This window comes from Opisthocomus hoazin, chromosome 4 (assembly GCF_030867145.1).
Source record: "Opisthocomus hoazin isolate bOpiHoa1 chromosome 4, bOpiHoa1.hap1, whole genome shotgun sequence".
NCBI classification, from domain to species: Eukaryota; Metazoa; Chordata; class Aves; order Opisthocomiformes; family Opisthocomidae; genus Opisthocomus; species Opisthocomus hoazin.
Genome location: NC_134417.1, coordinates 77,258,110 through 77,402,288, shown reverse-complemented (window position 1 = coordinate 77,402,288; position 144,179 = coordinate 77,258,110). Strand labels below are relative to the sequence as shown.

The window sequence follows — 144,179 nt, the reverse complement described above, 5'->3', positions numbered from 1 at the left end:
TTATTGATTTTAAAGGATAATTTCTTGTTTCCAGTTTTCTTAGTGGAATTTTGCAGTTACTGCCCACAACCCGAAGTCCAGATTTTGATGCTTTTGTTCTTGCTTTTGCACTGTGACATGACCTACCCGATGCCTGTAACTACAAGTCTTTTGGGGTGACAGCATGCACATGGACAGCTATTCTGGACTATGAGAACACGGGTGTTTACGCCTCAAGATGCTACATGGTGGCCAGTGTGTACACTCCAGCCTCCAGGCTCTCTTGGTGACTGCCAACAAAAGGCAGCAAGATCTGGCTGTGAATCCTGAGGTGAAATTCAGCCCCCAGAGCCAGACACCTAAAAGCAGGGGTCTCTACAGATGGAAGTGTCTGAGATCCTCCTACTGTCAGTTGCAATCTGGTCAATACCTCAAAAGAGTTGGAGAGCCTTTGGTGATCACATGGAGGCATCTGGTTGAAATGCGTCTCGACTCAACTGGTGGGTTGGTTAGATTGCTAAGGACCTTAACCGGGCTTAGACACCTAGATTGACGGTGGGCACAAGTGTCCTGATCCATGAGCTGAATCTCACCTCTTGTTTCTTAGTGATGTTCTCAGAACTAGGAATCATGGATCTGATTTTCTACTGCAAACTTCCCCCTCGCACACAACGAAAAGGCCCAAACCCTTCTGAAAGCCTAAACAAGAGTAAAACTCTGTCTTTTTCAGTTCCTTTATCGGATGTGTTAACCAGGATCAGCTGCGGAGCCACTCTGGCATGCTGGTTTGTCGTCACAGTTCCCACAAAGATACAAATGGGAACTGAGGACTGGAAAGCTAAAGCTGGTTCAAGGTAAGTTTCAGGGAAGTCCCAAACTTTCAATGGTGTTTTAAAGTTGATATTTTCAGTTTTCGAAGGCTTGAGGATCATTACTCTCTCCTCATATCATTTCACCACTTCAGATAGAAAGTAACAGTACAGCACGAGGGAACTTAGGCTGCTGCAGGCTTTAAAGTATCATCAACCTTTAAAGAGAGGACACAGCAGCATTTGTAGAGCAGGAGCTGCAAGAGGACTGAACAGTGTATTTCTTCTTGTTCTCGCTGATTCGACTTTCTTTCCCCTTACCTGGCAGTGCAATTACTGTCCTGTGTACCAGCAGTGGAAGGAAGATGGCAGCATCAAAATACCAAAATTCACATACATAGAAATTACTCATCAGGGATTTTCCACTGACTCCTCGGAGTTTTTAAATGGCTCTGGTTTAACACAGTTTTGGTGTTTCTCAAATCTGAAGGTGGACGCAGGAAAATTGCAGAATGATCTGCAATGTTTGTTAGAAAATTTACAAGGCTACAAAGACAGCAGCCAACAAGACAAGGGGAATATTTTCTTCCACTGCAGTTGTTGAATTCACATGTGTAAAGTCCATCTCAGCAGCCTGAGAGTTCTTCGAGAATAATCAGTGCCAGTTGTGTGACTCTTGGCTACAAAGAGTCTTACCACACATCTGTGTGGACCAGCTCCAGATCTGATCTGGAAAGCTGAGTGATCATCCCTTCAGCATCTTTCACATCACAGATGCCTGTCCTACTTCTGACAGCTGTAGGATAAACATAAGGGTTTCACAGATGAGAGAGCATGTGAGTATTCCCTTGGATAATAGTTTTGTGCCAGTTAGATGTTAATATTCCCATAATTTTTTTTTAACTAATAAATACCTCCATGAAGGAAATCTTACAAGAAAAAGGTCCATTAGTTGTTTGGCTCCTCAGCAGTTGTGGGAAAAAGGGATCCCAGGACACCCACTTCAAGCTGTCTCCATGGCAGTTAACTGAGTGTTTGGTTACCTGAACAAGCCTTTTTTCTGACTAATTAAATGTCATTTAACATGAAATTTTTAACTGTCTCAGCGGCTCATTCATTGACTGCATCACTGCTACTCTCATGTCTTTCAGTTGTAACGACGAACAAGAGACAAATTGTTTTATCACTGGCAGAAAGAATGATGACTGTAGTGAGCCTAAAACCTGATGGCAGTTTGTGTATAGATACGACTGCCTGCTGCCTGAAAGAGAAACACAGAAGTAAGACAGCGGCAGACTTTCTTGTACACACAACTTGCTGGAGAATTCCCAAACACAAAAGTTAGTGACACTGGTGGAACTCACAAATGAGAGGAAAATGTTCCTGCATGGCACCACCACAGACCTTGCCCTGGGAAACTTTTTTCTAAGACATTATTAGCAGCAGGGACTACAAGAATGACCCAAGACCCACAGTGGTGACACGAGACTTGGGACACATACAGGATGGTGAAAAAAATTCTAGTTATGTTATGACACCTTGTGTAAGTCTTTGAGTGACTATTAGGCTACTAGGAAGGTTAGCACTCCTTTTTAGGAAAGTTGGTGTCTGAAGATGATGGGACATCAAAAGCTTATGCCAGAAGGACCTATCTGAAAAATCCCTGCCTCACTGAAAAACACTTGCACTTCAAGAGGAAACCCATGCCCCTGATTAAAAGATAGGCAAGGAACAACTGAATCTGTAGATATCTGCAAATACCTGTGCAGTGCGTAGGTTGCCTTCGGTATGTACGGCAAAAACGCTGAATACTCAGCTCACTGTCTGAAACATACATGACAGTAAACTTTGTAATTTACTGTATCAGAGACTTAATTCCACTGATATTTCATTTGGCAGATATACTGGTTCTAATGGCTTGTTCTGGAAGTCTATAAACAGCACCTGCTGGAACCTCCCGGCACGAATTTTGCTTGTTCTCAGCCCTGTCCATTTCATCCTCACATGGAAATGCTCAAGACTTCAGATGGTGCAACCCACAGTATACTTTTGACTCTATGTTTAACATTTAAGTACAGCACCAGTCAGCCAGGGTCTTCAAGCCATACATCAGCAAGGAACCTGCTCTGCTCATCAGCTTCTTGCTGTCGATGCGAAAAAAAGGAGAGTTACTTTTGTAAACAGGTAATTAGAAGACTATACCCGCATGGCAACTGGAGCACTAAGAAGATTGGTAAGAATGTGCTTCAGTTACTGAAGAAGAGCCAGATGACACCTGTGATACTGTGCATGTACCAGCCACAGTCATGATCACAGAAGGTGTCCTGGTTTTAGTTAAAACAGAACCGATTCTCTTTTAATGAATCTTCCTTACAGCTAAGTTCTTGTAAGTAACTGCATTTTTCTGAAGCTGGCTGCATACTTTACAGACACTGTCCGCTCCAAAGCTGCTAACACCTGAAGTTTATGGTTACACTGAACTAACAGTGGGAAAGAAATGTAGAAACAGGCCCCTGTTTATAATTATCACTATAGCCGCCAAGGCCACTGGCAGGTCTCTTAAGTCTCGCAAGTGAGGAGTTGGAAGGGGTTGTACTTGCAGGAAGGAGCGGACAGGACAGGTGACACGATATTGACCAGCGAGGTATTCCACGCCATGCTCGTCATACTCAGCTTAAAGCTGGAGGATCACAAGGGTATCGCTCTCTTCATCCATGGCCAGCTTCTGAAGAGGACCCTGCTCGTTGTTCTACCTGCGATCCTGATCCAGATTCCGATGTGTGCATCCCTGAGCCCGGTTCCCACCCACTGCCGAGGCCAGTCTGGGACTTCCTGGTGCTGCCCGGCATCTGCTGGCGGGGTGCCAGTGCCCCAGCACGCAACTCCAGGAAACTCAGTCGTGGTTTTGTATATTTTACATCATTTCTCATGTTATTAATATTATTAGTATTATTAGTGTTATTAGTAAAACTTTTTATATTCAATTTGTAAGTCTCTCTCCCTTTTCCTCCTTTTCCCTTCCTCTGGTGGGACGGCGGGGGTTAATAGAGAGCATCTGTCACTCATATTATTGACGTCCTGCTTTAAACCGTGACAGAAAGAAATTGAGAAATGGGTACATGGTGATGGTGGAAACCTGATGTTCCCAAATGTGGCGATTCCAACTGGACTTGGAAGCAGCACTGAATCGTACATTTTTTAATACTGCTACACTGTAAGAGATAAAATATATGGCATCTACATTTCTTTTTCTGTACACGCTCTCTTCTTTATTCTTGTGCCAATTTTTGCTCCTGATTTTCCAGACATGCTTGGTTTTACTTTATTCAGCTAACCAGTGGCCTATATTATTATCCAAGGTCTGTAAAGTGACATCTTCAGTTATATTCCTGGGATTCACTTTCTTGGAAAGAAGAATGTTAAATTTTCTTGGTTTCAAGGTTTAGAAGGGAAAACAAAGCACAGCATGCATTCTGTATAAGAAAAAAGACCCCTCTGCAAATCAGAGTCATGTCTGCCATGCGCTTTTGTGAAATAGCTTTGCCATCTTAGTAAAAGAGAAGAAAGGTGTTTCGCTAACAAGAAGTACCAGCCAATACCTTCTTGCACTAAACGAGCCCTGCACCATGCAGAGGAGAAATGAGAAAGGTATCCATCTTTTTGACCAATTCAGCACCGACTATGTAACATTATCTCTACTCAGTGCCACCCAATAGGAGTAAAATTGTAGAGTGGAAAGTGTTTGTGCTGAGGGCCATGCCTACGCACTGAGCCTTTCAAGGGGGTCTTCTCTGCACTAGCTGGATGTGGTCCCACGGACCGAATGCCTCTGCACTGCTGAGTGCGTGGCTGAAGTACATCCCTGTTTATCTGAAAGGGATCCAATTCACATCCCCCAAAACTGCTCTGTGATCCCAGACAGAATGTGGCACACGGAGACATTTGCTTCGAAAGCCCTGTCCTGATCCGCACTAAGTTGCTAACAGAGACACAGCCAGCACGCGCCTGAGCTCAGGGCTCTCTTGCCTTCTGTTTGCTTGGCTTCACAAAGGCATTTGGGGACCAGAGGGAGACAGTGATTCCCCACTTTTACAACCCATCTGGCAACATTTCCACAACTCCTGATAGTCACAATACCAATGGCATAATTTTCCAGCTTTAACAATGATGGCCTCCAGGTCCATGAAGTCTGGATCTTTTCATCCCTTGAACCCGACAAGCCGACCGCAACACCACAGAATGCAAATTAAGGTTATTCCATGTTTACATCCATGTAAGGACATTTGTCATGATGTCTCTTCTCACAGAAACCAAGGGGATATCGGCACAGACCCTGCATGGAGCCAGCTGCCTGCCCCACCAGCACCTCGAGGCCCACCAGTCCCCCCCATGCAGTCGAGCCATGCCAGCTGAGACCAGACAGAGTAAGCACTTAGACGGTGACTAATTAAATAGGGGTTATGGAGTATCCAAGGAGGCTGCCAAAATGCCTCATGACTAATCAAAACCTTAAAAAAATTCAGGGAATCTGAGTGCTGCAAAATCTCACTCTGTTTTTCATCTCCCAGTAAGGTAAACAAACGAGCCCGCTCCACAGCAGAAGTTAATGGGCTTGGGAGACCTGGGAGCTGACAAACCTTGTAGCCATTCCCAGAGCATATCCCTGTCTCTTTCCTAGTGACTGGTTTTTAGCTAGTGCACCCTGTTCCCAAGGCCTCCTGAATCATCTCCCTTGGCCTGGCCCCCAGTCACCTCTACTCCCGGCCATCACCCACAACCTTCATGCAGCAGTGGCCCAGGGTGTCCCCTCCAAGAGCTCCCCTGGGAGGTGCAAGGAAAAGCCCACTGCACAGGGGTGATAGATGCACAAACACAAAACGTCAATGGGACGACTCCTGGAAACACGTGGCTCAGGCAGGGGGGAGGATCTGTCTGGTTACAGAAGTGAGAGTAGTTGGGTTAGGTCATGCTCAAAATTCATGAAGATCTACAATAGGTGAAATCCAAATCTTTTTGCTTGGAGGTTCCTCCATGCTCCTTTCCTTCTCTCAGGTGAAGAAGCCTGAAATATTCTTTCCTTCTGTTGCTTGAAATGCTCCCCGATGCCTCCAAGTGTCCTGGGAACATGGCAGCTGACTGCTCTGCCATTTATTCCAAGACACTAAGACCAGAGATCCAGCAGCCATCATGCCTCAAAATTAGGGGAAGGGCAGGCAGGAACTGCACTTAAATTAGGAACCCAGAAGTTGTAGTTTTGGAGAGGAAAACAGAGCTGATAATGCCAGTTTTACTTGAGGTGGGATTGTCTGAAATCCAGAGAGAACGTGATGCTCGTGATGTCGGGGTCCTTTGCCTGGGATCTTCTTGCACTCCTGACCATTCCTCATGGAGCTTCAGGAAGCCTGCACTGTGTTGAGCAGTTTGCTAATGACTATCGACTGCTTTATTATGTATACATCTGACTTGCAATCTGCTGAATGTGCACGTTTGCTTTCTCCCTGCCCAGCACCGTCAGTCATGGGATGCCAGAAGCAGCTGGGAAAGCAACATGGACGCCAGCCTTCATGCAGGGCCAAGGGTCTTGTGGGGTCTGTTTCTGCCCACAGCTGGCTGAAATGCCCCATGCTGGAGCGCTGGGAGACACTGAAGAAACTCCGGTACATATGGGCTATGCTTTCTGCTTTCACAGATTGGATAAGTAAGCACCAAGATGGAATAAAACATTTTTCTTTTAATAAAAGTTTACATGTCAATGATTTGAAATTTAAAGCAAACATTCAGGGGAGGAAATTTTCTGCACGGCAATGCACAGGTTGGAAAAACTTTGGACTCGTGAGTAAATGGCATGTGCTTATCTGCGAGACCACAAACATCGACACGTGCCTGCAAGCTATGGCTCTGTCTGGGTCCAGAGCTGTGAGGGGCAGAGCTGTGTTGTCCCGGCATCATGAGCATTTCTGTCTTTTTTTTTTTTTTGCCTTTTGTGTGCTTAGTTTCCCATGGCACCGTCTCAGTCACAGCTTCTGTGACCACTCTGCTTGGGGTGCATCTTCTCGCCATAGAAACAGAAAAATGAAATGAAATGAAATGAAAATATACTCTTTGTCAAAGTTTTGTTAATCTGCAGAGGGATCCAGGCAGGAGATTTGTACATTGGTCCTCACTGACATCGCAAATAATATAAACTCTTTATTTCCGGCACAGCTGGCTGGAAGTCTGTCCCCTTCGACACAATGGGGGGAAATGTAATTTTCTGTTTGTTGTAGTGTTGGAGGTTCTCATTTTTACAGCTGCTCTTTGATTCCCTCTGCTTTTTATAAAAAGGCTCTTGTTTCTCCTCATATGCAGGTTACCTTCCAAAAAATAAACCTTTGGAGGATCCGCCGTGCAGTCCCCAGCTCTCACGTCCATGCTCACAGTGGGCATCATGTCTGGAAAGATCAGGTGAGCCATCAGCCGCGGGGTGCACCTCATGCCCCAGCCCTCCTCCCCCTGCTTCCCAGCACAGCCAACCCCCAGGGACTCCTCCGAAAGACGACTGAAAACAATAACATCAGTAATAGCTGATCTGGATGCACCTCAAATATTTGCCCCATGATACAAATGCTTGCGGTTATCCCACGAGCCATCCTCCAGACAAATCATAGAGTCATAGGTTGGAGAAGACCTCTAAGATCATCAAGTCCAACCATCAGCCCTACACCACCATGCCTACTAAACCATATCCCGAAGTGCCACATCTGTTTTTTGAACACCTCCAGGGACGGTGACTCAACCACCTCCCTGGGCAGCCTGTTCTGTTTCCAGGAATGAGCTCTTGGGAACGTCCCAGAGCAGCCTTCCCAAACACGGTAGCTACCTCGAGCCAGGTGGGTAGCACAGGTACAACCCTGCCCTCGCACCCTGCCCTCACTGCCTGCACCATTCTGCAGGGACGCAGGTAGGATGCAGGCAGCGAGGGTAGGGGCATGGCGCGCTGGGGTGATGCCCGAAGCAGATGCCGGCTCTGCACAAGCTGCTGCTCGGCACTGTGCCAGGGTGCTGGGGTGCCGGGGCCAGGCAGCTCTGCAGTGTCTGGTGGCAGCCCAAGGGACTGGCACCTTGCAGCTCCTGGCAGTCTCCCAGGTCCGCTCCCGTGTTCTCCTTGGGATACAATGTCATCTTGTTATCAAACCTCCCTCTATGGGAAACTTCCCACACAGTAGAGATTGATCCAGCTCTCATAATTCTCACGCCTAGGCTCCAGTCTGCAGACTGTTAACCGCAGCCCAAATTAACGAAGTCCTTAGTGCCTTACCATAATAGCCCTGGTTAATAAAATTGGGGGAAGTAGGTAATCACAATAAGGCTGCTATGTATACACAAAGGCTAGATTAATAAACCATTGTCAAGCCCAGGCTAAGTCAACAAAGTGGAACTGATTGGAAGCCAGGACAGGAGGCAGGTAATCATTAATCTGTACGAGTGGTGCTGAGTTTAAAGACCAGATGTTACCTGAAACCCGTGCAGATGTGTGGGGTGTTGGGGAGGGTACCGCAGCCGCTGTTACCTTACACCCCTGCATGTGGAGCAGGAAGAGCTGCATTCTTGGTGATTAACCCAGCTTAAACTTTGAAATCCGAGTCCCAAATATTTGCAGGAAAACTGCAGCTAAGACACTGAGACAAAGGAGTGGGGTTTGAAAGGGCCTTCGGTTCCAAGGTGTGTGACAAGCTTCCTACAGGGCTTGGGGCAAGTCCCTTCCCCCCCTGGGACCTCACTTTCCCATGTTCAGAACATGATACTTCTCCAAACATATTTCCTTTGCATGTCTTGTTTCCAGGGAGAATTAGCACTGAAGTTTTAGAAGGGAAAATCAAGAAGGCAAAACCAAGAAATACCAAATCCTAAAACCAAAATTCTGGGGTTTTACTTATTTCAAAGAAGAAGTGCACAGCTGATCACAAAAGTAGCAAACATTTCCAAGTTCAAAAGAAGACTTTTCCTAAATACCTGGATAGTGCTTTGTTACCCATCTCATACTCACAAATGCCAGTGTTTCTCCACAGCCTTCATACTTGTCCTTAATTTGCTGATCAGTCACTTGAAATATTGCACGAGAAGGCACCCTGTTTCCCGCAATCACAGCTGCACAGCTGTAAATTCCTACACTGAGAGAGAAAGTCTTATATTCTGAGGACTTTAACAGAGCCATTTCCCCAGCATTGGCTGGCCATTAAAATGATGCCCCGTCCTTTCCTCACCCCAGAGCACCGTCGGAGCTCACCCGACAGTGCAGCGTGCCCACCCTGCAGCAGACGTGGGGACAGTCCCAGCGTGTGGGGTCCCACAGACCAAACCCACCAGCATCCCTTGCTGCACGTCGCAGCCAGAGCAGGCTACTTATTTTATCCTCGTGAAAGTGCTTTAACTTAAGAATAAAATATTGTTTTACCCTCTGCCCTGCTGCTCAGTGTAACTCCAGTGTTAGCTTCCATAAATACAACAAACCTCCTAAGCAAACAGGTTTTAAGCTCTGTTTCCAAACCAGGCTGGATAAGGAGCAAGCAAGTTTAATTAGGTGCAACGGCCAATTCATTGCCCCCTTCTCTGCCTCCGCTCCCTCCTGCCCCCTCGCCACCCACCACCGCCCCCCCCCCCCCCCCCCCCCCCCGGGAGCATGCAGATGGGCAGCCCTGAGGGTATCCATCAAAGGTGGACGTACTGCTCCCAGGAAGCTCACCAGAGCCTGCTGTGGCTGGGTGGTATGGGGGACATCTCCTGGATGGACAGCTAGCTGCTTTCCAAGGAAGGTTGAGAGACAAAGCTTTGTCCTTCCACTTTACAGCTCACCCTGAACTGAGTAAATGGGATATTTGTCTCCTTACTTGCATAGAGAGGGGGGATATTTTAGTGACTTGGAGCCAGCACAAAGTCTTTGCAATGTTTAAAGCTGTGGAGTTGGAGTGGATCGCTTTCCTGGAGGAGAGTGAACATAGTCCTGCTGTGGCTGCAAGCAGCTCAGGTGTTCCCAGCTGTGTCACCTGTGTGACAAACAGGGCTGAAGAAGTTGATTTTGCAAGGTCACAATGGCTGGTCAGACTCTTTCTGAGGTGCGCGCGAGTTTCCCTGTCATCTCTCCAAAGAGCACCGCCCTGGCGGCAAGCAGAGCTGGCAGGAGGGCAGGGAGGGAAGGGAGGTGATGGAAACTTCCCAGGGGAGGGTTATTAAAGCGACTGAACTGGCTCCAGTACATCCAAGCACAAGTAAATGTAGCAATGTCAGGCCCCAGTGCCCTGTTTTGTCTCATGACAGCACCTTCGCAAGCATCTCAAACATTTATTTTCCTTTGTGCAGCCTCACATGCCACCACCCAGCACCAACAAACACAAGCTCCTCACTTTTTAAGCACAGCCTTATGAGGAAATATTGTTACAATGAGCTCCAGCTCAAGCCTGATATGAACATAAAAATGAACACAGGAACAGCAGCAACCGAGAGTGCGTGCAGAATAGAAGTTGCAAGGAGAAGTGGGGCCAGGAACAATTGCAATGGCTCCCAGGAGCCCCCTGGGGAGAAGAGGTACTGAGATGCTGAGGAATTCAGGAGAGCTCTTAGGAATAACTTGCTGTGGAGTCAGTAAAAGCTGTTTTGTGACTCTCTGAGCTGAAATGGCCATCAAAAATGAGCAGGTAACTTTTTTTTTCTGAGGTGCAGTGAACTGTGTGGCTGCTGTGGAATCACCTGCAGCAAAAGGAGCTGCTGTGCCACAACAGCGTCTGTGCTGCGGGGCAGGAGCCTGGCAGACCACACATGAAATGTGGGGCCAGTAACTCTGCGCCCTTGGAAGTGCATCTGCTCTGCTTCACATCTGAACAGGCCTGAGTCCAGAGAACAAGTGCTTCGCATGCTCCAGAGTTCACATCTTTTGAAAGACGTCTCCACTAGTCATCCCAAACCACTGAAGGGTTTGCACATCTCAGTCGTCTCAGCAGACCCTAATGTCAAGGACAGCAAGGCTGGCTGAGAGAAGCAGCTGATGAGCACATCATTTAGACCCAACGCCATGGATTTCATTGAGTTTAAGGGCAGAAGATCACCAAACTGCCTTCAGATTAGGCATCTTGCCAGTAAAGTTTTGCCTAGTTACTTCTCACTTGAGCTCATAGGCATGAATTAAACAGAAGCACATGAATCCTCAGGTAACAGAGCTACTGTCACCAGCAAAGGGCAGGATTCCCCCTGCTAACGGCCACCCCTAATTCCTCTGCCATAATCTCCCAGTAGGGGAATCAGGCAATGTCATCCTGACGTGCGGAAAAAGAGCTTCACTGGAGCCTCAGACTAGACCCCAGGTATGTGGACAGGGAAAATGGGGAATTTTCTGCCCATTTCACATCCCGTTTCCTCAAGTATTGCAAGGTTTTCCCACCCCTGTGTCATGCTGTGGATCCCACCCAACATCCCTCTAGAAGCGCAGACAAAGTAATGGTATTGCACCAATGCTACTGAGGCTGTGTTGGAGAAGGAGAATTCCTTTCCTGTTTCTCTTTGATGGACCTCCAGGAGACCCTGGTAGGTCCATGATTTCCTTAAGCCCCTATTTGGCTCCAGCCTGATGCTGAGCTTCTCCTAAGGCACTGGGAGCTGCTGCTGGGGCGACAACATCAGCCCTCGTCTGAGCCACCGCTCGCCCAGCCCATGCGTCCCACCCTGGAGTTGTCATCAGCATTTATCTCCATTTCCATTTGCAAAGAGTGACTGATTTGAAGAAAGGGAAAGATGAACCACCCGCACTGTCAGTGGGACCGTCCATCAGCTGGGGGTGTCACAGTCTCATACCTGCACAGAAGCAGGGGGGTTGTCCTGGGCCTGGCCACCAACCGGCGCTCTCTTGCAGACCTCTCTGTGCCCCAGGCCTCTCATGGTTGCAGACCTGGCAGCTGGCACAAGCTGGTCCCCACACACGTCTTTCCCTAAATATTATGTTTTTCAGGGTGTTGGTTTTAGCTGTTGTATTTGGCAGGTTTCCTTCACCGCCTTTAGCAGCAAAGACTTACTGATAGGAGGGAAAATTTGAGGACATTAGCAGCTTATTCCAGCTCCCCTGCTTTGTCTCCTACACGCATACATGCCACCCCCTTACTATCATTCCCAGAAATGAGGCCAGATGGTAAGGACTGGTGCTCGGGGTAGTATATGTCTGTAAATTCCTCTTTGCAGAACATTTCCAGGATCAGGCTTTCTCTCTCTATTTTGTTTTTTTTGGTGATGTTCACAGCTTCTTGGCAGGATGAGATGTGGTGTAGATCAAGAGGTTCAGTTTTCCCTGTTGGGAGACACATACAGACTTTTTGTCCTCCTTAACTCTGCAGGCTGGCATTTCAAAACTCCCTCTTAAATGCCAAAAAAGTAGCTACCGTCTCATCAGAGTTCATATCCTGTGTGCTGCCTGTCTGCAAGGACCTCAATGGATATAATAGTTGCTCCCTGCCAGTTTCTGAAAAACTTGATCTTATTTCTACAGCTACTTTGGGATGTTTCAGCCACAAAAATACACGGTCAGAAGAAAGAGAAAATGGGAGCTGGAGGGAGGTGGGAAGAGGAGAGAAGATTCATCTCTTCTTCCCAATACAGTTCTGAATATGGGTTGTTACCCCAACATTAGGGTTTGGGCTGAAGGTTTAAGGCAATGACACGTAAAACCCCTCCCCTGTTCTGAGGAAAACATGCATAAGCATATATAAATAAATAAATATTCAGCTGAGACTTCAGATGCTTACCAAGGCCACCCAGTGAGTTGGCTTTTATTCTAGACCATCTTTCTATTCTATATTTGTGCATGTCTTCCACCGTGGGGTGCTTGGCTCCAAGTGGGACCACGACCTCCAACTGCTATGCTGATGGAGGAGCGAGGCCTCCTGTGCTTCACACACTGAATTTCGCTGCACTCGCCTCACCAAGTCTCCTCCAGAAACAGCCAGGAAGCTGCTCAGGGTGGAGGAAAGCTCTTTGGCAGGGCTGATTTCCAAACACAGTGGATGGGCTTCATCTTACTCAACACTAACTGCTGGAAGGTAACTGCTGAGCAACTAGTCCTTCCTTTTTGCATTATCACTACAGCAAGTGAAGAAAAATGGAGGGAGAAGAATCATTTACGCTGGAACTTCATGACCTGGGGCCTCCTGGGTGGTGAGAAGAATCCTACCCTGAGGAGCTTTGTGGGTTTCAGTCCAGCTTGCTGAAAGCAGGAGTGCAGAGCCAGCCCTCGTCTCTCTGTTTGCTCTACAGACCTTGGCTTGCCTCCCAGTGTAGCGAAGCTCAGTGTCACCCCCTGGGTTTTACTCTGCACATGGGGGGCTTTACACAAGGGCTAGTTATTCCCAATTCTTGGTGTGTTTGAGACCAGCTGGTGCGGCTTTACAGGAGCTGGGGGCTGAGTCCCCTCCCTGGATGACCGCCTGTTGTGCACTGGGCATGCTCTGGAGTTCAGCTGCGGAGACATCCATCTCCCCTGTTTATGCTGCGGCTGCCTCCCAGACACCATTTGAGGATCCAGGCGAGACAAAAGCACTTCTTGTACTGCATGCAATATATACAAGTTACAGGATAACTTCTGTCTCCAGGAACTCGCAGGCTAAATTAAGACAAGATTGTAGTGAGAGATGTCACGAGAACTGGCAACAGGGAGAAAGGAGGATGGGAAATAGAAACCTTGCTACAATCTCATCCTTCTTTTAGTACACTACATTTTTCTTTAAAGCAAACTTTCCTGTTTTCTGGAATGATCTCCCAATGCATCTCTCTTCTCCCCTGCTTATCTCTGTCAATAGCTGGTGCTTGTATTGCTTCTCTAGATACATAATGCATCAGCTTCACATATGGTATTAATGAGCAGTAGGTATCTGCACAGAGTGGTCACAAAGAGCATCTGACTGATTGCACTGCAGAAAGATGCCTGGAACTGGGGTTGCTTTCCCAGATGAACATAGACAGGACATATCCGAGACCATTTTTTTCTCCATTCTTTCCCATCACATACATATTTTCAGGACTCAAAGTTTGGACAAGGAGAACATCGCGATGTCAGCCAAAGGAAGATGTAAATCTCCTTAAGTAATTTTTAATGAAAAACAATATTGAGTTACTCTGAGTGCCGTAGTTTCTGGGTGGCTGGTTTTAACTTTAGCAACCCATACTTAAAGGGGAAATTTTACAGTCTTAATATATTCCAGATGCTTTCCTAGTCCCAGATGAAAGCTCTGTCGTCGTTTACTGTTAATATTTTTGTCAGCAGTAGAATTTTATTGTAATACCCCATCTTATTTGTATTCACTATTAGTCATGAGAGAAACTTCCTCTACAAGTAATCCCTGGGTCACTCCTTGAGTGTCCTGTCTCACTCTATTTAATTAAAAACCATTAACTGCTTGTTGTGTCCAAGACTTGTCTATATAACACATGTATACAACAACTTTTTACCTGATGAAAACCATTGGCTTCTAGCAGTTAGACTAAAAAAAATAAAGCTATACTCTACAGTAACAATAGTTGGCTTTATAACAGCTCTCTGGTGGAATGAAAACAAGAGATTTGCTTTGAAAATAAACCTCCATGAACTTGGATCGACAACAAGGGATGTGAAGGTTTTCTGCGAAAACAAGAAATGTATTTCATGCTGTTAAACTTTGATCAGATGTTAGTTTCTCACAAGGAAAATAGTATTTAAATGCAGCAATTTTGATCCTTTGTAGTGACCGATGGTCTGGTTATAGAGGGAAGGGGATTTTGGGGAACACAGTAGAGGAGATTAGCAAAGCACAGGTCCTCTGGATGGATCTCTGAGGACCTTGCTTATTCAATGAAGAGCAGCTAAAAAAAGTCACTACATGATGGGCTCCATACGACATTCAGTCAGTAGTTGAAATCTGTGATGTTATTTTTTTCTCACCACTGTCGCTGAAGATTAACCTGGATTTCGAAAAATCACGTCTGGTTGCTCCTGCTCCTGGCTCGCTACTGGCTGCCTCTGCAGGTGGGCAGTGGTGGAGCTGGTGAACCAGACGCATAGGACAGGCAGAACCTGGGCATGGCTGCAGGATGGTGCACAGTGCGACCCAGCTGTGCAAGTCACACACACATGCCCTGCATGTGATTTGGCTGGGAAAACTGCCACTGAGATGTCCAAGACTGCAGAAGCCCTATTCCGTGTTAATTCTGACAAACCCTGGTGAGGCTGAACCTCAGCAAGACGAAGCAAGGGCTTTCTAAAAGGACTTACCTAGGCACCCTGCTGTGGTGTCCAGCAGCTGAGGGTCTCCTAAGAAGGAGATGGCTACTAGAGTCTCGCACCCCAATTTACTAACCAGTTTTTATTCCCTAATTAGCACATTTAAGTCTTGACTAGAATCTGGTTTTGCTCAGTGATGGACAAATCTTTTTCCAGAAGGGTTCCTAGTCCAAAAACCTAAAACCAGAAGCATACCTGGAGAACCTATGAAGTACTGGGGAGTATGGGCTCTGTGTTGAACTCCATACCCAGAAATCCCACTGTAAACAGGACTTGTAACTTGCTAATTTCAAGCTGCCTCTGGAATATACTATGTGAACTGCAGCCGAGACATACACCTGTAAGAAAAGTGGGATGTGAACCTCTTATTTAAAGCCACAGAAAAATTTATCCCCGAAAGGTGCAAGACGGTGGCGGGGGGGAAGGAAATGCTGTCTACTCAAGCAAGACTAGAGGGATCTAATTGGACTGGAACTCCTATATTTGCTCTTCCCTCTGTGTCTCATCTTCTAGCTTTGGTGCTGGGACACCCATGCTACTGTGAAGCCCCAGGGATATAGCTGGAAACATAACAAGATTTATTCCAGAGTTCTTATTTATACCATTTGGATGAATATGAGCAACTGCAGATTCCTAAAGGGATGTGAAGGCATCTAATAAACACCCAAGGCCTCCGGTGTCTGGGTGCCTCACCTTCTTGTGCAGTCTGTTGGCACCTCTGGATGTAATCAAAGCTTTTTTTTAACCTTTTCAAAAGTTTCCTTTGAAGTTTACAAACGTCCTTAGAGCAAGACCTAAAGTGCAAGCTAAAAAGATATTAGGGAGATAATTATTATCCAGAGGCAGCATTCAATACAGCAATAATGAGATATAGGTTTGTCATATTTCTCCTGCCCTGCAGCTGCAGCTGTGCCTGTACCTTCACGAAGTGGCCAGCAGAAAAGCGCTCTCCATCAGCTGAGCTCGTCACGGTGTGAAGCTGTTCACAAGAACATAACGGAGTTGCAAAGAAGAAAGGCAGAGGGGGATATTCTGCAGCTATAGTGTGTGTAGTGCGCCTTCATATCATAGAGGCTTAAAGAGGGCACAGCTCATCTGAATGTCATCGAGACACTAGTGTAGTGTTTCTGAATCTTCTTTTGTACAGCAGTACCGTGCGCTGCTGGTAACATCGGTGAACCACGTGTAATTATGGATAGTACAACTGCATCTGCTGATGTCAGGCAATCGGGTGAATTTCAGAAATACTTTAATTGGAAAGGAATAGACCCCAGTAAGCAAACTGTGGTTTATATACACCCTTCTTTCACTTTGGCACCATTTCCATCATCCAGGTGGTGTCATCACGTGAGCACAAGCAAGGCCTGCACTGAGATATGAATGACAACTGACAACAGAGAATAGGCACAGCAGCAACTTCTGGAAGCAGCCTCTGCTCTTTCCCAATGTTTGTGGTTAAGACGGAAAACCTCATCTCTGGCTACACAGTGTTTACTACTGACTTCAAATCCACCGGATTACTGAGCCATCCTCTGACACAGAACAGATGACACCACCACTGGATATTATATATTGCACTGTCTTTGAACCGTTTATGGCTTTAGTTGCTCTGATATTTTTGAAGAGAGGAACCTTCTAGCTAGTTGAAACCTGTTATGACAATCTTCCTTTTCTTTGTTACCTTCTACAAGCCCCGTGTCTGTAAGCCTCAGGCTGATAACCACTGGTACTTGGCATTGCAGCTGCCACACTTTGTGATTTGCACTGTATTAGCAGTGAGCCAGTATAAATATGAGACTTTACTGGAGGAAGGCCATCTAACTGGCTGAACTACACGTGATCTGCTGGTTAGCATCATCTCATGGTGCATTCATGGACCGCTGCTCAACAATACCATATACCAGCTTGCTCTTGCTCTTCTGCTTTCTCTTCATTCTGTTTTTTTTTTTTTTTTCTTTAGTTGCTTATGGAATCTCTTTTCCTCAGCTGGGATCTTCATTTCCTCTTACCCTCTTATGCTTCCCTTTTCTTGAACTTTGTTCTTTCTACCATGCCTCTCGACCCTGCAGCCACCACCCTCTGGACCACCCTTGGGCCCCTTGCTTCCTAACCATGTTCCCCAGACATAGGCTGGGGTGACTGTGTTCTTGTGTTCCATCGACTTGGGAGGGGTGAGGAGAGAGGTTGCCAGTGAAGACTTAGGCAAAAAAGTCGTTGACCACCTCAGCCTTCTCCTCATCTGTTGATACGAGGCTGCCATTCTTGTTCATCGCGGGAGGGGGGGGTATGCTCTCCTTAACCTTCCTTTTCTGGCTGACATACCTGTAGAAGCCCTTCTTGTTATTCTTTGCATCCCTTGCCAAATTCAGCTCCAGCCGTGCCTTGGCCCTCCTGACCCTGTCCCTACACAACTGAGGAGCATCCCTATATTCTTCCCAGGATACCTGTCCCTGCTCCCACTGCCGATGCAGTTCCCTCTTGCTCTTTAGTTTGACCAGCAGGTCTTGACTCAGCCATGTCAGTCTCTTGCCTTCCTTGCCTGACTTCTTACACCCGGGGACTGAGAGCTCTTGCACTCTATGGAAAGAGTCCTTAAAGATCTGCCAGCTCAGTAATAGCTTTGCAAGGGTCTCTCCTGTAATACTTACAATAAGCCCAATGACAGTTGTTGCTACTCTTAATTGTCCATACAAAATGGTTTCTTCGCTCATTTTCAGCACCACAAGGTTCTTTTGTCTATCTATCTGCAAGGGTGTGTCTCTCGACAGGTCAAGGATGTTACTGCAGCAGTCACTGTCATAACAACATTGTACATGAGAGGTAACTTGAGCAACCCAAAGTGCTTAGACCCAGACTCAGGTCATGCCAGCTCTGTTTCCGCTGCACTGCCTGTGTGACTGGCAACATAGCTCCAAGTACCTGGTCCATACTGCCAGCTGTTAGCTTTTGGCTTAGGTGTCTTGGGACACCAAAATGTCCCCATGTTTCACATGATGACAAGACAGCTCCCTGCACAGAGGATTCATTGAACCTTTGCAAGAAAACCTGTCATCAAGTGCATGAGGTAAGGATTTGCTGTCTACATACCCAGCCAGAAACTTTCTCCCATGCATGCCATTTTCCTACCTGGCTTCTTTCTCTAAAAACAAAGGTCTGCAATACTATAATGTTTTAACTGGCAGAGCTTCAAGCCTCAGGGATTCTCATTTCAGGTGTGAAAACTGTGATGATAAATGGAGACCCGTTTCGTTTTTACTTTCTCCCTGCCAAACTCTAACACAGAAAATCCAACTTTATCAGCAGTTGAGCAGCCTGGTGTTGCTCTGTGAAGTCCAGTCAACTTCCCCTTCCCTTTTCATGACCCATGAATGAAATAAATACGTGTTCTGTGGCATAGATATCAGATGTCCACCTGCACAGATAATCATGAGCTTATCTGCCAACAGGTGATCTAAATGGAGTGGGTAACTGCTGAGCACTCACTGGGGGCTTTTCTCCCAAAGCAGGCACTGATGTGGGTCTCTGTCCTTTGTGCAGCCCCCAGGTCTCACGGGGCAAGGAGGAAGAGCCTCTCTGGGACCCCCACCCTGATCCAGCCTGGCTGAACTGGCCCACGAGCTGGAAAGACACTGGCTGGAGGAGAGGAAGGGAGTCTGACAGGCAGACTGCAACCACGTGAGCCTCATTTCCTTTGGAAAGCAGGCTCAGCAAAAAGTGTACAGGGTTTATTCCTACAGGGTTTTCTTTCTGCAGCTGCTAGAAGCCTAAAGAAAAATTCAGCCCCCTTGGACTCTTCTTACTTTACAGTTTGGGCACTTACGTGCATATTCAAGTCTTATTCTGCACAGGCGTAAGTGATGGGTTGAACCGGGACCTTCAGACCCAGGCACGGTCGGATACAGCTCTGCCAGGAGGCCAGCTGTGAAGGTCCTTACCTCTGTTGGAGCAATGGGCTTCCTCTCTGTGGGTGCAGCAGCCCATCAGGACCTCGTGGTGGGGTCTGTGCCCAGGGCCCACCCCACCATCCTGCTCATGGAAACTGCGAGAAAGGCTGCTGCTTCTTCAGAAAGCCAAAGGCTGTTGCCATAGTGCTGGGGTAATGCATACTGCTTGCAAAAGCCCCTGCCAGCAGAGCCAGGCAGAAGGGACTGTGCTGTACTTTTACTTCAAAATTTTTTTATTTGTATGTGTGCAAGAAAGAGACAGAAGTTTGCTGTTATTTTTAACCCCGCTCAACTTTCAGTTGTAAAGGGTGGGTATAACCCATGCAGCACAAAACCACAGGCCATAAAACGTGTACATAGCGGAGGCTGTGGGACTGAGTTGGAGCTGCGGAGAGGCAATGACGCTGCTGAAGGGGTGAGCTGGGACTCTTGGTGAGCTCAGAGCCAATGCTGCTGAAGGCAGCTGCATGGATTTCACATCCAGGCTGCTTGAGCAAGGCTGGGGTGGGCACACCATCCATCCAGCCCCACCAACCAACAACCTTCAGAAGCAATGACTCTAGGTGGACTCTGCAGAGCTTCTCCCTTTTCTTGCTTGCCCCAAAAGATACATTTCATTTCTGTCCCCGTCACGAACAAGAAGTGGACTTTCAACACGAGTTCTCTGGTGAAATGAAGCCAATCACCCCACATTCGTGGCATATAGTGCACCCTCCCAAAGTGGAATGCAGCTTCGGAGGGGCAGCACCTTATCATAAAACTAGCTGTTGTGGTCTGTGCTTGAGTGCAAGCAGATTAATGATGAATCAGCTTTTTATGAATGCCTCTTTTCATCCTTTCCTTATCCCTCACCTGTGTTGTGCTTTTAAGACAGATGGTGTAACTTCCTTTGCAACTTCAGTTCCCGTTGCTCACTTTTTGTCTTGCCGCTGGGGAGCACTCCCAGGTAGGGCAGCTCATAAATAAATCTCTCCTTACAATTGCTCAGTGACGTGTGCAGCCTATATACAATCCAGCAATGTTGAATAAAGAGCTAATTCGAGCTGGTGACCCTCAAGCATGAACTGAATACACTGAATAAAGACAGCTGGGTTGTAGGTTTTGCTACTTTTGTAAAATATGTTTTAAATTAAAATAAATGCATTAAATGTGAACTTAGATAGGATCCAAAACAAACCCTGTGCAGAGCAGAAGTATGAATTCCCAGATACACAAGACTAGCAGTCAGCTGCTTAAATGAGATAAGTAAACCGATAAGCAATTGTCATTTCAGGATTAAAATGTGCAATGTAATGAAATTAGATGCATTATGGAAGATCTTCTTTCAGTCTTACTCTGTTCCAAATTCATTGTTCTGAAATGGTATTTCAAAGTTTATTTTTGTGAAAGTAAAGAGGAGTATAATTTGCAATATGTTTCCACAAACGGCATATGCAGTTCCTCAGGACTTGCATCATTAGGGTTGTTTTAAAAAAGCCTGTGTACTATAGAGTAAGGATTTTTTTACAGTATGGACTTTTATTAAAAGACAAACATGTCTTCCCCACTGAAGGTCATGGGAACTGTTTCCCATAGAGCTCTGCCCAGGAGTTTCTAGTTAAATGTCAGCCATTTTATTAAAATGTCTGTTTTCTGTCAAGGAAACTTAGCACATCTTTAACTGTCAGAAAAGGCTATACAAACATGTGCTGTAGCAGAACACAGAATCCATATACACTTGCTAATAACATGCTCTGACTTCACCGATAAAGACAAGTTTATCAAGACCTGGAGTTACCACTGTCGTCATTCAGGAGCCTTGCACTCGGCCACAGCTGACAACGAAGAAGTACTGCAGCAGCAATATTATCTCTACTCTCACCTTAGGGTTAGGCTGTGGTACATGCCGTTGCATTTGTCATTATTGTCTTATTTTGAATAGTGTCTGTTATAGCAAGGAAGATATGGGGTATATTTTGTTATTTGCAAAAAATGGTCAAGAGCCTGGAGTCAGACCTTGCGGGGTTCCTTCCCACACCAGTGCAAAGTCACTTCTTCATGCTGGCAAGCCACTCAGCTACTCTCTCCTTCCTACGCTGAAACTTATACACTCCATCACCACATCTGAGCACGCCTCTGTCCTGAGGTCCCCGCTGGGATCAGCTTCTCATGTTCTTGCTTTCTTTTACCCTCTTTTCCAGTGTCTGCAATGATTTGAATTTTCTAACAACACACACATGTTATTATACATTTAAGAGGAGGTAACATCAAAGAAACAGAGTTTATACTGAGGGCAGAAGGTGATGAGGTATTTCCTGGGGAAGTTCACACTACAGTCTTAGAGCTGCTAAATATTGTTGTTCCGAGGAGTTAAATCTTTGGTAACCTTAGGAGTTTATGTAAGTTTATGTTATGTGTGGTGTTCTTTAACCAATGTTTAGTATGCAATGTGAGTTATTTGTCTGGGATTTGGCAACCCAGCGACAGGAGAAAGACTAAATTTATGGTACACAAAGGTTTCTAAAGTTTCCACTTGAAAAGGCAGTGTTCTGCGGTACAGCACAGGCGTCCTTTGATATGCGCTGCCCGAGGCACTCTGCTGAACCCACCTTCAGCTTTTGCTGTCAGGCCAAAGATCGTTTCCCTTCAAGTTTGTACAGCAATTCCATAAAGCCTAAATGCCAGTTAAGATGCTAACACAGTATAAATATTTACTGCTGTTACTGAGTTTGAGAGACAACTAAGTTCGCAGCTATGGATAGCTGGAACTGGAAAAAGATGTCCCGTGACTGCTAAGAAGTCCAAGAAGTGGCAGAAGAGAAGGCAGGAAAGGTGGGAGAGATCCTGGACTTCAGTGGAGGTCTGGAGAGAAGGTCCAGCCAAGAAGTTTGTAAAGGCTGACACAGGACCCAACCAGGAGGCACAGGACAGATGAACAGGCAGAGAAAGCGTGGTCAGGCTCAAAGCATGGACAAAATCTTGGAGACGAGAGAAAGAGAAGCAGGAGTAAGTAGAAGCAAAACTGATGCTATACTGAAGCAAAGAGCACTCAAGCATTGTGTTGGCCATAGATGGCCAGGTTCCAGGTACTGCCTTTAATGTAGAATGAAGACATTTGCGAGGAGGGGCACACAGAGCTATATAGCCTGAGGCAGAGTGAGAGCATTTTAGCACCACAGCAGGGGGAGCAGTTTTGTAATCCTGCAAGAAATTTCATATAAAAGAGCTACATACTCCCATTCTTATTATTGCAAATAATTAGAGAGCTGTCCAATATGTGTCTGCTCCTACATGGCACTCTTCAAGGGGCACATAAGGAAATCATGAAATAGACAAGCACTAGAAGAAGCCAGATGGAGCTGCCTGGTTAGAGAGCAAAGCAAAGGAACCCAAAGAATAACATGGGGAAAATGCAAAAGGAAGCAGAAAGCCAGAAGCAGTTGGAGGACACATCCAAACCAGGATGCAGAGAGCTTGGAGAGCAGGCCAGGCGGGGCACTGAAAGCTGCCATGGAGCAAAATGAGTGGGACTCACCCCCAGTATGTCTGGGATATTTCCATGAAGCTTATTTCTTCTAGAGGGGACTAAGTAACTGCTGCTCGGGATCACACTCACAGTCCAGCACCTCCTGTGGAAGAACAGCCAGAAGCCATGGCCACAGAGGAATGAAGCCTGAAGCTGACATTAGGGAAAAGGTCTTGCAAGGAAAGGTTCCCCCAGGAGTGAGGTGACAGGTTCTGCTCCATGGCCTCAAAGTTTAGATCCTTCCCATAGCTCTTTCACTTTTATTTGGTTTGACACTAGAATGTAAGTGGTTATTATTGGTTTTCAAACCAACACTTAATCCTTGTATTTGAAAATCTCTTTAGAATAATGCTGCCTTCCCACTAGTTACTGCACCAAATGAAATCTACTCCAAAGTACAGAAACTCTCAAGTATATGTATTGTTATTTCTTCAGTGTCAGGAATTCTCACTTATCCCCTGGTTTCCCGTCTCAAAGTTGCATTGTTCTAGTTGTAGAAGAAGTTATTTCAGGATTAGTTGTAAGAAACATCTGAGATGACTGCTGATTGAGACAAAACACAGCCCTGTTTCCACAGAAGTTCCTGCTGACCTTACATGTCATGCTTTCTTTTTATTATTTAACATATGTTCTTTTTGTTATTTAACCTATTTGCTTTTTCTAGTAAGAGACCTACTCACATTTTATACTGACATTGTATTTTCGTGGAGATATTTTCCTAATGCTCTGCATGGAGGTTTTGATTCTTGTCATTATCTATGAAGATTTTCATCTGAAGTTATTATTTTTGTTTCATTTGGCATCTACCTTTGGGAAAAAGCCAAGGAAGGAAGTGACAAATCCATCAGCTTAAGACGGGAAACCCTGTGATTTCAGAGCTGCTCATATCTTATTAGAAGTTTCTTTTCCCTTCGGCTATTTCATGCTAACATCCTTTCATGGGATAGTTTCTCTGCTCACATAATTAAAATATACCATCAAAACATTTATTCATCAAAAACTGACTGGAATAAGTCTAATCTTGCCTGTTGATATATGCTACCATGTTTACACAGCACCCAAGATCGCAGATCTTAATGGGACTTGGGGGCATGACTGTATATTAAACACAATATAGCAATAACAGCTTTACAAAAAGAATAGATCATTTGTCTAATTGCTACCTTGCTTATAAACTATTTTGCCTGGAAGATACTAAGTCAATCATGAGTACCACCTTGTATGTGTATGTTCCTAACGTACTTCTGTAGCATCTTTCCTGCTTTGCCCGAGGCACGGTGGAAACAAGCAGCAGTCACTCACTGTGGCTCCTTCCCCCTGAAAAACACTGTGTATTTCAGCATCAGAGAACGGGAGGTTTTCGGTTTGCTTCTCTCAGTAGCAACTCTTAGAGTCTCAAGATGCTTATTACAGTCAAGAAGCAAATGGGAATAACTGCATTGATTAAGTTGTGCCTAACACAAGCCCTGGATAGCGATTCAGAATAATAATAAAAACACTGCAAAACAATATAAATACCAGCGCAATTAAAAAGCCTCCCTCTAAAGCAAACAAGTCGGAGCACACAGAAGGACTGTTACATCTAATAGCTGTCCCGAGTTGCACAATATCTAACACCTCCTGTCGAAGCTCTCGCCATCCCTCAGAACAGCCTCCAGCAAGCAGAAGGCATTTTAGTCCCCATTCGCTGGTCCCAAGAGGGCTTGGTGCCTCCATGTCCGTCCTCGACCTCCTCCTGGTGCATTGCAACACTAACAGGGGAACCACAAGGATGTGGACCACCAGCGGCAAAGTTTGGAGCAAGGCTGCCTGAAAGAAGCGGGAGATTAGGATGAGGGCCGCGTCAAACCAGAGCCAACCAGTCAAACCGTGGTACTTGCACAGTAAACAACCGTCATGACAACTTCTTCCACCTTTCAGCACTTGCCCCTTTTAAACAATTCTGTAGTATCTCGTACCCTTGCTCCTAACAACGTATCACCATGGGTGCTGACATTTAACCTGTTTTTGTCAACAGATCCATTTACATCTCATTTCACTGGCACCCCATGCAAGAGGCAGTAAGTGAAGAGCATTTTAGCAGAAGTGATGAAAGATGTCATTGCTGGTGCCCTTTAGCACTGCCTGCACGGCCATGAAGTATAGCTACCATTGGTAGCAGGGATTTGAGTTTAATGTCTGCTTTCACCCAGCAAGGTCAAAAATTTATGGACCTGACCTTTTCTCTCTCATTTGATGCTGGAGTGGGCTCAGGTCATGTTCGCAAGGAATAACATAAAATCAAATAGAGTTGATGCAGGTTCAGTGTGAAGTGATGCAGAGAAACGATTCCACCTCTCCCTGATAAAAATGACTTCAACAGCTTTAATAGCAAGGGCCACAAAGTTCCACCAACTTCACAGAAAAGGTTGTGAGGGTGTTAAATGTTTCAAAGGGGCACACAAGAGAATGCAATTATCCCAAGAAGACCTAGATTTATTCTTACCATTATATAGTTTCTTGGATGTGTTTCTCAAGGTTTCAAACAGATGTTTCATGAAGAGCAAGTCTTGCTATGCCATAAAGGTCTATGTTGGTTAAATCAGCATAACTTTTAAGTGCTGTGCCCTTAGCAGGCTGTAAACTGCTTTGACTTAGTCTGGGTTGGTCACTTTGTTCTTGCAAGCTAGAGAGACACACAAGCCCTCGTGCTGCGTTCCCCTGATTTGACGAAGTTGGCTCAGTTGGACTGCTGCCAATGCTGACAAGCCTGGGAGTTCTAATGGACTCTTATACTTTTCCCTGATTCCTATTTTTAAGGTCAACCAGAGCTGAACTATTTGGCTGAGTCACTTTTCAGCACTGGCGTCCTCTGATGTGCACAGCTGCCGGCCAGTCTCCAGAGCTCTCCTCTCGCCCCATCACCAGCAGCTCGGCATGCAAGGAGCAGGAGTGCTGCTCTCCGTGCACACCAGTGACAGAGGACAACTGCCCAGCGACTGGGCGGAAGGGGTATTTTATGGACTGTTGTCTCATCTCTTACTAAGTGTGACAGACGAGCGTCACAAAGTTCAGCCAAGATCAGTCCTGCTAGTGTTTAGGACTGGAGATTAGCTCAACCCGTTGCAGACATGGCATCTCAGTGAGAAAACATTTTCCAAATAACAAGTTGCTCTGCAGTCTTGTTATCTGGAATGATTTTTCTTTTTTTTTCTTTTTTTTTCTTTTTTTTCCTGCAGAGTCTGTCAATGCCGTGTCCAACTGCTGAAACGCATGCACAGTAACTATGCAGAGATTCAAACATATATCGTCTGTGGTGCTGTAGTACAGCTGGCATAATGCATCTAATTTTGGTACGGTTTGGCTTACTTTTAATTTATTTTCTTACTGTTTTCAACAGGAGTGAGACATCACTTTGACAAGGAAAGATTTAGAGCAATTCTGGACACTCATAAAACATGCTGATAGGAGAGATCTGGAGATACCCTGCAAATTTTTTGTGCTGGTGTTTTTTTGCTTTGTATCTGTAGATGCTACGATTCTATGGTGATTCTGTGCTCCCCCTGGGTGCAGTACCACAAGTCTAAGCAAACGTAGCCTTCCTTGCAGATAACCCTTCCCAAACTTTCTGCTAGGATGCACAACTTCATCAGTACCCCAAGTTTTGGATCTGAGTTTGGGATTTTTGCCAGAAAATGTGATGTCTATTTGCATTCTAGCTATCCTTTTTAGTGTGCATACAAGCAGTCCTCTGCTGTCAGGGACTTCAGCAAGAATTGTTGCTTAGCAGTGTCTTTGGAAAGATCAAGTCATACATAAACCATGAAATATATTGTTATTGTTATATGGATATTTTTAACACATTTGAGCATTGAGCAATTAATATGGATGCATTTTGATTCCTATTAGCTAAATCCCATGTTATTTAGCATGCTTCCTCTCTGGCTTTTGTAGTCTAGCAGGAGATATAATTTGTATCAGGGCAAGGGAGCAAGAAATAAGCTCTATGTTGCATATTTTTTCTTGCCGCTTCTCACAGCTACAGTGACCTTTCTCCCTGCTGTGAAACATCATGTCCAAATTTCCTCCCCAATACCACAGGATGCTGCAAGTGCTAACTAAAAGAAATACAAGGGGGGGGGGAAAGAAAAAAGAGAGAAAAAGAGTATTTAAATGGCAATTAGCAAGGATAACAAAACAAATAGGAATAGTTGTTACAACATGGGTTCTAACCCCAGCAAGATCACTACGAGAGAATATTATATCCAGTAATGTTCCTTGTCAAATTTAATGGATTATAAGTACCTCAGCTGCTCCTTATATAGATACTTTATATTCGCTCTCTGTAAAAACATGAGACAGATACTAAACACCTACCTCTGGCCATCTGCTCGTCATCGTTGCATCTCGTGACTCGCCCTGCATACCGCTGTGGTCCCTTACATTTGTGTTCAGCCCTGCCTTTCTGGTCAAGAACATGGAAGCACAGAAACTCTCCTGTCTATGGGGTATCCTCAGATATGCCGGTGCTTCCCCAGGACCAGTGCAGCAGCATGTTGGTTTTGTTTCTACAGGTGGCCAACACCTTTCCAGGCAGTTGGATTCCTCCGGGGAATACTGTATGTTCAATGCCACTCAGTTTTCACTGTGTTGGCTCTATACGGAAGGAGTCGACTCCGAGAGATGACAAGAAACCAGAATCTTTTAAGTTTTGCCATTCCTAGAGTGCTGTTCGATTGAGCCCTATGCTTCTGTTCCTCCGGGTCCTCCCAGCCCACCGAGCCCCCTGGGCACCGTGCGAGGCTTAGCCCAGCACGGGAGATAAACACCAGGAGTGGAACAGCCACACGAGCCACAACGCCTGTAAGTTACTGTGATAGATTATACTTGCTCAAATGCCTGGTTTGCAGAAAAAATAAAGACAAATTTTCATTAGATTTTTCTTTTTTTCCATGTACAAAATTCATTTTCACACTATTAGTTACCTCTCTACCTGCTTGCTGGATCTCAGCATTTCAAACCTCACCACCGCAGTGGGCATTACCACTGGTGCAAGAACATGACACCATGCTCAAAACCACAAACTTTAAAGCAAGGGTTACCCCACTGAATACTTTATGCTTTTTGTTTTGCTTTTTGCTTAGCAATTAGAAAGTGCCCTTTGTTTGTGTTTCAAAAGAATTACTGTAGTACTCTACCAAAAAAGGCAAGAAAAGACCTTTCATGCCAGTCAAGAGTTCTCTTTTTGTTTTTCTGGCAATGACAGGGTCACAAAACAGGGGTATTTCAGTTGTGAGCAATCTGGAGTTTGGTTAAACAGGAATGAAAAAAAATCTGCAAGTGACAACTTGCTTTTGTAACAAAGATTACCTCAAACCCAGGAAACGTTACGCAGTAAACCTCTCCTTATCTGCATTGCAGAATAGTTGCTAAAATACTGCTTCTCAGTACTTGAAAATTCCCCGTGCACATGTTCCTCTTGTGCCCTCCTCAGCAGGGCTTCAGCAACAGACCTGCCCCGCGGACTTCTCCGACCTGGGCTGCCATGCATGTGTGGCAGTGGCTTCTCCCCGTTTCGGTGTTGGTCTGGAAGGAAAAGGTGGAGCAGCTGGGTGAAGCCAGCTCCGTCTCACTGCTCAGCCATGGCCAGCCTAGCCCCCGGAGCAGACTGTTTTCTCATCGTCGCATGACTAATATAACCACAGGCACTTCAAGTGCATGGGAATTTTTCCAGCCAGTATTCAGAGGGCAGCAGCAACCTTTCCGCTGAGGAGGGTCTTATGACATATTTTTTACTTTTTTCCTTTCAGTAAAGAGTTTGCTGGCACCATCAGTGCAGCAAGATGGACCCCAAACCTGGCACCACTGGAAAATGACTCTTCTTGAAGCCTTCATATACCTTGAATTTCATTCCAGCACAGGCCACGCTGGTGACCGTGACAGTCCCTGCATTTTCTCAGGCATGTTCTTTAGTCAAGCTCTGCCAAAAATGGCTGAACTGGTCATTTCATGGTTACCGCACATGAGCTCACAAGCCAGACAGTGAAGCCTTGCTAGGCTGTGTGATACGTTCCACAGCACAATATCGGCAGCGTGCCGTGGTGGCTCATGAGGTTGGTAAGAGCCATTTTAACTCTTGCATGTGCTGACACTGCCTTTTCTGATTCTTCTCCAGTTAGCCTGGAGCCTGCAAGCCCCTGAGCAGGGTTAACCAGCTCCCAGTGGGGGTTCTCATTAGGAGCAGCCGAGGCATTGCTGTTGCCTCTGTGCCTCTTTTTACATCTGTTTCTATGTTTCAGAGAAGCCTTGCCAAAAACACCCCAATTTATTTAGCTCTCATGTCTGATTCGATTTGAAGCTCCTCAGCCCCTCACCCTTGGGTCTGGCCAGATCACTGGAGCAGAAGTCACAAGATTTCTGAAAAAGAATACAACAATGAAAAAGCTGATTAGACAAAACCGTTGAAAATCTCAAAGAATTAATTTACAGATCAGATGTGAGAGCTTCCCAGCATGGCATCTTTCCAGCTGCAGTGTCCCTATCACTCCAGTCAATGATGGGACCGATTAGGCACTGAATTCCCGCCAGCGGATACACTAGAGCATTTTTCTTTATGAGAAATGTTGCAATTCGGCAGGCTTTGACCATTCCTTTGAACTTTTCATGTGCACATTGCCTGATTTTGGCAAGCTTGCACCTCGGTGAATAGCTGTGTGCTGTTCAAAATCTACATGACCACAGCAATGATACCTTTTATTTATAAATGTCACCCGCACATACTTCGGCTACACGAGGTCTGGTAAACAGAGAATGCAATTACACTTCAGCATGAGAAGAGACACAGAGCTGGACTAGCCCAGAGGGGTCTGAAGATGTTTTGCATGTCTCAATTTCAGTGCTGTCTGACTGAAAGCTTGACAAAAATCCTATCTCAACCACAAAAACCGAACAGCCAATTAATTACTAACATTGTCTCCAATGACTTCTAAATAAAGGAGAATGTGGCTGTCTTCAAGGCCAACACTTTAGACACAAAACTCACTTTCATGTCAGAGATCCTCCACTCTGCTCTGCGGTGAACCCTCTGCGGGGCCAGCCCGGCTGCTGGCACCCTGCCTTGCCAGCCCAGTGGGAACTCCGTCCTGCAAAAATCTCTGGATGATGCACGGCTGGTGTCTGCAAGCCGGGAGCATCACTAGCTAGTCCGTAACATAAGTATGTCAGTGAGCCGTACAGAGACACAGAAGAGTCTTCACAGAAAAGAGAGCTGAAAGAAACTTCTAGCTCTGAATTCTCAATTGCAGTGACAGTGTGTGGCTAAAATCCCAACTATCGGTGGCTAAAAGGCACAGGCCAAAATCAGATCTTTGTACTTTTCAAATATAGGGGAATTCACATTTAAGCCTTCAGGCCTAACCCCTGCAGACTGACATTTCTAACTAGCTCCACAATGTCCAGTCCACAATAAGGAAAAAAAAGTCTTCGGTGAGCAAGGAGAAAATTTCTTGTGACTGGCTCTCCAATTTTTGCAGAACAACTTCTGAAAATTACAGTCCTTTGCCTTGGTTCAGTTTATAACTGGATCCCTGGGATAAAAATACAGATTTGGGATGACACTCTGCTTCTTGCAATAGAAGAGATTGTTTTGTTTGACTTCTTTCCTACAGAGGTCAAAGAAGGGCAGTTATTTTTTCACAAATCTAAATGGGTATCGAGTGATGGTTAAAATAGGAAAATACTCCAGGAGCTCTGGCCTCTCTGCATAGGTGCAAATCTGTAGTTCAGCTGAATTCATTCCAAAGCTATATTAACGTGAGCGCAGGTCAGCAGATGGCAGGCAGGACACGAGGGCAGAGCGGGGCAGGAGAAGAGACTTGTTAAACCCCGAACTCGCAACCAGATTTCTGCCAGCGGCTGTTCAAAGCCTCCGGAGCCCGCAGGCAAGCCATGGGCAGGCAGGGCTCCGCGCCGGCACAGGCGGACACTGAATCGGGGCCTTGTGCATTGATTTATTTTAGAAAGTCCAGGACGCAGCTACTGGACAGCCTAAATATAGCTCTATCAAAATGGGAAACCAGTCTGGATTCAGCCGTGTACAACCAACAAACCCTCTCGCACCCCGGGCGCCGGGACGCGCTGTACAGCGTGCGAAAGTCAGCTCTTAGTGGGGTCGGAGGGCGAGGGAAGGGGGCAGAGCAGGGGGACAGACCCTGCGCAGGAGCCCGCTGTCCCCTGGAAACCCAGCAGCAGGTAGGTGCCAGGGGACCCCCGCCCGCAGAGCAAGCCAGCTTCCGCCAGAGCAGGAAAAAACAGTGCCCCAAAGGTAAAACAAAAAGAAACCTGTAGAGAAAGAAAATGGTAATTACAGGTTTCTAGAGCTCTGGTTCTCCAAAAACTTACTCTGAAGCAAGATGTGACGGAAATCTGGTTTTCACTTGTGCGAGCAGTCTTGGCCAAAGGTCTTCTCTTCCCTCCCCCTTCACTGCTTCGCTAGAAATCCCCCTCATTACTCACACACAAACAAAGCTGTTGCCATAGAAGTCTTCTTGACTTGGTTAAAAAGTGATTCAAGAGGATCACCCGGCGGCTGAACCGGCTTGTGCCGAGAGCGCGGCGGCAGCGCGCGGGCCCTCCCGGGGCTGGGGTTGCGGGGAGAGCCCCGACTCGCCCGCCGCAGCTTGCCAGTCTCCATCTCTGGCTTTGCTCCAAAGGTGAAGCCGAGCAGGAAAGCACTGTGCTGCGGGGCACGGAGAGCCGTGTTCTGCAGGATTAGGAAGATTATGTTCATGAAATGTGATTTTTCCACTTTAACAGTTAAACCTCTAGACTTGTTTTCTTAACATGATTTTCATTTGCTGCAGTTATTTATGTTTCAGTGCTCTCCTCCTCCCAAGGCTAGGATCCCCTCCTCTTGCACTAACCCATAAACCCTGTGTCTCCATGGCAGCCCCAGGCCGAGGGAAGGGAAGGTGGGTCCTGACCCACACCCAGCGTGCGGGGGACATCATCCCCACGGCCTCTTCGCCTCCCACCGGTGCCAGGCTCCTGGGCACACGGGTGGCTTCGGGGACACCGTGCGAGGTGCAGGGTGGGAGGCAAAAGGAAGGGGACAAGTGGGACCTCCCTCCCGTGGGCAGTAATGTGGTCTCACCTCCTTTACCTGTCAGAAATGGTCTGGGGAAGAGTGCTAGCATTGCAAGGGGCCTTGCAACCTGGGGACTGCAGCATAAAATAATTCATCCATTTCCAAGAGTAAGGCTAAAATAAAATATACACTGCTCAGATCACTGTAAACATTAACAGCCTTCCTTGTGGCCTTTCTGATGAGCCTCCTCTAGCTACTGCTATGTGCTGGAGCAGGAGTTTGGCATCACCATTGCAGACACACACTGTCCTTGGAACATTCTCCAAGTCAAGAGTCCCCCTTGCCTCGGAGAACTTGTGCTTCTCACATGCTTGCTAGAGACAGAAGCTGCCAAGCTCCAGAGGTGCCCCAGATGTGATCCTGTCCCGCTGCCCATTCGCCGCTGCATGGCTCTACCCCAGACCTGTGCCACCACATCAGCTATGCCACTGCAGGCACCGAGCAGCTGCCAGATGCCCTGCAGTCCAGTCCCTCTGTGCTGGGCACATGCTCCCTCCCGAGCTCCCAAAAGTCGTTTGCCAACAGAGCGGCGAGGGGTGGGATGCAGCATCCTCCCTTTAATGGGAAGTGAAGGACAGAGAGAGCTCGGTGGGGTCTGCCCACAGGAAGGGGGGAAGGATGGCACAGAGGAAGGAGCCAGGTCTGCTGGGACGGATGGGGATGCCTGGAGCAGGCGGGAGGACTACCACATCCTCACCAGTTCGCTGATGGAATGGCACCTTGCTGCTGAGTTCCAGCTGCAGGGTCTGTGGTCTGAGCCTGCGCTAGGCTGGGCAGGCTGCAGTACCCAAGGCACTGGGTTACCCTCTGAGGAATAGGGTGAAACCAATCTCTTGATTAGCTGTTGGTTAATTAACGGTAGCCTGCTGTTCCCCGGGTGAGACAGAGGTCCTACAGGAGATGTAGCATCTGCCTGTGCAACCAGAGGCTCTGTCACTGTGCGGGACGTGACACAAGGATGCACAGGAGTGTAGTATGGTCATGGATACTGCCCTCTCCTAGCTCAGGGGCTTCATCTGGTAGCTTCCATATTCAGTAGACATACTTTTGTGTTATTTTGTATTTTAAAACACACCCTGAAGTTCAACATAAACCACTGTCACAAGCCTGAAGTTGAAAATTATACAGGGCTCATGGTGTATCGTCTGTGCATGTGGAATTAATTATCGGGGGAGCATTAACAAAATAATCTCTCTCTGCTGAGGCTTACTAGGGCTCCCAAGACATTGTCTGAGAAGTGTCTGACATCTTTAGAGTGTTACGGCTAAGGATTTTCCACATTTTTTTAGAGCTAAACATGTGGGATGCATACAATAAATTTTTCCACTCTAATTAGCATTTTCGTTGGCTAAACTGTGCCTGTCCCTGATACATCTGAGAGACACACTGATTCCACACGCCACGAGGGCTGCTGAGGAAAACAGATATGCAAAGACAGTGTAATTATGCATGATTTTAAGCAGCTTCCACTTAACCAGTTAATGGTGTAATACTAGTCTAAAGGCTTCAACCAGCCTTTGATGTAAGAGAGAGACAGAGAGAGGAAGAGGGAGAAAGAGAAAATAAAAAGGCCTGAACAGACTTTGCAGACTGGAGCAGCATAAAAACCATTGATCAAACACTGATCAGCTGCGTGCCATGATTTGAACAGCACAAACGAAGAGCTGAAACCTCTGCTTGAAAGTTGTTTGCTTCCCAGATGCAAACCCCAAAGATCACCTATCTGCTTGGTATTTAATTTGCAATATTGATGTGCTGCGCTGCTCACACACAGAGTAAATCAAGGAGCAAGGAGCAGAAGATAACTGCCAGCCCATATGGACAGTGACCGGCTTCATTTAATGCCCAGGGAAGTGTGTCCATTTTGCAAACAGAAGTGGCATTTTCCTCGCTCGGCGGCACTAAGTGTCTTATTACAGCAGCACTGTCAGGGCAAGAGACTTATTGACAGCTTGGGTTAAAAGTGCCAAGTGCCCCATGACTCTAACTCAGCCAGCCTGATGCAGACGGGGCCACTCATACCTCTGTAAAGGACACAAATATAATGCAGTGATGCCAGAAGTTCCTGGGAGGTGTTTACCTGGGAAACGATGTGTCTGAAAGGGAAAATAAAAGAATTTTGACAAGCTGCCCCTGCCAAATGTGAGAAAGTGCTTTGCTCTCCCCTGGAAGCTGGCAAGGTGAGCCAGCTGGGCTGTCAAACCCAGCCTCTGCCTCTGTTAAAACAGGCTAGCAGCTCAAGAGATGAAAAGCAAGAGATACCTGTTCCATCACCCACAGCAGAGCTCCTGCACTAGCAGCTTTCAAACAGCTAATCAAAAACACAAGCGCAGACTTGTACAACACATGAAACATGCCATTGCCTTTGCACGTCACCGTCATCCATCCTCGCATGCTCCAAAGCCTGCGATCTGGTTTTAAGGTGAGGCCCCGGAAAAGCCATCGTCCGTGAAGCTGAGCAGAGCCCCGCGCCACGACGTCGCCCTGTAGTGCAGCATGGCCTCTCCCAGGAGCGGGCCAGGAGCTTTGCACTGGGCTGGTGAGGCCTCAGCACTGAGGGACTCAGGCTGCGCTTGGTCTGAACTTTCCTTGACCTGCTCTCAGCTTTGTTTTACTGTGTTTTCCTTCATTTAGCTGTGGCAGCAAGTTCTCTAAGTGACCGCGTGTGCAAAGCTAATTTGTTTTACTTTTGGATATCTTTCCATGGTACGAGCATACTTTTATAGAGATAACAGCTATTCTGTGCAGAATGAGATATTTATGACTAATATAATAGTGTAGAGGAGGAGAGGTCTGCTGCAACATCCCTCGAGGAGTGGAAGCACAGGGTGAGGCGCGGAGGAGCACAGCCGTGGGACGGTGGGAGTTGGGGCACAGGCTGGCACTGGTGATCCCACAGCTATAAAAGTCTCTCCCACAGCCAGCTCAGTAAAAGTGGAGCTGGACAAAACTGGTTGCAGGGTAAAAAGGAGAACAAGGAAGTTGTACCTAACATACGTAAAAGGCACCACATATAGTAGAGTCCATTGAAACATGGAGCTGCAGACTCAGTGGACAAAGAGAAAGGTGTAAAAAAACCACGTTAGCAAACTTACGAAAATGACTCCAAGTGGATCCTCGATCGAGGAGGAGACATCATCAACATTATGCTCCTCCCCGCAAAGCACTCCAGATGCAACACCCCCAGCCCCATCAGACTGAGCCCATCCACCTCAGGGCATGGAGGAGCAGCCCGACACCAGGAAAAGGGGTAGAAAATCAGTGTGCCTGAAATTATTTTAACTGCATTGTTGTTGATCTTTCTTTTTCTGTAACAATTAGATCTAGACTAGCAGTGATTCTTGAATAGTTTTTGAGGTTTCAGTTAGTATAAAATGGGCTTCCTCTTTATCTGTAAACAAGATTTTTAACATAACAGTTGCTGGAATTAATGAAATATGGTGACATTAAAATGATGGAGAGGCCATAGATAGGAAAGAGTCTACTGGTCTTCTGCAGGTTTGCTCTGGGCTGTCACAAATCCCGTGACTGAGCCGTGGTACGGTGTGGTTCTGGAGGTCAGACAAGGCAGGCTGGGAGCTGCATAGCACAGCATGTTCCTGGGCAAGGGATAGTTATTTCGGCAGCGAGCGGCCGTGGTGGCAAGCTTTCACCCACCACAAGGAAATCGCTGACTTTCCCAGGAAAGGGAACGTGCATGGATCCCACTGAGGAAACGAGCATCCTGGGACAGATGAACTGCAACATACATTATTCATGTTAAAATACTAAAGATCAGGCCAGAAATGCTATAGCCAAATTGATTTGGAGGGGCCAAGTTGGGTTCATGAGAAGCAGGCTAGCAGAGGATGGTATGCGTATAATTTGTAACCTAACCCAGGCTGAAGTGATACGGAGACACCAGCTGTCATACCCTTCGTGGATGCATAGAAAACATTTAACATGATTTAATGGGGCTATTTGGATCAAGTGATGGTAAAGTTTGTTTTCCACAAGACATTTGCTGATAGTGTTTTCTTTAAAGACCTTCTGCCAAACTGTCAACAAAACTGAGCAGGAGGCAATTTCTTGTCCTTTTTCCCTCGGAAAAGAAAAGCACTGCAGTTCAGTGGGGCTAATCATACTAGGAGGTATCAAGTCTTTAACAGTCTTTAATCAAGTCCTTTTTTTTTTTTTAGTTCACAAATGGGAAAAGGGGTATTTGCAGCTGCTAGGTTAAAGCACCTGGGAAACACCAACCAGAACACAATAGAGGCTTGGGAGGCCTGGGGGGCCAGTGTCCAATCATTGCCATGCAAACTGCATCACGTAGAGCACTGAGTACCAGTTCTGTAATCACAGCTGTTACGAACTCCAGGAGCTGCAATGTGCTTTGAAAACCTAGTTTTTGGATGGACACTTCTGGATGGCGGATCCAAGTGAGCCCGAGCAGCTCAGAGGAATGAAACTTTCAAGCTTTGGATCAATAGAAGCACAAGACTCTGGCAACTCTTCAGATGGGCCAACATTCTCAAAGGCCATTGTCAATTTTGCAATACCAGATTTTTAGTCTAATGGTCAGACCTGTGCCACCTGCTTTACAGATACACAGAAAAGCTAGTCTTTGCTCCAAAGATCTTACTTGCTAAACATATGGATCCCATACAGGCAAGGCTTCTGCTAGAATTAATAGTCTACTAATCATGTTAGCTTTTACTTTTCAGCATATGCTGATGCCGCATTTCTGCAGCCAAGTTATCTATAACATGATGGATAGTTTTGCCTGCTTCTAATTTTCAAGTAATAGTGGGAAAATTTTAGATTTAATCAGAAGAACCTGACATTATTCTACAGTTTTGTTCTTGGCATTGCTTTCACGATTCAAAAACACTCCCAGTGCTCTGCTTTCAAACTCTTAGTAGAGATGGGGGTGGGTATACCCAAAATTTCCTCTTTCCATCATTATGAGTGGGGCTCACTCATGAGGTGATCTGGTTTCCCATTGCTTGCTGCAGAGCCCGGACCTCCCACATCACCAGTGCAGCACCAGGGCTGCTCGCACAGCCTCCAGCACCGCAGCCACCCCGTGCCTTGCCCAGGGGCCACGGGGCAGGAGAGGGGCTGCTCCTGGGAATATCCCTCCTTGAGCCCTCCTGCAAAGCAGTGTAACCTCAGGACCCACTGCGCTGTCAAATCGCCCTCCGGAGCAGCTGGTGGTGGGGAGGGCCGGCTCAGCGGGCGGAGGAGTCGGGATGGCGTAGCACCCTGCGGCACTGCCACGGTCCTTGCCCAAGTTGGACTGTGCACTGTCAAAGGAAAGTGCTGGGGAATGTTTTGCTGTGGTACGTTCCTTTTCCCATCCTGGCAAGATAAGGCATAGACCAGGGCGAGTTCATTACGTTCAGTGTTTGTTGATCTAAGCGAGACAGGATGAACTAAGACTGATTTTATTTGGCTGGAAAGGGCTGAACAGAAGCTAATTTTAAACACCTCTCATGTGAAGTAGGGTCATTGGTACTGAAAGAATTATAATGACTTAATGTGAACATTAATAAAGTGTTCATGAATAATATATTTTAAATTATTACCTAGATATTGGCTGGCTGGAGGTCCAACCTTAGCCCATATTTCTCTGGCGCTATTTAACCTCATCACTTATATAGGGAATTGGAGGCACCAGAAATCCTGGCTGTGGGGGAATATGGATAGACTTAATAGTATAATCCTTGTCCCATTCACGCATTGTTTCCCTTTTGCTCCTATGAAAGAGGGTATCAGATAAAATGAAGTCTATGAATGAAGCCCATAAAATGAAGTCTACGCTGAGTCTATGGCCTCTCCACACAATGAGATGGGGCTTCCACCAACCCAGGCCATGCAGTGTCTATAGGAGCTTGTCAGAAGTGCGGGAGCTGTTTTCCGGCGAGGCTGCAAGTGTCTCCAGCAGGTCCCTGATAGTTCCACGCGCTGTTGACATGGCCAGTTACTGCGTTGTGTCTGATGGAGCAGATGGCAAATTCAGCCCACCTCCTTTTGATTGCGAGAGTCAAATTAGGATTCATTTGGAAAACATTCCACTAGCCAGAATTTTCCAAGAAATGGGTGGAGGAGGCTTGTGAAGTGACATTTACACTGCCCTTCTCTTTCCCTGTTGGCTGCTGAAGTAGCTGTATCCATTTCCAATACTCAGCACACCCTGTATGCACCTCCTGCATGGCTGCTTCTTGCATGCATGAAACCGCACCTCTAGCAAGTGTATTAACAACGCAGGGTAGGGCTACGCGAACAGATTACTCTGAATGAAGTGGAGGTGCGGATTTACAGTGTCAGTGTAGCTACTAGTGACAACTTCTCAGAGGCAGCCTCTTGCCTTGGAGCAAATTTCCCTTTACGGTTAGGCAGCTTTTCACTTACCACAGGCTGTGAATGGGACCTTGCTGTGGAAAACATGATGTGATGTAATTTAAATGCGCATCCCCACAGTCACTTGTTTGTATAGCTGCACCTTCTAGAAATAAGAGTTGGAACCAGAGAAAGGCTTGAAAAGAGCCCTGCTGCTGGCCAAACAATGCTTTCAAAGGACTTTCAAACACTGCTTCATGTGGGATTTGTAAATTGTTTTGCTGTATGAATCACTGCGGCACCCAAGCCCATTTCAGCCTGGGTCTGAAGTGTAGTTTATAGTTAAAAACACCATGCAGCTGTAATACAATAACAAAGCAGTTCCTCTGACTAAAACTGGCTGCAGTCCTAGGGGTTTTTCTCTTGCTTTCTCAGTCACACCCTTCCCTTAAATCCCCTCCTGGGTCGTGCAGCTGACCCTGAGTCCGAGGCCTTTAACGGTTAGTCTAAACCAGCAAAATTATTTTCCAGACCAGAACATTTAGGGTTTGATATATAGATAACGAGTGAGCTGTAGCACTGTCTCATTTATGACTTATGAGCAATGCCTGACCTCACTGATGTGCCCCTAGCTGGTTTGCAGAAACTGAGCTATCAGGGGAAATATCCATCCCCAAATCCCCACGCACCACAGGTGTCGCGTGGATGTCACCAGAATGCACACCCACGCGCCTCTCCTCTTCCTCACCCCACACTGATGCTCTTGGGTACGACCGTCGCTGACAGCCGCTGGCTTTGTCCCAGCTACCCCTGCCCTGTGGTGCGAGCAGCCGGGCACGGCCACCCCTCCCCAGTCGGCAAACCTGCAGAGCCACGAAACGCCATGCAGGACTGCGCTCTAATTTGGGACTTGGGCAGGGTATGCAGAAGGGACATCTTCTGCAGAATGTACCTATTTTAATCAGATTTTTTTTTTTAGATTTAATTAAAGTAAGGGAATACTTACAAATACATCTTTGCAGTAACCCTACTTGAAATTCTAAATTTTTGAATGTTATCCATTAAAAAATTTAAAAAGTCCTTTAAAAAAAAACAAACTCAAAACCTACACAGAAATATTCCCCAAATTTCTCCAGATTTTCCCCAAACTGAGACTCCTGTCCAAGCAAGGCACTTCCATAGAAGCAACAGCAGTAACAAAGCTGGATCATTAACATTGTGTAGAAGTCCAGTTTTAGCTGATTGTGTTGGAAATGTTCATACTTTCAATATCTTTTTCTTTACCAGTTCTAATAAACCACATAACTTAGGGGAAGGAGATACTACAACACACAGAAACCTTAGTAGTTCTCATCAGTGCTCAGCGATCTCCCTTTCACAAGCTGGGTGTCTGGTTTTGTTGTCAGTCCAGACATCACCCCACCTTGCAGTCCACCTTGCAGTACACAAGAGTGCCTGTGTGCTGCACTAGCTCTACTTAGACCAGCATTCACTTTCACTGATGAAAGTCCACGGGCCCAGGTGTCTCTAGGTCAAGCATTCCAGTAAGTGAAATTTATTGTTTTAATATGCCTTTCTCCCATTTCTCCATCTAGGGATCTTCCATCACTAAATCAACATGACTCAGCCTGCTGCAGCAAGACAGAAAACAGGACACGTGAAGGCTGTCTAAAACTAAAATGGAGCCAAAGAGGTCCTCTGCAATATTGAGTTTTGCTCCAACACCAAGATGACTCAAGAGAGCTACTCTGTGAGGCCAAGAGAAGCAGGTAGCAACCTGGATATGTGCAAAGCATTTGACACTGTCCTGCATGATGTCCTTGTCTCTAAATTGGAGAGACATGGATTTGACAGATTGGACCAGTTGGTGGATGAGGAATTGGCTGGATGGTCGCACTCAGCAAGTTGTGGTTAAGAGCTTGATGTCCAAGTGGAGACCAGTGACAAGTGATGTTCCTCAGGGGTCGGTACTGGGACCGGCACTGTTTAACATCATTATTGGCAACATGGATAGTGGGATTGAGTGCACCCTCAGCTCCGCTCTGGTGAGACCTCACCTGGAGTCCTGTGTCCAGCTCTGGAACCCCCAGCACAGGAAAGACATGGATGAGCTGGTCCAAAGGAGGGCGACAAAAATGATCAGAGGGATGGAATGCCTATCCTATGAGGAAAGTCTGAGAGACTTTGGTTGTTCAGCCTGGAGAAGAGAAGGCTGCGGGGAGACCTTACAGCAGCCTTCCAGTACCTGAAGGGGCCCTACAAGAAAGACGGAGAGGGACTTTTCACAAGGGCATGCAGTGATAGGACAAGGGGTGATGGCTTCAACCTGAAATAGGGTACATTTAGATCAGATATAAGGAAAAAATTCTTTACTATGAGGGTGGTGAGGCTCTGGAACAGGTTGCCCAGAGAAGTTATGTATGTCCATACCCAGAAGCATTCAAGGCCAGGTTGGATGGGGCTTTGAATACCTGGTCAAGTGGAAGGTCTCCCTGCCCCTGGCAGGGGGATTGGAACTAGATGATCTAGAAGGTCCCTTCCAACCCAAACCATTGTACGATTCTACAAAAAAAGCTTGTAATTGGTGTCAATATGACAAGAATGGGTGAAAATCATCCTGGTCTCCACATTAAAGATGGAAATCTGAGGTTCTGCACAGAGCAGGAGCAGGCAGTTGGGTCCCTCGAGCTTTTATCATCACACTGGTCACAGAGGAGGACAGGAAGGTTTGGAAGTGAGCATTTGCTTTGTGTTTTGCCCCCTTCTCTGTGCCCAAGGCCACAAGCATAAGAGCATCTCCTGTCTGAGTGTCCACTGAAAATTTCTCACTGCCAGAGAAGGGAAAATTTGGCTCCGCAACACCCTGTCCTATGGATGGCCCAAATGTACCACCCAAGGGAAAGGACAGAAATAGCATCTCTGGCCTTCTCACATCGGCTGTCCATGTGGGAGCCACGAGATCTGCCCCTCCCCATAAGTGGCCCATCCAGCTGCTATAGGATACCTGGATGTGCTCTCTCTCTAATAATGCTGAAGGAGAGTAGTCTCTGACGGTACATAGTGCACAAAAACAGGGTAAAACTATGATCCAGAGGGTTTACAATCTCATTAAAGAGTTTAATTCTTTATACACACTGTAAAACTGAAAATCCAGGGTAGGTCCATTTGAAAACAAAGCAAACCAGATAAATGTGAGCTGTTTCACACTGGGCTATGGGTATATTTGTGGAAGACTGAACAAATAAATTAGTGGTTTCTTTTCCGGTAATGTAAATACTCCCAAGAACACTGGAGATCCCAGCGAAGTCATCTGGATGGGGATATAATGCAGTGCAGATGTGAAAGTGCTCGCAGGGAAAGAGGGAGCATCCAAGCCTTTCCCGAGACTCTCCTAACACCCTTATGACAGTGATCTGCCTCAGTGTTGTTGTTGGCATGGCTCGCTCAGCAGCCGTCACGGCCCAGCTTCGTAATTGAAGCTACAGGCCCAATTCATTAAAAGAAGATTTACTGGTGTTAAGAGGGTTTTGTTATAGATCTTGTTTTCATAAATGGGGGTCTATAGTGCATTACACATGTAATTTACAGAGGAAAGAAAAGACTCTGAGTTATGGGGAGAAGTGCATGCAAGCAAGGTTCTTAGAGCGAGAACAGCTTAGTATGGAAGCGAGATATGGATCACAGGGAGAAGTAATTCAATCTCCTCCTATCTGCTGGTGTCCCAGAAGACGTCACAGCAAGGTGCCGTTGCACTCGGGTTGTTGCGGTTCTCTGTACACCACTGCTCCTGTCCGGCAGCTCCAGGGAAAGTGGCAGGGAGCTAGGGAGCCCTGGCTCCCACAGCTCACTGCCTCCTAAGCGTAGCTTCTCCTGTCTTGGACAACTGCTCAGCTAAGTGCTGAGACCCTGTAAATGTCTTCTATACTTGCAGCGACTTCCCAGCCAGACCCGCAAGTACAGCCCAGCGTGGTTAGCTGGGGGAGCTGCAGCTACAGTGTGAGTGGCTACGGGACCTACAGTGCAAGAGACACGCTAGACATCCGGGTGTGGCATAATAAATAAGGTTTAGTACACAGAGACCTAGTCAATACGGGTAGTGGAGTCTTGGGCATGTAATGTCTCATCCTAAAATGGATGTCTAAAAAACCGTGCTCCACAGTTGCCCCCCTCTCTGCATTGACTAAAAAGGGAGCCTGGGTGGCTGGCCCCGGTTGAAATGAAGTCCCTCCACAGGTGCTGATTTAAGCCTAACTGCAACGTTCAAATCCTGGTTGTCCATGTGGCAGAATACCAACAGCCTGGCTACCTACAGGGCTATCTGTAAGGCAGTAGCAATGCAACGGCTGGGCTCAGATGGGGAAATCTGGAGGACAGACCAAAACCCTTCCAGTCCCCTTCCTCCTCCCCTTAAAACAGCCCTCTGTTAGCCTTTGTGTCCAGAGTGTGAAACGATTGAGCAAAATATCCTGTTCCTTTACTGAACCCTTTAGGTTTCTGTTCTTTAAAGAGCAGCTACATTTTTTTATCAAAAAACTGTGGAAGCTGCTAATATTTATGGGGTTTCTCTCTCAAAATCCATAAAAGGCAATCTTGCAATTAACAAACCTAATAAGTAATGCACAGCTTAGTATCAGCCCTGTCAGAGCTGCTCAAAATCCATGACACCCAGGAGTTAACAGACTTATAGTAGTCAGCAAGGGAAATTACTGTGTTCTGATTTATGATGCCATGTTACAGTTATTTTGCTTCTGCAACATCTAGTGTGCTGTAGTGACCCAGAAGTGGCACGCAGCTCTTCCAGAGGGTGTCCTGTACACAACCAAGCAATTTCCCTGACCAGATCTTGTGTATGCAAAACATTTTCTGGAAACATTCATTCACATCTTTACAAGTGATTCACTTACTACAGGAATATCATAAAGGCCAAAAAAGTTTGTAGGCATTTTAATAAAAAGGAAGTGTGAGGTGAAGCATTTACTGCTTTTCATTTAAGCTGTTTGTGTTTCTCCAGCGATCAGGAGCTAGTTTCCAGAGGCCCTGCAGGTGTCCAAGTGCACATTGGATTTGACAGGCTCTATTGTTTGTGCCGAGCAGTAGATTTTTAAGAAACATTTGGAAATGTTCACAGAAAAGGGCAATTTTGGACTTGTACAAGAGGAGTGATCATGCACGAAACCCAAAGCTAAGTTTCACTTGCCCGATGGGAGAACAAGGAGCAAAACCATCCTCATGATTCACGAATTCAGTCAACTCGGTCAGTGTCCAAATACTTCATACTAGCTGTAGGCTGCTCCCAAACTGCTTTTGAACAGGGAGTTATCCAGAGTAATTCTGATTACACAGAAATGCTCTAAACCATCATAACCTGCTGATGGCCAATTCACAGGCACACACAAAAAATAAACCATCGAATGCAATCTTTATTCCAATAAGTTTATTTTGTTCTAATCGCATGGCAACACTCAAATGTATCCAGTCACACCCCACTGGCAAGCCACCAGCAACAGGACACCAGCAAAATCAACCTTGATACTTCAAACCCACGTTTTTAATTTGCAAACCTCTAAAGAACATGTAGTGGAGGGAAAGATCCTGCTTTTCAAATGCAAGTTGGCTGACAACAAGCAATTAACTTGGACAATCTTCCCATGAGGTGCTCCAGGGATCCACAGATGATGGGTGAAAACCATAGTTTTACATCATGTCTGACAACCCAATTTCAGGGCTGGGCTTTTTCCGTGTTGGAACTGTAAAGTTAGAAAGAGATTAAGAAGCCTGCCTAGTAATTGGCATTCCAGCCTGTCAGAGTCATATTATCGCACACAAAACCTCTATTAGAAGAACAACACAAAGGTTGCCAAGACAAGTACTCAAAAGCTAAGCAATACCAGAAATAAGGTCATTACGCTCTGTTTTAGCACTTTGAATGACACAGCCATGTTATCCTTCTGTGGTAGTCATCACTGCAGCGTCTGTCCTCCACAGAAAACAAGTATTATTTTCAAGACAGCCTGTGAGATTGGCATGTTTGTGAGTGAAGATCCCATCTATACTCACCCATACAAATCATGACAGCCAGAGCTTGCCAGAAAATTGATTGTTCTGTTTGCAGTGTGTCTCACCTGATTTTTCGGGATTTTTAAGCACGGCACCTCATCTGCCCAAAGCACAGTCCCCCTGGCTTTTTCAGTGGCACTACCTACCTCCATTTGAATGACGTGTGCTGTGTCACCGGGGGCAGAGGGACAGGGAGAATCCAGCTCTCTGGGGCGGTACTGTCCTTCCTACCCCCCTGCTGCCTTGCTGCAATGTGCGCTCCCTTTCTGTTTGTGCTCAGACAGGACGGGCTCCGGCAGGTCCTGAGATCACAGCCTGGAAATGTACCTCGAGGACTGCTCTGGGCATTCAAAGGCTGTTCTTTTGCTCCATGCTCTGCACTCTACCCACTGCTTCTGCCACACTCCAAGCTCTTTCTGGAGAGGGAAAGAACTGTCACTCATCCCATCCTCACTCCCCACCCAAAAAAAGGGCACTCAAGAATTTCAGGTCATGAGAAAAAAAGAATTTTTCATCCTTAACTTGGATCTTGGAAGTAGCTCAAGCTGCGTATTTGGCATGGAGAATCTCCTGCCAAAACATTTTTAAGTTTGGCAAAATCACAAACAAGGAAATCTGGGGTCTTACAGCAGGGAAAATTGTTCAACACAAATAAGAAGTAGAGGTTCTAGACCTCCCCAAAATAGCACTTGATAGAAGTTCGATAAAAAAGAGTTTCTCCACACAGGGTTCAAAGCTGTTAAGCCAAGGATTGGTTTCTTATGAAGGCCTAGAAGGACCGCAGAGAATCCTCTACATTTTCCTGTAGACATTCACTGAGATTAGACTGACACCAAGAGTTGTACTGAACTAAATCTGCAGCCAAAACGTGATAGAGTGTCTTGGTTAATGCAAGTAGCCAATCTGCTTAGATGGAATCACTAGATTTCTAGTCTCCACTAGCAATCTGTAGGACTAATTCATGGACTACAATTGATCAGTTATTAAATTGAGGTGACAACAAATAGTCATACAAATAATCTTCTTTTTTCCTACAGATGGCTTTTTCAAACTGTTACGGTACAGTTGCAGAAATCCCTGTTCGGAGGTGAAAGGAAAAGCGTTAGTTTGATGCTTGACTCTCTCTCTGTAAGCACTGCCTCTATTTACCCGCTTTTCTCTTTTCAAGGCCTAAAATTTGGGAACCAAAACAGTGACTCAGAAAAGATTCTGAGTTAGATACCTCATGTGAAATAGGTATGCTTGAATATTTATCATGCCAGATGCTGCTTCCCTGCTTTACACTCGTCTCTGTTCTTCTGGATTTAGTTTACACTGATACATGTTCTCCTGAAGCCTCTTGCACTGCAGGAGAGAAGAGCTCCCTGAAGCCAGGCTGTGTAGATCTTTAAAATAACACTGGCTTACACATTAAAAGATAGACACAGCTGCAGTGAAGGGCACTAAGCTTTTGATCTTGAAAAAAGAAGAACCTGGGTTTAAAGAACATTCATTTTATGCAAATAAATCTGAGTAGAAAAACAGTGTAAAAGAAACGTGTGCCCTTTAGAGACTGGGAGAGCAGCTGGCCTGGCTCCGGTGGAAAGCAGCCTGCAGGTGCTGGGAACTGGGCAGAGGGCAAATTCTCAGCTGCCAGACTCAAACCCAGGCTTTGCACAGTGGGAGCAGGAGGACGTGCTTGAGGAAGTGGGGCTCTTCTGCTAGTTGTCCCTGCAGAGATGCTCACCTCCTCCTGGCTCCAAGCGCTTGGCTCTTTGCGTCTATCAAACGCAGACATCTATCAGGCTGGACGTTGTGTTTGTCTTTTCTTGTGAAGTAAGACTTCATTTGAGAAATGTTTGTTCAGAGGTGGTGGCTGGCAGGCACTTCCCTGCAGGGCAGTCTGTGCTCTGACTTTGGTCAGCTCAGAAAAAAGTCAGATAAATGCTTCTGGAGAGCTGCAGAGGAGAGTCTGATCTAATACTCATCTGAAATGAGGGCTTCTATTTGCAGGACTTGAAATCTTTTGTGTTTATTTCTCAGTTTTTTGTCCTGCTGTCATGACTATGGATTTTCTTCCTCTTCAGTGCTTTTTATATGAATACCCTGCCTTATCACAGGCAGTATTAGCAGGCGAGGGGAGAAGGGGAGACAAAAGGAATGCAACTGCCCTGTGTTTCTTCCCACCCAGGCAGATCTGAAGTCCTTGGCCTTCGTCTCCCTCCTACAATTTGTAACACCAAAGGGATCAGTATAGGTAAAAAAATGTTATGCTGTGTTGCGTGACTTGCAAAGGGCTGGCAGTCCCAAGGACCATCTAACGAGCTGTGTCTGACAGCGCAGGCAACGTGTGGCCACAGAGGAGGAGACGGACCAAGGCATCTGCCCATCTCCCAGCTAAGACAGGAAAGAGAAGACATGTAGAGAGCTGGAAAAACAAACATTGTAAGAAGAACAAATGAGAAAGAATGGAAAACACATTCATAAAGAAGTAGTGCTAGTACAGTCTTTTCCTGCCTTTGGATCTCAAAATGCTTCGTGATTTTATAAGCACACAAAGCCCACTGGCAAGGTCTCCGAACCTGTTTACATCAGAATCAAGGGTGAAAAATTACCTTCATACTACTGCACACCTGAAATGTTCCTCTTTCTTCCTCCCAGCTCATCTTGTGACATATTTCAATATAAATGTCCCCTTTCCCACAACAGAGGTTCACAGGTTGGAGGAGATCTAAGGTAAATTGGGATTGAGATGGATTCCAGGAAAAATGGGGTTAATCTCACAATGTCTCTTTCAAACTTTGAGAAAAATGCAAAAGTGATGGGGGAGATTACAGGGCAACCGGACAATTAATTGTTCAGTTCAGTGACTGTTCCTAGTCATCCTGAGACCAGCTCCCCATGAAAGAAACGCCAAGACGCAGCTTTCCTCCTCCAGCAGCAAGCTAACATGCCTAATCCCTTCCCAGCTATTCTTTAACCATCTCGACACAATCAACAACGAAAACCAAAACCAGCCTCCATAGACTTTCATTTTACTCACTGCCCTCAAGCTATTTTCCATACAAGTGTGAAATTTCCCAGATTTCCCTGCGCTGGGTCTGAAACCACAGGACTGGGATCGGACAATTCAGTTGTAGTATCAAAATCAAACGGGATTGTGTTATGTATTTGGGACTGGGGTATAGGATGGCTGGCATGAAAAGAGCTTTGGAGCCTGGGCTGCTAGGGTTTGGCAAACGGGAAGAAACTGTGGTTAAACCAATTTTGAAAACAGCCTCTTATTGCTTTGGCTCCATGAGAAGCATCACTGGAATAAACTCCGAGTCTTTTGAAATAGTCATTAAAAATAAAAGAGTCTCCCTTGCCAGAAGAGTCCAGCAGCCTGGAGTATGTCAATCCAACCTCATAATCTGGGTATGTACCAGGCAGAGCACAGCGTCTGGCTGCCGTGCATTGGCTTTTATCCTTTTTTGAGATTCTGGGTTACATCTCAGCCTCTCCTTCTAAAAGCATCCTGTTTTGTATAAATATTTTGATATTTGGTAAGAGTAGGAGAAATTGTGTGTGTGCAGGCCATTAGTTGGAGTAAACTGATTACTAACTACTGTCAACCCAGTTCAAAAACAGCAAAGAATAAAAACCAGGGGGTTTTGGCCAGAGTGCAAGGTGTAAATAAGAAGAAGCCAGGCATGACACCTAGGGCAGGGAGGAGGGATGGCTGCGGGAGGACAGTAGGATGCTCTGAAGGGGTTTGCTGAAGAGTCAAATGTCAACGATCTTCTTTTAGTCAAAGTGGAACTAGAGGTGTGGTGTTCAGAACCAAGAGCAGATGTCGGCAAAGCAGAGACAGATGTTTGAAAAGGTCAGTGGTAGCCAGTGCATGTGGTCACACTGCTGACTAACTTCACACACGTTTTGTTGATGGCTTCCTAGTGCTGGGTAATCCTCCCATAGTGTAGTTATGGGTCCCCACGCCTTTGGCGAAGTTGCTAAAGCAGAGCACATGTGCCCCAGGGATGCTAGAAGGGCAAACGGGTTGATGGTAGCAGATGGACTGGCCCCCTGTGAAGAGCAGTGCTGAGCCAGGTGCTGTATTGGGTGCCTGAAGGGAGCTGCTGAGGTGAGGCGAGGTACTCGTGCCCAGGTAGGCCTATCCTAGGGAAAGCCACCATGAAAGCGGTTTCAGGACAGACGTATATTGCGACATGCCTCAAAGGTAAATCCAAGGGCGTGAGCTCCAGCTGAAGGTTTTCTCATGTCTTTGTCTCTTTCTGGCAGAGCAATGCTTCTAACAGCGTGTCACGGCACCGGCGACAGCAGCGAGCCACCGCCCCTAACCCACCGGGCCTCCCCCCCGTCAGCCACTGGCTCTTGCTGCCCCTTGCCAGGCTCCAGTTTCACAGGACTTGGAGCCCACCAGCTCCCACCCGAACCCGACCCTTCTCTGAACGCTCCCACTAAACCCTGTTGCCCCATCACAGCGTCTCTGTTTCACTGTCTCACAGCCACTTTGATCTCTGGTAAAAGGCCCTGGACAGGAGACACACCCCCCCCCCCCCCCCCCCCCGCCGTCCTCCCCGTCCCCCGCGCTGCTCCGTGACCCCACGGCCAGGGAAACGCGAGTGGGGTCAGGCTGGCCAGCGGCCCCCCTGCCGGGACTGAGCGGGCTGGGCCCGCGCTGCGCCGCAGGGCCGGGGCCTCCCCGCCACCCGGCACCGGCTCAGCTCCTCTGGGACCCTCGGCACCACCACCCCTCCCGCGCCCTCCGCCTCAGCCCACCGGCATGGCGCCTGCGGGGCTTCGGCCCCCAGCACCCCGAGCCCCACGCCGGCACACCGCGGGGCCGCTGCCCTCCCCTGGGCCCTGTCCGCCAGCGCCGGGCCGGGCGTCCCCCCCACCGCCGCCGCGTCCCCGCTGTCCGCCCGGCCCGGCCCGGCCCTGCCGCGGCGCGCCCCGCAGGTGGCGCTGTTGCAAAGGCTGCGGCCGGCGGGCGGCCCGGCACGGCGCGGCCCCGCGGGGACTGGCTCGGCGGGAGGGTCGGGCCCGCGGCGGGGCCCGGCCCCGGGGGAGCGGCGGGGTCCGGCCGCCCGCCGCCTGCAAGGCTGCGAGGAACGCCTGGGTTTGCCTGCGTTGTGAGGAAATCACAGCTCCTCATCTCCGCTTGGCTCCTTTGTGTGAGGGAGAAATGGAGGAGCGAGATCTGCGTCCCGCTGAAGAGTTGCTCTGGGCTGGCGGGACGGGAGGGGAAAGGGATGACTCCGAGGCCTGTGAATGGTGGCTGTGCCCTGCTGTGTAAAAACAGTGTGGACACAGGGGAACAAGTGCTTGGCAAAGGTGATCTGAAGTTAAGGGGAACACACTTCACAGCCGTGATTTTTGTCTCTGCTAACGTCCTCACCCCCGAGGGTGAAGAGTCCTTGCGGGGGACGCTGGGGAAGGAGGTCCGCCACTGCCTCCTCAGGGGTTTCTGCTGAAAAGCACAGTCAAACCAACTGTCGGAGCAAGAGTCGCGGTTCCGAACTGCCTGTAAAGGGGACGTGCAAGCCCACAGCCACACTCCAGTGAGGTCCGTGGGCTGACAGGAGATCAGAGGTCAGCTACCGCCGTCTTAAACAAGTGACTCTCCTGAAAGGAGCTTGGCTTTTTTACTGCCCTGCCTGCATGCAATTGAGTTTTTTGTTTCCCTTCTCTTCGCTTCACTGCTCCATGGATATTATGAACTCCTTCAACTATTTATATGGTTCAAAGGTACCAACACTGCCTAAAAAAATCCTTAAGGCAGAGTTTTAGGAAACTGGTCAGAAGTCTTAGCAACTGAGTCATTGGGGATGGGTTGAACTTTGATTTTTTTCATCCAGCTGCCTGCTGTGTGTTTGTCAGATAGGGACTGAACTGAGACAGGGTCCTGGAGTTCAAACGCCTTCCCTGCTGCAGCGAGGTGGAGCATGGCACAGGATGCAGCTTATCATGTGTAACAGCTGTGTGTATCAGGGGTCTCGGCTTCCCTCTCCCATGCTGCTTGCTCGGCTCCCTGCCTCTCCCGCGCACGCTGCGTGGAGGGAGGCTGGGATAGGATATGGTTTTCAGACCATTAATGGCTCTTCAACCGGCTCAAGTCTGTGTCACAGGGCATATCCTGCTGATTCAGCAGTAGCGGGCAGTTCCTATCTCAGGGGGAAGGAGAGTAAGAGAGATAAATAAATCTCCTTTGCCTTAGGAGGCATCAGTCACACCTTTCAACCCTGTCTGGTGAAATGCAGACCTGTATTATAAAACTGCTGCTTCACTCACAGAGTTAAAGCAGTATAATTTCTCAGCAGTGACCAAAACTATACAGATGTAAATGTAGTCACCAACATTGGCCAACCGCTGAGTTGTAACTTCAGCTGGAGTAGATACTCTGCTCCATAGAGCTGTGTGCACACCAGGCTTTGGTGGTCGTGGTATAGAAAGGTTGGGGTGAGGGGAACGTGGAGGTGTAAGCAGATCAAAAAAATGAAAAACTGTCTGTGGGGGCAAAAAGGAGGTTTTCAAAGAGCATTTGAGAAGGTTTAAAATTTATCCACAGTTGTTTCATTACTCCCACTTCCCCCAAATCCTGTTTCTAAATCTGTTGTCAAAAACATTATCAAACCAATAATAATTTGATAATGAAAATGCAAAGTAAACAGCAATAAAAGGCACAATGTTCTCTGTGAACATCCTCTTATTACAAGAGCTGGCAACATCCATGGATTTTGTTTTTCACTTCACCAGGGGAATAAGGGATGATTTTTACACGAGGAATGTTTCTGTTTAAAGTCTGGCCCAGGAGCTTAGTGGCCTCTGACTGTCCTGACTCACCTCCCTGCAGTGACTGCGATTCTTGGGGGCAGGGGAAAGGGCCCTGTATTTTTGGCATGGTGCTGATGTCCTTCAGGGGACCTTCGGCTGGAGTGACTGGTTTGTATGAGAGATGCTCAGGGTAAGGAGGGTGTTGCAGGAACATGGAGGTGTGTCTGCACTGAGCGGGAGAAGGATCTGAAAAGTAATGCGGAATGAAAAAAGTTTTGTGGATATTTTTCGGCCTTATGCACTCAAGAGGGGGCTGAGAAGGGAAGGAAATAAGAAAAGCAGCATATCATGAAGTGAAGAGAGTGGTGACATTTTACAGCAGCTGAAGATCTCCTCCACACTGTTTGTACTCCTTTCATGTGGTGTTATCAGAGTTCTTTGCGAGGGTTTATTATCATGTTCTCCCAGACAGAAAGCAGACAGCCATCCTGTGACCCACATCCTGCGTTTTACAGCCCTCCTTGTCCTGTGCCATCTGGGGTATTTATAGTGTGACCCACCACTGGGAGAGCAGAGGACTTCCTTTATACTCTAAACATTATGCTACAATAATGAGAAACTGGGACAAATGACAACCCTTCCTGCCCACAAAATGCCACAACACTGCCACTTTAAATGACGCGAGCCGGCCAGGTCACTGTGTGCTGTTTGCTCGGAGGCTTTCCTTACAGGCTGTAACTGAGGCCAGAGGCTGTACCTGGGGCAGTACGTGGAAAGTCAGTCTAAATGCTCTGCAGGCTAAATGGAGTAGGGCAGGGGTAAGAGGAGAAGCTGGAGCTCCCCAGTTAGGGCAACATCTGTCCACCCAGCACTTCCCAAGGACTGGCTGTTAATGGCAAAGCGAGATAAAGCTAGCCCTTGAAGTACACAGCTGCAGAGCAGTAGTATATCCCCTCAAAGAGATTTAAGGGCTTTTTTCCTATTGTTTTTGGCAAATGTTTGCCTTGATCTCGGTTATTGTTACAAGAAATGTTCTTATTTTAAGGGGTAAAAGGAGGGAGTTGGCTTCCTTCCTTTCTGCATCACTTCTGAGGCATGACACTTGTGCAGACTGGTGTTAGCACCTCACTGGGTAAATGGTGCACAGGGAGTCCCAGAGGGCTGTTTTTCTTTCCCCCAAGAAAGGAAAGATTCAGAGCAGAACAGAGAGCAAGATAATACAGCTTTAACTGAACCCGGGCATGCATGGCATTGTTACCCAGGAAAGGTCAAACATGCTCTAGGGCTGTGAGAGGTCAGTGGGAGAGATAAAGAAGATGAGGTGTGTGTAGAGCAAGATAAGAGCTAAAGGTCTGAACAATTAGCCAAGGGTCAGGCAAGTGTGGGGGCTAGTGTGCCAAAAGGTGAGTGAGCTGGTGGCTCTCCAGCTTCTGCTGGAGAGGGGGTGAAGGGAAGCCCTGCAGCTGGGAGGGTTCCTGGTTGACTTAGCAAGAAACCTTCTGAGTGAGGGCTGAGCTGCATCCACTCCTCCTTAGCCACCTCTGTGTTTCCCGCTGACTTGCTTTGCAGGCCGGGGTGGGCCTGAGCACCTACAGCTTTGCCTGGAGGGAGCATAGACTATGTTGGCCAGGCCCGTCCCTGTCTGATGGCAGACAGCAGAACATCTGACCTCCTGAAGCATGTCATGGGAGTGCTGGCCAGGTAACATCTGAGAGCAAAAGAGAGAGATGGCTGCCTGCTGTTGTAGGCCAGCATTAGCCTTGATACAGATGCCCTCGTCTTTGCAGAGAAGGTGGGTGCAGGTGGGTGGGAGCAAGTGCAGAAATGTCTCTGCCCTCATGCCTTCACCTTTCCTACTGCACTGTGTGCATAGGCTCCCCAAGATATGTCCAGCCCCTCGCTTTGAATCATCAGGTCATGGGGTAACAGGACAATCTGGGAACTTCCTCCTGGTGTAGCTGATAGCAAACATGCCAATCCCATAGCCATATATATCCCGTAGCCACATATGCTTCCAAAAAAAAGTAATGAACAATACGCATACATCGATGCAGGGACCAAAACTAAGGTGAAGAGTAGGAACAAAACCAACACCCATTAGCAATCGGAAAGAAATGAATGCTTGCCGTCTTCTTCTGAATAGGAAAATTAGTTTCTACATTCAAATTGGGTGGAAGATGGGATTATGCTGGACTAGAGGTTTTTGTACTTCAAGGTAGTGGGGAAGGTGAGGGTATAGTGAGATCAGGTGAGCTGCATGATGGAAAGAAAAAGAGTGAACTGCCACTGTGATTTCCATCTGCAGCCTCCCCAGATCTGGTCTCTTGTTCCACAGGTTTGTTGGTGACAGGTGAGCAGTACCAGGATGAATCCACAGCAATGCATGTGAGCATGACAACAAGGTCTAACCTGCCTGTGAGCCAGTGACAAAAGACAGAGCTTCACGTTCTAGCGATGAGCAGCCTACACTTTTGCCTGAAAAAAAAAGATACTTTTTATTAACTTGATAACTTAGCTTTCTGGAAGTCCTGTCAGCACAGATACAGAGCATGCCATTCTTTACTGCAACATAGCCAAAGTAAACTATCCCAGTGCCATATCAACTTGTGCAAAGGGAGTGGAAAATACTCACATGGAGTGGAAAATGCTCTGACACTGTAGGTTTACCCAGTGCAGATGGCTGGTTGCCAGGCAGTTAAAGGAGGAATCGACTCTCGCACAGAGGCAGAAAACACTCAAAGGGTAGCAAACAAACAGAAAACAACTTGGAAATGAGTGACCGACAGTCTGTGCTGATCTGAGAAAGTGCAGGTGTGGACTTTCAAGTAAACAGGATTTCTGTACCTGATGCTGTAACAGGCCAGTCACAGTAACATCAGGCTATGAAGCAGCAGTCCCCTAGAGAATACTGCAGCCTTTTAACACTTCACCAATACATTTATCTTTCTCTAGGGCAATGCGAACATCAGAGCACATGCTCCATTTTGCCCCATGATACAACACCAACATCACAGAGAAGCGTATCCATGCAAAATCTTTATTTGGAGAACTTCTCCTCTTGAATAACAGCAACCCTCCAGTTTACACATAAGCCCAGAAACACAGTATTTGCATTGTGCAGAAGAAAATACAAAGAAAATTCTTAAAACACATTCATCTTCTGATATCATATAAATAGTATTGTAATTGCTTACCCCTTTTTCCTCTCTTTTTATCCCTCTAAACCTGCCCTTGGGCTAGTCAGAGCAGAAAAACATGGCAATGACATCCTATTAGTTTTGGAGACAGGCCACAGTATCTTGAAAGTCAGTGTGGAGAATTATCTGCATTGTGTAAGGAGAAAGACACACGGATACTGATATGCTGTCTAGCACATGTATCTCCTTGTTTTCCTTCCAGGTTAGGAATGGCTTTTGGAATGGTTCTGATTATTTTCTCCGCTGGTCGAGAGTTTGAAGGAAGGCTGAGATTGCTGCTGTTGAGGGTGGAAAGTTCCTCCTTCATGTTATAATCTGCATGTTACTGTGGTTTCTCTTGGCTGGGAAATTTCATTTTTATTTCTAATCTCGGCCATGTGTTGGTCAATTCTGACTTAAGTTCACTTCACCCTCTCTCTGCTGCGCAGCTCTGCAAACCATATTGCAAACATATTTTTCAGCATGGGTGGGAGGTAGCATTGCGGTTTGGGGCTTTGCTATTGATATCAGGATTTCCCTTTTTCTTTGTTTGCAACATTTTTTTCTTTAAAAATAGAGTTGATGGTAAACAGCTTTTATTTAGTCCCCAGGGGAATGTGCAGTGAAAATTTTCATTCAAGTTTGAATAAGAATTCAGTAACAATTTCCCAACTTTTTTAATGAATTCAGTGATATGGTCATCATCTCATGAAATCTTCAGCTTGATCCTTTATTTGGTTTATGCAGGAGAACAGAAGTTTAAACTTTGCAGACTCCAGTAAATTAGGACTGCAGCGGCGTGGCTTATTGCCAGTGGAGGGAAATTAGGGCGTCGTTTGATCCTCAACCAACAAAATACCAAAGTTCTCCAAAAGGGCAACTTTACAGAAAGCATTCAAAAGGCTGACAAGCTGTCAATCCTTTCCATTCCTTTCAACACCGTTTGGTCTCTCTTCTTTGAGCCGATGGCTCCTGCCTAGTAAAGATTCTTTTCTTGCATATGGTTGCCTCTATCAGATCTTGAACCTGGATGAAAGTGCCCACTTTGCGACTGCAAGAACTTCTGCCATTTAACAGGCGAGAACATTTTGCTTCTACTTTTCTCCCAGTCACTCCACTAGTTTTTCCTTTGAAAAGGGGCAGCGAAGAAAATATCAACATTTTAACCCAAAGAGAAGGCCGTGTACTATAACACTCAGATTCAGCTGGCTGCCCATGTGGCAAAGGCAACAGAATGTTGACCCTAGATCTTAAGACTGATTTATGATATTAAGCAAATCTTTTACTGAATCCCAGTATTTGTATGCAAATAAGCTTGATGGGACTGGTTATTTTTGAAGGGTGACATCAATTTTATTACTTTACCTCTGTCTTTACACTGTCCTTGATTTTTTTCAAGCGTTGTTGGACGTTTCGGTGTACAGACCGTTGGCTCCCAGCGTCAGGAGCCCAGCGAAGGAAACTGGGTGTGTTTGGATAGTTCGCGATAGCCCAAACTGCTGTAAGACCTGTGCTGTGCCACTGGACAGCCCTTCGTGTGCCCAGGGGAGGTTCTCTGAGCGAGCGGCCGACCGGCCATGCGGGGTCAGCAGGCAGCCATTCTCCCTGGGCACCCACGTCTCGCTTGTGTGCCATGCCCGGTGCCTTCCCAGCCGGGTACTGCGATAACCGGTCACCCGGCCCCCGCCTCCCCAGCCACACGGCAGCAGCACCAACTGGGTGCGCAACCACTTGTACCGGCATGACTGTCAAAGCTCCAGTGCTGCTCTGCCTCCAGGGAACACGGATAAACGTGCGGCTCTTCACACAACCACAGTGCAGGAGGCTGCCCCATCCATCCTTCTCCTCCACAACCACCCCGCCCGAGCTCCCGCCACTGCCATCGCCTGCGACAGCTCTTGCCATAGCAGTTCTATGCACCCGCTGAGACAGGCGCTGAAAGTCACCATTTAACTGCGCCTGGGGTCAAAGGAGCTTTCTGTTGGCTGCTGTGGGCAGCAGGCAAAAGGCTTCTGGAGAGGTCTTCAGCTGTGGTACCATCCAGCCCATTCCAATAGCTGGCGTTTTAATTACGGCACAGGTACTGAAGAAATGCTGAGCCACAATCATTCACAAAACGGTACTCCATGTGTTTCTTAGCTGTGTGTATCATAGGATGAAATGAAACAGCCAGTGTTGTTAGAGGAATACACCATTTTTTTAAGCAGTACTCACTCCAGTCTTTCATCCACTGGTAAGTCACACACTACTGCAAAATAAAGGTTACTAACTTTCTACATTTTAATTTCTCATTCTTAGCCAATAAAACCCTCTCTGCAATATTGCTGCTTCCTTTTTCCTTTTTTTTTTTTTTTTTTTTTTTAAGGTCTTGTCTGTTTATGTGCATTGGAAAAGTAATTACTTGACATCACTGGTGAAACAGACATGTTGCAGAATCAACTAACCCCCTCCCCGTCAGAAAACAAAATGCACAGAAAACTCTCATTCCACAGAGACATGAACTGAAGGTAGCAGGACTGGGTATATGTGACAATTTACAGTTCTCCAGAAACGAAGGATAAATTAAAGCTTTGAAATTATTGCCAGGCATCTCAGCTTTACTAGTAAGTGGGATAATAAGAGTTGAAGCAATTCTTTTTAAGAACTCTTTTTTTATGGGCACAGTTGGGGCGGGGTGGGAGGGAGGAGGAAACATGTTTTGTAGCTATCTACTAGCCCCTAGATGTCTTAGATGGTGATGAAGAAAGGTGAATATAGTAAGAGTGGTGGGAGTAGTTTGTCAACAAGTATTGCTATGCAGCATGCACAACAGTTAATAAAATAAATTATACACCACATATTCTTTTCAAACAAGCTTTAAATTGTCCATATGTAACAGAATCATGTGTTACAGACAAGAAATTCTTGCTGCCAAAACACAGGATGAGTGTTCTTCCCCATCGTTCTTTCCAAATTACAGACTTTTAGGAAAAAATACTTCAAGAAACTAGAATATTTTTAAAAATAAAATTATGCTAAAAACCAGAAAAGGCCAGTAGAATAGACCGGTGAAGTACACAAACAAATCATCAGAGGAATGTTAGTACACAGGTGCTTACAAAAAAACACGCAGGGGTGGACGAAAAGGCTTGAAAGATACAGATACTATGCAGGCTAATTCAGTATCGAAGAGCAGAATGCATAGGCTTTATTATAAACTCTGTAATTCATGCATTTGTGTGTGCAGATAAAATAGACTTAAAGCCATGTATTTAAATGCCATCAAGAAGACACCTGCACTCCTTCCCAGCAACATCAGTTGACTTCAGGAAAGAATTAAACCCAGGTTTGTTTATTTTTATACACGGGCCTAATCCAAACCCATAATGTGTAAAAGGGAACAAAGTAAAAGAAAGCAACCAGGTATTTTTCTGAGCTGCCCAGAGATACCGGGACAAAGATCCAAACCCATGTTTTGGTAATCACCGTCACTAGAATGTAAAGGCAGCAACACCAGCCTGGACGGTTCTCAGCTGTGTTTCAGAAAGTGGCTTCAAGAAGAATGATTCAAGGGTTGAGTGGGGAAAAACAGAAATTAACCCTGTAGTACATACGTACATATATAGATGGCTCTTTTCAGAACAAAATAAGGTAGCAGTACTGAGTACGTGGCAATATGGAGTGTGCATTAAGATACACAAGTGAAATCTGCTTGGGGCACCTTCACTCAGAGGGATAGATCTTCTTAAAATAAAATAATAATAATAATAATACTTTTTTATACTTGCCACTTGTTAGCAATTGTTTACATCATAGAAAAATAGATAGTATTCTGTAACAAGAAATATAGTTACTTTGTTAAAATGGGCTATTTTAAACCAGCTACTATTCTTTCATATAAAGAATTTCTAAACAGCAAAACAAAAATAAGTAATACTGAGTGCAAAACAGCCAGTGGTATACTTTGCATTGGTTTGAAACACTAGTTGCCAGCTACTATAATTACATGTTCTGTACACTGTACTACAAAAGTCTTGCATCTTTTAGAAGCTTTGGGGTTTTTGCTTTTCTTCTCTCTAGGTGGCAAGTAAGTATTTAATCTGAGTAAAGTCAAACTCTGGAAGTCAGAAATATTTTCACAATCAGTCTTCGCTACCATTCTCTCGCATTCCTTCCCCCACATAGTGCAGCAGCACTTTCTACTTATGGCCAAAAATCCCTTAAGTTAAACAAAATTTAGACTGTAGATACTTAGAAGTTTAGCTTATAAATTCACATTCTTTTAAAAATCATTTCACTAATCTCCCACGTTTACATTTACACCAAAGAGAAAGCTCAAAAGCCTCACTTCATGCACTTCATCATCCCTGCTGAAGACTGAAATAGAGTTCAGAGAATATCTCTTTGCCAATGGTAGGTATTAAGTCTTAACGTTACAAAGCCAGATGGTTCCAATGTAGAAGTCAGATTTTTTTGTAGTCTCCGCAACAGTTTCAGATACAAATAGCTAATTCCTAGTGGCAGTGGTAAAGGCGTTATCAGTACACCACGAACACCACAAATGGAGGCAATTTCCAAGCATCAAAGAACAAAAAACAAACAAAAAGCACCCAGAAAAAAAAATCAGTGAAACATTCTTAGTAGAGCAGAAATTCTCCTCTTTGTTCATCTCACACCTTTTCAACTTTGGTGGGGTCATACGTATCTGAAAAAAGACAAGAGAACACTATTAATAATGTATTGTGAAATCTATTCTACGGTGCTAGCTGCGGAAATGAGACATCTTTTCCTTGGTTTTTATTAAAAAAAAAGAAGGTAATACTGGATTTACAGCCTTAGAGATACATGCGACATTCCTGACCCAAATTCTGTATTTACACTAGTGTAATTTGTGAGCAACCCAGATCAAATGCATGCAGATATAATTTGGGAAACCTTGAGTGGGTAGGAAGGAGTGCACTATTGCTTCTAGTTTTCAGATGCTTTGACAGGAAGACAAAGGTGTAAGATTTGGCCCCTCTTGTACTGAACACTAAGGACAAATAAATGCTTCAAGCATCCTAGCAGGGTGTTTAAGGCTGGCTGAAGAAGTGACGATGCTATCCAGTCACCAGGGTCTTTTCATTCGATTGCAAATCCTTGGTTTCAGATTAATTCAGCAGAACAGAGGAAAGCACAGCTGCGTTGCATCACTGTGGTTAGATTGTCTCGCTTCAGTCTGCAAAACTGCAGCTCACGTTTTGAACATTATTCACTGAAGCACTGGACTGGCTTACTAACATGGGTCTTCATTTTCAGCCTACCTCTTGCAGTTCACAGGACAGACCACACTTTGTTTTTCTTCTCCTGAAGCCCCAACAACACTCTTCTATCAGATTTTTTTCCTGGATTTATCCCAACATTGGCCATGAAGTGAGCAGATATGAGCCTTCTCCCACGCCCTGGTGACTCCGGGATAGGACTGCAACGAAAGGGCTTTGCCTTGTGAGATCTGCCTGCCCCGTGCCATCATGAGAACGTCCGACTGACTGACCCTTGGCTGCTGGGGATGCTCAGTCGTGGCGTGGAGGCACCAGGGCTATGGGTGGAGGAGTCCGTAGGCACGCCGGGGCCCAGACAAACCGGCGCTGCAGCCCGTGCTACCGGGTGTTACTTGCTGCTCTTATGCAACCTGGGCCTCTGTGCTAACCTTAAACGTCCCTCCTGTAGGCTGTACTCCCACAGCACTTGCATTTCAACAGCTGAGCATGAAAATAGTTGCATGCATAAATATCACACTTTGGAGTAAAATGTTCAGCCTCAGGACTTTTATGTTGATGTAAGTGAATGTATTCATTCAAACAAGCATAAAAGTCTGCAGAGGGGAATTTTTACTGCTGTGTGCAAGTGTCCATCTGCAGCAGCCAGACTCATAGCAAGCGGGGGGACTGGCTAAGAAAGAACTTCTGCATTTGGCCCCAGTAGGTGGATTCCTGGTGCAGGAACTTTTATCGCTTCTCTTGCCCACTCTCCTCAAACTGCTAAGCGAGCCAAGAAAGGAGTCTGTGCCAGCAACACCTAGGTTTTCAGAACTACTTATCACTATTCAGCCTCTTCTGGTGTTTCCAAACTTCAAGAACAGACACCATATGAATGCAAAAAAATCAAGAGGAAAAAAGTTTTTGAAGGCTTGTGCACTCCAGGATAACTTTGCATCTTTCTAAGCTTAAGGCACTGATGGTGTGGGAAGATGCCTCTAAAGCAGTGACATTTTTTCAGTTGTAAATAATTTTTCATCTAAACTGCTAGAACATACAAAAATTCTGAACTGTTCTGTGTGAGGTTTACCCAAGAATAAAAATGGATTCACACTGCAGAAGCCTGATTTTCTTAAGGCCAAACACATTCACACTAATAGAACTCTCCAGAAAATTGCAGGTGCTCACTGTGTTGGGGAGTGGCGGGGGGGAGAAAATCGGGCCACGAGGCATGGAGCCTCTGCCTGGCTCAATTTATTCCTTGAAAGCTTACCCACACCCTCAGCACCTAAACCAAGGACACAAAAGGGCCAGGCTGCCAGGCTACATCACTCTTCTCGGGGGGAAAACATTGGAGTTCTAGCATTGACACGGAAATGTTTGTTCAATGTTTGGTTCAGCTCATCTGAAATGCTCCCTACAGAAACAAAGCCAGATCAGCCGTCTCGTGGAAGCAGTCTTCAAACAGCAAAGGAGAAAAGACATCCAGTGCATTTGGGAACATTTGGAGATGTTCTTCTAACGGCAGTATTTGCACAGTAAGTTCAGCTTCTTGCACTGAGTTTCGGCAGAGCCCTTACTCTGAGACGACTGTTCATCTGCCAAGCTGCATTATACATGTGAAAACCTGTTTCTGCTACTGTCTCTAAGCCTCTGCGACGGGCCCAGTCTGCAGTTACAAGACTAACATCACCCTACCTCACTCCAAATAGAATGGCCTTTAGCAATATTTACTCTTTACAATACTTCTCCAGGATTCTCCTTGTGGCTTTCTGCGGTACTGGTGAGCTAGTTCGGAAGCTGGAGTGGGAGTTAACACAGGAAGACCCAGCATCAGGCCCTTCTACAAACATGAATCGTCAGTCCTGCCCCATTAAGGTGCGGTGGGGATCTTGTGGCCATCAACAAATCAGGGTCTCTTTGGATGGGAAGAAGCCCGTGGAGGAGACGCCTTCCCGCCCGGCGTGAGTGCCTGTCACCCTGCGGCACGGGATGTGCTGTAGGAAGGGACATCCACGCTATGAGGTCTGTTACATCTGCGAGGGAACTGCTGCAATGGGAACACACTGCAGAACACAAGTCTGGCATTGTCAGCAAAAGGGATAAATTTAGACCCAATTTACTGCAGAATAACTCTCCAATAAAACACACATTTTTTGTTTTGATGTTTTGATACACCCCTGAAGTCACGTCACCACAACAGTTATTTTCTTCACTCCAGCAGAACCCCCAAGGGAGGAAAGCATGTGAAATGCATGTGGGGCATACTAGACCTGATGGGTACAAGGGAGCTGAATTAGCCTGTTTGGAAAATCTGTTCTAGAAAAATACAGTTCAGAGCAGAAGGAGACACAGAGCTGTGGGATACAGAAAAAGACATGAAGGGAAAGGCTGCAACACTGCAGGAGTCAATGCTTAGAACTCATACAAATATTCCTCTTCAGATGGAAATGCATAAAGTATGCTCCATTTAATTTCAGTCCCTCTGTACTGGAAAACTGTGAACAGATTTATATCGACAAGGTTTAATGAATAACCTGTGCAGATTTCAAGGTAGAATGTCAGCTGTTACAGAGAGGATGGAAAAAGGAAGGAGGAGATTAATATTAATTTAACAACTTTCACACCATACATTTGCTCACTCCAATTAATTTAATGGACTAGACAGGTGGCCTGGGAGATTTATCCCTTCACACAGATCTATGGCAACAACTGATTTTCAGTTGTTCAACACAATGCCATATGAAAACTGTTTTGGAGAGAGAACAGCTCATGTTACTCTGGGGATGCATATGGACTACACAAGTTTATATGCTATTGAGAGATGAGGAACACCAAATAAAAAAAAAAAAGGTGTTCACTGAAAAAGTCAACTTTCCATTTGACCTGGGGATAACAGTTATTATCGACATCTGCTCTGGAAAATATTCGTGAGAGAGAGAGAGAGTTTTCCAGGCCCCTTAATGCAGCCATTTCCCAGAGGCTTCACAGAAGGACATCAGATTTTTATTTTTAGTTTCTTCTGAACTCTGATATAGTATGTGTCTACTTAAGTATTAGAGAGGGAAAAAATGGATACTCAGGGAGAGGCTGTGATTAAATCACCATGTGTTCCCAAACACTGGCACTAGAGTGACTACCTTTGAACTCTGCTGTTTGAAGCTGGCTGTTCCCTGAAACTATTAGACAGAGATAATATCTCAGGGAGCGCTCCAGTCTTTCTGAATGAGTTTCAGTATCACAAGTGAGTTTTACAGTAACTTTTCCTAAAATAGGATCAGAGAACACTCCTGTTATCTATCCCATAAGGAGAGAAAAGTGGGTGGCAACCAGACAGAGGTGGTACCACCTACAGCCCGTTACTATTTGAGCTGCATTATGTGGGCATAAGCAAACCGATCATGCCCATTACAAAAGGAAAGAGTACCCATTTGGATCTCCCATAATAGGATCTTACCTAAAGAAAAATCTCTCTCGATCTTCTTCTTGTCCATTCCACCTAAATATCCGTTTTCACCGAGAGAGATAACACGCTTGGAAACAGCCCCTGAGCTTGCCAGTTTGCTTCCTCTCTCCTCTTGTACCCGCGACAGCTTCTCCTCATCCACCTCCTCCCCCGAGTCTGCGCTCTTAATGCTCAGACGTCTCATCCGGGACACAGAGTCAACTTCCTTCATTCGCACTAAGCGATCCATGGCAGTCCGGCTTGGTGGGGAAGCGAGCTTGCCTTGGAGCGTCTCTATCACTTTCGAGGTGCTTCTTACCCTCTTTTCTGAATGCTGATGCACAGCTGACTTGCAGACCAAGTTCTGGTCCTCACCTTGGCTGGGACTTGCAGGTTGTTCGAGAACTTGCTCAGTTACCAGTGTTTTAGCGCTGGCTTCCTCGTGAGCAGTCTGGCATTCATCAGGGTATAAAGATCGGTCTCCCGCTCCGACAAAGAGAGCACTCTCTGTCCAGCCACATTTGCGCCTGCCTTCATAAGAACCATCTTTTTTTCCTGCTTTGTCACTTGCTGTGCTCCCCACTGATGACTCGGAGTCCTGGGCACCATTTGCAGGGCTCGTGCCTGCGTGGGGCCCGATGTGGTCGTCCGGAAGGAGAGACTCCACTGCTATGTCTATACCTAAAATTCTTGCAGCTCTTGCCTGCAATGACTCGTTCACAGGGATTTCCACTGCATTTGCATTTGAAGAGTGGTCAGTATTGTTAGCACCAGGTCCTGGGGCTACATCAAGTCCCACTGACCTCAAATCCGGCTCAGAGCACCTGTGGTTCCTCTTTGTTAGTGACAAGCACGCTGCTGAGCCTCTCTCTAATACTATGTCATTTGTGGGAGTTGCACCTTTGCTCAGTTTAACAAAGTCTAGGTAGTTTAGGTCTTCACTCATCTCCTGCAAGACAGGGTTATTGAAAGGATTACTGTGACACGAACTGCTTGGGCTACTGGACAAAACTCTCTCGAGAGGGCCCACGGAAACTGGCTGCTTGCTTGTTCTGCTCTTGGCTTCCCCCGTCCTCATTTCTGTCATCAGAATTCCATCTGCCGTCCCGTCTCCTTCTCTGCTCCCTCCTGGCTGCGAGGAGCCTCGAGAGCCAGCCCAGCCCGGCTCGCTGCTATGCTCCGTCCCCACACTCCAACTTTCAGACTTACTTTTAACTCTTCCTGACCTAAATACAGGCACCTCTGGCACAACCATTTCTGATTTCCCACCGTGTTTTAGCTCCTGGTTCGACTTCTCGTTTCTGGACACCCTCCTCTGCGTAAGGGCACCTGCCTGCGGAGAAGCCGCAGCGCTTTCTGGATCTTCTTCACTGCTTGTGCTCTCCTCCTGCTCTTGCAGCTCCTTGTTAAAGCTTTCTAGCTCACTTATTGCATCCCAGGGACGGCGGCTTACAGGCTTCAACAGGAACTGCCCAAACAGCTCTTTACTGTTGCAGGGAGCGCCTGCTTCTCCCTTAACTACATCTCCCTTGGAAAGAAAGCCCGTTTCCCTCTCCTGGGCAGGTAGGGGCTGGCTCTGGTGGGCTTTTGGGGAGGGGGCCTGAAGGACCGAGGTGGCAGTCCTGGAAAACGCGCTGTTGCTAGACTGGCTGAGGTGCATCTGACCCTTCATGCCGTAAGCGCTCTGTCTGCAGCTTCTCTCGTCAGAAGGTAGCCCTGCCTGCTTTGACCCTGTCGTGGATGCTGCATGTCCTAGGAGCTTCGGAGACAGCAGTTTGTTACTGTTGGGCTGCCCAGGCTTTGTACCATGGAAAAGTTGTGGGCTTTTAGGTTCTTCGGCGAAACTGGTCTGTGTCTGCTGGTCTTTGTACTGATCACCTGGCCAAGAGCCAGAGTATTTGAGCTCTCTGTGTTTTGTAGGCTGAATAAATCTGAGGTCATTCATTTGTTTGAACTCTTCTGGTCTCCACAGCTCTTGTTTTTGTAACTCATTTTTATTGGTCATGCTTCCTGTAAGCGCTTGTAACTCCAAGTCCGTTGAAGACATACTTAAGAGACTTTGTTCTTGCAAAGTTCCATTGTTATCAAACCCATTCTTATCAGGGTTCTGGGTTATGTTGTTGTTCCTATCTGTATCTGGCAGATTGGATTCTGATTTAACTGGGATAGAGACCAAACAAAATATAGTTTCATTCATTTTTTTCTTTGAACTCTTTTTGCTCTGCATCCCAGTTCCAGGTTCAAACTTTTTCACTTTTGTAACAGTCTCACAGGTGCTGTCCATATGTGAATTTCTTACAGAAAGTTTGCCTTTTGTGTACTCTGCGCTGGCTTCGTTACGGGGGCTGTGATTAGTTGTGCTACAACTGTCTCTTTGGTCCGGCAAGGCACAGTTTTCCTGATCTCGGGTGGATGGTGCCAACCATCTGTTGCTATGGGTGGAGCTGTCAGAAGTTCTTTCTCCCTTTGCAGAATTGGGCAAGTTTGATGCATCCAAGAAGGCACTGTTGTACTGTACTTCAAGATCTCTCTCTTGCAAAGCACTGGAACTGGGACTACATGCATTTTCAGTGTACTTAACGTTGTCCCGCAGAGCTTCCGGTGGTGCAATTTTAATATGTCGTATCCGAGGATCATCAAAGGGAATATACTGAACGGAGCGCAGGTAGTCAGTGGGGCGCCTCGCATGGCTTTGCTTCCCGTGAGGAAGATGGTTGTCTTTGCAAGGGTCACCCCCTGCTTCAAAAGTGTTCGCGGCTGGTCGTTGGCAGGGGACAACCCGTTCCGCAGGACCCTGCTGATCGCTGCTGGCATACGCATTGTTGTTAGGCACTTCATTGAGGGGATGTGGGGTCACGTTTTGGTGAGGTGGGGATTTGTAGGATGGAGGAGGTACGTAGACTGGGGGCTCCAAACCAGAGTCTTGAATGCAAGCATCTTGCCTTGGCTCATTAACTTTGGCTAAGTAGGGGATGGGTTCATCTTTCTGGTAGTGGTCCTGGAAACCCACAGTTTCTGCAGGTGCCCTCATCGGCCGCTGCAGTTCGTAGGACGGAGGCTTGAGAGGTCTCCCATACTTGGGTTTCACCAGGGGAAGGAAATGGCCTCCTGTTTCGTGGTGCTTGGCTGGTTCCACACTCAGTCTGTTTGGGGGATAGGAGGGGGTTTTAGTAACGCTGAGCGAGTTGTTACTGTTGGTTAGGGAGGGCATCTCCACGCACCTCATACTCTCTGGCGAAAGGACCCTTGGCAAGGACTGCGATTTCCCCTTGTTTTGGGCACTCAGCACGTTGTCTCCCAGGGTCAGCGAATAGAGCTCTTGAAGCAGCTTCTCCCTGTCACCCTCGGACATTTGCCTCCCTACCTTTTTTGGCTGGTTCCAGCTTTCCATTCCCAGACTTTGCCATTTGCAGTCGCCAGGCACTTCGCAGCTCTCCTGCAAGCCGCTTCTTCTGACGTGCCCTGCGCCCATGCCCACCTTCAGCTGGCTCTCCTTGGGGTGCCGGGGAGCCCCCGGGGCTGCAGCCAGGCCTTTCATTTCCACGCCGCCTTTCTGGGAATAGCCCAGTAGCACGCTGAAGTCCTGTCCTCGTCTTCTCCAGTAGGCAAGGTCTTTGTCAGTCTTGGGCTGGGAAGACCATACTAATTGAGGCCTGTCATAAACCCTGAAAAAGAAAGGCAGCGTCACAGGCAGTTCGCACAGATGCCCTTTCTTTCCCTTATGGGTAAGGCCATTAGGAGGACAAATGTTGAGTTATGCCAATGGGGTTTGTGTAATCTATTTGCAACCAGATGACTTTATGATTTTAATGAGAGGATTTAAAAGTCAGTCATTAACATGAGTAAAGGAAGGGACTGATGCTCTGATTGTTAGCTATGCAAAGCTGTTAGAAAAGAGAAATAAATACACACGGTAACGTGCTTGTGCAAACATGCACAGCCCTCCTCAAGGGACACCAGAAAAACAGAAATGATTGTGTTGAACTTATTTCTGCACTCTGCTACAGAATCACAGAATCACAGAATGGCAGGGGTTGGAAGGGACCCCTGTGGATCATCTAGTCCAACCCCCCTGCCAAAGCAGACTGCACAGGACCTTGTCCAGGCGGGTCTTGAATATCTCCAGAGAAGGAGATTCCACAGCCTTCCTGGGCAGCCTGTTCCAGTGCTCCATCACCCTCAGAGTGACGAAGCTCTTCCTCATGTTCAGCTGGAACTTCCTATGCTTCAGTTTGTGCCTGTTGCCCCTGACATCAAAATCTATAGAAGCCAAGGGGACTACTGTGGTTCGCAAGTTTAATAGGAATCCAAAGCTAAAAAGCAGAACAGGCAGGGGGCTATTTCATAGGGTGTGTTCTGTAAGAGGCACGATTTGCATCCTAGTACAAGAGCTGAAATTAAACATGTCATTTCCAGTGTTGATTCTTATTCATCTTTCAAAGGAAACAAATTTCTTCAAAGTGCTTTGGATGAAATGATACATGCCACAACAATGGTGATGTATCAGCACAGTTCTGAGTCAGATGGAACCAATATCTGAAATCTAAAATACCTCAAAAGAAGTATAACACTGTTGAATAAAAGAGGGATTAACTCCAGCAATCTATTACTGAAATATGAAAGATATTAGACATTTTATTGAGGATTAGAAATTCAGAACACAGATTTACATGAACTGAATAGGTTCTTTGTGGGTTCTCAACAGACTGTAAACTATTTAATATATTACTGCTGAACAAACTTGGTACCTTTCTATATAAATAATTAATCTTCTTGAACGGTGTTCTGCTATTCTTGTACCTAAGGTGTCCAACAATATAGCTGCCTTTACACTACGACTATGTAGCTGCCACCAGCATAAGACTGTAAAGAAAAATCAAAATTGACAGAAATAGGACAAGTATGTAGATAGAACCCAAGAATTTCTCTTCCCTCCACTCCAAGGTATATAAACAGTGTCATCTGTCTCTTTTTTACTAAAAACGATGATCTGCTCAAATAGTCATTTGTGAAAACATAATACAATTCAAAATTCCGAATGAAAACTAAGAAACCCAGATCCACAGCACTTTTCTTGTATGCATGTTAACTTCACCCTATGACTATAAAAGTTTAAAAACCAAACTGGGATAAGGAGCATCTTGTTCATATTAATTCAACTGGATTAAGATGTAACATCTGAACAAAATGTTCTGCCTCTAAAGCAAAAAGTACTGTTCAATCGCTGAACCCCGGGAAGGAACAGACGTCTTCGTTAATCAGTGAGATCTCCTATATCAGAAAGTTGACTGCTATAACAATCAATGTCTTCTCTGCGTGTGGAAGCATGCAGCTGAACAAATGCTGCCTACTTTTGAGATTATTAAATCTACTTTTTCATCTCATCCCCAACAAGATGGTGCATCAGTACATCAATAGTGCTATGGCACCATTTGTATCTGTGTTTACAAAATGAGGTGAGAACCAGGGTCTAGCAATAGTGAGGAAGGAATGGACAGATTGGTCTTTCTGTTTGATTTTAACCATCACTGTAAAAGGGTGTACAGAAATCGCAGGAAGTACAGAGTCATAGATTCCAAGATCAGCAGAGACCGTTACGATTATTTAGTTTGACATCTTGCTCAACGCAGGCCATCAGACTTCCCCGAAATGATTCCTGCTTCAGTTGTAGCATGTCTTTTAGAAAAGCATCTAAAAATCTTGATCTTTAAATTTCCAGAGATGTTGTTGCAAAGCATGATTCACTGTTAAAAAAACCCAAAGCAAACTCAAATTCTTATCAACCCAAATATAAAAACATTGGGGGAAGGAGGTACTGTAGACAATAATATTGAGATTTGCAGCATTTGAAACTAAAAGCACTGGAGTGGAATGGGCTGGGTGTTTAAAGGATTTAACAGGAAATCAGGAATAAGGAAGAAAGCATTACTTGACTCTTTCCTAGGAAACCACTAAAACAGAAGAGTTTTGGTTAGTTTGCTTTTTAAAAACCAAACAAAACCCAAGTTCAGATATTCATTAAGGTAAATTAGCCTGAAGTTAGGACAGCTTCAGTTACAGAAAGGATGTTCCTCCATTTATTAAGATCCATTTAAAAGATTGAATTTATTTTCAAAGATTATAAGATTAATAACTAGGCTCCAGTAATAAATTTCTGAACATCATACAAACCACTGTGACCTATACTATGTCATCATCGCAAAGTGAAAAGACATTTAAAATGATGTATTTAGAGCATTTTAAACCTGATCTTTTTGATGATCTATTCACAAGGTGGGCAATACCAGTCTCTCCAGCTTCTGGCTCAGGCGCCAGCCTGTTTCCTGGGCCCCGTGAGCCTCCGGGGAGGGTGGCACTGTGCTGCGCAGTGGGAAGAGGATGCTCCATGGTCTCCCCAAGGACCCACTAGCTCAGCTCCAGCCTGAAGACTCCTCTGCTCCCAAAGATGGAGAGTGGCTCCTGCACACCCAGAGGCATGGCAAGAAGGAGGGAGGCAGGCAGCAGGGCAGCACAGCACAACCACGCTGCTGGTGGCTGCAGTGGCAGCAGAGTGGCTCCTTCCAGGGCATGTGGCACTTTCGGGTCTTGCAGTCAAATAAAGTAGTGGGAAGGGAAAGAATCCAAGAGGAACCTCAAGTTCAAAATGCTTCACTACAGCCTCAGCAATGCTGCATCTCTGGATGGCAAATGCCAGTCACGCTGCAGTCTTTGCATCCATGACATATCATCAATGAAGAGACCACACAGTCCCTCTTAGCAGCAGCTAGTCTCTGACTGTGCCACCACGCCATTCTGTCTCACTCCATGATGCCGTGGCACTGATGCATGAAGAAATGCACACCTGGACACAGCAGCTTGCAAGTGCTTCACAGCTGGGAGAGGTGCCAAGGATGGAGCGGTCCCATGGGACCAAGGAGGTAGATTTTAACATTATGAACTCTTTTCTAACAAGCCTGCTTCTAAAAAATACCACATTTGCTGTCATAAAGTGCTTAGAATTGATTCTATATAAGATTAATCCAACAAAAAAAAATTTAAAAAAATAAACTATTGCTAGCTTTCTATGAATTTTAGGCCTTTGCAAGAAACGAGGCCATCAATCCACCCTGAACTGGCTGCATGATTGCATTTCACTGAGCTGCCGCTCTCAGAGCAACAGCTTGAAGCTGCCCAGTTCCCCCAGGGCAACGCTGGACCAACAGGACCCAGCATGACCCACAGCATGGGGCTAGAAGTGAAGGAGCATGGCACAGGCTATGGAGTCAACGCCCTGCAGAACGAGGCCACTGCAGGGCTATCTGGCAGTACCATGGGAGCTCCTGTCCCTGCTTCTGGCTGCCAGCATGCAAGCGGTAGGCGTCAGGCACCCCACAGCTCAGGGTGGGTGAGCCGCAGGCACCGGGACAGACTTTGTGCCCAACGAAGAAGGACTAGTAAGAAATTTCCAGGATTTGGCAGCAAGGGGGAAAAATTTTCAGAGGGCTGTTCTGGACACCACTAGCTTCTGTTCTATTTTGGGATCCTGTCCTCACATACACTCTTCCAAGCCTCAACACTGGGAAATACCAATACACTTTTCTAATTTTTCCAGCAAGTAATCTCATTAATAATGCTATCTAATTATTTCTGAATTTGCCAACATAGTTCCTCCCACACAAATAGCTAAGCAACGTGCCTCTTCTCTCCACTCAGAAGAGAAGCAGGAGGGAGTTCTCCTTCTGTGAATTCTCTCATCTCTACCCATAGGGTCATCTTTCTCATTTTTTTTGCCTTGTCTCCTCTTCCAAACCTTTACTGTGTGGCCTTGTAATGCTCAGTTAAGCAAGGACAGCCAGGACAGCTCTCCCACCATCTGCTCCCCCACGCTTTGCCTGAAGAACAACGGGATGAAGCAAAACATCACTCCTCTGCTCCACCGGGATGTCACTCTGCCCTTGCAAGCAGCTTTGGCAGGTGGTGTAATGTGCCCACATGCAGTTGCTGTGAAGCCTCTCTCCTCCTCCTCCTCAGCAAAGTCTGATCAGCAGAACAATCCCAATGAGTGGATGCAACAGCATCACCTCCTGCCGTCATGGAACACCCTCTACCGTGCAAACCGGTTTGTGAAGGCAGCAACGAGGTGCGCAACATCACTCACTTCTATGGTGTTTGTAGGGTGATAAGGTCTTCTGCATCAGTGGTCTGAGCATGAGTGTGGTGTAGATAATTCCCTGGCTGAGGAGCTCGAATTGTGCTCCGAGTTGCCGTGGAGCTGGTCAAGGTCTGTGCAGGCAGTTGGGACACACTCTGCCTCTTCTGGCGTCTCCTGCTGCTGTGCTGCATGGGGAAGGCAGTGTCAGAAGATGGCTGGAGGAAGCCTGCGATGCCCAAAGAGCAGGGTCTTCACGCTAGACCTTGCTGGGTGATTGTCTCCTCTTCGGCCCGAAATGGTCCTCAGGTGTCCGCAGCGTGCAGCTCTCTCCCAGACTCAGAACCAGGAATCTATTTCCTGCGACGGTCCAGAAACCAGACAGCGAGATCAAAGGTCACTAGAGCCTGCCCTCAACAGGCCAAAACGCCCCAAAGTGGGCACTTCCAAAACTCTTCTCTTCTGTTTTAAAGCAGCTCATGTTTGCATGGCTGCCCCGTGCCTCAGATGCTTCCCAGGCCTGAGGAGTGGGTCTGGAGGGGGACTGTCACCCTGGAGCTCAGCAGCTGAAACCCAGGTGCTTCAGCGCTGAAGCTGCAGACAGCTTCCCTGGATCTGGCCCGGAGAGCTGGCTCCTCCCGTCCTCTACCAGCAGGACAGCGGCAGCGTCACATCTGCACCAGAGGCACGCTGCACGCCCCAGGTGCAGGAAAGGATGGCCGATACGAAGGCTTTCCCCTGTTCATAGCTGCTAGTGCCTTGCAAGAGTTCCCAGCAGGCTCACTGGGAATCAGAGTTTGCTGTGACAATAACAATAAGAGCAGATTTCTATTTTTGTGAAAGTGTGACAAAGCCATTTCCAAGGCTGCAGTCCTTATTTTATGGGGAAAAGTCACTTTTTAAAACCAAGATATAATATTTAACTACGCTGCAGACTGACAGGTTTCACCCCTTGCACTTTGAGATGTTAGAAAGATATATTTACACTGTCAGAGAGCACTCTTTTGCATTTGGCCAACACCAGCAGTCACAGATACCTCCGCCACGCTGGAGGCGTGGGGCAGACGCGCGGGCGCAGCGGATGCACAGGAGGCAGCAGCCCCCCCTCCCTCTGCCTCAAGGGGCGTGGGAGCAGCGGCAGTGCTGCTGCTTCCAGCCTTGCACAGCCATATCTTCTTCGTACCAGTTTTTCTCCCCGTTGTAAACTCAGCTCCAAGCCAAGCACTACCTTCCTTGGCACCCCTGCACACTGTCTTCTCCTGCTTTGAAGCCTTTTCCCATATCTTTCCTCACATTTTGCTGTCCAGTTTACTTCACCCAAAACACACCATGAAGGATTCTCCTTATTACCTTTAAATCTCTGTCCTTCATTCTCCAGAAGGGATTGTTCCACCTGCGGACCTTCATCACGGCTGGGACTTGCTGCCCTAGGACTGCTTTACAGTGCTCACATCTCTTCCTGCCCGTTATCCCAGCTGGCAGCCAGGAGCCATTCCCGCTCCAGGCAAACAGGCTTGCAAGGGGAAGAGATATGAAGGGAAAGAGCAGAGGAGCCCAGCAGTGAGGGGACACGTGCCTTTGACACATGTTACTGAAGGTCTTCATAAGAGGACAAGCTCCCAAGGAGACAGCGTTTTGCCCTGCTTTCAGTTTCAAGCCCACTAGGCAGGAGGAAGGGGCTTTTCCTCGTACTCCATCGTCACGCTTGGGCTGGCTTCCAGTCCTGCTCTAGCCCCTTTCCTTTGTTCATCTGCAGCTCTCAAATAGCCGCAGAACAATGGCCGAGCCGCGGTGTGTACACACAGCTCTTCCTGCCCAGCCTGCCCCAGCCCTGGCCCGCACGTACGCCGGGCTGAGCAAGCCACGGTTGTACAAGCGCAGTTTGTGGAGTGACGACAACAGCTTCCACTGGTTTTGAGCTGTTTTAAAAAGAAACACACAGGCACCTTCTCATGTAAACTCCATGACAGTGGCCTTAAAAACCCAAGAAAGTCCTCGGAGCGTGTAGGAGCACTCACCCAGAGCTGCACAAGGCTGCATCTACAGCAAAACCCAGGGTGTGAATGTGGCAGAAGCAGCTGGGTTCAGTTTTCTAAAACTGAAAGACAGCTTTTGCCCCAACTGTAGCTGGACTGAGATTTTCTAAGCCTACCAGAAAGGCCCTTCTGATACAGACCACATCAGTAAATGACATTTTTCCACACTCGGCCACCTTCCGTCACCCCAATATTCTCAAAGGCCCTGCCCTAGCAGAAGGTGAATGGATGTGCCACTGCTTTGTGTGGACTTGCAGTGCATGGAAATGGTCACTAGTATGGGAGCGGGCAAGGATCACAGGAAGATGGTGCCAAGGGTTAGGGTCATGCTTAGTTATCTGTCAGGACCAAAAGGAAGAGAAAGCAAAGCCATGGCATGATGCTGAAACTTACCCCCCTTCTGAAGTATGAAAAGTGGACAAACCCTGAAGGTCATGGTGGTAACCAGGACCGGCTTGCCTCCCTTGGCTCCCATGGCTGCTTTCAGTGCTGCTCGAGTTGGTTTTCACCAGAGGTTTCTTGCTGTATGCCCTGGCTCTTGACTCTGCCTCAAACCCGTTTAGCGTTCTCTGAGCAGATCTGTTTGCCGCGACTTCATGCCTGTATCCATCATACCTGTTCTCATATGAAACAGGGGGATTTTTTGACAATTTGTATCCATGAGAAATCAGTAGATCCTCGACACTGAACATATTGTGCTGGTTTCACTCACAGCTGTGCCATCAGAGAGCTTGCTCCAGCAGGACCCATCACTGGAAAACAAAACCAAAAACAAATGGAAGGCCGCTTTAAACAGGGAAAGATATTTTTGATCAGGTGGTAGGTTGCTGAAGCTAAGAGTCTCATCCCCTAGCCTTGGTCTTCCACCCTTATAATAAAACAGATGAAGCAAAGTGCATGCAGATGCTGATGAATCATGCACTGACCTTCCCTAGACAATACACCTCCATGCACGCAGCCAAGCAGCAGATGCAGAGCTGCTGCTGACTCAGTCTGTTTCACTGGAGAATTCACTGGTGATTGCAGCTTTCAGAGCTCACTAAGTGATCTCAAAAAAAATCTTTGCACAGGAGGTAAGCCCACGGTTTGAGTCAGGCATCTCCTTAAAAACCAATTTTTCTCCAATCATGGAGAGGTGTGCTCTGTGTTACATTTTAAGTTGCCGCAGGAGGAGGGGGCGGATTGCAGGGCAATATGCCCCTCCCTACAGCTCTGCATATTCCAATTAAGAAAAAACATTCACATGACCAAGGACAAAATATGCATGAGATCAAAAATGAATTATGCAACCACATGAGAAACCCAGGTAATATCATGCAATACCCCAGCTAAACTGCTCTTTTTACAGATTGCTTTTTTATTTGGCCTGCGTTGGCCTGCTGGAAATCAGTAATCCTCAACTAGAACAATACAAAACCTAAGATTTCAAGTGCTTTCTATTTTTACAGCACAATTCCACTGCGTGAAATGACTGGAAACAACCTGAGATGCCCGTGCCTATTGTGTCTCAATGATTTCTGAGACACAGGACAGTCAAGATTTTTCTTCCCAGTGACAGCCCTCAATGCTGCACTGATTACAGCAAAGATCCAGCAAACTGAATTAGTTGGCTGGAAACAATCTCGATTGTCTATGCCACTCTCACAGCTTATTATGGCAATTACAGAATACCCATTCTTCCAGAGTTTTAAAGCGAGTGGAAGGTAATGATCTATTCTGTAGGTTGCGCACAACAATAGACCCATTCTAGTACATTCCTCCTTGTTTGAACTGTGTTACCAGAAGAAATAAATAAATTAATTAAAAAGGTGGATAAAGAAGTGAAACACACAGAAATAGATTTGTTACGTAAAACATACAACACTCAAGATGATTTTCCCTGCATGAGGAGTTCATTTAACATGCCTGGTGAGTAGTGTCCTCAGTAGCAGCAGGTCTACCTGAGGGACAGGAGCCCAGCACTGGCAGCTGCTCAAGAGGAGACTGTCTCTGCAAAGATCACGAGAAGCAAGTGTATTTTCTGCACTGGACTCTAGCACTTTTCTTGGGCAAGAAGAGAGGGAGCACTTTGTTCACTGCTGTTCACAATCACTTACTTTAGATGGAGCAACTGCTGAGATGGTTGCTGCACATTTATTAGTACCAAATCTCTCAGGCTACATATATGCAGGAGTTGATGGGTTGTCTTAGAATATAAACCAGTTTCTGTGGTGCAGCACTTTGTATATTCTGGCCACTTTGTGCCTATCCAGCGCCTCATCCATTTTCTGCTCCCGCCCTGTCTCCTGGATGCTCTGCAGACTGCGGAGCCGGTCCGGCCGGCCGCTTCGGGCCAGCTGGTGTGTGGCTTCTGGCTACGTAGGGACCCTCCGGCCGCCTCTGCTCTGCGCTGCCCACCGTGGCCACGGCACTCGCCCACAGACACCCCACAGCGTGGAAAAACACGCACGATTTTTATGCAGAGCCACACTTTAACTGGTAACCTGGAACGTTGCAGAAGTGGCTTTTCAGCCTGAGAGCCTGCTGAGCTCTTAAACCGGTTTGTCTCTAGAGCTTAATGAATCTTCCCTTTTCACACACATAACAGTACACACCCTTTAAAAACAGAGAAATAAAGCTCTGTGCCGAAGATATTTTAGGAGTATCCCTTGCTAGAACAGAACTCCAAATTCCCAGTAAGTGCTCTGAGTAAGCGAGCCAGCAGCAAGTACAAGCCGGTAGAAAGCAGGGAGGAGCGGGACCCTTCCCTTTTGGACGAAAGGGAAGGCTTTGTGGGTTATTTTTCAACGCTGACCTAAAAGCCTGATTTTCCATCCACCTGCTGCCCTGGACTGTGCAAGGAGCCAGGTACGAGCAGAGCTAGGGGAACAGCTGGCTGCTGGAGCTGTTCAGCTTCTAACAAGAGAAAGATCCAATGTGACTGCCATAAACAGCAGAAAGCCCATCAGAGCACTCACAGGTGCAAGGAAGAAATGTGCTTTTCCTGCTATTATTGTCAGGCTGGCTCGCAGTGCAGCTTAACCCTCTCTCTACCTCCCGCTGCAGCCGTGGTGCCATCAGAGAGACAAAGACAAGTGGGCAAGAAACCTCCAGCGCCTGGGGTTTACTCTGATCCTCTTTTTGGCACCGCTGGTGAGGAGCAGCAGGGTGGAAACGCACCACGAGGAACTGGCACGACTGTCTCCTCCTGCTCTGCAAACTCATCACGTGTGGAAGGGAAAACCCCGCAGTGCTACGGGTGGTGGATAGGCCTGGCTGGGAGCGGGATGCTCTCACTGTGCCCATCACAGCTCCTCAACGGGAATGAACAAGGTAGAGAAGCCTGCACCCCTCTGCCCACCGCAGTGCCCTCGGCACCAAACCCCCAGTGAGCTCTCTCTCCCCAGACCCACCCCATGGACAAATGCTCCGTGCTCACGGCACAGGCTCCCGGGAGCCGGCAGCAGTGGTGTCGGGTGGCCGCTGGCCGGGACGCTGTTGGGACACACGCCTCGACGGGCTGCACGCAAGCTGCAGGGAGGTACCGTCCCCCTGCATCAGACCTGGGCAGGGGAGCCAGAAACCCTGCCTGAGCAAAGCCTGCAGGACATCAACCATGTCAGCACCCAACGTCTGCAAGGATGCTGGCCGGCTTTCCAAACCTGGCTGCGGCGCTGAGACGTTCTTCCCACCCTCCCTTAGATAAATAAATCCAAAAAATAAAATCAAAGGAGTCGGATTGGCAGGAGTAACAAATCCATTGCTGCAGCGCTGTCTTGTAAATAATCTGTCAGACTGGGCCAAAGAGTAAAGGCTGTGCAGAGCTTCTAATTTGAGGGAAGATCAGCCACGCTGGAAAACAGTTTGTTTTTCCAGCGCTCATTTGTTTTGTTTGCCAATGACATCAGTGCTTTCTGATAGGGTTTGCTTCCTGAGGATGCCTGCTATCTTGCCAGCGTTTCCGACTTGTCCCCGTCAGCCGGTACAACTCCGCATTACACTGGAAACAGGGGCCAAGCTTTTCTCTGGAAACTTCTCAGCAGCTCTCTCAGATGCAAAGAAACAAGCGCGGGCTGAACGGCGGAAACGGCATCAGCCCCCACGTACGCAGACACAGCGGGGACTCGCAGCCTCGGCCAGCAGGACGCAGCGGGACCACCGGACGGAAACGTCCTCGGAGCACCTCATCTCGGGGTGCTGTGTCCAAGCACGGGGATCGCATCACCGGCCCTAAGAAAAGCCCAAAGCACTCCTGAAAGACACACTGAAGAAATCTGGTGCTAGAGTTTCCTCTGAGCTGCTTCTGGAGCCCATTCTCGGTCAGGGAAATGCACTGGTTTCTGTCGACAGTCTGCCTTTATCTGCAGGTTTTTTCAGTGGCAGGGGTTCCCAAGAGTTATTATTTTGGGGGGTACCACCACCTGTACGATGACCAGCGCCGGTGATGAAGAATGCCAACCCCTGCAGCAGCAGCAGAAGCAGCTCTGACCTCCGTGCATCGAAATGGCTTGCATGCCGTTGAATCCTCCCCGCACGGTGTTTCGAGCAGCCCATCGGCATGCTCCCTCCTTCATCCCTGGTTCCGGAGAGCGTCCTGGCACAGCACCCACATATCATGTGGGAGACCAGAAATGAAGAGAATTCGGCCCTGGCTGCCCTCTGTTACATCTCTCCTGACCTCTGCTACTTGAAATAAAGTGGAAGGTGGCAACCCTTTCACTGTTTGAATATGACCCCTGAAGTCCTTCTTGCACATGGTTTGCCCTGCCCACCTCTGCAGAACTATTTATAACATTTGTGCAAGCGATTCTGTACAACTTCACAGGAAAGAAAACATTGAAGGAACATGATTCATATTGCAAAAATGAAGCATACAAACATCACGAATTGCCAAAATCAAGGCACCCTGCATGGACGCACGAGCTGCTGCCGTCTGTAATTGCGTGACTTCAGGCTACTGAATTCTGCAGGACTCCTGCCTCAGTCGATGTGCAGGCTAGGTGAGGCTAGTCTTCCCGGGCTTTATCTCTAGCAGCTATCCAAACACCATTCTGAAGACAGAGTTACTAACAAAGTGTATTATCTAAATGGGTCGCACATTAAACTAGCTTATCTTCACCCATGTCTGGGTGACATTATTCCCATTTCATATCAGACGTGTGCCAGACAGAAGTATTTATGCAGACAGACTAAAATGAAAACAACTCACTCCATTCTAGGTGCCCAGTCTGAAGTGCCTACAACCTGATTTTTTAGAGCACTTAGCCTTAAAAGTGAACTAGGTACATTCGGAGCAACTGCTGCAAGAACCTAGTGCCCCTGCACATCAGTCCAAGTGTGGCAAGTCAGCTGTCCACACAATGAAGACATGGGATAAGCCAAAAAATGGGTTGCAGTAACCATCGCCCTGCCCATCTCGTTCAGCACCAACACTTTTGTCCAGGCAGCCCCATGTCCCTCCCACTCGCGTCAGCTCGTCACCACCATGCACCCTGGTGCCTTCATTCTCCACTTCCCCAGGGGTTCTTCTTGCCACCCCCAGCACCCCTTCTCCTGCCTTCCCGTCTCCTGGTCTCACCAGCCTGGCCGCCCTTCCCACACAGCCCACCACTGCACCAGCCAGTGCACCCTCTGCTCCTGCACCCCTTACAGCTTCTCCTGGCCAGGCCTCGGTTCACGTCCATCGCCCCAATTTCCTCCTGCCCCTCCTGACAACTGTCTTCTGTCCCGTCTACACTTCCAGCAGAAACACCGCTGTGCCTGCTCTCTGCTCCCAGGCCCAAGACCCTGTCTCACCCGTACCTGGAAAAAGCAGGAGCCGTCATTACGGAGACGATCCAGCTCCGCCAGCGCAGCCCTGGGCAGGGGCTCTGTGCCTACATGGCCATGCTCTGCTCACATGTCCCTCACAGCAGTTAGGGCACAAGCCCCCGTCCCTGCGTGGGGCTGGGCCACGAGTGGGATGCTCAGCACCAGAGGCTGTGGGGGACTGACGGGTGGGAGGGAAAAATCTTCGGAAAAGATTGCAGCTAGAAACAGACATGAGTCTGCCAAGAACATGCGTGGACGTCTCGGAACCTTGTCGCCATAGATCCTGTTCCGTAACATGATGGCACCGCAGCTCTCGATCAAACAGTTGGAGGATTTCTTTTCTTTCTCCTTTTTAATGTGGGCAAAACAACATTCCTTCTCTCCTCCCTCCTCCCCCCTGGTTTTTCTTGGAAATGGTTGAATTGGTTTAGCTGACGATATTAAAATTAATTTAGCCCGAGAGAGAGACACAACCTGAAAGTCTCAGATCAAGTGATAAAAGCCTGACAGACTACAGGAATGGAAAACAGGTTCTTGTAGTAGAAGTTTTAGTACTAGATGGTACTACCTCACTCAGTTTAAATATAACCCTGAGCTACATCCCAGGAGAATATCTGAGTCTTCGGCCATTGTAATTGCTCCTTTTTTCTCACTCTGGTTTTGCATGTGTGCATATGCGACAGCTTATCAAAAATAAACACATTAAATTAGGCTTCTACCTCCATTATTTCATTTGTGGGGGGGACAATAAAGTCAGGTGGGACTGTAAATAGCGGGCTGCTGTGCGTGCAGCCACCCCGGCGCGCCGTGTCCCTGCCCTGCGCTGCAGAAACAACCACCACCACACTCACTGGCTCCATCGGGAAAGATAAAACTCATGTGGTGGAAGAGCCTTCAAAGTAATGTCCGCTATGATCCAATATTAGATATTTAATGCAAAGATAGTCTAGACCACAGGAGAAAGTGAGTAGAGAATATTAACGTAAGTTGGATGTATTCAACTGGGCAGGGATTAATTAAGCGTAGGCTAGGAGTAAGGAAGGAGTAGGGAACTAGCCAGGGCAGCCTCCGAGCCATGACTAAATACCTCCTAGAAATTCTCAAAGGACAGGCGAAAGGCAAACCTATTATCTAACTTCAAACAAAAGGGGGAAGGAGACAGATCTGAGGTATCATAGACCAAACAGCCTGGCTTTGGTACTGACTCAGACAAATTATTATTCAACCCTCTTGTAATACTTATAACAGGTGTCGATCTATCGCGGAGCGGGAGAGAGCGAGTACGCGATCCAGGAGGAGCAGCAGCATTTCCAGCTCCCTGCTTCCCGCCCCACGCTGCAGCTGCATCACTCCCACATGATGAAGTCATGAGAAAACAGAAAACACAGACTTGTCAAGAAAAAATTAAGTCTAATCAATTTAATTTTCTTCTTTGACGGAGTTGGGAGCATAGCGACTAGGGAGGAAAAAATAGTAGAAGTCGCACATTGGAACGAGGAAAGCTTTTGATGGATACATGTGATAGTCTTACATTCAAACTAGATGAATACAATTTAGGTATAATTTACTCTAGATGGGTATACAAATGTTTCGAATCTGTACTCAAGGAATAGTTAGTAAATTCAATGTCAACCTGAAAAGACACATAAGGTGTGTGCCTCAGGTCTTGCTCTATTCAGTATTTCCATTAATGACTTGCAAATTAGAATAAAGATTACAATCATAAATCTGTAGGGAGTGCTGCGAGCATTTTCAGTGATTACAGTTGAATAAAATCTTAACAAATTAGAGACCCAGTCTGAAATGAATGACTGAGATTCAGTACAGGCAGGTGTAAAGCACTGTGCTGAAGAAGAAGGATGCAACGAAAAGGTGCAAAATGGAGCGGTATGGCAAAAGAGTCTCAGGGGCTAGAGCTGCAAAGAGAGGAGGCATCAAGAGTAGCGCAGGGCTTGGTATACACAGGCAAGTATGCTTGGAGATACACCAAGAGGAGCACCGCACGTCAGGCTCTTTACTCCTCCCAGCCCTACACCCAGTTTTGGGCCCTATCTCCAGTGGGACGCTGCTCCCTGCCACTTGCTGACGAGAACTAGAAGTTTAGGAAGCGTGACCCCTTGAGAAGGGGGTACAGGCAGCGGGCTTGTTTAGTTGAAAGAAAAGAGAGGAGGAATGCAGGTAAGAGAATGAGATTGTAACAAGCTTCAAATGTGTCAGGCTGCTAAAAGGCAGTGATAATCTTGTCCTGCTCCCTGCGGATGTGGAAAACTGAAGAGACTGGCTTAGCATGCAGCAAGGGAGGTTTAGGTTAGATGTTAGGGGGAACTGTGTAGCCATGATGAACCACTGGTTACACTGGGAGGCCGTGAATCTCCATCAACAGAGGTTTTCGAGCACAGGCTAAATGAAGAGCTATCAGGAACAGTGCAGATGAAGCAGATTCTGCCTCCAAACTAAGGGATTTGGGATGGAAACAAAATATTTTTACATTCCTCCTCTCCCTCCCCCCCCTCAAAAAAGGTGTTGCTTTGTTGGCACGCTTCACACCTGGAGTTTCCAGACTTCAGATACTGAATTATTTCCCACCTCGATTCCTCAGTGACAGTTTGCTGGCCTCCGTTCTCTCCTATGGGGCTGTCTCACTGGGTTTGTATTCTCACATGAACCATACAGCCAGACACAGCTGAGGAGGGTCAGTGCATTGGTTCTGGGGAGCTGAAGTCCTCTGGGGATGCACAAAGAAGTGGGGTTGGAACCACAACTCCCCAGGGTAATACACAATAAACAAGACTTGTTTACCAGTCTGATCTTCTGTCCAATCAAATCAAAATCTTTCTGTACAAGATTCCCAGCCTTATAAATAGCCACTTTGCCTCAATTACAATGTGGCTTTCCTCCCAATACTACTGTCCAAAGTAAATTGAAGACTCTATCACAAAATGCCACCAGTGACCTAGCTTGCACTCCCTTTCCTGATACCCTCTGCTCCGCAGGGAAGAGCGAGGGGGTGCCAAGGGCAGGCAGGCCTGGCAAGGTGGCAGGCACCACTTGGTAGGAGGAGAAACTTTGCCCCTCCTCCAGGGAAGGGAGGGACAGGGAGACTGAGACACAGGAGACACGCTCATGCTGAAGGATCCCACACAGGGAAGAGGCAGTAGATGACGTGAGTGGAGGCTCAAGAACAGAGTCCTGACCAGAAGACTTGTATCAAGATCATGGACACACACCAAACAAAGCTTCAATAAAGTTCCCATCGCAGCCAACACCGAGGGCCTCAAAGCCGCTAATGCTAAATGCACAGCCACCTCTGCTGACTGCATGGGAAGCAGACGTGCCAAAGTCATTGCTAGAAGATAAGCCAACTTTGTGTTGGCTCTACACATCTTCCCAGATCTGCACATCTCTTCCATTAATCTCACAGAAATTAAAAAGAAATCTGTGAATGTTTGTGTTTAACCCTCATTACCCATGGGTAGGAGAGTTCACATTTTTTCTCTAGCACAGAGATTCACAGACAGTGAAAATCACAGTTCACATCCTCTTTGCATTCTTTGAGTAAAAAGTCCTCACTGAAATCACCAAGGAACTGTGCCAGAGAATAAATTAATAATACGACGTGCCTCCAATAAAATTAGGAAGTGTGGAGGAGAAGAGGAGCGAGTGTTAAAGAGTTTATTTAACTCTCAGAAGGTAGTTACTCCTGTCTTGTATCCCACTGGTGCAGATGCATCAGCAAACCCACTGTGGCATGAGGGAGCAAGAAGCATCTCCCGGGGAGACCTTAACGAGTGACGGCTGCTCCCCAAGGGTTGTCAGCTCCGATTGTTAGGAGGCTTCAGGTCATATTTCAAAGTTTGCCTTCTCAAAGTTGCCAAGAAAAAATGGTAGAGAGCTAGTTTGGGTTTTCTTCTAAAGTAATGTGCATGTTTGAGTACTGGGTTCACACAATGCTGAAATACATGTCTGAGGGTGCATGGATGGGAGTTTGTATCTGAAATAAGGTTGATTTTTAAATTTGCCATCGACCAATCCAGCCCCGACTGAGCACCGATTTGCTGAGGCTTACACGCATCCAAACAGAAGCAAACGCATAAAAGGAGAGAGGAAACGTCCAAGCATGCACAGATACCGCTGCTTATATTAGCCGGTTTTCGAAACGTCAACAGCTTGCTTCCACCGATGACAGAGCAGCACATCCCTCTGCTGAAATCAGTCCAGGTTTTTTTCAGAGAAGGAGCGATTGTTAAAGCGCACTCACTGCTGCTCTGTGCTCCAGACATAACCAGTCCTTAGACCAATTGGCAGCATATGGCCTATTTCCTCAAATGACAGCTTTTGTTTGTCACAACAGGAGGACAAAATAGTACATTTATTAAACAAAGCGTCATTAGCCAACTCTATCCCTCCCAAAAACGAACTGCAGAAGAGGATATTTTTTAGGACTCAGACGAATGTTTCCATGCTGTTTACGACACTTATGTACAGAGCAATGCACTCTGGTGGAATAAAGCACACGGAGTCACATTTGTTGCTCACACCTTAAAATCAAGATGTTAAGGGTTAATCATCCCACCTAAAATACCTGTGGCAAAGTGCTAATAAGCTACTCCCACGCTAGGACTACATGGATCATCATTATTGTTTGCATGTTTTTTGACAGAAAAGCTCTCTATCCGTACAAACCAAAAAAAGAAAAAAAAATCTCAACAATAACAACTGTATTAAATCTTTCGAAGCACAAATTTTTAATAAGGGATCCATCATACAGCTGAACATCTTTGAGGTGACAGTGACATGACTTCTAGAGCCTGGGCTCTGTGATCAAAAGGATTACACACATTAGCATCCCACTAATCACAGCAGGACGGGCCGGCCCATCAGGCCAGGACTCATGGAGGAGAGATCCGTAAACAAACACTTTCTCCCGCTCACAAAGGTGGCTGGGAGCAGAGGCGCTCCAAGGTTGGTGTGGTCTTCTCCTCTTTCAAAGAGATAAGGACTGTGTCTGCTGGAGTAAATAAATTCTCAGCACAGTCTAACGCATCTGTTTGTTTACTCATTTTCGGACATTACCATCCTCTCCCGTGCTGTTATCCCTTTTATATTACCCTCGTATGTATAATCAGATGCCCTCTCTTCTGGATTGACCCTTTGCTTCTTCCTGTATTATAGACGCCTTTGATCTTTCTTTCTTGCATCTGTGTGTCCTGCCTTGCAGTCTCAGCAGGATTTCCCCCCGACCCCTTGCACTACCAGAAAAGAAGTGCCAAAGCAGGATTTGTATGCACAAAACACTGCAGAGACACTGGAGAGGCCTACACGCAAGCGCTGTTAGGCTGCGGAGGCACTGCGTGTGCTGGGCAGGGCTGCCGCCCGGTGGGGTAACCCCAAGCTGGTGAAAGGTGGCCCAGCTCCTGGGCATGGGAGAGCCCCCGGGACCAGCAAGGCGAGCAGCCACCATCCTGACGGAGGAAGCGGGACCATCCTAAAATATCCGAAACGGCTGCTAATTTTCCCCCTTTCGTCACGCACTTGACGACTTGCGGGGTGCCCTTGGCACTTTCAAAAAGCAGAACTCGGCCTTTCACTTTTTTCTCTTTTTTCGACTACCTCAGATTTCAAAACCTCTTCCCTTGCCCCACCATTTGAGGTGTTCCAAGGTAGGGCTGACAAATTCCATTACTACCGTAACTGTAGCACACTTGGGCAACAGAGGCTGCTGCTGGCACTTGTTCTCTGCAGGCTCTGCCAATACCAGCAGAGCTGAGGGTTATCTCTGGGCAGACGTGAAAAGATGCCATCAGTTCACATAGAGACCTTAACGATCGCATCAAGACCGCTGAAAGGCTGACCAGCCCCTTCCTTCATAGCTGGAATGGGTGAGTAAGCTTCCCCAGCAAGCCCCAGTCCACTGGCTCTTGAAACAAAGCACAATAACAAGGTTGCAGAAAGAGCGATAACCCTTTCCACTCAAGAAGTGGAAAACAACATCTGTTAAAAACCAAATAAACCGGTGTAATGGCTTCAGCAAGAGACCCAGAGGATTTCAGAGATGCAGCTCGTGGCTTGGTCAACACATTGTGGACAGCAAATTACAAGAGAACAATTGTTTCATACCAAACTCTCCCACCCCTGAACTCCCTCAAGGTTAATTAGGATGGCCTCCGGCCAAATTAATTAGAAGCGAAGATTTGGGCAGGACTTTGCTATGCACTCGTAACTAGTTCCAAGGTGACCGAGAAGTTCAGAAATGCCTCACCTTCCAAATAAAGCCTGCTTGGCAAAAACCAAGCTCGCGTGGGCCATGTCATTTCTCCGACAATCAGGAGAAACACTTAAGAGTAATCTTCCCCTAACTAACGGCTAAGGCAGAAGAATTTTGTGCATCCTTCCCACTGAACAATATGCCCTTGTTTATTTTCCGTGTGCTTTTTAGGTCATAAGAGGCCAGTGAAATTATGCATCTGAAGAACAATATTCTACTGTAATACGCCACTTGATACACACAGCCTGGCGGGCTCCGCAAGACCCGTCTCTTCCGAGAGCTAGCGAATACACGTTGTGGCATGGATAAATCCTGGCCACCACTACAGGGAGGGAGGGCGCAGAAGTGGGCCCAGCCTTCGAAACAACCGACCAGATTGGTGTTTCAGCTGGTATTAGAACATGCCCCGGTGCCACAGCCGAGGACAGCATCCTGCCTTGAAGGGGACAGCCCTGCCCAGCTTCTCTGCCCCATGGCAGCAACCAGCCTTGACCTCCTCCGGGCTCCTGTTGCCCTCAGCATCCTTGGCTGAGGGGGCAGCTGGCAGGACCGCGCTTCTTTCCTCCAAGCAGTCCCACGGCGAGCATTGGAACTGCAAGAGCGTAGCAGGGTAGGGCAGATCTAGCCTCTGTGATTACAAACTCAGGCGCTGGCACAAATTGAGGCTCTCGCAGCGACTGCATCTCTGAACTGCAGAGCCCTTCTCTGTCATTAATCCGATATTCTTTACTTTGAAGCCGGAAGATTGCTATTTTCCATGTGTCTGCTACCCACAAACAGCAGCAGCGTTTCTGGGCAGAATCAGAACTTTTAAAGTAACAGAGAGAAAATGCTTCAGCTCGTGCGAAGCAGCGTAGCTGAAAACTTTCCGGCAGGACACAATTCTCATTGTCGCTAGCCAAGATTTAATGTCTTGACTGTGTGGGTCAGACTCACTACTCAGAACAGTTACACCGTATTTTCACTTAGAGACGCGGGCTGTAATAACTTAACGTGTAGGGTCCGTGCCACAAAAAAGCCGTTATTCCCAACTCTCGACAAAAAAGAAAGGAAAATTAAAAAAAAACCACCAAAACCTCAATAGATGCAAGAGTCCTTTGGCACAGATCCAGCAGCAGACCGAGGCCGTGATTTGTAATTCTGAGGCAATTATGAAATGACATAACAGCATGGATGTCCTTCTGACATAACAGCTGGGGTTTTTTGTCTCCTTCACAACAGCGCATGGTTTACAACCACCACCAAAAAGGAAATAACCCCACAGACCTCTCTGACTGCTCTGTAAATACGGGAACATGAACCGACAGCGAGCGGGGCGGCAGCTGATGTTTCAGACCCTGATGCCACATCCCGGACGGTGTCAATGGGACCCGACACCGAGGCGCAGCCGGTGCCCCGGTCCCGCAGCGACAGGCGTTAAATAAAGCCGAGCGGGCACCGAGAAACTTTCCCCGGGGACTCCCGCTCAAAAGCCGGCTCCCCGGGGGCGCGACGGACCCTCCCCGGCACGGCGGCGGGGAAGAGACGAACGAGCAGGTGCAAAGCGGCGAACGGGAACCCGCGGGATGTGGGAACCGAGCCCCCCGCCCTCCCGCTACCCGCTCCCCCCCCCAACCCCGGCCCCGACCCCGCCGGGACTCACCTCTCCGGGCCGCTGCACCAACCTCCGCTGGCGGCCGGGGCCGCCGCGCTCAGCGCCCGCGGCAGCCGGGAGGGGCCGGGACCCCCGCGGGGCGCGGGGGGCGGGGCGGGGCAGTGGGCGGGGCGGTACCTCCCCGCGCACTGCCCCGCCCCGCGCCCCGCCCTCGGGCGGCTGCGTGCCGGTTTCCCTGCTAAGAAGTCGTTGCGGGATTTTTTTTCCTTTCTTTTTTTTTTTTTTCTTTCTTTTATTTTCTTCCTTCTTTATTGTTTCCCCCCTTGTTTTTTTTACTTCTTTTCTTTTTCCCTTCTTTTTTTTCCCCTTCTTTTTTATTTTCCCGCCCCCCCCCCTTTTTAATTTTTTTGCCTTTTTTTTATCCACACCTGTAAACCGTCCTTCTGCATCGAGACACGACCATAGAATCAGAGAATGGTTTGGGTTGGGAAGGACCTTTAGAGGTTACTTAGCCCAACCCCCTTGCAGTAAGCAGGGACGTCTTCACTCAGACAGTGTTGCTCAGAGCCCCATTCAACCCAGCCTTCAACTTTTCCAGGGATGGGGCATCCACAACTTCTCTGGGCAACCTGTTCCAGTGTTTCACCACCCTCATTGTAAAAAATTTGTTCCTTATATCCAGTCTAAATCTACCCTCTTTTAGTTTAAAACCACCACCCCTAGTCCTATCACAACAAGCCCTGCTGAAAAGTCTGTCCCCACCTTTCTTATAAGACCCCTTTAAGTACTGAAAGGCCGCAATAAGGTCTCCCCGCAGCCTGCTCTTCTCTTGGCTAGAGAGCCCCAACTCCCTCAGCCTTTCCTCGTAACAGAGATGCTCCATCCTCTGATCATTTTTGTGGCCTCCTCTGGACCCTGTACCAGCAGTGAAACGTGCGTGAGGCACTTGCAAGCTAAAAAAGCCAAGCCCTGGAAGGTCTGGTTAGCTTCAAGCACCAAAGCCCCTCTGTTACTCCCTGGCAGTGCATCCTCCCAGCGGGATAACCCCAGGAGGCCCTGACCCAGGAGCCCGCCCCGGCACCAGCAGCCCTGTTGCAAACGTGCTCTGACATGGGTTGTTTTCTCCAAAAAGCTGAACAGGCACCTCCCACTCCCTCCCTCCGCAGCTGAGCTCAACACAAGGCTCAGCTGAGAAGAAAGATGTCAACTTTCTCAGCACAAGGAAAATCTGTGGAAGACTGGGGTTCATCAAGGATGAAGGGGGACCAGAGGAGACCCTTTCAAAGCTCACTGTGCCTGCCAGCACCCGGCCACAAGCCCAAAGGGCTCGTGCTTACCGTGGTTTTCACTGGGACATCCACAATCACTTTTGAAGTGTTACCAGTTGACTGCTCCCAACTCTTCCTTGCCCATCATTTATTCAGCCTCTAGCATCAGGTGAATGATTAGCAAATCTGTTTTGATTTAATGACACTCTCAAAAAAGTGTGTTTGTAAATCATTTACTTCAGTAATTGCTTGGGCCCATCAACTGCTCACCATGTCTTAAATGAATTTTACCCTAGGCTATCAAAGTGCTTTATACATGCTCACAATTTAAGTCCTATTCAATACTCACTCCAGTTAACAGTGGGAAAACAAGGGCAGTGAAGTTATGCGATGAGTCCAAGGTCACGGGAGAAGTCTGCAGGAGAGCCCAGAACCAAGTACAGGTTTCCTAGTGTCCCAGTTTTGCAGGGAGCTGGGAGTAATTGTCATTGACCTGCTTTTCTACAGACATCTCCTTTTGTCTTCCAGCAGTGAGGCTCTGAGCCTGCAGCCGCTGACACATGAAGCGTCCACCAAGGGCAACAACATCGGCAGCGGGGGGACCTCCGGCAGGACCCCGCGGAGGCACCTCACACCCCATCCCTGCAGGGTACCTGCAGAGTTCTCCGTGGCTGTGCTGGGAGGGAAAGCACCGTGTTTTCCCATGGTAAAGCCTTGCAGCTGACACAGTCGATCAGCAGAATGTTTAGGTTTTGCCACACAGCAGTTTCTTGTGGGTGTGACAATAGCATGGGTTTCCATCAAGGAAGCTGTGGTGGAACGAGTTAAAGTTTATTATTCAAATATCTTGACTCTGACAGGCAAATTGGGAGTTGTGGGTTTTTAAAATACCTGTCTCTACCGTCTTGTATGAAAAAACTTCCAGGATGATTTTCTCATCTACGTGGCTGCAGCTCAGAGCTGTGTGTTCTCCTTGGTTATAGAAGACAGTCCTGTGGACAAAAAACCTTTTCTCCCTGTTGGGTAGTTACAAGGCACCACACAGAGCAGGTCCTCGCTCCGGAGCTCTCGGCTCCCTGTTGTGATGCTGCTACGGCACTGGCGTTAGGGGATGGGAAGGAGGGGGGGGGCTGTCAAGGTGAAGGGAAGGGACATCATTCTGTCTTCAGGAGGTCACAGCCTGCAGCGAGTATGACAAACGCGCAGAGAACAGCACCCCTCAGAGCTGCCTCTCTGTACCTGGGGGGTATTTTTTGTTACTCCTCTTCTGAGAGCACTTCGTGGGCTGCAAAGGGAGGCACAGCCCACGGAAGGAGACATTTCAGCAGGTTTGTTTGGAGTCCTGCATCCCTGAAGATTTCCCCCAGGTGAAGTCAAAGGGCCTTCAGTTGAGAAACAGAGCTTTTCTCCGAAGAGAAGAAAACAGCCGCCCAGGCTTCTAGATCTCCTGTTATAGAGAGAAGCCTGAAAACCTGAGAATGTAGCTCCATGGTCAGACATTGGAAAGCAAATTACATGATTTTTGAAACCATCCGAGGGATCTCTTGGGTTGGATTCACAATTAACGAGCAATGCCAGCTGACAGCCCTGAGTCGTGTCCCAGTAGGACGGCCCAGAGGGCTGGTGTAACGCATGAAGCCATCGGTGTGTGGTTTGGGAAGTCTGAGAGCTGTGCTCCTCAGCAGCAGCGCGGCTGTCAGGGACTCCCTGTGCTCCTGTTGCATCTTGCCTGTTAGGGAGCAAACGCTGTGGGCGGATGTTGCTTCTGGTTGTGCCTTAGCTCAGTGACCAGATCGATGGGGTTGTGGCCTCAGGTGGCTGCTGCAATGCAGACTGACTGCCAGGAGAAGGGCAAAGCTGAAGAAAAGCAGAGGAGGCAGGAAAGAAATTCTGCTTTTCAATGGTCAGAGTAAATGTGCACAACTGGTGGAGCATTGCTCCCCTGCAAAGCCCACAGTCCTGCGACCACCTGGGGAGATCTGCCTCTCCTGGCTTTTTCTGGAGGAGGGGATCGTAGTCGAACATTCTTCAGTTCAGAGCTTCAGCCTCAAGTAGGCTGGAAGAACTAAATGTGGCTGCGAGACAAGTGTACAAATGGGGTTTGCAGAAGAAAAAAGAGTGTTAAAGCCTCTGCCCTGCCACAGAGGACTCTTGAGAAGGGTGAAAATCGGTGTGAAGGGGCAGGGTGACACAATAGGGCAGCAGAGACAGCCGTTATTGCCCCTCTGCTTTGCACAGCTTGCAGGGGGCAAGGAGGAGGGCGAAGAAACCGTCAATTAAAAGCTGACGGTGGTTGTGTGGCAAAGGCAGGTATCTGGACAGGAGCATGGAGGGGCTGCACGAACCCAGCAAGCACAGAGCTGTCCCCTGTGTCACAGCGGTCAGGTTCAGGTCAGCATCCCGCGGGACACGGTGGAGTGGGTCTGCATGCCTGGGTGAGCGGGGAACGCCAGGGCTCGGCTCCTTGCGAGACGAAGGGCAGCGCCTGCAAGTCTGAGTGAGTGGCCGTTACGGAGAGAAATCGTGGAAAACAGAAACACACAAACACCAGAGAGACAGGCCAGATGGGGGAAATACAGATGAATTAATGCACGGGGAAGGGGAAAGGAAAAACACACAGGCACGCTGCACGCCAGCCAGCTCTTCAGCAACAGCACTGCTGCGTGCCATTGCTGTGATGAGCGAATGGGAAGTGCTGCTCTGCTCGGTGCAAGTTACTGCTGCTTTATGCCTTTATAATTCTCTCTGGCCTCAAAATCTCCCTGATCGGGAGTCCTCTGTTTATATTTTATGTCCCAGCACCAGTGCTGCTGCTCGAGGCCAGAGCTTTCCTGCCATTCCTACCGAGCTTGTGGCAGGCTTGGAGCCTCATTTCTGGAGGTGATCCTGCATTAATGGTTTTCACATTGAAATCTAGCAGATTTCTTCATAATTTGGAGTGCTTGGAAGTGACTAGGTGCATTAATTATTCCCCGAAAGACTAACAGTTTTTGTGTAAGATCCAGTTGCCAGGAATGTATTTAGGAACATATGCTGAAATCACCACATACCTGAAGTTTACCATAACTAACTAGCCGCAGATGTGCTATTAAACCCGTGCTTATTTTTTCCTCTTGTCCATCCTATATGGCATGCAACAGCCACGATATATTAAACTTTCTTAGAACAGATGCTAGTCATAAACAAAACAGCTATTACCCTTTTGCAAGAAAACATGTCACATTACCCATCCCGCCAGTAATCATCTGTTTATAGAATTGGCACCTCTTTTTAGTTTGGAACAGAGGAGCTTCAGATATTTTATTGCTACGTCAAGGGAAACACTCAGCATTGCTGTGGAGTGGTGATGTTTTCTTTTTCCAGTTCTTTAGTGCTTCTTTAGCTGTATTTTGACCTGGTATTTGGGGATTCAACCCTTGAACCAGTTTATCGCTTCCCAGCATCCCAAAGAAGCAGATGGGATGGGGGTGTATTGAATACGGGGAAATAGTTCACGCTGCTGAGCGGTGACCATTCTGCAGGGATGATTTAATACACAGCAGTCGGTGTCTGTGCAAGGTGCTGGGCCACAGGCTGCTGGGGAGGAGTAACAGTGCACTGGTGGAGAATATTTTCCTTTAGGCCTAAGGACTCAGCAGTTATGTCTGTTAGATATAGCTCAGAATCCCAAAGTACCACACACAAATGTGTGCTGGAGGGAGGAGAAAATGGGAAAAAAAGCGCTAAAAAATAAAAGGCTAGTTAACATGGAGGAGCTGTACACCCATACCGTGTGTGTTCCTGAACATTGTGAAGAGTGGCGAGAAGGCTAAGAGGTGTGGCACACAAATTACCCCTCAGAATTTAGCTGGTTTAAGTTAGGGAAAATTAGGCAGTGCTTCCAAAACTTTTGAAGTGCTAAATATTGTTAAAATAATCCTCACAGCTCTTTCATTCAAGGACTTGGCTCAGGGTACTCAGCAAATATTAATGAGTTTCTCATCATAACACCCAGGAGAGATGGGAAGTCATCACAGTAATTACCCCCGTCGCCCAGCTGAGGAACAGAACAGTCAGGCCTCATTTTTCAGGAGAGTTTCCTGACCAAAATATTTGTACAGTCGTTCAGCTGAAAAGCTCTCGAAGGGTTAGGAGCTCCAGCTGGCCTCCCAGCAAGGTGTCTGGACTGGGGAGGGAGAGGATTGTCCCCAAAAGTAGGGGAAGATGAAAGCGGAATAGTTATGCAGCAGCAAAGCATATTGGTGTTGGATCTATCCTATTTTTCTAAGTTTAAAATTTGGATGCTTACTACTCTAGAGAAGGCTAATCACTGCATTCACTTAATAAAGCAATATAGATTTGACGCATTACGTACAAGGGTACACGAACAGTACAGTACAGATGTTATCGCAGCTCCATCGATCTCCACGAGGGTACATATGGAGGCTGAGCTGTGACAGCCACATCGTCGTTCCTGCTAGTGATGGGAGCTTCACTCCTTCAGCAGTGAAGTCTCACAGACACTGGGAAATGAGGTCATAGCTGAGAGGCATGCAGCCGGGAAGTGATCTTTTTCCAAGCACAGGCAAGGTTGCAGCTTGATTTCTCTAATCAAAAAGAAGGAGTTAGTAAGAGCTGCGGATTCCATTAACATCACTGTGTGAACTAGTGCTGGTGGAAAACACACTTCAAATAACATAAAAGAAGAGCGGGCCCTGGTCCGATCTCATGTATTACTGCAAAAAGTTGATGATCTCCAGGGAAGTGCCCACTTCACCACTACTTTTGAGTGCTCAGCAGCTCCCAGCTAGCACTCAGCAGCCCATGGGGTCATGCCTGACACCCAGTGTAGGTGTAGCCAAGCAGTGGGATCCACCCTGTCCTCCCACCAAATTTCTGGCTACACTTCATCACCGTCCAACTGTGACTCCAGATTTACTGTGGCAAGTTCAGCTACTGACCTGTTGGAGCTACAGTGAAGGATGAAAGCAAACTCAGGCTGTCCACAGGCATTAGCTAAAAATTCTTTGCCTTTTTCATGAAACTAATTGCAAATCTACTTCAAAAAAAAAACCAACTTCATCTTCAAAACAGCTGCAAACATATTCTTAGTAATATCGGTAGTTTAACTTGCAAAGACATAGCGTGAGCTGAGCAGCTCTTTATCTGGGAGAATGGAGTCTGAAATAGCGGGGCGCCTGGGGGAAGAGATGCACAAGGGACAGGGTGATAAAGGTATGTGAAGTAATGTAGAAACAGGAGAGGTGGTTTGGGAATGTCTCCTCCCTTTCCTGAAGATATATGTGTAAACAACTAGCTGGAAGATGGCAAATACAGTGCTAATACAAGGATTCTTATTTATTTCCACTGATATAGCTAAGCTGTGAAAATCACTGCTGTAAGATACAACTGAAACCTTGAAGTTTATAAAGAATAAACAAAAATACATACTGATGGCTAAAAACCTATTATTACAGCAGCAAACATAAAGAAATAGAGTCTGGAGGGGTTATGCTTTTCAAAGCTTTGACCAAACTGTAATTACTGGCAAAATAAAGGAAACTTGCCCTGGAGCGGGTTACCCCTTCCCGCCAGCCCCGGTCACTGCCATTTGGAGGCACGGAGGTGCTGAGGGACCTGTGCGCAGCCGGGCAGGGGCAGGTAGCGGGACAGGGAGCCGGACCGGCAGCTCCAGGCTGTGGGCCAGCCATTGGCATGGTGGTCGTCCTGCTCGCCTATAGCAGACAGGAGATGCACACAGCTCTGAAACCGAGAGACCATCCTTCCCACAGCACCTGCTGTGCTCTGGGCACGGCTCGCGCTGAGCCTCTGCAGCAGGCCCTGCCCCGCACAGCGCAGGTTCCCACTGGGGAGAGGGGAGCATCGCTGAAAAATCGCGTTTTAATGCAAAACCACAGCACACAATAAAAAGGCTTTTTTTATAAATACTTTGTGGCATAGTTCCTATTAGTTCCATATGAACTGAAGTAATAGCTCTTTAAGTTTAACCCGCCAATTTCAACTTTCAGCTGTGGTAACATTAATTTTCAAATCTTACGTTTCGAAAGGCAGCACTGCCCTTTCTGAAATCCTGCCTCCCTCCTGTAGTTCTACATGAGCCGGTTTTATGAGATCGAGGGGAGAATACTATCTATAGTAGGACTTTGGGGCTTTTTGTAAGAGAAGTTCAGCACAGCAGCAAGGGCAGAGCATGAAGAGAGGCTAGTCTGTAATGGGAGCACTCAGAAAGGTCAACAAGAGTTTGCAAGACCCTTTCACGCCAGTGCGTTCCCACAAAAAGCCTCACCCAAAAAGCTGAAATTACAGTCCTTCTCTGTTAAAGAGAAAAAATGTGAGAATGGCTTGTAATTTTTGAACCAGAAAAGCTATGTTTATCTTCCAAAGAACAGCCTCTTGAAGATGCGACTGTCATCCAGGGTTAAAGCGCAGACAGAAAGCCCACAGAGGGACGGGCTCAACACCCAGCACCAGACTTCTGCCTCCTCGGGCAGGGGGACGCTCCTGTTATCTCGCTGATATACACCAGAGTGTCGCGGCTTTCCATATCCAAACACATCTTGACACTGGAGATTACACAGATCCCGGAGCTCTGGAGGGAGGCCAGGGACGTGCACCCGCCCCGGAGCAGCTCACCACCACGGGAGCAGGCAGAGGCAGCGCAGAGAATCGCTATCAAAGAGCAACGACATGTCACGGCCGTCTCAAACGGGCCAGAGGGTCAAAGGATTATGGCTCAAATCCATTCTTCATAGAAAAATCTTTTCCAAATGCCTGACTTAGAGCTATGAAATTACACAGGGAGTGTGCTGTTATCTGTGGGGGTGGTACAGACCCACCTCCGCTTCAAGTGGGAATCCAAAAAAAGAAAAAAATAGCTGCACAGAGCATCCCCGTTGCACAGTCATGCTTATCAAGCTACTTTCCTTCCCCTTCACACCCACTGGTGCACAGGTTTAGAGGAGTGATTGGGGATGTGTCTTTAGCCCCACACTAATAAACTTGCCTTGTGAATGTATATTTTAGTCTTGAATTTAACTCTTATTTGCTCTCATAATATTTTTAAGCAGGGTATGCACTTCGGCAGATCCCCGTTTCTTACCTGCTCTCCACTGGAATTGCTTTTGGAGGGACTGGAGAGGAGGTACGTTTTTGGAAAAGTACTTTTGCCAAGAGTTTATCTGAGCAGCATTAAGGAAATATGGTTTTGATCCGTAAACTTTTAAGTTACAGCAACTGTGCAAAGGATTGCAGCACCAACACCAGAATGCCAGTCTGTGCCGTAATGGTTTGCAGGTCTGTAGGGACCATGTTTGGGTGTGAAAATCATTGAAATCTACTCCTTATCTTTTAGAGATTGATACTGATACTACAAAGAAATCTTGCTTGAGAGGTAGAGAAATCCAAGCTCTCATACCAAAATGCTTTTTTTTGTCAAGCTGAATTCTTCCATTTCTCTCCTTCTGTCCAGGACCAGAGGGAAAATGGAACCAAGCACCAAAATAATAGAAGATTTTTATTAGGCGAAGCCTCATTCAGAGTAATCAGAAGGCATCTATGTGCATTTTACTAGGTCATTTTGTTCCAAAGCCACATTCAGTACAATTTATGCAGCCCTCTGATTCACTAGAGGGCTTTCAGACTCATTGGTGGAAATTACACCTCTACTTGCACCATATTTTCTGTGCTTTGGATCAGAAACAGCCACCATGGAAGCCTTAATTTATCACATCCTTTCTTTCACTGACTCAAGCTTCACCCCTGACATTTGAACCTATTTACACAGAAATATCACGCAGGCTCTCCTTAGGGGGCAGGCAGTTTAAAGACCAGGATGCTGCAGGACCTTTCTATCACTCACACTCTTTAATCGCGTCACCACCCTGCCCAAACCCAGTTATCCCCATAAGCAAGTCCCTACTCTGGGGGGTCTCACATCCCCCTGCCCAGGTTGGGGGGGGACCTCCCAAGACCTTCCTTCACCTCACAAAGACTCCAAACCTAGAAGGAGATCCTTCATTCAAGCTGTTTTGGAGCGCCTTGTCTGTCTTTGGGAAGGCTCTGGGAGAAAAGCAACCAGTTGGCCTCCGAACGAGCTGCTGTTTGAAAGGAGACTAAACCCTCCCCTGCAAGGGCAGCTTGTAGTCGGGCAGACAACATCAGCGAAGCCAAGCTGCATCCACTCCAAGGAGAAAGTTAAAATAGAAATGAGTCTTCTTACTTCAGCTCTGCCTTTTGTTGTGCCCTGCAGGCAGAGTGCACCTGCGACTGCATGTCCTCCAAAGTCAAAGTACACTTGCCGAAAGTGAAAAGTGGCAAACACAGCCTTACATTTAGTTCCCATCATTTCTAGCAGAGCTTCTGTCCTTCTGCTATTGAATATGAACTTGGTGGTCATGAGCAGCACCACAAACCATGTAAGTACTTGCTTGACACATCTCAGAAGGAAAGCTGAAGAGCAAGTTGCGAAGCTCAGAGTGTAGCTCAGGTCCTTACAAGTGGCCACTCCATATTTAAGGAAAGAAACAAACAGTCACTACAGAAATAAAAATACTGCTGTAAGCTGCTGTTGTCCTCTACTCACTAGGAGCCACTTTCCTCCCTAACAGGGTCAGAGGCATTGATGGTGGGACCTCCAAATCCATCTCCACACCATTAATGGTACTAGCCTGGCTAGTTTTCTGGAGTGCACTAGGCTGAAGGTTTTGCAGTGAAGTCAGTGAGGAAAGCTCTGCTGAGGGGTGTTTCCTTGTAGAAGTGATGAAGGAAACAGCTTGGGGCAATGACACCATAACCCAGTACAGCTGTTTCTGCAGTGATCCTTTGTTCACGTCCTAGGATGCATTAAAAGAGCATCTTGGAGCATTTCTGTTGCTGCTTATCCTCTGACTGGGCTGTTGTTAATGCAACACTCACTCAATGAAGTGTTTGGGATGAGGTCCAAAAAAGCACTTAGGTGCCTAAATCCAAGACAGCGATTCACAGCTGCCTAAGGACTTAGGTTCCCCCTTTTGTACACCCCTTCCCAGAACCTCTTTAAAAACTTGGACTTCTGCAACTGGGCGGTGACTCCAGGTGCCGCAGTCTTAGCTGGGCTTGGCCACTGGTGCCTGCTTCCTGCCTCTCTGCCATCCAGCCCTGCAGAGGAGATGTCTGTGTTCGGGATCACTCAGATGCTCTGCGGCGGTGCCCTGGGCTCTGAATTCAGCAGCTGGAGCTGCTCTTGCTCTTGCCCAAGCCACGGCTGTTGGTATAGCCACCATGGGGAGGTAGTGCTGGCTGGCTCTTTGCAGCTGGAGCGTCACGGCAAGCACGGCACAAGGGGGACAAGGGAAGAGGCTGCCACTAGTCTGGCTTGGGAATGTTTTCTCCTGCGTAGCACACCCTTTCTCCCACTCCCTAAGAGGGGTCCAGGGTAGAATTGATGAACATAGCCATCACAGAAAACAGATGTTCCATCTTCCATTGCCCTTGCTGCTCCTGGCCTGATAGAAAACACTGGAGCCGGGTGGCGTCTGCAGTCTGGCAGCCGCTGCATGTGTGGAAGACGGATGGGTCATGGGACACCAGGCTTGAAGCCACTCACACTGCCCCCCATCAAGAAATCTGTACAAGAACAGCTTAAAGTCATTCCTAACACAGTATAAAAATCCTCCATTGACCAGCTCTTCTACTACATTGCAGAGTATGTCTGTCCATGTGCCTCTCTCCTCAAGTTAGAGCTTGAAATAGTTACAGAAATCTGGTTATCAAACTCCTGCGACTTACAGGGAGCAAGAGAGAGTGTTGTTATTCTTCTACTACAGCTTATTCACCCTCCTCCTGAAAAAGCCGATTACCTCCCAGTAAGCTCTCTGGGTAGCCGACGAGCTGAGGGGTGTGTGTTGGGAATGCCTTATCTGGGATGGCAGCACCCCTTCCCACAGCCTGCGTATCTGTTTCGGTGATCTGACAGACATCTTGCAACCACGTTCACGTGTCTTGCCGTGAGATCGTTAAGCTTAGCCAGGTTTCTTCTCTCATCTGATAAAGCAGTTAGGGGTCCGTGTAACAGACACTTGCACTTTTCAAATATATGTCTCAGGTATGGCTCTAGACACGCAGGCTGTTTTCCTCATTAAGCCCTTCAGTTACTGCAGTTTACCTAAATGCGTGCTGGACTGTAAAAGGCTTAATCGATGTAACACACTCACTCCTGATGATGTCAGGGAGCCACTATACCAATCTAACAGATGAGCTGATCTGATAGCCAGTAAATATGGGATGACAAGCAAGGTTTATCATGTTAAACCAGATGCCGTCAGCACCCTTCAGTCCTGCAAAAACTCTCTAATTCTTCATAGAGCTATTACTGAGACATGCACGGAAAACACGAGATCTGAGCTCCTTCCTGCTCCAGGCTTTTGCTGCTGGCTCCTCTTCTTACAGTCAGGAGGAGAGCCTGACGTGGAGCCACGATTCTGAAATGATTTCAAAGATCAGATTTGTTGTCTTCTCTGCCTGCGTGTGTCCTCAGCAGGAAAAGTGCAGAGCAGCAGCAGAGGGAAGATGAGGGCTACTGTGGGATGGAAAATGAATCGTCTGTAGATCTGTCCATGCATGTGTATCTGGCTGGGCCTCGTACTCCAGCCATGCTGCAATCCATATTTCAAAGGGACTATCATTCCTTCTCAAATTACTGGCGCTGGCAGAGCAGCAGAGCTGGCAAGCGAGCTTTCAGGAATGTCTTTGTCCTTCGCGATCCATATGAAAATAGGTCCAAGTAGTAATATTCTGAGAGCCAGATACACAGATTTTGCAAAGGTTGGGAGCAGCAAAGCGCTCTATTAATAAAACAGTCACAGTGCTCTTGGGTTTGTTCTGATTGTGATAATTATAAGCAGAAGTTTTCTTTTGTCTGGGCCAAAATCTCTTTTTCTCCAAGTTTAGAGCTGCCAGAGGCAGCTGAGTAAGAGGGGTTCTTTCCACGGACAGCAGTATCCGATCCAGCAAGTGCCATCTGTCTACTGTGGTAAGTTCACTGGGAGAGCGAAGAGGAGAACTTGTCTGAGGACCCACTCTCCCATCCACTGTCAACACTATTGCAGCTCAGAGTAGCTTACCAAAGGTGTCTTGGCTTAGAGAAAAAAATGGATTTTTCTGGGTGTGTACAGGCATATCCATGACCATATACAATGGTAAAAGCTAGTACTACAATTGTCATATTTATTGTTCTATTAATGCTAGCTTATTTTAACAGGGTAGCTTCAACAGGGAGAAATAAAGGACATATTCTCAAAATACTGGGAACCAGATACAAAAAAAGAAGCTGCTCATAAGTGTCTTTTTTATCCTCAGCCAAATGTTATGAAGCAAAGTTGATGTCTTCTGGCAGTATGAGCCTGCTTAGAGTGAGATGGTTTGTTCTGATAGTAAATAAATTTTCTCTACACATTTTCAACTGATAAGTCTCAATAGCTACCTTTAAGAATCAAAGTCTTTGATATCCAGAGGCCAAGGTACCCACCATTTCACCTCATTTGCAGTGTAACAGGTTTATCATTTACAATATGTCTCTTTTAAAGGAAATCCCAGTGGAATTAACTGATACTAGATTTCAGGTGCAGCAGGAACATGTGCAGAGAAGCACATTTATGCTAGAGACAGACATTTGTGCCTAGGTACGCTGCAGTGGATATTGCTGAAAAGGGCAGCTTTTCTGCAAAGTTCTGTTAGATCCCCTCAGCAGGAAACAATTATCTGTAATACCAATTTCCCGTAGAATTTCGTAAATCCTTCCCTACGGGTATTTCACCTTTCATAGTTTCCCCTGCACAGGACAGAAAATCTGACTGCAGTGGTACAAAACCAGATCAGAGTCATATTTTTTTGAGCCTCTGGCAGCTGAAGGGAGTAATCTCATCTTTGACGAGAAAGAGAGAGGCAAACAGGGAAAGGGCTGGTGACCTGAGTCCCAAAATGAACCCTGGATGTCCCTTCCCACTGCACCCATTTCATGGTGTGGTGCCCAAGAGGAGCGGGGTGGAGGGTCCCTCCTTTGGGGGCACTCATGACTTGGCAGCAGAAGGGGTCCAAATCCAGGCATGCCAGGTCCCCAAAACATCTGCGGGAAGGAGCACTGCCATAACTGGTGCCTGCTGGGAGGAGCTGTCCTCCTATGTGTCCTCTGATGGCCATGGCATCCCCATGGCAGAGCCCCCGGCTGCCTTGCACCACCTTCTCTTTTTCTTTCAGCTGTGGCGGTGCGTTCCCAGGCCATGAAGTCCCTATGGGTCTGGGACATGCAATGAACTGGGTCTGTCCTCAGCGCCAGCTGCCCTTCACCCAGACAAGCGCTGGCTCTGGGGAGGGCAGCAGCAGCCATAAGGCAGTGGCCGAGGCAGCGAGAAGGGTCAGGCCCTGTAGGAAACCAACCTCGCTGGCTCCAACGAGCAGCTCTGTCGCTGTTTGTCCCCATCCATCCGTCCCGAGCTGTATATTAACTCCAGCCCAGATGATCTGACATTCAGATAAGTCGAATCTGATTTTCCACCTGAGGGAGCCCTCAGATCTTTAGCATTTCCAACCAGATTTCATCGTGGAAAACACATTGCCCTCCGACGTGTGATCTTCAAATCCAGAAGCAGAAAGCACCGAGTGTGCCTAGCTGCCGGGTGAAGGAAACCCAGAGCTGTGCTAAGCCCTGGCTGCAAAACAGGGAGGAGAGGGAGCGCAGGAGCATCCCCTAGACACAGCACCTGACCTGGGCTGACCTGGGGGGTCCCATCAGTGCCCGTGGGCATGGCTGGCATTGGGGAATGCTCACTCCTCTCCAAAATGCAGGCTGTGCCAGGAGGACGTTGGTGGTGAGGTCCTGCTGCCACTCAGGTGAATCAGTTTGGCACAGTGTGTGGGAAAGGCAGGAGGCACCCAGGCAGCTGCGGAGGCTTTGGGTTAAAAGAAAGAGGGACGAACAAGGGGAAAAAGGAACAACAGAAAGAATTCTCTTTGATATTTTTTAAATTGTTATGTACCTGATATCAGAGATGGACAAATATAATTCAAATTTCTCAAGGCATTTTGCTCTTCAAAAATTGGAAACTGAAATTACAGGTGCTGTTTTTTAAATCTGCTGGGAAAAACTTGTTCAAAACCAACACTTTCCTGCAACAAGTGACTTAAAAACAGAATGACAAACCCCCTTATTTTGCAAGGAACATTTTTAAGTCACAAAATTCCGAGTAGCTCTGCTTCCCACTGCGGACGCTTTCAGGCATGTCCAAAGCATGTTCATGAGTATACCGAGCTATGATTTGCTCTTCTTTGGGATGTCTTTGTTGTTGGCTTTGAAGCTGCATGAGAGTTGCCTTGCTTCCCCCTCAGCGGAAAGGGACACAAAGTACGATGCTACAGTCCAAGAAATGTGAGTACAACTGTGGAGCCACACAGACCTGCAACATTGAAATTTCAAGCTATGGAACAATTCTGTGGGGCTGTTAATATAATTTGATGTTCATCCCTGATCATCCATTTATATTCATGGTCTTTTTATTTGCTGGAATACTCTAGCAATCTTTAATCCAAAAAAAAAATTAATTTCCCACTTGACATCTCAGAGGAACGGGGTAAAAAAGCAATTCGCATGATAATCAAGGTCTCCTTCAAGGAAAGCATAGAATTTGGATATATTAGCCACAACCCGGAAAGAGTGGGAATATCCATCAAAAGTTTGTTCCCTTAATTCCAAAGTGCAGGTGACCACAAAATGTTGTTTTGGAGAAGCCAGGAGAGGAACAGCCATAGGGAAAAGATTTGTTCCGGTGAGCTCTGTACACCAGAAAGCCCTGCTTGAAGTGGTCATGGGGGAAAAATGAGAATAATCACAGGCTGCCATCGCTGCCCTGGCAGGCAGGAGGTGAAGCATGGCAACGAGGCAGTCGAGGAGGGCAGTGGGGCAGGTTGTGGGGGTTTGCACTGGGTGGGCTGCATGGAGCCGAGCCTGCCTGGGAGAGGGGAAGAAGCTGGTGAACCTCCCTGGGAGCTGGTGAGCCTCCCTGGGATGCAACTCTCCAAGTGGAGATGTTCCACCCTGCCCTTGCCCTCACCCCGCCGAAGTCTGGGAAAGGGGTTTGTAGCACCATGTCTTGGCATCTTTATAGAGGATTTCTATTTTTCAGCCTCAGTGTCTAGTTCTTATTCTGAGTTGGACATTTTTGATTCATTTGCAGTGTAGCCGCGATGTCCTATGGCATGCCATGGCATTTACAAAAAGCACCAGCAGTCCAAGTCCTTCGCTGACTAGGAGAACTCCTGGTTATTTCCAAGTGCAATGGGAAATGCAGAGATCCTGGCCTTCCTCAGCAATACGTCCTTGAGGAGGGCGTAATTACTGAACTGGGTTTTGTAGTCTTTCTGCTGGGCACGCTCTGACAGCCTGGGCCAACGCCCACTTCTCTCCTTCATAATAGTGGAAGCTTATCTGCCTGCAGTGCCAATAAAAATAAATCATCTGGTTGCCTTATGCTCTGTGCGGACGAAAACAGAGTCATCAGTGGTCTGTGTACTTCCATGCTAACTTTACGCCCACAGCATTCTTTTTTTTTGAATCAAATTGCAGGATTTTGAAGAGGCTACTATGTACTGGAGAACAACGGAGGGCTGAGGCTCAGTGTGTGCAAATGATGAGGTTACAATATATTCATTGTTCCATTTAAATAATGGGTTTTCAAATTAGGTTTCCATGTATGCGTGCAATGTTCTCATTGACTAGAGAGATGCACAACAGACCACCCACTATCTGGGAGAGCGCTATGAGTTTGTCCCTCTGTGGGCAGGCATCACTTAGTTTTCCATCCCCATTTTGTCAATGTATCTTCAGCTTGGCCTTAATCGTTCCTTCTAGATGAGCTGGAAGCATGTCTGGATCACATGATTTTCCATGGTGGCCTCATATGCAGTTAAAAGATGATTTCAAATTGAGAGTCCTCAGAGCCTGGAGAGTTGAGACCTGTACCATTTATCTAAAATCCAGCTTCAGCATTTGCCGCTCATTCAGTGTGGGAGTAAATCAGGATTTACTCTTCCAAATTCAGAGATTTACATCACTTTAAAGCAGGAATAAGTGAACGTGCCTCATCTGTCAAGGGGGAACCACACAGCATGTAAATTTTTTTTACTATATATTGGGAGTCTCAGGTGTTTTACAGTAGCTTGATCATCGTCCCTACTACCAGTGCCCCTACTTTCATAAAAAAGTAAGTGTGCAAGCAGCCAAATACGATGCAGTTTGTGGAGGAATCTCTCCCACTCAGGTTGCATTGAGATAAAATTACATAACTCGATGTCACCGAGGGCATAACCCCCAGTTGTATTTCCATCTGGAACATATGTCCTTCCCCCAGGGCGTGTAGGGGAGACGCTTGGACAGGTTGTTATTTCTGTCAGTGCAAACTGGTGGTACCAGGCACGTCTCCACAGTGGTGAAGGAAAATATTAGCACTGGCATCTTTGCGCAGAGTGTGTATGTGATGAGATAATAGACATCTGGCACTGAGCGGCTGCTGGGGCTCTGTAAATCCCTTGTTTTGTAGTTTTGTGTAGAAAAGCTACCTCCAGCACAGTACACAATTGTATAGTCTGGAGTAATAAATTAAAGATTGTGTTGGTCCTTACAAAGCACTGAGCCGTGTAACGCTGCTTTCGGGTCCCCAGCTTAGCAGTTGTACCCGGATGCCTCCAGGGATGCCGGTGCCTGAAGAGGGACTCGGGGAGATCTCAGGTGTCTGTGGGCTTGCTTGTAAATCCCTAAGATTTGCTTTGCTTCCTCACATCCTAGTGCTTTGGTCGGCCCAAGAAGCTCAGCACCTGCCCTCAGGCTGTATGTCTCCCCCCTGAGACCCTTCATGCACGCATTCTGCCTGGCCGAGCCTCCCCACACGAGCGCCCGCAGTCACAGCCCAGCACCCCACGTCACCTCCCTGTTCCACACCGCTGCTGGCAACTCGCTGCCCAGGATGCAGGGTGTGCTCACTGTTTTCTGGGCCCCAACAGACCTGAATGCCACATGCCCACTTCTGGGACAGGAGAGAGGAGCATCCAGGTCCCTGCACCAGGCGTAGGTTGTGCATTGCGTCCAACTGCTATTTAGGATACACAGCTTAAACACCCGTGTTATTTATACACCCGTCAAAGTCAACATATAGTTAATCTTATTCCAAATTGAGGAGGTTACAAATGCCATTATAATTCACTGCTGTTGAGAAGCATGAGAGTAAACAATTCATTAGAAACCACTGTGACTACGGCGAACTCGCTGCAGGATATACAGTGTGTTCAATTCCGTGATGGGGCATTGCCAGATCAAAATCCCTCAGGAGGGGTAAGGGGCCAAATTCAGCTCTCTCTTGCACTGCCCTACGGTTAAACTGAGTTCAGTTTGCATCTCTGTGGCTTTATGTGGTAAACTGGTGGGATATTTGATCTCCAGTACCAAGAATAGGAACGCAGTGTCTGATTCCAGTGCATGATATTCTGCAAATATCTATCTGAGTAGCCAGGTCTGAGTAAAAAAAGAAATCATATAGAGGGATGTGGAAAAATCTCTTTATGCCTATAAAAGGATCACTTCAAAACCACAGGATTTTGTATAGGAACCTTTTTCCTTAAATAGTAGAAACAGTCGCCGGGTGCATTCCATCAGTGTGAAAAAAGGGGGTGAGAGGAGAGCTGCTGTGTCCGACGGCAGCTTCCTCTCCTTCCAGCTCTCCCTTTCCTCCCCTCGCCACATGTGTACCTTGTCTTAGCCACAGAAACTGTGCTTGTAGAAAGCACGAAAAAAGTATAGTTGCAATATATGTACTTATACAAATAGATATAATCAATCCCATATATATATATATATACATATATATGTATATGCTGTGCAGTTAAAGAGGAACTGCATGGAGGGATTTTTGTGCGTTCCTCAGGAAACACCTTTCTGTCCCGTTTTCCCGCCGAGATGAACAAAACTTGGCTGGGTGGCTAAAAGCCCAGCGTGGGCTCCTACTGCAGGCTCACACCTGCAGCCTCCTCCTGCCCGTCACCGGCCAGGAGCCAGGGGAATAAAACCCAAAGCTCTTCAGCAGAGCCTGTGCGAGGGCAGTGGGCCAAATCCTGCCACGCAAAACCCTGCTGACATCACGGGGATTAGACGGGCCGCTAATCAGGACAGTGGGATTTGTGTCAATCTTTTCCTTAGGATGCGATGCCGAGTGCCCCAGTGGTCAGCGTGGGGTGGCTGGGGTGGCGAAGGGACCCAGTCTCCCTGGGGGGAGCAGCCACAGGGGTGCTGCTGGGCTTTGGGGTGCCCTGTGTGTGCTGCCGTGGGGAGGAGAGGGAATGCGGGACTGGGTCTCCCAGGACGTGGCACCCCCGTGCCTTTCAGGGCAAGGGTCCTGCCGCTGCCCTTCCCAGCTCTGGGCTCCCAGGCCAGCAGAGGACAGGAGCCAGGAGAAAATTTCTGTGACTTTGGGGTTCAGTGGCCCCTTTGCAGCAAGTTTGTCTGAGGGTGGGGAAAGGGGTCAAAAAGTTTCCATCTTCAAACTGGAGATGGGCTCAGTAGAGACTGAAACATTTTCTGGGGGCTGTTTAGGAACCAGGGTGACATTTTTACTACTTTATAAGAGAAGAGTCATGTGTTCACATTAAGGTGATGAAAATGTCATGCAGGAGGGTCGCTGGGGACTCAGGCTGGCTGCAGTCCATCCCTCCACCCCAAGACTAGGTCCTTACAGATGTCTGGATAACCTGTTCATAAAAACCTCTAATAACAGAACTTTTACAATCTCCTGAGATGAAGTATTTCAGTGTTTTACTACTCTTACGAACATTTTTTCATTCTGCCTTAGATGTTTGTTAACTCCATCCCAGCCAGACCCAGTACACACCCTCAATGAAAGTTTAGCATGTGGCTGCTATCTACAGCAGGGACGGAGAGCGGTTTATTTACTTTCTTTTTGCTCAGCCCCATATATGCCTGAAAGCCATTATTTCTCCCTTCAGACACTTGTTCTTTAATCAAATGCATTTTCTTTAGCCTACCTTCCTGCATATACCCGTGTATGCCTTTCTTGAGGAAGAGCATCCCCACCCACAAAAAAATCTCTGGTGAAGTCTCACACTAACAGGAGGGAAGGGAGATGTATTTCTATTTCTGTATGCCACAATGGAGTTTGGGGCTGGGGTGTTTTTGCAACAGAGTGGCATTGTAGGTACTCAGTGAGCCTGTGACCCGTCACAACCTGCAGGTCCTCAGAGGCGACCAGCAGCCCAGGCAGTCAGCCCCAGCCCGGCTCAGTTTCCCTTCAAACCCATTTCTGCTTCTTGCTCATGAAAAGGACGCTCAGGGGAGACCTTGTCGCTCCCTACAGCTATCTGAAGGGAGGTTGTAGCGAGTTGGGTGTTGGTCTCTTTTCCCAAGTAATGAATGATAGGGCAAGAGGAAACGGCCTCAAGTTGCTCCAGGGGAGGTTTAGATGGGATATTAGGAAAAATTTCTTCACAGAAAGGGTTGTCAAACATTGGAGTAGGCTGCCCAGGGAGGTGGTTGAGTCACCATCCCTGAGGTATTTAAAAGACGTGTAGATGTGGCGCTTAGGGATATGGTTTAGTGGTGGACTTGGCAGTGTCAGGTTTACAGTTGGATTTGACAATCTTAAAGGTCGTTTCCAACCTAAATGATTCTATGATTCTATGAAAGGGATGATATTGTCAGGGTTGGTAGAAACCAAGAGTAAAGGGTGCTGGGGTGGGAGGGCATCCTGCTTACCCTGCAGGCAAAGCCTGGGGTGGCACAGCAGCACAGGTAGCACCGACAGGTCTCACTGCAAACAGAGAGAGCAGGGAGAAGCCACTGGGAGCATGAGCCCTACTGTGGGAAAGCTTTCTAGACCCCCATCTTGGAGTTCCCCAAGGCCACATGTGGGCTGGCACAGACGGGCTTCAAATGGGGCGAAGGGGTCTGCTGTGGTAGGGCAAAACACGTGAAGGGCTGGGAGGCACAGGTTAGGAGCAAGGTGCCTCCTTTTTGGTTCGTGCAACTCAGCTCTGCTACTGTAAAAAATATAAGTGACCTCACAGTGGTAAGAGCTGTGGGTATGGCTGGCCACCTCCAGAATGGCTGTTCCTACCTCATGCACCCTTGCACTTTCTTCCAAGTCCTACCCTCTGCAGAGAGCATAGGCCTCGTGTTGCACAAGTACAGTTTTCTTCTGAAGTTGTTAGCACAATTAGAAAATGATACAAGTACCTCTGATGCAATCGCTCAACCTCCTTTTCAGAGAACAACACATCATACAGCTGGAGACGCGCTGCTGGAAAAAGCACTCTTCACGTACTGGTCTAGCAAACACCTCCTGAACATTTTTTAATGTGGCCTGGCAGCAGACCCGGGTAAATGGCATGTTCTTTTTCCAGTGCTTTGGCCCAAAGTGTGTATTTCAGAGGCTTAAAAGAACAGGCAGTGAGTTAAATGTGATAAACGAGGCCATTTGTCACCAGCATTTTAGCTTTTCTTTTAAAATATAAAACAAGATAATGAGCAGGGCTTGAAGAAATCCTTTGCAGTGTTGGAAGCCAAGGGCACATGATACGCAGAGCGGATTTTCTGCCTCTCCCATCATGAGAATGCAAACTGACAATACTCCCCCTCATGACACAGAAATCAGAGACAATGTTAAGAAAGAAAAAAATTTACTAGTGGATGAAAAAGCAGTGACACATTTCAGTGAAGATATGAGAAGAAATGCACTTAGTTAAGGGCAAATCTACCCCTGTCGCAAACTTCCTGCTATAGGTGCTGGTCAGGAGGAACACTGAGACAGCTGCAGAGTATCGTTAGCTTACAAAAATCCTCAAGAGGCATAATCACCAACACGTCACCTGCTCAGAAAGCACCCAGCAGGTTAAGCACCCAGGGGCAGGCAGTGGTTGATGGAGAAGATGGATCACCTCTTCCCTTCCCCCAGCACGGAAGAAGGGACATGACCATGATGGGCCATGTGAGCTGGGGGTCTTGCACAGTCTGGGAGTCCCAGGGCTCTGGGGCTCCAGGTGGTGGGACAACGTTCTTCCTGCAATGTCCACACGTATGTACAGCACCCCAGGACACCCTGTTCCCTAACAACCACGTGGGCAATGCAGTACGGACATGGAGGCCATAGGAATGGCAACCCTTAGGCGGTGTCCAAATTTAGGATGGGTTAGTGTCCATGGCTGGAGCCTAGAGCTGGATCCAGATCCACAGCTGGAGTGCTTCCAGCTCTCTTCTAAAAAATAGCACCTTTCTTTCTGCCACGTTCCCTGAATGTGTTTCCCTCTGTGTCCTGTCCTTTTCTATCATGTGTGTCTAAGAACGAGAAAACATTTACTCCAATGTGTGAAACCTCTCTGCACCTGTGGGACGGGAACATAGTGAGTATATAGACTGCATTTCACATTGGCGTGTGCACCACCGGGTCAGTGTTACTTCTGCACCCTTTTCACAGAATCACAGAATCACAGAATAGTAGGGGTTGGAAGGGACCTCTGTGGGTCATCTAGTCCAACCCCCCCGCCGAAGCAGGGTCACCTACAGCAGGCTGCACAGGACCTTGTCCAGGTGGGTCTTGAATATCTCCAGAGAAGGAGACTCCACAACCTCCCTGGGCAGCCTGTTCCAGTGCTCCGTCACCCTCAGAGGGAAGAAGTTCCTCCTCATGTTCAGACGGAACTTCCTGTGCCTCAGTTTGTGCCCATTACCCCTTGTCCTGTCACTGGGCACCACTGAAAAGAGCTTGGCCCCATCCTCCTGACACCCACCCTTCAGATATTTGTAGGCATTTATAAGGTCCCCTCGCAGCCTTCTCTTCTTCAGGCTGAACAAGCCCAGTTCCCTCAACCTCTCCTCGTAGTGGAGATGCTCCAGTCCCCTCACCATCCTTGTAGCCCTCCGCTGGACTCTCTCCAGTAGCTCTTCATCCTTTTTGAACTGGGGAGCCCAGAACTGGACACAGTACTCCAGATGAGGCCTCACCAGGGCAGTGTAGAGGGGAAGGAGAACCTCCCTCGTCCTGCTGGCCACACTCTTCTTGATGCACCCCAGGATCCCATTGGCCTTCTTGGCAGCCAGGGCACACTGCTGGCTCATAGTTAACCTGTCGTCCACCAGGACACCCAGGTCCCTCTCCGCAGAGCTGCTCTCCAGCAGGTCCACCCCAAGCCTGTACTGGTGCATGAGGTTGTTCCTCCCCAGGTGCAGGACCCTGCACTTGCCCTTGTTGAACCTCATCAGGTTCCTCTCTGCCCAGCTCTCCAGCCTATCCAGGTCACGCTGAATGGCAGCACAGCCTTCTGGTGTATCTACCACACCTCCCAGTTTGGTGTCGTCAGCAAACTTGCTGAGGGTACATTCTAACTCTTCATCCAGGTCGTTGATGAAGAAGTTAAACAAGACTGGGCCCAGTACTGACCCCTGAGGGACACCACTTGTCACCAGCCTCCAACTAGACTCAGCGCCGCTGATGACAACCCTCTGAGTTCTGCCATTCAGCCAGTTCTCTATCCACTTCACCGACCACTCATCCAGCCCACACTTCCTCAGCTTCCCCAGGAGGATATCATGGGAGACTGTGTCGAAAGCCTTGCTGAAGTCAAGGTAGATAACATCCACAGCTCTCCCTTCGTCTACCCAGCCAGTCATGTCATCGTAGAAAGCTATCAGATTGGTCAGGCATGATTTCCCCTTGGTGAATCCATGCTGACTACTCCTGATAACCTTCTTTTCTTCCACTTGCTTGGTGATGGCCTCCAGGATAAGCTGCTCCATCACCTTTCCAGGGATGGAGGTGAGGCTGACCGGCCTGTAGTTCCCTGGGTCCTCCTTCTTGCCCTTTTTGAAGATTGGAGTGACATTGGCCTTTCTCCAGTCCTCGGGCACCTCTCCTGTCCTCCAGGACCTCTCAAAGATGATGGAGAGTGGCTCAGCAATGACATCCGCCAGCTCCCTCAGCACTCGTGGGTGCATTCCATCGGGGCCCATGGATTTGTGGACATCCAGATCGCTTAAGCGATCCCTCACACAGTCCTCCTCGACCAAGGGAAAGTCGTGCTCTTTGTAGGCTTCTTCTCTTACCTCCGGGGCCTGGGATTCCTGAGGGCCAGTCTTAGCACTGAAGACTGAAGCAAAGAAGGCATTCATTAGCTCTGCCTTCTCCGCATCCTCCGTCACCAGGACACCCGCCTCATTCAGCAGCGGCCCCACGTTGTCCCTAGCCTTCCTTTTGCTGCTGATGTAGTTGAAGAAGCCCTTCTTGTTGTTTTTGACATCCCTTGCCAGCTTCAATTCCAGGTGAGCCTTGGCCTTCCTTGTCGCATCCCTGCATGCTCTCACTACGTTTCTGTACTCTTCCCAAGTGGCCTGTCCCTCTTTCCACATGCCATGCACCTTTCTCTTCTGCCTGATCTCCGCTAGAAGCTCCTTGTTTAACCATGCAGGTCTCCTGCCTCCTTTGCTAAATTTCTTTCTCAGGGGGATGCATTGCTCCTGTGCATGGAAGAAGTGTTGTTTAAAAAGCGACCAGCACTCATGGACCCCACTGCCTTCGAGAGCCCTGGCCCACGGGATTCCTCCCAGTAGCTCCTTGAAGAGGGCAAAGTCAGCCCTCCTGAGGTCCAGGGTTTTGATCCTGCTTATCGCCCTGCTTCCTCCACGCAGGATCCTGAACTCGACCATTTCATGGTCACTGCAGCCGAGTCTACCTCCAACCTTCACGTCCTCCACCAGTCCCTCCTTGTTTGTTAACACGAGGTCCAGCAGCGCGCCTTTCCTTGTTGGTTCCTCCACCACTTGCATCAGAAAGTTATCATCGATGCTCTGTAGGAACCTCCTGGATTGCGCCTGCCTAGCTGTATGGTCTTCCCAGCTGATGTCAGGGTGGTTGAAGTACCCCATGAGAACCAGAGCCTGTGACTGTGAGGCTGCTTGCAGCTGCCTGTAGAAGGCTTCATCAACCTCCTCCTCCTGGTCAGGTGGCCTGTAGCACACACCCACAGTAATGTCACCCGTGTGAGCCTGTCCCTTAATTCTAACCCACAAGCTTTCAACTTGTTCCTCATTTGCCCCCAGGCCAAGCTCAATGCATTTCAGTTGCTCCCTCACATATAGAGCAACTCCCCCACCTCTCCTTGTTGGTCTGTCTTTCCTAAAGAGTCTGTAGCCATCCATGACAGCATGCCAGTCATGCGAGTTGTCCCACCACGTTTCTGTGATGGCGACCAAGTCGTAGCCGTCCTGCTGTATAATGGCTTCCAGCTCCTCCTGTTTATTGCCCATGCTACGTGCATTGGTGTAAACACACTTGAGCTGGGCTGTCAATCTCACCCCTGGCCTTGGCACTCCAAGCCTAGGCTCATCCCTAGTGAGCTGGGCAATATCCCCTTCCCCCCTTCGAACCTAGTTTAAAGCCCTCTCAATGAGCCCCGCCAGCTCGTGGCCAAGAATTCTTTTCCCCCTTTGGAATAGCTGAGCTCCACTTGTTGCCAGCAGGCCCGGTGCTGTGTACACCTCCCCATGATCAAAAAAGCCAAAATTTGACCGATGGCACCAGTCCCTGAGCCACCTGTTAACCAGGTGAGTTTTCCTGCCCCTTTCAGTGCTGTCCCCTGCCACTGATGGGATGGAGGAAAACACCACCTGCGCCCCTGATCCCTCAACCAGTCGCCCTAGTGCCCATCTCCCCTCTGCATCTACCCACTTGTGCTACCACAGTAAGAAATTACTCTTTTTTTTTAGCTGGTTTTCTCAGTCGGCCATCAGTTTATACCGAATATATTGAGGCAAGAGTGCCAGTAGTTGTGGTTGTGCACAGACATGAGCAGATATTTGAGGAGATGAGAACCACTGACAGCTTGTGTCTACAGCCTATGTTTAATTTATGTCTTTACTATGCTGTCTTGGCAGCATTTGATTTAGTCCTGGGATGAAAACCCTGCCTTCTTGCAAACGTGGACAGCCTCACACATGCCTCTGACATTAAGTAAGTAATACACATAGTGTACAGAAACACATATTTTACAAGACCTACCCAGATGCACCAGCAACAGGAGGTATCGAAGTAACTCAAGAGACAGAGGATTAAAACCTTATTAAAGGAATCGTATGAAAGGAGGTCCCCATCAGGTAGCAAACGCCAAACATGCCGTTGAACCAATGACTCAGCATCAGGTTAGCCTCAAGCCGATGGGTTTGCAGCTGGTAACGGACGTTGTGCACGGCCTTCAATGGGGCTCTGCGTGGAGGACTGCCCTCCTCGGCACCCCAACGGCAGCAGCAGCGTGCAGCCAGCTGCACCCACGCGAAGGTTTCCGCTCCTGGTGGCTACCACGTTAGTAAGGTCTATGCCAGATTTTTCAGACGAGGTTTCAAACAACAGGACAAGACCCTGTGCTGTACAAAGCTGCTGGTAAGAGTGGTCTGTCTGTCTGTCCCTGCTCTGGCTAGGGCTTGCTGAAAGGGTGGGATAATCCTGCCAAAGCGCCTGGTGGGCTGCACGTTTCCTCTCCTTCCCACTTGCTTGCTTCCAGAACAAATTCCTGTTGCAAAGGCTCAGGCTTGTTTAACTCCACATTCCTGCTTGTAACAGGATCCCTTTTGGAAAGGAGGTGAACTGGTACAACTCAGCAAACTCGAAAGGAAAAAGACCCAAATAATAGTTGGAAATGATTGGAAAGAAATATCTCTTAAAACAACATCCTAAACAAAACAGAGGGCTGAATGTTTCAGAAGCAGTTAGCTGTGAAATGGTGCGTTTCCAACACCACTGTGCCTTACCACGGGCAGGCAGTGGAGGTATGGGTGTCGATGTCAACGCCTCTCCCTTCCTCATGACAAAGCCCCTTGGACTGGTGCCTGCCCTGTGAGGCAGTGCATCAGGGCACTGCCATCATCCGCCTTCACCGATGGCGTGAGACCCACCACTGTGGTCTCTGACTGTGGCCCAAGGAGCCAACACTCCATCCCTTCTACAGAGGTTTGCTGGCATCCACCTCACCTGTCTGCCTGGGTTAAGCAGGGTGTGGAGAAGGAGGGGGAGGCCCTGACTCCCAAGAGCACAGATATACAGCTTCAGGAAGTCAGTTTCTTTGCGAACAATTTCCATGGTTTTCTTCCTCCTGTTACCTCTTCAGAAAGTTGAGCATCTTTAAAACCGCATTAGCCTTCCTGAGGGAGGCTTGTTTGCAGATCCCTCCTCAATACGATTTGGAGCAGGGATATCAAAGGCAAGGCAAATCTGGTCCCCTGTTAACTTGGATCCATTTGGAGCTGGTCTGGGCAGTTGGAGCTTGCCATGGTGTTCACAGTCTTTTGAAATACTTGCTTATCTGACTGACAAGAGAGTTATTTAATAAGTTATGATGTCTGCAGTTTTGTGTAAACAGTTTACAGTGCTGTGATAGATGTGGGCGCTGTTTGGAGTGCGGCAAGTCTGATTGTATATACTGGGCTTCGGTTTGGTGAGTTCAGCCCCGGGACTGGGCAGTATTATACCTAATAAATAACAACAGTTATTCGTTTGGTACTCGTGCTGTTTCAGTGCTCATAAAGCTGCACAAACATGGCCAAATCAAATCAATGCTTCTTTGGGCAGACCATAGACATGCAGATATCGGGCACCTCTGCTCTTGCCCCATGCCTGTGCTGTCCACAGCCCTCCAGCATTTACCGAGCAGAAGGAGACGGCTAGTTTTGGGGGTAGGATGGCCAGTGCAGATGCAGGGCATCGCACTTCAAGCCCCTTCTCCAAATCTAGGAGGGTGGAGGTTGGGAAATGAGTCTCACCATGTCTAGGAGGCAGCTATAGCCCCTGCAAGAGTACAGTTAAATGAGTGGGCTTTCTTCTTCTGGTACAGCTTCAAGTCATGGTATGTGAGTGGGTTTCCTCACTCTTGCATTTTTCAGTGCCTTACCTCAGGTCTCCAGGGGCTTCCAGGAGGAGAAGGGTTATCTGCTGCAGTGCTTTGGGTCACAACACCAAAGTCCTTTTCCTGGGTGAACACCTTTCATTAAAGATGTGCAGGAACAAGAGAAAAGCCTACTGCTTGGTGGAAGCAGTACTCCCACCTCCAGTGGAGCAACACAGGAGCGTGATTGCTGTGGCTCTTGGGTACATGCAGCCCAATGGGTGAGCCAGAGCCACTGTAGATAACACAAGCCCCCATGAGACACCAGAGCAGAAAAGAGAGGGCATGCTCTAACATCAAACTGAGAGGAAGTCAGAGGGTTTGGTTCAGTTCAAACTGGAAACAAGTTGTTTCAGTGCTGAACCATCAAAATGTCTTGTTTCTGGAATTAAGTGACCTGGACATGTCTTAATATTTTCAGGACCATGAAGCTTCCTCAAATTTTCTGCAATTTGACTTTCCGACCTGATTGTGTACAAAGACAAGGGTATGGCTCTTAGAAGTTCCCATGAAATGGAAACGCTGGGCCCAGTGCGGCCATGTGCAGTGCAGGAGCTATGCAAGAGCTACCACTGAAAGGCAAAAGCTTGGAAGGAGAGGAGGAAAAAGCCCTTTCTTGCTACCAAGCAGATGTTCAGATTGAGTAGTACAGGCAAGAAATTAAACAAACAAAAAAAAAGGATTTAAGAACTTTATTCTGGAAATACTCTTTCAGATACATTCACTGTCAAAGGTCTATGCCAAATGCTGTGAATAAAGAACAGAGGGAAATAAAAGGAGGGAACTGACCCTGACCCTGACACAAGATGCCTGGGTGGATGTGAGCTGGATAAAAGCTCCACATACCCATGCAAAGAAATATGTACTTCCTCTGAACAGAGCAAAGTAAAGAAGTATTGATTTGAAATTATTGAACTGTGATACTACATCCATGTTGCTGATGATGGCCTTGTCTGATGGAGTGGAAAGTACAAGGACATCTTTCCAGTTCAGACTGGAAAAAGGAAATGGATGTCTGAGGCAGACTTTCCACACATTGCATCCACTATGGGAGGAAAGTAATACTCAGTGCCCTCCTAATGTTCAAAAGTGTTTCCTCAGTCATCCTCAGCCACCAGAAAAGGCTAATTGATCCCCCAGCTTCACCAGTAGCACTCGCTCTCGAAAGGATAGATCTTTTCCTTTAGTCTGTTGAAATTTATACTCAGAACAAGAAGGATCTTGAGCAAAATGCAGCCTACCTCCTCCTCCCAAGAGCCCCTCCAGAGACACACTGCACTTAGTATAAGCAAGTGAAGGTTTCAGGGGGACCTCAGGGATAGCAGGCTGATGGCACCACTCCTGGTCTCCATGGAAATATGCTTTGATGTAATTAATGATAAAGAACTGGGATAAGAATAAGAATGATTCAGAGAAGCTCTGGTACTTCTCCCCTGTTTAGCTCCCGTGATTAAACCCACACAGAGCCTAGAATGGGGAGATGAGCCTCAATTATAGCTAAGGAACAGCATAATGAAATATCTCCTTTGCATTTACTTTAGCTGGTGAGTAATTGAATTTCTACCCAAACCCATGTTGACTATGGAGACTTTGCCAGTATCTGATTCATCAAGATGCTGTAAGAATGCAGAAGGACTGTAGCTCTCCACCACTCATTCTTAAACACTGATAATTTTGGGCAAACTTTTTAACATATAACATTAATACAACCAAAACTTTGGTGAAAGTCCACCTTTGGCTAAAATTAAATACAAATGAATGGCCTGCTAAGCAAAGAGTTTGAATCCTCTCTGTTATGCACAAGATAAAGATCTTTATTTTGAATGGTGAGTCCTTCTTAGATCTGCGGACTCCAACTGAATAGTAGAGTGTGTTTTATGTGTCTTGAAGGTCTTTTGCTCAGAAAATGCCCAGAATTGCTAGTTCTGAAGTTATAATTTAAATACTATTGGAAGGTATCAGCACCCTCAGGCTCACAACCCCAGCCGGTGAGAGCTGAGGAGGGTTGGCACCCCTGTGTTTCCAGTCTCCGTCCTTGTGTGTATGTACTGGTAGGAAGAGACGGCTCTCGAAGCAGCTTTCCTGCATCAGAAAGGAGCCTATTCCTGGAAGTTACAGGGTTGTTCAGTTCCTGGGACAGAGGCACCATGACCGCTGAAGCTCTGCCCTGTGACTCTGGGAGCTGCTGGCACGATCTGAGGGCTGAGTCTGTGAGCCTGGTGGAGCAGGCACCAGCTATCTGAGCTGCAGGATCTGCAGCCCTGGCAGAAGGAGGTGCTGGCCCGCAGCACGGCGGTGAGGCAGGAACGCAGTTCAAATAAATTAAAAAAATAAGGTTGGGGTCTTCATGGAAGGCAATCTTGTAGAGCAACTTATAAAGAGCTCAGGAGATGTTACCGTTTAAATAAATATTGAAGGGGGGGGATTCCTCTCAATTTAAACACAGTGAGCTGTAGCATGTGGAAAGCAGCAGCATTTGATTACATACGTGCAAGAGGCCAAAGCAAACCACGGTGAACAAAGGCAGCAAAGGAGGAGAAAGCAATTGAATTTGATCCTGTTTCTCCGAGACAGGTTATTGACAACACCATCTCTGCCTAGTGCCAAAATGCAGCAGGGGTACAAACCCTGGTAGTCCCAGCAGTGGATGCACTGTGCAAGAAAGCCACTCTGCGAGCCCTGCTGGCCTTTTGTCCAGTGAGATGACTGGGGATAGAAGTGAGTGCAGGGTCTAACTCCAGAGGTGCTATCCTGCCTGGTGCCTAGCGACCCAACATGCAGCAGCAGGACTGTGTGCCCGAGGAGAACAGGATGAAGGTGGCTTTGGCTGATCATGCATGACCCATCACGGGTGTTGGCCGGTCTTTGACAGACACAAAATCACAGCCTTGATACCAGAGGGATGCACATTGCAACATGGGTTCATTTTAAAACCCTTCTGGACTTGTCTGGGACTCAGGGAAGGCAACTCGGCTGAGAGTTTACTGTGCTCTGTGGCTACAGAGCTGGAGTAACCTTGTGCGGTAAGCTCGGCACAGCCAAAGCTCGACCCCACGCAATGTCAGAGGTTTGATACAAGGAGGTGCTTTCTGCTCTGCAGGTATAAAATACCAAGGGCATAAAAATCCAACCGATAGTAGCAGAAAAGAAAACAAGAGAAATTCACTGATGAGGGGCAAGACATCTAAATAAAAGTGAAAACACTCTAAAAGGCCATAAGCATTTAAAAAACCCTCAGTGAGTTTGAGTTTATTAGGAACCTGTGTATATCCTAAGTCTCATACATAGATTTGGACTATGGAATTCACAAGGGTGTTGTAAATGAATTGATAGAAAAGGACTTAGGGGAACCCACGACACTTGCCTCAGGGTGGAAAATCTGAATTCATGTCTTGGTAGGGGTTTCCCAAGTGGTCTTCACCAGTGCAAAAGGCTGAAATGCTCATCTTCCTCACCCTGTGTTAGTGTCTTTCTTTTGAAAAAGATAAGGCCTTTGTCTTATCAGAAATGAGTTTTTCTTCTCTGATATAACTGTGTATTCACTCCCCTTCTGCTTTTAAGTCACAAGCCAATAGGGTACCAAATAAATCACTGTTCCAAAGTGTCCCTGAAATTCGAGGATTCTGTAAAGGTCATGCAGCCCAGGTGACACATATTTCATGGCTGATCTGAAGACATGGCAGATCCCCTGTACAAAGTAGGACATGATTTATATAGGAGAACACTCTTTGGATTATCAAAATGATTGCTACAAGAATACTCAGCCAGGGCTATATCTTGGTAGGAGACAAAATCTGTGCACTCATTCATGAACAAATTTTTTGACGTTTCACCCTATCCCACGTCACTGGACAGCAGAATAATGTGAAGACAAATTTGTATCTATCTGGGGTGCAACTGCAGGTAGCAAGCTTCACTCAGGACAGGGATCAATCTGTTTCTCTCCAGCCATGGGTTCTGGTGACCTCAATGTTACTCTACAGCCACCTTCAGAAACCCAGGACCTTGGCATGGCTCAGAACAGAAGACCTGGCCCACACAATCTGTGGAGACACGGGGGCCTGCAGAGTAGATCAAAGGAGATCATTTGAAGTAATTTCCCAGACAAAATAGCTCATGATTCATGACTATTTGGAAACAAATGAGAAATAGGGATTACACAAAAGCCCGATTTTGTTCATGGAGGAACCGCAGAATTAATTGCATGTACTTTAGTTTCCAGCAAAGGCTAAGTCCCAGGGCACAGCGTTGTGGTTGTTGAACTACTTACACCACACGTATTGGTTTAATTCAGACCAAAGTCAAGCAATTCATCAGGCAATGAAGGTTTTGGGTTAGCACTCATGAGGTGACCTCACTGTTTCCCTGGACTGTGCGTGGTGAAAGGAGCTGGCTGGACCAGCCAGGGTTGCAGGTTTAGGAAGCAGCAGCTCTTCCAGCACTGTGCAGGAAACCTTATGCACAGACCTGACTGCTTCATTCATGATGTTGCTCCCCCACTTGTAATCATCACATGAAAGTTGTAACAGGAACAGCTTCCTGGATTTATTTCTTTTGTGACAACTTCCACAATGACATCCCCCAAAAATATCTCCAGTCCTTTGACATTCACTCTCCACTCCACCCATCCAGTCTCATTCAGCATCAAAGTTTAGGACACTGTTTGCCACAGCGTCCAGACAAGCACTATCTTGTTTTATTCCATGACACTCGGGTCAGCTGCTCATAAGCATCCACCACTCCTTTTCCTTTTGTTTCCTTTTCAGTTCCCCTGCAAATCCCTGCTTAAAACTCCTTCTTGTGACATCCTTGACCAAGGGCGAGGCTGTTGGTTTGCAGTGGCAACTGCCTGCTGCGCTGGCCAACACTGTCTCACAGCTTGCTAGCACTCCCTCATCTCTCAGTAGCCATCTGTAGGCAGCTCTGGTCGTCTCCTCCCATTGTCAGCTCCTGTGAAACAATGGCTGTTCTTTTGGTCTTTGTTTCTACACCGTCTTGCACAGCTAAGTCCTGGTGTGTGCGCGGGGCTCCCAGGAGCTGAGGCAGATGATAAAACTTCACTGCCTGGCTGTGTGGAAGGAGAGCCATATGGGATGCTCCATAGCCTGTAGCCATAAAAAAAGTGAAGGAAACTACCCCTCCCTGCCACGCCAGCAGGTGCAGAAAGAAGCAGACTGCAGCTCCCTACCTTTCAATGTGGAAATCTCGTCAAGTGGCAAAATGGAAACCCTGACATTTCACCATCTGTCTTCAAATGCTGCATATGTATTGCATACAAAAATAGGCTGTAAGAATACTGTTAAGACTGAAAAACCCATGAGGCAAGAGATGCCAGAATTAGGACTCCCTTGTGCTATGTGTTATGATACACTTGTTAATTAGATGATCACACAGTATTTTGCCAGAGGTCTCAGCTTTATCCCATGGTACATGATGGCCTGTCTTTATTGGAGAAGATGTTATACAGAATTCTATCTTTTCCTTAGTGTTCAATGCAGTCCTAGGCAGTATTTGATACCCAAGTCCTCCTCTGAATAAAAATGACTGATTTTTCCCAACACTGGGAAAATATCAGTGGCACACCTCCCTGTAGCATCTGGGTGCTTCACAAGTGCCTCCAAGGTCTGCTACCTCTGTCAGGGGTGTGTTGCTACTTTAGCCACTTGAACAAAATGGAAATGGAGGGAAGAGATAGGCATGCGAGCAACCAACTTGATCACATCATGCACCAGTTTGTCAGAGGTCTGGTTCAGTCACCCACCCAAGCTGTCCCCACCACTGTGGCCTTCCCTGCACCCACGCCTGCATGCACCTTTGCAGGCTGCACAGGTCCCACAGCCAGTGCTTCAGGGTTGTGAGCTGGGACCAAGGGGTGGCCAATAGACATAGCTGGAGCTGGGGCTGCACATGTGTTCAGCATCAGGCAGAGCACCCATCTACTCCCACCTCAGGAGTGGGTATTCAGTGCCAGGGTCTCATGGCATGTGCAGACAGGGGGGACACTCCACAGCTACTGACTGCAGAATGAGGAAAGCCTCAGTGCAACCTGGCACAAAGGATCCTGCAGGGAGAGCAGGACTGAAGCCAGTTCTGCAAGGCAACACTCTTCTTCCCAAGAAGAGACCATGGATCGGGCAGGTAACATTTCACATCAGGCTTCGGCATGTCCAGACTCTCCCAATGGCTCACATCTTGACATGCATCTCCCTGCTGCACTCCTGGGCCCTCCGAGCTCCTGTTTCTTCACTTGCACCATGTACTCCGCCTCCCAGTTCCACGCCATCCTTTGGTTTTAGCATCCCTTTAGTACCAGACCTTGCATTAACCCAGCATCCCCAGGGTCCCTGGCTGCCTCCTGGCTGTGCAGGAAAAGTGTCAAAAGAAGATCGCTGTTCCCTGCCTGGCTTTCCATTGCCAAACCCCTCTGCCCTGAGCAGCGTTATGGGCAGAGCCCAGCTTCACCCTGCTCCTAGGGCTGGGGATGGCTCTTGGGCTGCAGTGAGGGGACATGAGTCACCCAGTACCTGAAGAGCTGCAGGGTGGCAGCAGGAACTTTGCAGCACTGACTGAGTGCACAGGAGCACTGGTGCCGGCACTGGGAGCTGCCGGGATGCTGGGCTGAGCTTGCTTATGTGGGAAGAAATCTTAGCAGATTTTGACTACTCAGCCCTAGCACATCCCTAATAAGTTGCTATTTTTTCCCTTCAAAGGCTATCACTAAGCCAAATTGGAGGAGATTTAAGAAGTTAAAAAAAAAAAAAAAAAAAAGCAGTCCTAACTCAAAGCTGCCAAATTTCAGATCTCTGCTCCAAAGCATAGAGGGATAAAAACTGTCCAAGGAAAGGATCACCAGCTTCCCCCCTCCTGTTTCTTCCTTGCTTTTTTTTTTCAGTTGGACAACAATGCCTTTTTCCCTATGCTCATTCTTGGAAATGGCTGGACAGTTTTGGCTGAAATTTTCCAGAAAATAACTTAGCCTGAGGCAGATAATCAAGTTGGAAGAACTCATTCTAAACGGTTCAAGTCTGGCAAAGTTATAAGCAACTGCAAATGCGGTCTTCTAGAAGGACACATATGAGTAACCTTAATCATAGGAGCTGCATGCAATCCCACCCTTGACGCATTCAAAGTTATAATAGTTGATGATGCTGTTCCATTCAGGTGTGTCCTATCACGATTCAGATATGTCACCAGGAGAAAAAGCTTTAACTCAGCCATCCCACTGAGCCTTCCCACACCCCTTCCTACTCAAACAGCTCTTCCCATCTAACAACTGGTCGTACAAAAAACCACAGTTCCCTCACCTCCAGTGTTTGCATTTGAGCTTCTGCTTCTTGGATAGAGGCAGCTGATGCTAAAATGGGATTGCTCTCTGAACTAATGTATTCAAAATTAATAGAAGAAATGAAACAACACACTCCCCTGGCATGTTCCCATGCATATTTTCCATGAAAGTTCATTTTTCCACATGAACAACTTGTAAGTATGTGGGGGATTTGCACTGAATCTTGATACAGAGCTTAGAATTCTTGGCACTGCTTGGGACATTAAAATGACATCAGCTCCACTTTCTATATTGAAATTTTATAGTTGCTGACTGACCACATCGCTTTGTTCTGTACATATTCTCTCTCCTCCGAGCTGCCTCTCTGCCACGGTGTGCTGTACATGAGTATCACAAAAAGCTGTGTGTTTGTACTCCTCATAGCCCTGCTTGCCCTCCCTGCACCAGGCACCCAGGTGATACACCTACATTTCTTCCTCTAGCATAAAGCGGCACGGTGGGCTCAAGGACGAGGGTACCTTTGCCAGCCAAAAGGCTTCCCTGCAGTGTGGCAGCTCTGTGCTGCGAGGGACCTGGCGTGCCAAGCAAGGAGGAGCCGAGGAGAGGAGTGCGTGCTGCCGGGATGACACAGCTATGGGACAGCGGGGATCAGGGGAGGTCAGCTACTGCAGGTGGGACACTGTGAAACCACCCTGTCTCGCTCAGGGGAGGCAAGAGGGAGTGGAACGAAGAGCAAGAGGAAAGGAAGCATCTCGGGGTAGGAGATACAGCTTCCTCCAGCACTGGCAAGGCAGCACCTGGAGCAGCGTTTGTTCAGTGCTGCCTTTACAGAGGGAGAGCACAGGTGCCCCTGCAATGCACACGCGCTGCCCCATGCCTTGGGGCAGGGATGGGCAGGCAGGGGCAGCATTTTTTAAAATTAAGCAAAAATCTAAGTAACGGTGGCATTGTATTATCCAGCAGCGCGAGCCGCTGTGTTTGAACTCACGGTGCAGGAGGAGTGGTTTGGTACTCGGGATCCCCCGTGAATCACAGCGCGGGGAGAAGCGGGAGTGTCAGGGCAGGGAGAGTTAACAGGCTCCGGCACTGGGAGCACGGTTCCACAGGCATTAGCACAGACAACACGCTTGTTTCCTGGATTTCAAATATAAAGGTTTCAAGGAAAAGGTGATGCTTTCCTACATCTCCTGTGACTTGGAAAGCAATAAGAGCGAATAAAGACAGTGAATTATCTGGCACACCACATCCAAACATTTCTGGGAGCACCCCTCAGCTGTTACTGGAAGAGTCTCGCTAGAACAGCATTATCCTATACTCCGTAAACAGACTCAGCGCCATCCTCCGGCACAGCCTCAGCCTCCAGCACGGGGATTACAGCAGCTGGACAAACCCGGGAGGGACGATACCTGACAGTAAACAAAATGCCAGATTTGCTGTAGTCTGGCTTGATCACAGTAGTACCTGGGTTTGTTATTTCCGACATTGCCTACACGCTCAGCCTCTCTAACATGTGACAGAGAATCGCTGCTGCCTGCTTCTCTGTGCAAGATTATCATTTCATCATTTCACTGCCATATGGAAATAGCCACAAAACCAGATTCACAGTTAAAGATTGTGAAGCCATTTGCCAAATGCTTCTTGCTCCATAAGCAGCAACATGGATATGCTCCTTTACACACACATGCAACAACACACAGAATGCAGAAAATCTTTACCTTGCATGCCCGGAGGAGAGAGCCTGGTTTTCTCTCATGGATCAGAAGTAGGATGAAAAACAAACCCGAGAAAGACCCTTGAACAGACTCATCTGCTGAGAGTTGTCTAAATCCCAAGCCTGCTCCCGCTAACAGCTCTAAGTTTGTGCTCTGAATAGAGGCTGTGTTATTTTAACCACGGGATTTCTAGTCATGGGGGAGGAGAGATGGATTAGGTACGTTTGCAGTCTAAAGCTTCACATTTACCTCAACTGAAACGAACCACTTTAAGCCTGATGTAAATAAGTACTGCTAAGATATAAATTTCAAGAGCCCACTAGTCAATTATGCTTAAACTAACATGCTAAATGACTGTGGAAAATTCCAGAGGAGTAAGATAACATACTTTTGTGTTCTTTCTTAAATAAAAGGCATGCGTGGAATTTCATGCTAGATACTACGACAAGTGAGGGGAAGCAGATGAGCTGCACAAACTAACCTATGTAAGGTGCCGTACCTCGCAAAAAAATATTCCTAACACCTGTTAGCATGGATTTCAGCAGACATCCAAGCAATCTGGGTTTTCAGAGCTTGTAAGGAGTACACATACGAGGGATTTCAAACTAATATTTCAAATGAGAAAACAAAGCTCTTTGAGGTAAAAAGGCAATATTTTAAAAGGCCGTGAGGTCTATAGGTCTGTGGGAGCAGATATTAGCACGCTGAAGAAGTGCCATCGCTAACAGGGGTAAGCTCAATACCTGCTCTGCAGCTCACGGACTGCTACAGAGGTTGTTAAATGCAGGGAAAATATTGTGCCCAGGAAGCTGGTTTGGGGTTTTTGTTGTTTAATCCAGCTCAAACTCTGCCTTCATTTCCTGGTTTATGACACTGGGGTGCCGCAGCTGCTGTGGTTGTGAAGCAGGGCTGCAGTCCAAGCTTCCAGGACCACCTCACAGCTGATGGAAAAGAGATCTATTCACTTTCTGAGAGGTATGGTTTATAAATAAAATGCATTCTTTAACTTTGGGCTGAACTGAGAAAAACGATTTGGATGCAAAACTCTAGAGGAAAGGGGACAAATTCCCATTTGTCTTTGAGAACAGAGGCTTCAGGAACACAAGTTTAATTCCATTTTGAATAAAACCTGGCTCTATAAATAACATTATCTTACACTTACATAACGCTCTTCATCCCAAAGCGTTCCCGAGTACTTTGCAAATGTAATCACCCCATCTGAAAACTGGTGGTGGACGTCCTGCCCCAGCGTAGAGGACTGCACCGTCCGTCTGTCTGTCCGGCAGCGCTCCCCACGCTGGGCAGGAGGGAGGCAGCGGCACATCCAGCCGCAGCTTGGCTGGCTCCTGTCCACTCGAGGATCCGGGAGCTGGCCGGGGCGTCACAGCCAGCTCTTGGGGTGCTGGCGGGGAGCACAGAGCATCAGCTTGGTGGGTCAGCGGGGTACCGCTGGCTGTGGGGATGCTCGCTCTGATGTGCCCATCTGCTATCTTTCACCATCAGCAGTGGTTAAAAGCGGTTTTACCGGTTGCCCAGCTGAGCCCACAGACTTCCAGAAAGGACTGGGGCATCTCCAGAGACATCAGCCTGCTTCCCAGAGCTCAGGCTGAGCTCTCTGGGCTCCCTCCAATGTCTGGCTCACCTGAACTTGGGTTTTTGCAGGGAAGGTAACTGGGATCCCAAGCACCTGTGCCACCAGCCAGGCAGGGATGTGCACCTGAGCTAGAAGCAAAATGTCCCCAGACCTCCCATCAACATGCCTCTGGCCTGTCAATTGCCTGCTCCTTCCACCAGCCAAGCAGCTCGCTCCACCCCAGCTGGCTTTCTCCAGCATTGCTGTAATTGCCGTGTGATCAACCCCACTGATATTTTTCAGCTCCAGGTTCCACCTTGTCCTTGCATGGGAGCCCACAAGGAAAGCAGTCATCAGCAGTGCTCCCAGGGCAGGGGCAGATGTTGCTACAGCCCTCCTGGGGGGCAGCTCCACCTGGAAGAGCCCAGGTCTCCCAGTTTGCAGAGTTACTGGTATGACAGGCACCAGACCTCTGCACCGAAGTTGCAAGCTGCAGGAGGGGACTTCAGGAAGCAAACAACCATGCCCTTTTCTTGTGCTCCCTGCTCCACCTGGATGGAGGAGCTTTGCATGCACAAAGGAAGTTTCTGTGCTGCAGAGGGGTATATTTTTAATTTTTGCTTAGTTGGCTCGATAGGAAACAGTGGGAGGAAGAGAGGCCAGCAGAAGCTGCTCTGCAGGTTGACCTGAAAAGAGTCCATTTTTCCAGAGAAACTAAAAAAAAAGCGGGAGAGGAGAAAGCAAAAATAATTTTTAGTTCAGAGAAAGAATTTGATCCTAAAACATGGTTTGGTTTTCTAACTTATCTCTTGGGTCAGACTGTACTCAATTTACAAAGAAACTGCACTTTAAAAACAAACATAAAGGAAATTAAAAGTTTCATTTCTAAAATGTCAAGGCTAGACATTTTGCTGTTCCATATTGCTTCTGGGTCTTTGGGATGCAGAGAAAAGTAGTAACAGAGGGATGGGTTTAGTGTCTGTTTCCTTTCTTCTCCTAGATAATTCAACAAATTGGACCCAAATTCACAAACCGGTTTCTTCAAGTCTGTATTTTTTATAAAAAATAAAAAATAAAATGGTTCTGTCTGAAACCTTGGGGTCTGACACAGCAGCCAGCATTCAGAAGTCAAACACCCGCCTATTGATGAAGTTTATTATTTTTCTCTCATACCTTGAGGCAGCTCAGACCTGCTCCCTGCCTGGCGTGTCCTCCTGCTGCAGCCCAGACCACAAACGTGCCCACGGCCTCCAAAACAAAGTCAGCTCCGCATAGTTTCCTAGAGCTCTTTGCCTCTTCATCCAACCCTAACATTACAGATCTTAGCTGGAATGGCTGTTTCCCAAGTGTAAACAGCAACAAATTATTCCCCGTCTGTGAGAGGAACGTTCCCTTTCAGCACCCTCTGTGCGATGCTGGATATTTCTGCACCATAATCACAGCGGGCTGAGGTCTGCAAGCCGCGGTGCTCACCTCCCTTCCATTAAAGCCTGCAGAATAAAACACTGCCCGTGCTAGAAGTATTTAGGGATTCAGTTCTGCATTTCAGTCAGCGCTCAGATGAATCAAGTAACAAACGAAAGGAAATGTGAAGAACAATGAACTGTACAATGAAGCACAAATTTGCAGTGGCAAGAACTCCCACACTGGCCTCCCCTTCTGAGATAATGGGAAGAAGAATTCATAATAGATGTTGTCGATGAGAAATTACGTGTTAAAGGAACTTGTACAGTTGCCCATCGATTTTGCATGTTTCCTCACTTATTTATAACATGAACTGAGAATTAGAGATAAAAAGTTTCTATTTCTTTCGAATTAGGAAACCACTTCTAGAAGTGATATTACCAGTCCACACCATTAGAAGATCTTCCATTAGGATCTGTGCAAAACCATATGACGGATCTAGAAAACACAAGCTTTTGGGAAAAAAGGCCATTGGGAGTGGTAACAGACCACATTTGCACCCTTCCGCTCTGCAGTTTTGACATCTGATACTTACTTCTGTTGCAAAAGAAAGCAAATGTTTTCTTTAACCAAAGTACTCCAGCAGCTGAGGCGCTGAACCAGCCCCTCCCAATATCGAGTACCGTAGGACACAAAATGGTGATAGTTGTCAAAAATGAAAAAAATTGCAAGAAAAAAGTGAATTTAAGGTGATGTATCTTGAATGATTTTCTTGCTGGATTGCAGTGCTTGTTTCTGTTCTACTTATTTCTAAAATTACGTCAACTGCAACCATCAGTGAACATAAAACACCAAACGACATGAGGAGCTAAAACCAAACAGGCTCACAGTTAATTGTGAGTTAACCCAGGGGATTCCACCAAAGAGCTTCCCCTTAAATGCAGTGTGTGCAGCTCTCGGTTGCGAGCCTAAGGTAAAACAGATGGGCACCCAGTTTGGGGGATCCAGGCCCTGTTGGCTGGCACATGAGGGGTGCTGGCAGCCACTGACCCTACGTGGACATTGCTTCATCTCTACAAAGCCAGAAGGTCTTGCCCCTACCATGAAGAAATTGCACCCAATCCAGCAAGAAGCACCTCCTAGTTAATGGCATTAGGATTCTGACCCCATTCAGGGTTCTGCGGGACACTGCTCGATGCAGGAAGCCCCAGGCACCCACGAGGAGGTGGCAAGTTAGGAGACATGGAGCGGGAGAACCCCCCAGCCTGGCCCCAGGAGATCCAGATCTGCAGAGCAGAAACAAGGACATGCTGAGATGGGCTGAGCACAGCAGCCAGGCCCTGCAGGCTTTGCCATGGCTCTGGCATGATGAACAAATTCAAATCATTCTCCTTCTAGAATGAGTACTTGTGGAGGAAGGTTTAAGTTTCACAGTTTACCACTGCCCCGAGACTCAACTTCGTTTCATATAGTGGAAACCTCTGAAGTTGTGTTGAATGTTAGTACACAAGTACTGGGCAAAACCTAAAGTATAATATAAACCAAATATAATGGTGCAGGCTCTTCTTACCCGGCAGTTGTGGATCTCAGGGAACTGCAGAACTCTGCAGAGGAGCAAAGGAGTAAATGACTGAATCACCAGGGACCAGGTGTGAGTCAAGGACCTACTGAGACTTCAGCAGAGACCAGAATGCCTGCGTTTGATGATGTTTCAAATCTGGGCTAACTGGCCAGTGCAGGTATGGACTTGAGTTCAGGAGTTGCTTTTGCAAAGGAACACCCTGTTTGCAAAGATGATGAAGCCAAAATCATTCAGCTTCTGGTAGTCTTCCCATATATCCCTGCGTGCCTAGAAGGCACTGGTAAGCATGTTCTCCCCCGTGTGCCTGGAAGGATGGTATTTAAATTACTTACTAGGCAGGTACTACAGAACAGCATTACTTTCTGGCAAAGCAATGGGTTTTGGGGGACCCACACAGGTGAGGGTAGCACTACGACAGCACAGTAAGGTCAGTACAGTTTCTGGGGTGACTGCTGACATTGAAGCCAGACTGGCCCAGGAGCACTGTCCTTGATGTTAATCACTGACATCATTAACTCTGTGATGAAGACATAACAGAACTGTTAATTGTATTGAGCAGACTTTTGTCCTAATGTTCTGGTTAGAAAATGTTATTATATTGTTCTAATGGTGATTTGCTTCAGAAAGGGCTTCCTTTTGGTGGGAGGATTTCAGTTAATAAATCTGATTGGAAAATTCCTGTCTAGTTAGAAGTATTTTATTATAACTTTAGGAAGAGGTATTATGATCTTGTTATGTCTTATTTAAGATTTCTTACCCCATCTATCTATCTGCCTGTCTTCTACATCCCATCTCCCCGTCTTTTCCGGCTTGTTGTGAGTATGAGACAGAACAAGAAATCCATGTGGATCTCAGAAGGAAGGACATGCATTTCCTGAAGGGAGCTTTTGGGTGAGATAGCTGAAAGCCATGCCATATAGACAGCTAAATTTCACTGGGGACAACACTGAAAATACTCCTAGAGAAGAGCTGGTTTTGCTCAACAATAGAGGCATGCCAGTAGCAGTGCCTAGTGAGACCTTCCACTCTAGAAGCTGTTATCTTCTCCCCTGGTCCTGCCAGATGGGCAAATGTGATTGTTACTACTGAATCTGCCTTTGTTATGAGGTGTCTTCTGAGGTCCTCAAGCATATTAAATCCCAGTAGACAGGCTCATCTGTCATCAGGGAGCATTTGCACTAGATATGTGACTGATATAAAGTGGAATTTCTGCCCTGGAGAACTTGCATTATTACAAAGCTCCGCTGTTGCAGGAGGAGCTCTTTGCGTCTCCTGCAGTGCCTATATACTGATCCTTATTGTGGAAAGGAAGATTACTTATCGTGACATTCAGGATTAAAAATGCAGGTAACTGAGTTCCAGTTTATGAGATTCAGTGTTTTGTGTGCATTAACACCAGATTTGTGTTCTCGCAGTCAGGTATGTGTATCTTTAACACTGTTACATAATGATACCCAAATTAAAGCAGTTTTCGGGTGCAGCAGACAGTTTTAGGAGCGTCAGCTCCTGATTCACTTTGTAAGCAATGGCTTTTTGAACTCCCCTGTCTTCTCTTGTACCCTCTGTAGCATGGGCTGCTCTGAACATGCAGCAGAAGCCACCATAGCAGTGCTCATTTAGGACCAGGGAGGACCAAGCCAAATCAGGGCAGCTGGAGGCCTCTCCCGCTCTTGTGCTCATTTCTGAACTCCTTCACAATATGGGCTGCATTGCATTTGCCTGGCAAGGTTTTGGCAGCAAGGGGGCTGCAGGGGTGGCTTCTATGAGAAGCTGCCAGAAGCTTCCTCTATGTCCGATAGCGCCAGTTCCAGCTGGCTCCAAGACAGACTCACCAATGGTCAAGGCCGAGCCCATCAGCAATGGAGGTAGCGTGTCTGTGATAACATATTTCAGAAGGGGAAAAAAACCTGTAGCACAATAGAGGACTGAGAATATGTGTGAGAAACAACTCTGCAGAAACCAAGGTCAAGTGAAGATGGAGGGGGAGGAGGTGCTCCAGGCACCAGAGCAGAGGTTCCCCTGCAGCCTGTGGAGAAGACCATGGTGAGGCAGGCTGTGCCCCTGCGGCCCATGGAGGCCCACGGTGGAGCAGATATCCCTCTGCAGCCCGAGGAGGACCCCACGCCAGAGCAGGTGGATACCCAAAGGAGGCTGTGACCCTGTGGGGAGCCCGCGCTGGAACAGGCTCCTGGCAGGACCTGTGGACCAGTGGAGAGAGGAGCCCACGATGGACCAGGTTTGCTGGAAGGACTTGTGACCCCACGCAGGACCCACACTGCAGCAGTCTGTTCCTGAAGGACTGCACCCCATAGAAGGGACCCACACTGGAGCAGTTTGTGAAGAATGGCAGCCCATGTGAAGGACTTGTGTTGGAGAAGTTCATGGAGGACTGTCTCACTTGGGAGGGACCCTATGCTGGAGCAGGGGCAGAGTGTGAGGAGTCCTAGCCCTGAGGAGGAAGGAGCAGCAGAGACAACGTGGGATGGACTGACCGCAACTCCCATTCCCTGTCCCCTGTGCCCCTCGGGGGGAGGAGGTAGAGAAAATCCGGAGTGAAGTTGAGCCCGGGAAGAAGGGAGGGGTGGGGGGAAGGTGTTTTTAAGATTTTGTTTTGTTTCTCATTATCCTTCTCTGGTTTCATTTGTGATAAATTAAACTACTTTTCCCAAGTTGAGTTTGTTTCGCCCATGATGGTAATTAATTGCTGACTGATCTCTCTCTGTCCTTATCTCAACCCACAAGCCTTTTGTTATATTTTCTCTCCCCGGTCCAGCTGAGGAGCGGAGTGATGGAGTGGCTTTGGTGGGCACCTGATGTCCAGCCAGGGTCACCCCACCACATGGGCAAGGGCTGTATGTTCTCCTGCAGCAGCGATGCCCAGCGTCTGCACGGACTGAACCATTGCACCCGCAGTGATGGCGTGTACATTTAGGATGCTGACTGTTAATCCAGACTTGGAGCAACATGTTGCCAAGCTGTCCTTTAAATAACAAAAGCGTGAACAGAAGTAGCACAAGATGGTGTGCCTCAGGAGACTGGTGTGCAGTACTTCTGGTGACTCAGAAGAAAAGTATAGTCACAACAATGCTCCCCACAGCCCACAGCTTTCTTTCCACAAACTTGTCCAGCTGCAAGGTGGCAGGATAAAGTCACTGGTTTAGAAGGTGCATTCAATGAGCCAGGAGCAAATAACAGAGGTCCTTGTTCAGCTGGAGGTGTCAGGGCACATTGTGGAGAAAACAGAGAAACAGCACGCTGAGAGAAAAGAAACCTGGGATTTTGGAGCAGGAACCTCAGAGGTCCTGAAAATAGAGGCTAGTGAGGAAAACAGAGTTAGCAGAGCTCTTTGCTGAACTTAAAAAAATGCTGATATTCAGGAAAAGTGTGTGACAGTTCTTGTTGGGTAGTAACAGTTGTTCCTCTTTTCTCTCACACCTCCGATTGTAGGAGCCCAGGGACCTGTGGCAGGTCCTTGTATCATGGCAAAATGAGCCATGTTAGTGGAAGGTGCCACCATGCTGCCGATGTCTCGTGGTGGTTATGGCTTGTCTCTCTGTGCCATGAAAGCAAAATGCAGAGACAGTCACTGGAAAGGGAGAAGGTCCAACCTGATGGCTGCTCCTTTGGGAAAAGGAGTAATTGCTGCTAATGTAAGTAAGAGTGGGTCTGACACAAACAGGAGTCCTGTCCGAAGGCCTCTGCGGCTCCTTGGCTGTTTTCTTGTGACAGTTCTTGATGGTTTCAGCAAGGCAGGAGGCATGCAGGAGGCTCGAAGGGGAATAACTCTCTTTTTAATGCATCTAGAACTGCAGCCTGCATCTCTAAGAAAGCCTCTGTTGACATGCCTTGCCTTCAGCTACTTATCTGTGTTACAGTTAGCCAAGTGGCTGCCCAGGCTGCAGTACAAAAGCCTGTCTGAAGGAAATGCTGAGCTAAAGCTCCTACGGAATGAAAAGCTAGGTCAGGAATAAAACGCAGAAAGCATGGCACCACTCCAGTCTTTACCCCTTGCACTGCTTGCAGAGCAGCATTTAAGTTATGCCTTTGTTTTTTTGCAACAAAAGTCCTCCTGCATATGATATCATAAGACTCGGGGAAAGACGCTTCACCAGCCAGCTCACAGGCATTCTCCAAGCCTTCATCACACCTAGCAGCCCTGAAGGAATTTGTTCAAAAATTATGAAGTGTGCACGGAAGATCTAAAGTCCCACTGAGTCCCCAAGCCCTTTGCACTGCTCAGGGTGGGCAGGATGAGGTGGGGCTCTCTCTACCTCATCGCAGTCATACCAGCCCTGAGAGGACATTTCCTTGTAGGGAGGTCAGGTCCTGTTTGAGCTAGCAAGGGAAATGCGCAAAAGGCTCCTAAGGAATTGCAAGCTCTGCTTTGAGCTCTTCTTTTTGGTCTAAAACAAGACAGCTAAGCCAAGGCCAAATCTTATGCTTTCCAGACAAGCAAGAGACCTGAATAATGTACTTTGTCTCAGAGATACGGATTTGATCCCCAGATGTACTGCAGACTCCCTGTATCACTTTGGCAAGTCACTTTGTGATGGATTTACATACACTTGGCACTAAAGCCACGTCATTGCAATGACTATATAAGGCAAGATCCCCAGAACAGCTCATTTCCCCTTGTCTGGAGTTCTTTGGAAGAATTAGCCCACTATTTTACTTACTAAATGGGAACTCTGCTCTTCTGAAAACCTGCCCATGCTTGGCAGCCCTGAGTTCTTAAGAAACTCTATCCCACACTTCTCTGCCTCCATTCCCATCTGCATGTTGAAAGAAACGATCTTTCTTTGGAGCCCTTCATCAGGCTTTTCTGTTCCAGCCATAAGTTCCCAGTGGTGAGATCTCTCTCCCGTGAGGTGTCCCAACATCTCTGGCACAGCAGGGCATGAAGCTCTGACAGACACCTGCCTGTCCCTGTTCAACAATTATACACCCTTGGTAACAGGAATCAAACTTAAAGAAACAAACTGCACAAAGGAAGGACATTAAAAAGGGAAATAAAACATCGTGTTAGATTCCTCTTTGATGCACTTCAATCTGTTTTCTCGTGTAAGATCCTGGGTGCTTGGGACCTATTTCTTCTTTGTACACTTGGAGGATTAGAAGGCACATTTTCTGGGAAAGGCTATGTAAATCCTCTTTGGCTTTTTAATGACAAAGATGAATAAGGATGAGCATGCTCTGTCTAGAGTGAGCATCAGAAGGAGCAAAACACCAGGACTTCCCAGGAAGTATAAAGAAACTGAGCTTAAGGTCAGAGCAAACTGAACTTTCCTCAATTTTATGGCCACAATTTCTCTACTCGTTTCTTTTCTGAAACTTGTGTTTAGCACAGGATTTCTCAGATACTGGAACTTCTCCTTTGAGCTATGGAAACTTACTCACAAGCAAAGCTACAAAGGTAGTTGCACTCAGATTATACACTGCCCATAGCAGATCAAGCCTCATTCATTCCTACCTGTTCACATTCCAGAAAACCAAGCCTTACACTGTAAATGCGGGTCACTCACTGATTGGCAGTGCACAAATGTTTAGAGGAGATGCAGAAAAACAAGGATATTGTTGGCAAAGTTCTGATAATCAGACTCAGATTTATGCTAAGACTGAAGAGCTCAGAGCAACCTTTCCCACCAAAAACTGCAAGAAAGCATGACAAAATTAAGGAGCATAATGCAGAGTCTGGCAGATGAGCTCCTAGCTCCAGCCTTCCCAGACACAACTTGCAGGGCCCACAGGGCAATATCTTTGAAATCTTGAGTGTCTTGTAGAAAGCTCTAAATGCCAGTGGGTCCTTCTAAAGCCAGGGCAGTTGGCACTTTGTGGGCCAAATCCTGCTCCGAGGGCAGCTCTGCCTGCCCTGCCCCGCAGACTGTGCTGTGGATGTGCCTGCACTAGCTGCTGGGGACCTTACAAGGAAGCTGCTGCTGGTGGAGCTGGGGTCAGCCCTGTCTCATGGTCTGCCGTTTCCACCTCCCCACAGCAAGTCAGACAGCTCACAGGAGGCCACAAGTCTTACTCTGGGCACTGGTCAGTTCAGTACAGAGAAAGCATCCCAAGAGGGTTATCAACTGCATCTACGTTACATGTCTTCATACAGCATGGAGCTGCATTCCTGTGCTTGCCCTCCCTGCTGCTGTTGCAATGCAAGTTTTCCATGCTTAAATGTCGTTCGAGATGTGGCCAGGGAAGACTCCTGGACAGTAACAGCAATGCAGTGAATTTTCCCACCAAATGGAAGGATCTATGAAGACAGGAGTGGGAACATTTACCTGAGTAAATATAAGATGCAAATATCTTAGTTGCATGTGTTACCCCCTCATACAGGTGCTGCTGAGTTTGAAGCTGGTTTTGTTATACTTTAAGTAACAAAACAGGTGGGTGTCTTTCCTCACCACTCCTTTTGCAATGCATTTCAGATCTCTACAAAAAAAGCAATTTCAGACTGTGCTGGGCTGTACCCAGCGAGTGGCCTGGATACGGAGTCTTTTGCTTTTAGCTAATCTCTTCAAATCTGTTTAAGACAAGAGCAGTTTGAAGCTCTTACGCTGAGAACTACTTGGCAGCTCAAATTAAATGAATTAGGCCAGGCTCCAGAAGATGTGACATTGTCCCAGCGGGGTCTGCGGCATCCCTAGCCAGCATCCTGATCCATGTTTGCAGATGGGGTAAAAAGAAATGCAGCACCCTGTCCACAGCCACGTGAGGAGACGGGTGAGACACCACAGCTGTTTTCTTCTCAGAGCACAACTGGATCTGTGGGCACAAAGCCAGGCTGCTGTGCCCCACCACTGCTTGGTGGCTCCCCTGCCCAGATGTCAGCGAGCCAGGGCCCAAGGGCAGGTGGTGTGCTGCCACAATTCAGGCCCATGCGGCATTTTCCATTACTGGTCAGGTTTGTCTCCTTGATGTCATTAGAATTTTTCTTTTCCTTTTTGTTACATCTTCTTTTGAAGGAGATATGGTTGCACTTGTTATCAATACTCAGAAGCGAAGCAGTTAAACGGCTGTGTGTGTTGGTATTCCAGAATGACAGGAAGTCTATAAACAGGGTTTTTTAAAGGATTGTTACTTCAGGCAGGGCAGAAAATAGTATTCCACTCTGGGAAAACACATGAGGTTTGAAAAAGCTTAGGAAAGCTCTGCCGTGAGGAAGAAGAGGTGCCTGCCTGGTTTGCCTGAGTGAGCCCAGCACCCCTAGGAGGGCTGCTCAGAGGGAAACAGGGAGGGGGCCCTTAGGCAAACCCAGCCCTGCGAGAGCTGCTGTGGAGATGTGGGGCCCTGGGGCATGGAAGGACTTTGTAGCGAGAGTCCCCATGGCAAAATTAAATCCCCTGGCTGCTGCAATCTGTCAAAATTGACACATTCCTGCAGAACATTCCCATTTTGACCAACTGGCATTTTCAAATGGAAAAAACATTCAGTTGGAAAATATCCAACCGGACCTAGTCCTCACGACACGTTGCACTGACTCGCTGTTTATGCACTGGAGGCAGGCGTAGCTTTCACGAGGAAATGAATCCAAGAGGACCCACCCTCAACAACGAACCCCAGCCAGCATCGGTATATAAAGATGGCAAAAATCTGCATTAGCAAACCCAAGCAGTGCCACGGGTATGACTTTAGCAAGCCCACATCAGCTGTCGTCGTGATGATGTCAACTGATCGATAACACAAAGTCCCATGGAAACCAAGCTGCCTGAAAACAAGCCCATGCCTTCTCCTCCCATTTATACTCAATTACTAAGCCATAAGGCAGAGAAAAACCAGCATGAATTAGACACTCAATGCCCCAGCCAACTTTTTACTGCCCCTTCATGCCTTCTAAAGAAAGGCAATGTGATTCTATGTTATTGTTGCCCACATCAATCCAAAAAAAAACAAAAGGTAAAAGATTTAAAGATAAAAATGATCTCTGAATTCAGGAAACCAAAGAACAGAGCGTTTTGTTTATCTTCATTTCCTAGCCATCTGCAGGTAGGAGATTAATCATAACACTGCTTTTCAATAAGTCACATGAACATGAGTTCCAGGCTTTTTGAGTGAAATACTTAATTTTCTCCATTTTACAGGCAAAGAAAGAGAAACATGGGAGGTTACATTGCTGGCTTTAAGACACACTGTGGGTCATTGTTAGACTGATGACTCAGAGAGCGACTCTTGACCTGTGCTTCATTCATCTGACTCTGCTACCCCAAAGAAAGGGCCTGAGTTTATTCTTGCTCACAGCAGGATAATCCAGGTGAACTATCCAGTGTTGGTGGTCTTACCAATGCCTGCCCAAAACCACTGGCAAGTATCAAGTTCACAGAATTCAGCAACAAACTAAAGAGAGTCCCTGCCACAGCCAGGATCCGAGCACTGTCCTTCCAGTGACCCTGCTCTTTTCGCAGCTTCCCTTCTCCATCTGCTGCAGTCTCGTGCTGTCATGGTATGTTACCCTCCTCCTGCATTGCACTCCCACCACCGGTCCCTTGAGGCTCTGAGAAAGTTTGGGAGGGACTGCTAAATTTTCGAGAAGCTAACTGGATCAAAAGGCAAAGTCTAAAGATGACAGAAACCACTGCCTGCAGAAATGCACCTCCCGTCTACCCAAGTGACAGCACAGCGATGCTTGGGGGATCCTGTGTTCGCACCTCCTGTAACAGGCTCTGGCTTTTCTTTCAGGCTCTGGTTTCTGGAATGACCTGATTGTGTGAAAACACCTAAGTTTATTTAAGGAAAATGTTAGTAGCTCTCTTGTTTGGGGAGAAAAGCATAAAAACAGGAAACAAGCGATCAAAATCCAGGTGGCAAATGAAAAAGCTGCTGGGTGATTTCTTTTAGCTCACCTCCCTGCTTGCCCTGGCTTGTGAGGTGCTCCCTCACTTGTGAGACCTTCCTCTGCCTGTTGGAAAGCTCTCTGAGCTGCAGGTCACGCCCACTTGTTCTGTGAAGTACGATTAACACAATATATTAATCATAAGTGAGCATCAGGCTAGACTGGCACCCCGCTGCTGGACTGGTTGTGCCGGAAGGGGCACACGCAGGCTGAGCCGAGGAGAGATGTCCGCTCCAGGACCAGTGAGGTGTAAGGTGTGCAGCAGGAGCATGGCTCTGAACTCGGCAGGAGCCCACTTGGTGGAGGTGGTGGGCACAGCACAGGAGCGTGCTGAAGCAGAAGCTGCCCTGGAGAGACAGTGATATTGTACTCACCTGAGTACCCCACGGAGATGCCTCCTGAACAGCAGTCCTGCCTTCGGCACAGGCCAAGTCCTATCCTGTGATACTATCATCCAGCCTCTCCTACCTGTGAGAGGGGTGCCTGATACAGGAGCATGTATGCTGGATCCTCTTCTTCCCATTTCAGCCAGACAGAAACAAACTGCTCTGTAATGTTCCCCTGGAGCATTTGCTTCCACATGCTCAGCCAGTGGTCATTGTAGAGAAGTGTCAGCAGCAGATGCGGTGTAAGCAGATGTTGCCACTGATGTGGTGTTCATCTTCGGAGCAGTGTGGTGCTTACGGGGCGCTGGTGGCATGTTGTGTTTCTCATCAGGCTCCCTGCAGGGTGTCTCTGTTGAGCGGTGCCTGCTGGGCTCCCAGCCGCATGGCATGAAGGCAAGTCCACCTTATGAGCTGGTGGCCACGCTGGGGAGGCTGTGCTGCGAGCAGGGATGGGCTCAGCCAAGGGCACGGAGGTTTCACACCACCAGCTCCCGCTCAGGCTCTGCTGGCAAGGGGACTTCACTGCGTCACTCTCAGCCTCTGCAGCTTCAGTGTCCCCAGCAAGGTTGGTCACATCAGCCACCAAGAAGTACCTTACAGCGAAGAAGGTGACAACTCTTAATCGTTTCCTTGCAGAGATGCCTTTTGGCGTCAGGTTTCTTTGTCTGAAGCTCAGCCCTTCGCCCTGGTCCCACAGGGGCAGGATTAGCTGACCCGCAGGGCACACTGCAAGGCAGGTTGGCTTCCAGGGCTTTTCCTGGGGTGGTGGGGAGGGACATAACAGAGGCAATCTGCAGCATGCCCAGCTAGGGGAATGAAGCACTAATAAGCAATGCTAATTAGTTGCTGTGGGAGTGCTTGAAGCTATGGATGGAGACAGCTGCTCCCATGTACTGTGGTGCTGTGCTTTCCTCACACCTGTCCCTGGCCAGGCAGCTTAAATCCAGCCACAGTATCATGGCTGCTGAGCATCTCCTGCTGCTCACTGAGTTCCCTGGAGCCCTCCTGGGGGAAGAAAGGCTGGAGTGGGTGCCTTGAAAGCCAGAAATGGCAAGTGCCATGTCCCCTTTCAGCCTCTATTCATTAGTGGTCTTCGTTGCCCCAACCTCTGAGCACTTCCCAAATGCTGATGAACATGTCCTCACCATCTTGCAGGTGAGGAGCTGATGAGAGGAGAGCAAATGACCGGTACAAGGTGATGCCAGGGGACAGTGCCTGTATCCCCAGCAGAGGTGGTCTCCCCAAGCCTTTGCCTGGTGCATTAGCAGTAAAGCTGTCCTTCTTCTCCCCTGCATACTTGGATCATTATTGATTTAAATTTGTTAACTCCCCCATCTTCTAGAGCAGTCAATTAGCAGTGATATTTAAAAAAAATATCCCCAGAAACTTGACCCACGAAGTTTTGCCAGTTCAGAAGCACACCTGGCAAGGCCAATCAGCTGGAGGAGGGGGTCCAAAAAACCCACCTGTCCCACTGCTTGCATTTGTAGCTGATGAACAAAAGGGTGTTGGGCACCCCTGGGGCATCCCCTCGTGTGGGTCCCCAGCCCTTTAGAGAGTGGGTCCTGGCTGGATTCTGCTGCTGCAGCCGCACTGCAGGGTGGCTGTTTCTGTTTTGGTGCATATTGTTCCTCATTGACAAACTAATGTGTTTCCTTAAATATTTTATTGATTGATCTTTAACAGAGAGTAATAGTTTTGAAAAATATAATTCCTTTTACAATTACCAGCTTTTAAAACTACCAATATATTTCAACAGATGATTGGAAAATATCAACACAATGAAAATATTGTGTTTGAAAACTCATAATCACCACTGTCACCTTGCTGAAGGAAAAGCAGTTAGATATTTTTTACCTGGCAGTTAGATTCACAGGACTGCGTTGCAAGTCTGTATCTGGGATTCGCAGTGTGACAGTGCCTTTATAGGGAAGGTAGCCATGCCAGAACAGTGAAGGGACTTACCACCACTGAATACGGTTTTACTTGCTCATTTTGAAGGGCTGACGGCAAAGCAAGAAAGATTTTCTTTTCCCTTTCTTTCTCCCCCTAATTTAAACAGAAGGAAGCCGTCTTAAAATGACTTCACTTCAGTGTGAGGCTGGAAATTGTTTAAATGACTGCAGTGAGGAAAAAGAACAAAATAACAGAGAAGGGACACCAGGGGGAAATGGTGTAGAAAGCAAGTACTATTTTCTTTTTGCTGTTGGTGTAATGGCCAAATTACACGTGTATGCTGTTGATAGGGCTTTTGGAGACAGAAAAGCTCTGTCCAGTCAAGCTGGGAATCTCACCTCCTATAGAGAGGGTTCTTCAAGGACGGCTGGTGACACAAAGGTGGCACATGCCCACAGGACCAGGGTTACCTACTCCACCATGGCACATGGAAGAGATTGCAGCAACCCCAGAAATGCAAGACACACCAGAAAGGGGCTGTCTTGTGTGCTTTACAGGACTCCCTCCCACCACGAGGAGACTCTACGTCTGCATGTTGTCAGACAATCCCCTGAAAATAATGTGGTTTAATATGTTGTTACTCATTAGCTGAAGGACAGCAGTGGACTGCAGGTGCCCTTAATGCTCCTCTGTCCTGAGATGCCAGAGCTCTGCTAGGGTCTAAGTCCTGCTGGCAGCAATGGGAGGGAGCAACAGTGGCAGCTGATGGTGGTAACCTGGTTGCTCACAGCTCGTTCGTGGCCCTTGCCTGGGCATGAGGAGGTTGGTACAGCTGGTTGTCACCGTGGTTAACCCGTGCCAATGAGGGGTAGGAGGCGCTTGATCTTGGCATCAGAAAGCCTGATGGCAGTCCTGTGGGTCAAAGAACCATCTCCTCCTCATGCATATCCTCATTTGGGTGGACACCAGACCGTGCCAAAGCCTGGTGGGGTCGAAGGTGGGTTTGGTGGAGGGCAGACCAGCAGCCAGATGTTCAGTCAGCCGAAATGTGCTGCCAACCCCACAGCAGGTGAGCACCCACCTACCTCCACTCCTTTCCCACCAAATACTGCATTCAGACGAGGGCGATGCTTGTGTCCTCGCTGCAGATGAAGCTGGAGTCTAACCCTAAGGTTTGAGGGCTGACGCCAGACTGCCCATGCTGACCTCTGGATAGGGAGTCTCCCCTGGCATGTGCTGGGGACCCTTCAGACCACAGCAGGGACCTGACATGCAAGGGGTCCTTCAATATTTCACACGGTGATTGAAGGCTCATTCATGAAGTGTTCAGAAGATGTCAGATAGTAAAACCAACCTTATTCACCACTTATACTTTCAATATATCTTCCTGAACATATCAGTTAGCAGCTGCTCTTGTTGAAGGTTTAGTTCTTGTGCAGCATGCAGCACTGCACTATTAGAGGCACTGGGGGCTGTAACAGAGTGGAGAATTATTTCAGTAATTGTTTTCAGGCACTCAAAGAACTTGAAATAGCTTTTTCTTTGTTTTTTGTAATAAACTCTCTGGAGTACAAGAGCAAGACGGGAGAGTGCTCAGGGTGTCGCTGGCTGGGCTGGGCAGGTTGGCCATCGTGTGCTGTCCCTGGCAGCCCCGTGGGGCTTTGCTGCCTGTCCATACGCAGGGATGGCAAAGACCAGTACAACTGCTCACTCACAGCATGCGATGGATGACTTCAACTGGGAACTAGTTCTACTGGGATAAGGACTGAAGGGGCAAGGGCCTGTTTTGACAAGGGTGATATTTAATGGCTGTCAAGAGTACAGACATCGAGGAGAAAAAGCTACTTATGTAAAGCCATTACAAAAATTGAAAACAATTTAGCACTAATGCCTAGATTTCACTTCATTCTCTGCAGGGAAGATGGAGAAAAAAACTCTGTGTGCTCTCAGTTTTCTGTTTAAATGGGCAGGTTTGCTTAGGAAAAGCTTCTGACCTGCTAATAGCTAATACAGAAACACTCCACTTTCTCTGAGCTTTTTAAAGCTATTCTTCATCTCTCCTTTCCAGTTAGATATGCAAGCTGAATCGAGGAATATCAAGTGACAAAAGGATTGTTTAAACCTGTTATATTTCAGGACACTACAGCCTTGCCTGAAGGAGATTTTGCAAAAAATTCAGTTCTGGCAAACAGATATGTCACTCACTGACAGAGAAGATGCAAGTATAATTTCACTGGAGAGTGAATTTCAAGTTTTTTTTTCTGTATACAATAAGAATTCAGCTAATCAAATCTGAGAAATACAGGAAATCTCATTTGTAAAATTTAGAGTTAATCATCCTTGAACCTGTCTAGGGTAGCAGGCTTCCTAGCGGTCTTGCCACCTTTACACAAACTCAACAAAACCCTCAATACCCACGTCAGGGAGGGTGATACTGAGTGCTACAGAAATGGTGTACAAGGTGTCAGCCAACCATTCACCAAGTGTCTCGTCATACGCTGCACGAGTGGAGGGAGCAGAGCAGTTCTCATAAAGCCACCATCTGCTAATGGCTCAGGATGGATATAAACACTAACTGGAAAGAAGTTTCAAGACACACACCTGAGGATACACAACAGATTCCTACAAAAGAGCCAGGGACAAAGTGAAGAGGCTGTAGAAAGAAAGTGTATCTTGAAATAAAATCTGGGGTGGAGGAAAAAACTATACTACCACAAGCGGCTGTGAAAAAAAGAATGTATGCAGTGGTTTGTGTTTGGGTAGTGGTGCAGCGCACACATAGGGAAAGGAGGAGAGAGGAAGAAGTGAAGCTCATTTCAAAATGGGAAACATGTCCCTTGGAAGACCTTTGAACTTCCCAGAGAGACAGGTTTGCTCTGTGTACTACGATGAGAGACAGTCCATCAGCTTCCCTGGAGAAAGTCCTTATCTAGTAGCTGATTTTCAGCATGACCTTGAACTGAAGTGTGTTAACCCTGGCTCAGAAGTGGTTTCCTCTGGTTTCCGGAAGTGCCGCAACAGTGAAGGCATTGAACCAGTCATGGACACTCAGAAAAGCCCGTCAGAGGACCTGGCAGTTCCAGCTTGGACCAAGTCTTGGAAAACCGAGGTTTAATGGCCAGATCTGCCAGTAAACTGATGAGTGACCTTGGGGAAGGCAATCCATGCATCTCTGCTTTGCTTTCACTGTATGTAAAATGAGAATATTCACCTCTTCTGTATTGTGCTTTCAGTTCTACTAATGAAAAGAATAGATAAGAGTTCAGTATTAATTATTATTATCATTATTAAACAGGCAATTAATTAGAGAACAGCCCAGATCTTAAGAGCCTTAAATCGAAGATACTGACTTTCTTTCCCTAAGCCGCCTGGCATCATTGCTGCATGTACGCGATGCTGCAGCAATACTGCTCTCCCTGTCAGTGTGGCCACAGCGCTCGTGGACCCGCTGCCTGTGAACTGGGAACGACCGCCCCGAGCTGGTCACGTCGGGCAACAGGGTCTCCTGAGGAATCTGTCACTGTTGGCCACTCTGGACAGGGGAAGATAAAGGCTGGTGTGCAGGGAACAGCTGCAAGCCCTAATGAAGGGCCAGTGTCTAACGAGCTCTGCCCATCCCACTGGCTGCACGGGCAGCGTAAGGATGTGCTCTTGCACTCTCCCTGCTGATGAGATTTCTAGACAATCCATTTAGTAGGCCATGAAAATTTTTTCTCACAAATCAGCATGCATTGCCACCTACAAGCTACCTTATATACAGCTTTCTTCTTTCATGAAGGACTATCACAAACTGAAGTAATATAATTGATCTGACTGTGCTCTCAGTTTAGATTCAGTCTAAGGCTGCTGCATTATATTACCTTGGGTTACCTGAAAAGAAAATGCCATTAACAATTCAGATGGATTTGAATGGCCCTTCAGTATATGCAGTTCAACGGAAAAATGAAATACCATTTCCTTCACCTCTGTGGACTCTGCCTTAGAGACAGGCAGAGACACTTCTTGTAAAGAAACATTACCCTTACTCATGTTTGAGGTTTGCTCTTAATTCACCCGACCCATCCTTTTCTGTTTGTACCACTCTTTACAGCCCTCACCAAAACCATCTGCCTTGTCTCGGTGTCTTGGTGCCTGCAATGAGCATAGTGGTACTCTGCTCCACCTACCAGAGCAAAGATGGATTTTTTTAAATGGGTTGTCTAGTAGTAACAGCTTCACTATCAATACTCTCCCCAGTTCTTCGAGGAGGTATGATGTCTTTATACAAACATACATCAAGCCTTAAGGTTTATCTTTGAGAAAGACATACATAAAAGACTTGTACCTAACAATGCAATTTACTTAGCAGGTATTATCCTTCTTAAGGACTGCCTTATATCTCAGGATCAGTGCTAATTACACACACACAAGGAAATGACCGGAAAACTAAAGGCTCAAACCTACCACAGCTGTATTATGAGAAGATGACTGGGAGAATGCATTTCCCTGGACTTGTGTTGAACAGCTTTATTGTGCCAGTGGAGCTTTCCTTTGGGAAGGAGCATCAAGCATTGGGAACCCTTCATTGCCTTCAAAAGTTTTGTCCAGTAGGTTGTTCGATTTCCTCGTTGCTGTACCTCAGTAGGCATGTTTTTAAAACAAACAACCCACCTTCCCCTGGATTAATGATGAAGAATCTACAGAAAAACTAGCAACAAATAATTGTAGACAATGAAGGCTTTGTTTTCCTCTTAAGGGAATTCTCTGGTACCGACGAACTCTGTAAAAACAAAAGCTAAGACAGCTGAGGGAGAGTCAATATGCGATGACATGGTAGTAAAACTAGTGGGGAAAAAGTTCAACAGAAGCACAGGGCTCTTTATTAAAACCAGGCTAGGAAGAAAAAAAAAAAATCAGCAGTTCTGTGACAGTAATATTCTCTTATATTAGTATAATCCACTACTACTTTTTAAGCAATACATATTTGTAAACAGATTGAAGTTTCTCCCTGCCCACATGGGCATGGGTGGGCAGACAGCAGGGCTATGCGCACCATGTCTCCATGGCAGTGCCGTGGGTCTGAAGGCTGGGTGGGCCAGCCTGGATGAGGTCCCTAGTACTGCGGGTGCCCTCAGCCTCTCTTCTGCTGGTCTGCAGGGCAAGAGCTGGGTGAGAGTCAGGACGGATGCTAAACCCCAGCAGTTAACAAGGCAGAAGCTGGCAATGCCAACCCCTCGTCGCCCGATCATGCAGGTGAAGGGGACACTTTGGTTCCTGACTGTTCGTCCCCCATCTGTCACCAGACCTCACTTTACCTCCAGCTCAGGTAGCTATAATAAGCCCAGCTGGCAGCCTGTGGCTGTACCTCATATTTTATGTATTTAAATGGGAAAACCTAATAGATGTCAGAGCTGGGTTTTCTGAATATCAAGGCTAATGGCTGTGGTGGAAGTTAGGGCTGGAGGGGACAGGTCTGGAGTGGACAGGTCTGAACGGGACAGGGCTGAGGGTACAGGTCTGGAAGGGACAGGGCTGGAGGGAACAGGGATGGACAGACAGGATGTGGGGGAATGGGGTTGGGGAAACAGGGCTGGAGGGGACAGGACTGGCAGGGACAGGGCCAGCTTTTCAGGCTCAGAAGGCAGCTATCTCTCAACATGACCTGCGCTCTTTGCTCTGAAGTGCCTAAAGCTGCCTGGAGTGCTGGGGTGTCAGCAATCTTTCCAGGTGTCCTTTCCAAATATGCAGACCCTCCACTTATGGAGCACTGATTGACTTTTTTGTACTCCCTCCCGCTTTGCATGTTGCATGGCTGCTTTGCAGTGGTGGCAATTGCTCACTTACAGACTGGACTGTATGTTTGCGTGCAGGTGGGTTAAGGTGAAGGCAGGTACTCC

At 47.4% G+C, this 144,179-nt stretch overlaps 1 protein-coding gene across 4 annotated transcripts; it reads right to left on the bottom strand.

Moving 5' to 3' along the window:
• Positions 1–53,797: 53,797 nt before the first annotated feature.
• JCAD (junctional cadherin 5 associated) lies at positions 53,798–122,771 on the bottom strand. Of its 4 annotated transcripts, XM_075419624.1 has the most exons (4): positions 86,463–86,553; positions 73,159–73,517; positions 62,614–66,266; positions 53,798–58,624 (listed from the first exon to the last, which is right to left on the bottom strand). In XM_075419624.1, exons 2-4 carry the CDS (start codon positions 73,455–73,457, stop codon positions 58,590–58,592), a joined length of 3,987 nt encoding a protein of 1,328 aa, XP_075275739.1. In that variant the 5' UTR covers positions 73,458–73,517; positions 86,463–86,553; the 3' UTR covers positions 53,798–58,589. The 4 variants fall into 4 exon arrangements, with proteins under 4 accessions (XP_075275739.1, XP_075275736.1, XP_075275735.1 ...); XM_075419621.1 differs by lacking the exons at positions 53,798–58,624; positions 86,463–86,553 and adding an exon at positions 122,636–122,771 and having other exon boundaries at positions 62,519–66,266; XM_075419620.1 differs by lacking the exon at positions 53,798–58,624 and having other exon boundaries at positions 62,519–66,266.
• Between the last annotated feature and the right edge of the window lie 21,408 nt (positions 122,772–144,179).

Coding starts and splice junctions, on each gene's coding strand:
- JCAD (XM_075419621.1), bottom strand. CDS start 73,457: ATGTTCAGTGTCGAGGATCTACTGATTTCTCATGGATACAAATTGTCA. Junction 66,267..73,158: donor TTTCATACTTCAGAAGGGGG/GTAAGTTTCAGC, acceptor TTTCTTTTTCAG/GGTTTATGACAGGCCTCAAT.